This window comes from Ostrinia nubilalis, chromosome 12, assembly GCF_963855985.1.
Source record: "Ostrinia nubilalis chromosome 12, ilOstNubi1.1, whole genome shotgun sequence".
Classification (NCBI taxonomy): domain Eukaryota; kingdom Metazoa; phylum Arthropoda; class Insecta; order Lepidoptera; family Crambidae; genus Ostrinia; species Ostrinia nubilalis.
Genome location: NC_087099.1, coordinates 8,250,937 through 8,395,115, shown reverse-complemented (window position 1 = coordinate 8,395,115; position 144,179 = coordinate 8,250,937). Strand labels below are relative to the sequence as shown.

General features: G+C 35.5%; 3 protein-coding genes and 1 long non-coding RNA gene across 6 annotated transcripts in view; 3 read left to right on the top strand and 1 right to left on the bottom strand.

Annotated features, from left to right (window-relative positions):
- LOC135076527 (odorant receptor Or1-like) overlaps positions 1–2,232 on the top strand; it is an 8,839-nt gene extending 6,607 nt beyond the window's left edge. The window contains exons 7-9 of the mRNA XM_063970977.1: positions 240–344; positions 1,912–2,067; positions 2,147–2,232. Of these exons, the coding sequence (XP_063827047.1) occupies positions 240–344; positions 1,912–2,067; positions 2,147–2,200 (315 nt within the window). The 3' untranslated portion in view covers positions 2,201–2,232. The remainder of the gene's footprint in view (positions 1–239; positions 345–1,911; positions 2,068–2,146) is intronic.
- A 4,969-nt stretch (positions 2,233–7,201) lies between these two features.
- Positions 7,202–12,909, top strand: LOC135076892 (trans-Golgi network integral membrane protein TGN38-like). Of its 2 annotated transcripts, none has more exons than XM_063971405.1 (4): positions 7,202–8,513; positions 9,020–9,178; positions 9,825–9,937; positions 11,689–12,909. In XM_063971405.1, the coding sequence occupies exons 1-4, from the start codon at positions 7,373–7,375 to the stop codon at positions 11,824–11,826; spliced, it is 1,551 nt and encodes a 516-aa protein (XP_063827475.1). In that variant the 5' UTR covers positions 7,202–7,372; the 3' UTR covers positions 11,827–12,909. The 2 variants fall into 2 exon arrangements, with proteins under 2 accessions (XP_063827475.1, XP_063827474.1); XM_063971404.1 differs by having other exon boundaries at positions 9,825–9,949.
- Positions 12,910–52,542: 39,633 nt separating this feature from the next.
- LOC135076891 (tachykinin-like peptides receptor 86C) lies at positions 52,543–140,289 on the top strand. 2 transcript variants are annotated; one of them, XM_063971403.1, is made up of 10 exons: positions 52,543–52,735; positions 60,187–60,329; positions 64,776–64,989; positions 74,217–74,351; positions 78,988–79,065; positions 79,736–79,883; positions 98,567–98,763; positions 106,023–106,123; positions 121,535–121,627; positions 138,928–139,016. In XM_063971403.1, exons 1-9 carry the CDS (start codon positions 52,587–52,589, stop codon positions 121,579–121,581), a joined length of 1,212 nt encoding a protein of 403 aa, XP_063827473.1. In that variant the 5' UTR covers positions 52,543–52,586; the 3' UTR covers positions 121,582–121,627; positions 138,928–139,016. The 2 variants fall into 2 exon arrangements, with proteins under 2 accessions (XP_063827473.1, XP_063827472.1); XM_063971402.1 differs by lacking the exon at positions 121,535–121,627 and having other exon boundaries at positions 138,928–140,289.
- Positions 108,485–116,149, bottom strand: LOC135076890 (uncharacterized). The gene is made up of 2 exons (XR_010258345.1): positions 115,891–116,149; positions 108,485–110,374 (listed from the first exon to the last, which is right to left on the bottom strand). It is a non-coding gene; the product is annotated as an uncharacterized LOC135076890 (long non-coding RNA).
- Positions 140,290–144,179: the final 3,890 nt, after the last annotated feature.

Genomic DNA, 144,179 nt, shown 5'->3' with positions numbered 1-144,179 from the left:
TTTTTTATGTGATAGGAGGCAAACGAGCAGACGGATCACCTGATGGTAAGCAATTGCCGTCGCCCATGTACACCCGCAACATCAGTGAACTCACAAGTGCGCTGCCAACCTTTTAAATCCCATTCCCCCCCAATTGGGCCTCCGGTATCCTCACTCACTCGGCGAAACACAGCGCAAGCGCTGCTTCACGCCGGTTTTTTTTGTACTTACTTAATACTGATTTTAACTTTAAATTTCAGACTAATCCAGCGTCAGTGGAGTTTGTGTCCATGGTTATGTACATTATCTGTATTCTCATGCAGATATTCCTGTATTGCTTTTTTGGAAACGAGTTATTTTATGAGGTAAGAGAACTTAATTGCCTTGGGTATCTATAAGTATAACTATACTTCATAGTTTGAGAAAAAGAAATTGGTAATAGGTAGAGGTGATAATGATGGTAGGGTAATTGCGCCGGTTTTCCGTCCAGCTCCTGTTTTCGTCCATTTGACCGACTTGCCACACACAAATACGGAAAATTAGAATACAAACCTAACTTTCCGTGCAAGTTTGGACTTGTTACGATCTATAATATGTAAGTAACAGTTCTGCCTGCATGAAAATGTAATTTGACAAGTAATAACTCCAAAAAAATCTACGGAAGTTGCTGCTGCACACAGGTGAATGGAAAACGTCGTCAAGTTAGAAAAAAACGTGCCGGTAGGGAACTTTCATGGTATGTTTAATTACTGTTTTAGCTATTTTACGTAATGTTTTTGGCACATATGTCTAATTATTAGCATAATAAACACTATTTTAAGGGTTCATTAAAGTTTTTGTACAGAAATCTTAGATAATTAAGTGGAATAATACTAGCATAACAATTTTGCAAGATTTTGGTTTTCGTCCACGTGGACGGAAACCCTGACACCTAGTTAATATTTTTAATAATCATTTTACTTCAACGGACCTACAAAATACAATGTTTTTTTCTTCCAATATGATCTTTATTGCTATTACATTAAACATTTTACTTTACGTCCACTTTTTAACAGTGATAAACCCATAAAAACCGTTAAAAAGATGTGGACGAAAACAAAAAACAGCTTTAAACGTTGTTGTGTTTTCGTCCATGACGTCATGAGCAAGCACTGGGGTGGACGAAAACCAAAATTAGCTATTCCTGTAGATTAGTTTTCGTCCATTTGTCCTTCGACCTATTGAAATATTTTCCTAAATTTAGGTAAGAAGCTTATTTAAATCTTTTTGATATCATTTTTGAAAACTAACAAAATTACCTTTCAAATGATATACCACAATCCATAGTTACTGTATTGTAGAATTGGTTTTAAGTTAATAATTCAACTGCACCCTTTTTTCTACACAGTGGTCGAAAACTAGCGAACACTAGGACGAAAACTGATTTTTTTGGACGAAAACTAGTGAAATCGCCTCTTTTGCATAAAATATTTTTTATAAAAAAACCCGTGGTATTTACTTATTTTCATATAATATTAACGTAAAGTAGACTATATAAGGACTAAAATAACATATGATACATATGAGTAAGGGTATTTTAAGATATTCATTTCGCATCACAAATTTGGCAACTCCGATAATTGGACGAAAACTAGCGCACTTACCCTACCTACCTCTATGCTCGGTGGCGAAAGTTAACGTGAGGGCGTGTTGGGTCCCGCTTTGTAGGGCGGGACGTCCGCGGAAGGCGCCTTGGTCGTTTCTAGTAGGTACTAGGTACCTACCCAAGGCGCCGACCACAATGCGGCAGAGGAAATACCCCAGGTTTTTAGTAGGTTGGTAGGTATGGATAGGCCTTTTACCTGGGTAAAAAAAAAGGTTAACGGCCATGACTCAAACATTTCATAGTACCTAAACTTAGGTAAAAAAAGTAAAAAATCGCAAACATTTCAGAGCATCAAACTCACGGAATCAGCTTACGATGTAGACTGGCTAGAGATTCCCATGAAGCTTCGACTACACCTGCTTATCTTCATGGAGAGGATCAAGCGGCCTATATGCCCTACCGCAGGTTCTATTATACCTCTCTCCAACAGTACCTTTGTTTCGGTATGATTCGTTAAATTCAAATCTTATTTTATATTATGGTCTGACACATACTTAAATAACCATTTGCCTTTTTTTGCAGATTGTTCGCAGTTCCTACTCTTTCTATGCGTTTTTGAAAAACTCCGATCATTAATTTGTTAGGCTATAAGCTTTTCATGTAGTATTTAAAGTTTCTTAGAATAGGTATCACATAGTACCTAAATAAAAGTTATGCTACAGTAAAGCAATCATAAATGAACTGTATACCTACCAAGTTACTTTATCTATACTTATTATTTTATCCACTGTACTAAATAATGTAGTTAATTGTCTAGTAACTTAGTAAAATACAAGTAAGCTACATAACTAGGTATAGACTAAGAGCTGGTGAACGCTAAAAGCTGCTGCAGTTATACTAAAAAACCTGTCTGGCAAAGAGTCGAAACTATCAAAAAGATGACCCAAACTTCATGATTCACCAACATGCTATCCTACTTATATTGGGAGCATAGGCTGACAAACTTTCAGCTTTTATAAAATGACGTAGGTCTGGCGTTCACTAGCTCTTGGTCTAGTAGTTATGCCTTTAGACTTAGATTAATAAAGAAATTTAAATTATTGAAGCTTTAATTATAAACAGACTGTAAACTTTTTGTTGGCAAATAAAATACTTTTACTTTTTTTTATTTTCATAGAAATTCAATATAAGCACAAAATGTTGGGAATTACTGAATGGTTTAAGTTTACCATTATGATCTTTTGCTGCTCCAAATAAATTATTTGCAACATTATTTAATTTTTTAAATAAAAAAATATACCAATAACGTTATTAACTATAAGTTACATAACGTTATTAATTAATAAATATACGAACGCGTCCACAGCTGACACTGACACATGTCATTTTGTATAGAGATGTGCTAGTTGATTTTTATGGCTATGTAATATTTATTTAGTATTTTAATACTAGGTGCACCTGTTTCTAATATTTTCAAGTACTTTGAATGTTTGGTTCTCATAGCATGGTCATTTTAAGTTAATTAATAAAAGTGTACTTCACATTTTAAGTGTTATAAATAAAATAAAGTTATTGACTGTATTACTAAATTCACTTAATTAATTTGGTATTTTAGAGACGAATTTTAAAGCACAGTTTTTATTTTTAGGGCAAAACCATAAGAATTGGGCAAACTTTTATTAGAAAAAAAGACCAAGAGAGAAATAAAAGGCGAGATAGGTACTCTGATGTTAGATTATGATTATGACGTTAGATTTAGTCGCTGGCTAGTCACACCGCCTGCCATTTTTTCAGTCAGAGACTATGAACCAGGCAGCCGTGACCCGTAGTCTCCATCCATAGCCCAGTAACCAGTCCCTCCATCCTTCATTCATAACCCTAGTCCATTCTCCAATAACTGCAATAGCTCCTGTGAACAGGCTGGTGATGGTCTCTGGCTACATCCCATGATATAGTCAGAGACCAGATCCAGCATGTGCACCACTTTCACTTTTGTCGATTATTTTGCGCTTTGACCTGGTAGTGGCAGAATTAGAGATGAAACGGATAGTGGTTTGGCCGGATACCGGATATCCGGCCAGCTGCTAGGCCGGATAGCCGGATATCCGGCGGCCGGATAGTTGGCCCATTGTCTCGTTTTATGTCGTGAAGAGTTTAGCGCCGGACAGGTGCTTCGAACGCGATCAGTGGGTCTAGAAGACTAAACGAGTCACACTTTTCAAAAATTGAATCCGTCTGAATAAAATGTCAGATTTTTCCACTTGTCTAGGGGGCAGATCAATTCGGGCGATTTCGGTAGCCATCGTGAGTGTGTGGTTGAATAGGGAAAATTAAATTAGCTTACTTGCTGCGTTATGTGACTGAACTGCATTATTTCATCAGACCATCAGTGAAAAAAAGATCGCCTATATTAATTGGCTATATTTACCTGACTGCACCAGAAGGAGGGTTATGTTTTTCGACATTAACAGATATTTATTTATTTAGTATTCGTCATTATAGTGAATAGTCCAGAAAAAGAAATTAGATTTTGAAAGGCCTTAATATGGCTTTTTTTGTAACTTTTTGGACTTTAAATAAAAGCCGTCATTATTTTAAGCCTTTTATTGATATTATTTACATCAAAGATTAATGTATTTCATTTTATTAAAAGAAATTGTCGTAGTTTTTTTAATATCCGGTATCCGGCCGGATAGTAAATTTAGGCCGGATATCCAACCTACCGGATAGTTACCGGATATCCATTTCATCTCTAGGCAGAATTGTTGCCACCATATTTTGAACCTTATTGAGAAAACATAAGGTTTAAAACTAATAAAAAATATTTTTCTCTATACCAGTTAAAGGCGTACCAATGCCGTTTTAACAAACGGCCTCTACGTGTTGGATCTGTATTAGGGATATTCGATATACATCGATGTATTGAAAACATCGATGTTTACAATGCGATACATCGAATGGATCTGATGTTTTGAAAAGCAATTGAAATACTCGATGTATCGATGTTTTTAAGTTTTCAGTGTTAAAACATCGAATCGATGATAACCAATTAAAATTTCATAAAACTCAAGTCTGACCACTAAAATTTTACTTATACGGACAACCCAACTTGAATTTTAAAAATGTTGGCAACACTGCGTACGAGTGCAGTGAGTAGTGTCTCTAGTGACAATAAAAAAAAAAACTTATGTCAATGTCGCGTGATGTCGCGTCACGCGTGTCGGTTGGCGAGTTTGTTTGTGTCAATCAACAAAGAAATAGGCTGAAAGGCAAACGTTTAAATAAACTGTTGTTTTTGCAAAGTCTTCCAAAAGAACACTGGAAATACTTACCCCCTTACTAATAAAAAGTTACACAGTTGTTGATCACTGTTTTAAAATGACATTTCCATACTAAACGTCACTTTAAAACACTGATCACCGAGCGTGTAAGTTTTATTAGTAAGGGGGTTAGGATATAACAAACTTATAAAAATAAAACCGGATGTTTTTTTTTGTTCTTATAGTGAAGATTTTTCTCATGTATGGCTTTTACTGTTTTTAGGTTTCCGTAGCCAAATGGCAAAAAACGGAACCCTTATAGATTCGTCATGTCTGTCTGTCTGTCTGTCTGTCTGTCCGTCCGTCCGTCCGTCCGTCTGTCCGCCTGTATGTCACTTTTTTTTCCGAAACTATAAGAGCTATACTGTTGAAACTTGGTAAGTAGATGTATTATGTGAACCGCATTAAGATTTTGATGCAAAAATAAAAAAATAATAATAAATATTGGGGGCTCCCCATAGTCCCCATACTTAGAACTGAAACTCAAAAATTTTTTTTTCGTCAAACACATACGTGTGGGGTATCTATGGATAGGTATTCAAAAATGATATCGAGGTTTCTAAAATACTTTTTTTCTAAACCGAATAGTTTGCGTGACAGACGCTTCCAAAGTGGAAAAAAGTTGCCCCCCCCCCCCCCTCTAACTTCTAAAATAAGAAAATAAAAAATATATGATGTACATTACTATAAAAACTACCAACGAAAATTGTTTTGAACGAGATCTAGTAAGTAGTTTTTTTTTTAATACCTCGTAAATCCTAAACCGCTTATTACCGCGTAATCTTTCATACTAATAACTTAAATAAAAAATAATAATTTTAATTTCATAAATCAATGGTACGGAACCCTCGGTGCGCGAGTCCGACTCGCACTTGGCCGGTTTTTTTAATAAGACAATGCTTAAATTAGTGGATTATAAAAAATCTTAAAAAAGTACTCGATTTATACAAAACATCGATGTTTTCTTCCAATACATCGAAAGAAATCGATGTACAGTTTCAATAATATCGAATCGAAAAAAACATCGATGTTTTTTCAAAGTGGACACCCCTAATCTGTATCCCCACGCAAGCCTTCTATAGAACCGGGCCGGGCCCAGTGGCGGCGTAGCATGGCTAAAAAAATCTTTCTATTCTGCATTCATATTTAGGGGTGTCCACTTTGAAAAAACATCGATGTTTTTTTCGATTCGATATATTGAAACTGTTTCAGTTTCAGTTCTAAGTATGGGGACTATGGGGAGCCCCCAATATTTATTATTTTTTTTTTATTTTTGCATCAAAATCTTAATGCGGTTCACATAATACATCTACTTACCAAGTTTCAACAGTATAGCTCTTATAGTTTCGGAAAAAAAAGTGACATACGGGCGGACAGACGGACGGACGGACGGACGGACAGACAGACAGACAGACAGACAGACATGACGAATCTATAAGGGTTCCGTTTTTTGCCATTTGGCTACGGAAACCTAAAAACAGTAAAAGCCATACATGAGAAAAATCTTCACTATAAGAACAAAAAAAAACATCCGGTTTTATTTTTATAAGTTTGTTATATCCTAACCCCCTTACTAATAAAACTTACACGCTCGGTGATCAGTGTTTTAAAGTGACGTTTAGTATGGAAATGTCATTTTAAAACAGTGATCAACAACTGTGTAACTTTTTATTAGTAAGGGGGTAAGTATTTCCAGTGTTCTTTTGGAAGACTTTGCAAAAACAACAGTTTATTTAAACGTTTGCCTTTCAGCCTATTTCTTTGTTGATTGACACAAACAAACTCGCCAACCGACACGCGTGACGCGACATCACGCGACATTGACATAAGTTTTTTTTTTATTGTCACTAGAGACACTACTCACTGCACTCGTACGCAGTGTTGCCAACATTTTTAAAATTCAAGTTGGGTTGTCCGTATAAGTAAAATTTTAGTGGTCAGACTTGAGTTTTATGAAATTTTAATTGGTTATCATCGATTCGATGTTTTAACACTGAAAACTTAAAAACATCGATACATCGAGTATTTCAATTGCTTTTCAAAACATCGGATCCATTCGATGTATCGCATTGTAAACATCGATGTTTTCAATACATCGATGTATATCGAATATCCCTATTCATATTTTTACAATGTCTATACTTTGTAACCTTTTCTGACTTTGCTTCCGCTTCATCTTAAAAAATAATAGAGTAACATATTTTTTAAACAAAATCACAGTTTGTCCTCTGCTCAGGTCAAAACTAGTATACGTGCTCTGTAACTAGTATCGTGTCAAGAGCTGCTCTAGTATTTGGGCACCGCCGCGTCACAACAGATTACAGACAGCAAAATTAAATGACATTGACAGATAATTTCCTAAAAAAAGAAGTTCGTCGTTTCTGGTTTTATCGTATTTCATTTCCTCCAAGATTCTATCGTGTTTACTGAATCGTGTTGTGAAAAGTGTAATTATCCTCTTGTGATTTATAAAAACTGAATAGGTACAATGTTTCGCTACTTTGCTGCTCTGATATTAGTGACGTTTTATTCGAAGAGTTCGGGTGCACCTGCAAATGGAACCGATCTTTCTACTTTGCTAAGCAAGCTTGCAAGCACCTGTGAGAACCAATTTATTTCCACACAAATCACCAGTAAACTAAAGGAATGCCATGTAAATGTTCCTCCGTATGACGAGAAAAAAATTCAATGTATGTTGTTCTATGACATAAACAAACAACTATGTACTGCAGTGGGAGCATCAAAACTGGCTCTCACCGAAGATTTTTCCCCTAAAATAAAGAAGGAACAAGACGTCTCCAAACTCTGTATTGGTGCCAAAGATTGGCAATTCACTGATTTGGGGGAGGTGTACAAAAAATATGTCAATCTTGTGTTCACTAATCCAATAATGTGTGCTAGAGTGTGCAGTGTTGACAACAATGACTTCATGAATGTGGAATCTAATTTCTATTGCAAGTACTTTAAATGGGGTGCGGAGACATTAAAGTTACAGGTAATCGCTGCTCCTACTCAGTCTGGTTCTGCTGCTGCAGAACTTCTGCCTACTGGAACAGATGTAATTAAAAAGCCTGAAGTAGTACCTGAGGTTCCTCATGCACAAAGCGGCCCAGATGTTTCTGCTAAAGATTCAGCTGTTCCTAAACCCAAACCGGAAAACTCAGCGGATATTGATGTCAAACCAGAAGGTGTTATTGATGTGAAACCAGAAGCTGTTATTGATGTCAAACCAGATACTGCTGACAGTGCTGTGACTTCAAAAAAAGCAAATCCTGAAGCCACTGCTAATGCGGAAACAAATCCAGAATTGCCTATTGCGGAACATCCCTTGAATAACATAGTCCCAGCTCCTACTGCCAACCCTGAAAAACCAGCAGCTAGCCATATCCATAATACTGCTGGTGATGCTAACAGTGCAGCATCAGTGGATGGCACCCAAAATAACCCAATAGGCCACCTGGGAACCGAACCTGGAAACAAGCCAGAACGCACCAGTGTATCTAAAGTTGATACTGCTGCCGTTCCTAAGAAACAGGAAGGTGAAGTGGCTCCCAACGGCTCGCTTAACAGTCAACTCGGTAAACCAAATGCAAATGAGGCAGACCCTGATGACTACCAAAATGAATTAGGTAAGAACTTAATTATCATATTTATCTCTTTACTTGATTAAATGACTGCTTATTAGTGCTTATCAAGTTTTATGAATACGTAAAATAGTAAGTTTCTGTAGTTCTAGTTAAGAAAGTCAAGTTGTGCAATATTTTGAAATTGCTGTACATTGTGCAACAAAAGTTATGAGTCAAGTAACATTTGTATTTAAGTGTAGTACAAGATTTCTTTAATATACCATTATGATAATTAAAGTTTGTTAGGAATCTATTTTTTTAATGAGATATTAAGTAAAAGTCAAATTACAATAATATGCGCAGTAAGAAAATAACATAACATGAATATATCATGAGCTGGCTGTATGAATGTAACAAAAATATTCAAATATAGTTTCTTCTTCTTTAGTGCCAAGACCTATAATGTTGCACAAACAATTTAGTAAGCAGTGTAAATAAGAATGTGCTCACAGATTCAAGGTAAACCAATATTTGACTTTTAAATCTATTGCATGTTATTTTCTGTTCAGATTCAGAAGAAGTTAGAAATGGAATATCAGATAATCAAGGTGGTGACGATGGTGATGATCAATCTTTAGGAGAGGCGGACCTAAAGCCAGACCCAAAAGCTAACAAGAATATGGATTCATCCATCTCACAGTTTAATGTGAATGATATGTCTCAAAAAGGTTAGTACTGTTTTACTTATTCATTTTTTAATTAACTTAAAAAAAAGGAAGAGGTTCTCAATTGGCAGTGCCTACCACCTATCATTACCCAGGTGGGCATGATTTATGGTGGGGTGATGATTTATGGTGCGTTTATTATGAAAATGAATCTCATCATCATTCACATCATCTTAGGTACAAAATTGTTAGAGGTTAGTAAGTTCCACTATGATCTACTCAGTAGATTCTACTGTATGAGTTCTCATAAATTGATACAATATTCAGTATTAAAATATGAATTGTCATAAAAATGCTCATTAATCTTTATAAGGACCAGTTTCGATATGAATGTTACAACTGTAATGAATAAGCACATAAATTGTTATTGCATTGTTGGCCAACTGTATAAACAGTTCTAAGGTTATCTGATTCTTATTGCGATTATCATGTAGTTTGAAAGTAATACCTAGGATTTTACTAGGATTTTACTTTTATTCTAAATTCGACATGAGAAATAGGCGACCGTCGCGCTAAGTAAATATTTGAAATAATGGTAGGTAGACTGCTCTAATGTATTTACTTTTTTCTCTTGCTCTCATGACCGAAAATAGGTAGTTGGAACTGGGGCCGATAGTACTTTTACCTAATTACATATTTTGATTTCCAGAATATTACCCTAGTGATGCGTTCCCAGAGGATGATGACCATTTCTTCTCATTCTTCTTGACTGCCATCATCATGGTAGTGCTGCTCTACATTCTCTACCACAACAAGAGCAAAGTAAGCAAAGTGGTGAGTATCTTTACCACTTTTTAATATTTTTTTTCTATGTAAACAAGTTTTTAATTGACCGTAATATAAGATTTTCAATAGTTTATTAAGGTAGCAGGAAGGCGCTGGATGCTACCAATCGGGCTATGTGAAAATAATTTTGGGTGACCGTTTTACTTATGTTCTTCTTTTTATTTTATTTATGGCCAGTTCTGGGATATTACGGCCCACAGAGAGACCTCCCCACTATGCCCTGCCTGATCTATGTTCAGCAGTGGACATCCTGTGGCTGAAATGATGATGATGATGATTGAGTTGGCGAAAAGTGGCGTCATAGGTTCCATGCGAAATCTTTGGGACAAAGGAAGTATGTCAGCTTCCTTTATTGTGTTCGATACAACCTATTATGTATTGGAAACAGATTATTGAAGTACATCAGGTACTTGTTAACACAACTGTTCTTTTCATTACGAATTGTAAACACGACAATTAATAGTCTAAGCACAATTACAACAGCATTATCGTTATGGTTCTCATAAAATATTCAAGGTCACATAATATGATTGGTTGCACGTTAAATATTTGTGCGTGAAAATTATGCATACAACGAGTTTGAGGATATAATCATTGCAAAAACTTTTGATATGTATCATGTCGTTTTCTTAGAATTCTTGTTTACTCGCTATTCTAGACTCGGTCTAGGCAGCTATGCTCTCATTCCTGCGAGCTATATTTAAATTTTTCTCTTGAAGCGTCTGAAAAAAAGACAGATCTGTTGCCAGAGTTTAGGCGAGCGAAACATTTTAATGATAACATGTCGAATTAAACAAACTGATTGTAAGCTTGGTTGCTATCATTAATTGATCATTAATGCCTTAATTATTTATTCCTGTAACTGTTATTGTAATTTTGATGGAGTTAGAATCTCCGCAATTTAACGCTTCATCAAATTTGCTGATCTGCTGATTTTGTTGATCTACTTACACATTTTTTTGTATGGAAAAACATACAATACCGCTAGCGCTAAAGTGGGGTGCTCATACGTTTTGCTGTCTTTTTATATTTCGAAATACCGGTACCGCCAAACACGCGTTTCTCTAACTGTAGTACGTAACCAGACAAACTGGATACGTTTGATAATAGGCAGGTTTACACGTTTATGATTTTGAAAAAAACATCCCTAAAGTACCTAACTTTCCTGGAAATGGCTGTTGACCTCTTTGCTCTTAGAAACTGCCTTGAAATAAAAAAGAGCACTGTAGGGATTTACGGCAAGTTAAAGGTCACTTGGGTAGGTTCGCCAGTGTCAGTATGCAAGACTACACAATGCAATCTATATCGACGATACACAATGTTCAGTGCTATGAGACCATCTCTATGCTGTTATTTCTACCCAAATTTTCGATTACGAACTCGCACAGTTAGCGCTTGGATATGGCTTCGCGCATATCGCTCCCAGCCAAACTAAAAGCACTCACCTCTATCTCCACACTGAAATTTGGGGATTATGGTAATCTATATAAATAAAAATGAATTGATGTTCGTTAGTCTGATTAAAACTCGAGAACGGCTGGGCCGATTGAGCTGATTTTGGTTTTAAAATGTTTGTCGTAGTCCAGGGTAGGTCTAAACGGTGAGCAAATACGCGCGCGATATTGTTTTTCTGTGACAGACAAAATTCCACGCGGGCGAAGCCGCGGGCGGAAAGCTAGTATGCAATAAAAAAATTGAATTTAAATTATTCATTATTTTCGTTTCAGATCATGGGTCTAATAGTGGAGGGCAGACAGCCTGGTCGCCGCCGCAACAGCCGTGGTCACGCGTACAAACGCCTGGACACCTTAGAGCAAGCTATGAGCGCTAACAGTGCCACCCCTCCCAGCAAAATCATCTACTGAACTGGTAGTAGGCAAACATCGAACGACGTACCTCTAGTCGGAGATTAAAACTAACGTGTCTCATCAAGTTGTAAAGAACAAATTATTTAATTAATACTGCAAAATAAAATAGCCCGTCCGCATTCCACGCAGAGTTGTAGAGAGGAGAACCGACTTAAAACACCTACACCTCGGGTACTCTTGTCGTATAAACCTCTACAAAATAGTTGTATAATCATCTTTATCAGCCTTCTCAGTATTCACATGTATAATGACTGAGCTGTCACAATTTGGGTGAATATTTTTTTGAGGTTACGATCTTGGACCCAGACAAAAGTTTTTGTATTAAAACACCAGAATCCACCAGAAAATGAGAAATCTGGAATAATTATTGTAAATTCTTAAAAGATGCATAAATTGAAAACATTTTCATAGCATTGTGGATAATAACATAATGTAAACGTCAGATCTGGTGACAGTAAAGCTGTAAAAGTCTGCCTTTCACCCAACTGATACATGGGGTTGGTAGCTATATTTGCATGAAATGCAATTAATAAAATAGAAATAGGATTATTTATAAGATTAACATTTTTACTCTTCAAAATTTTCTGGTCTTTTAGACATTCTTTGATAGCTCAATATTTTTAATTGAATTGGAAATATGGATCGAATTTCTTTTTCCTAAAATTCTTATGATTATTTCTGGTCCTTTAAACCCACGATGACGATTTTTTATCATAAATTATTTGTGGTATATGCCACTACATTTCTAATTGTTCATTATCTTGTCACATTCTATTATTTTTATCTTTATCTTTGGCTTTTTGTTTAAGTTATAAACTCTTACTAGGGGTACTATACCTGCTTGCGATATTGAGTATGCTGTACTTAAAACGAGTTAATTTTACTATTCATTCATGACTTTTCTAACTTATTGCGTATAACGTCTTGGAAAAATCATGAAATCAGGATTTATAGCATACAACAAAAATTATTTCTAATTTATTAGTAAAGCCTAATATTTCAATAGCGCAAGTCAGGCGTGGATTCTATATGAGTTCAGGAAGTGGTGTAGTATAATAATATGTAGAAATTGTATTATATGCCCATTGCCCATGTTCATATGAAAAATGTCTTATGATCTTAGGAAGTCGTAAACGTTATGAAAAAGAGACTTTCTCTGCCTTTTAAATTTATATGACTTCACTATAAATCTCAAAAGGTTCTCATGTTATGTTTCTTATTTCGAAGTGCACTGGATGTCAATTTGTTTCTAAAACAGTGCTCGTAAACCGGTTTTTAATGTGCAATTTTATTAACATTTTTTTTTAATATAAAGCTTGTAATAAATGACGGTGATTGTGAAAAAAAAAAAACATTTATTCCGATAATGTAAATTTTGGTATTTTAGGAAATACAGGGTGACTGGAACTGAACCCGCCATAGCTAATACGCGTATAGAGGAGGTCATTTGCTAATTATTGAACCTTACTTTCTATGACTAAAGTTTTATAGTTTAGGAGATATGACAATTTTTATACTTGTTTCAGATTTTCCCGAAATTTGACCTAAAAACTGCTTAAATTTTTTTTCTCGCATGATTTTAACCGATTTTTTTATTTGATACTAATATCGAATAAACCTTAAGTCAAATAAAATAAATTTCAGATCTAGATAATGATTCAAAAACTAGTTACGAGCCGCCAAAGTTCAACAAAAGTACAAACCACGATAAAAAATTCAAATTCGATTTCGATTTAAGAAAAAACTAATGGTGATAATGGATTGCCAATGATCTTAAAAATATCTCTACCTTCTCTTCTTTCCAATGACATATCACACGTAGTAATTAGATATTGAAATTTATTAAAAATTCAAAGTTTATGGAAGAAAATGGAGTAATTTACGAAAATTATCCATACAAAGTTTCTTCAAACAACTCATATTTTCTGCTATACTCCTTTTCATAACTATTTTCGTGTTTTTTTTTTAAAATGAATTTAAAAATAATAATCACATTATAAAGAAAAAAAAATTCAAAAAATTCAAAATCAACTTTGTATGGATAATTTTTGTATTATTACTCCATTTTCTTCCATAAACTTTGATTTTTTGATAAATTTCAATATCCAATTACAACGTGTGATATATCATTGGAAAGAAGAGAAGCTGGAGATATTTTTAAGATTATTGGCAATCCATTATCACCATTAATTTTTGTTTCAATCGAATTTGAAGTACAATTTTTTATCGTGGTTTGTACTTTTGTTGAACTTTGGCGGCTCGTAACTAGCTATTCAATCATTATCTGGATCAGAAATTTATTTTATTTGAATAAATACATATTCGATATTAATATCAAATAAAAAAAACCGTTGAAATCACGCGAGAAAAAAAATTGAAGCAGTTTTTAGGTCAAATTTCGGAAAAATCTGAAAAAAGTATAAAAATTGACATATCTCCTAAACTATAAAACTTTAGCCATAGAAAGTAAGGTTCAATAATTAGCAAATGACCTCCTCTATACGCCTATTAGCTATGGCGGGTTCAGTTCCAGTCACCCTGTATAATGTAGCTGGTTTCGTGCTCAGTATTAAAGCAATGGCGCATTTCAGTGTAGTCGTACTGATTCTGGTTTCTATTGTAATTATAGGACGCGCGACAAAAGTTGAGGCGAATACATACTCACACCGATGTAATGTTTGAATACAGAACACAGATCAATCAGAATACGCTAGACGTCAGCGCGACAGGCATAAACAGATACAAATCTTTACTTGTGTTGATAGCCTCAACTCTTGTTGAGCGATGTTATACCCTTGTTGAGAGTTGTTTACTCTGTGGTGAGATAACCACCATCTTCTATTTCTCTATGTAATGTCAGATGAACGACATCTTATCTGCCAGTAAGAAAATGGAAACCGGGAAATTATGTAGGTATTAATGGAGTATGTATAAAGGAAATGTTTATGATATAGTAGCTTTATGAATAGCCAGTGCATAGAGCCAGCACATCAGGTAAAATTTTATTGAAAAATCGCACTTATTATAACTGAATTTGAATTTATTCTTGGTCGTCGTTCCATTACTTAAATCCTTATCTGTCAAATTTAATGCTTATGTATGACTTAAAATAAATTTACTTGCAAAACGCACGATGATTATGCTTTAAATGCTTTCATAAATCACCTTCGTGCTACTAAAATGTTACTACACCACTCAGTATGGCATGTAACAAGTACAATACTAGATGATAGGAGCAATTATTATAATAACCTGTTAAAAATAATCTAAAATGTATATCCGATATTCCATGTCCTATTTTATGGTCGAAAACTGTGATTTCGTAAAAAATCTTATTTCATTTTATATTTTCATTAATAAAACTATTGAATCGTATGTACTTTTTAATCTAAATTATTTAAGTTTAGTTCCTGAAATATATATTTTGGTTGGAATATTTAGGCTAATAGTTGTAGATAAGCTTTGGTACATCTCAGTAGTATAACCATTTTTATGGGACGCATTTGTGTTTGTTAGTGCTAAATGACATTTACTCGAAGCACTGGTATTTATTACACTTGTGGCAAGGGCGAAAGAGACAAAACACGGAAGTCTCTTTCACAATTTTTTTTCAAGGCTCATTCAGATAAGCATTCTAAAGGCGCATTTAAGCTTGTTTTTAAACTAATATGCTTGTTTACAAGCTATGAAGCCAATATCTAAAGTGTCTATGATGTTTCAAGAGAATACGGCGGAATGGTCCAGTTTATTCGCTTTTAGTAACTATCTGCTTGTCATTAATCTGAAAGAGCCTTTATGATTGAAAAAAAAAAAAAAAAACTTTGCCATCAAGTGTAATAAAATGTCAGTAACTTGAAGTTTTAAATAGTGTTGATACTTGAACATTCACCTAGCACATGTTTTGAGGCATTTTGTTTACAAGCGTAGACAATGCAATTTTTCTATACATAATAATCTTTTTAGTTCCGGTTGTGAGTGGTAGCAATATGATTAGTTTGTAAGGCAATTTGTTTGTATTCCAAACGACTGAGTATTACGCCAGTTTAGTGTACTGCATGCAGCCCTCAATATTTATTTAATTCAGTGTCTGTAAACGATATACATATTTATGTTTTTTATTTACTTACTTTTTTAGTTGACGCCCTGTAAGGGTTTGTAAGTTTAGTAGTTAGATTATTTCACATGAAATTAAAGTTTATTTCGAAATATTTGATTTTTGTATTAATTCTCAAACAAATAGGTATAAACAAAATATCAGGACAGACTTTCTTCGGGAAGCTATCCATGTTTGTATGGCTTTTGATAATGTCTAGTAAAAATGTAGAGCGCATCAAATAGCATCACAATTTCACAACAATACCTGTTAATATTGAAAATTGATTTAATATTTGTAGGGTGTCATAATTGGGTGCTTTAGTTCTACTTTTAATGGTAGAGTCGAAGTGGCGCTGCTCTATCGAACTTAGTTCTGTTCTTTTCCACCAGGTGGCCAGTAACTACCTTCTACTCGTGGGTTCCAGCTTTCAGTGACTTCATTCTAGTGGGTCTGCTAAGATAAATCTATGAACCTTTCAGAAACAGGTCGACATCTGGTGTGAAAATATTAAATTACAATCCTCCGGAAAACTTGAGGTTCTTCCTGTTTGTGGTTACAAGAAAAGTGAACCACAGTAATATAAATTTGTGGGTAATTTATTATTGAAGAGTCTTTCTTATATAGGAACCAAACAGTTTTCCATCCCTTTGTGGATTTGTTACCTACAGAATGAAGGAAACTTACTACCTGTCTGATTGATACTTATGAGGAATACTCTCAATTTTACCTATTTCATCCTTCAACTTGTCTAATATCGACTTATGAACTAAGTTTTCACACGTCCTATCAGTATCAAAACATACACTTATTTTTATACTTACCAATTTACTCAGATTTATTGTTAGGGTCAAGAACGAATGATTCTCAATAAGTGAGTACCTAAGTACCTTCTGTGAGTATCCAAGTTCCTACTTGATGTCTATAGTTGTCTTGGTTACGGGAATCTTAGGTATTTACCTTGGAACGCAAACTTTATCAAAGTTTGTAATGAAAATGGCTACTGGCGAAATTCTCCTTACTGTGAATATCTATGATTGCCAGTTCTACCTGTTGATTTTGGATTGAATATTATTAGAAGATATGAACCTACCTGCTACTTCATTTATTTGCTTGTTTTGTAACTGGCGTAGGAATTATCTTCCTGAACATTTTCTACAAAATTCCTACAAAAATGGGAAACCACAATTTAGTTTTATATGCTACATTTTACAGTAACTACCTAACATAAACAATAGGCAATAGGGACCATTTTTTTAGGTGTACCTACGTAGCATAATAATCATAACAATCTCAAGTACACCTGCCTATTGAATACTCGAGTACCTACTTAACTATCGAATACTCGACTACCTAAGATAAACAACTTTTTCCCTCTACCTACTTACCAATCTGAGGTTTCGCTTTGCGTTTGTGTCGTGTCTACACAATATACTTACATACGAATAAAGTCATCATTTCAGTGTGAAGACAGCTGCCAGCATTGGCGAGCAGAATAATTATTTGCACAGTTTGCACACTATCGGCGATGTCAACTGACCGCGCCACAAAACGCGTCGGTTTGAGAGAGGCTTTTCCTCCTTTTTGTTTTATCAAGAGATGCCTAATTGTTAATAATAATATAATTATTATGTGTATGAACTGAATGACATTTGAGATCCATTTTTTTTATGTCGTGTATAAGATAAATAAGATTTTAATGTCCTACATTCACGAGTTGGTAGAGCAATTTTTTATATTTTAAAATAGAGATACACTAATTTATTGACTGCATTCGCAATCTGTAAGTAAGCGGGTTGACCCGAACAGATACGGTCTTTTCTATAGATATACTATTCATACATATAGCTAGAGAAGTCCATTACATGTATTGCAGTAGCTCACGTAGGGTTTGCGAATTTGAACCTTGTAAAATGTAACTCTAAGGCTGAGTTGCACCACCTAAATTTAACGGTAACTATAACGATAACCGGTATAACCGGTGCTTTTTGTATGAAGTTTGACAGATTTTTGACGTTTGTTAAAGTTAAAGTAAGATGGTGCAACCCAGCCTTAGCTTTAAGTCATAGCTTTGTAGTGCAGATGTTCTGTAGACTGAATAGCTCGGCTCTAGACAATGCAACTACAGACAAAACGGAGTGACTGAATGCAAGAGGATGGATAAATGATAATAGTCCACTCTACCTAAGTTTTGATACTAGATTGGTAGGTAGGAACCTAGGTATACCTCCTATTCCAAGATGTTGAATAGGTGAGTAAAGTTCAGACAACCGCCCTTTGAATTTAGCCAGTCTAACTTGGTCTAAGTTAGCGGTAGGGTTAAGTATAGGTACCTACCTTAAGTTTATAAATTGAATAGAAGGCCTACACTGGCAGATGTTCATGATCCAAATATTAAGTAATCCTAATAGGTAAATGACTAAGAGAATTCATAAGACTACATTCATCCTTGCATTACGAAGTAAAAAGCTCAATTTATAGGCTGCGCCTGCGTAACGAATCTGGAAATCACTCGACTCAGCGTGATTAGAAGCCATTGCTTTGTTCAGTGGGTAAGAACTGCTTACCCACATAACGTATTATGGGTACATATCCAGTACCCATTATAAGTTTAACACTTTTTTACTTATTAGGTAATTAGGTAAAAAAGTTTCAATCACAAAACAATGAAGAATGTTCACTAATTTTGTTTTTTAGCTTTCTGTATTCTCTGTTAAAAATAAAAAATACACGTGAAAGAATTATTTCGATACGTCAATTAGTTTCCAAGATATTGAATTTTAAAAGTGCGGGCGGCGGCCGGCCCGCCATTTTATGCGCGTGACGTCATATTACAACGACTGGCTCATATTTGTATGGGTGGAATCTTGCAAACTGAATTAAGACCCACTTCCAGGCAACCGATTAAGCTGAAATTTCGCAAACACATGTGATTTGGATGACCATGCAATATTATGATGACATGGTGCTGATCTGATGATGGAGCTGGAAGGTGGCCATAGGAACTCTATAATAAAACGACTTAAATGCATCGAGTTTGGGCTCGTTCGTTTTGTATTGATGAGTATTTTAATTCTATATAGTAATCGGGGTCTAATGATGGAGCTGGAAGGTAATTCGCAATAAAACGACACAATCGCATCAAGTTTGGGTTTGGTTCAATTTTAATTTCTGTGATGGGTCTGGGTGTTAATATGTATAATAAGTTTGTATTTACAAAAAAAAATTATTTAAGTATGTTTATATCCGTTTTCTAGTGAGCGGACGCTGTAAATGTACGTCACACGGGGTCACGTGACCGTCGGCGGGACTCAATATTTAAGCGAACTTTGAATGCCTATAAAATCATAACTACTGGGTATTTTTGAATGAAATAAAAACTAATGTATTTGTAAATGTAAAAGCTTAACTGTAACATAGGTTTCAAGTGATTTTGCATACCTAGTAACATTCTCAATTAAATTAGTTACGTAGTTAGAAAAGTTTTTAAATACTATTTATTGGACAAACTAGAATCGATTGAATTGTTAATTAACTGAGTAACTACTCGTCGTCTGACCTATACTCCTAACATTAAAGAAACTTTTTCTGAACCAGAACAGTTGGTAATTAAAATAAGTGGTTGAATTACGCGACAACTTGGAAGGCGATACGTGACGTCCCAAAAGATCCATAGCCGTATGTTTGTAGAAATTTATAACCGCACTTAGCGGTTAAAGGATGGTTATCATGTGACCCTTAACCGGGTCGGGAGCAAAGCGACATAATCCGCAATGATTTTATGGGCTTCGCAATAATACGCCATGTGACATTATCAAGAATGATATAAGAGGCTATTATAATGATGTTTTTTGTTATTTGGTACATTATTAAAATGTAATCTTCTTAAGCCAGTCTTATTCTGCGATCTTTTTTTTCCTGAAAAATAGAAAAGGTCTAGTTTTTCTCGCAAAAGAAAATGTCCACGCTGAAAAAATACTGAATGTAGGTAACTCTTCACTAAACTCTCGAGAAGTCTTGGAAAAGTTTTCTCTATGTGATTAAGTTTCTTTCATTTTCTAAATAATCTCATAAGTCCCTTTTACTTTTGTTGCCTTGATGTTAGGGCAGCCATCATTACGTGTAGGTACCTACTAATTAATCGCAGAAATTTTTAATTAAACGACACGTCCCCATCGTTTTTAAGCTTTTGCCATTTAAATTAGTACCTACCTAGGTGTAAGTAGGTCTCAAAACGATGGTTGTGTCATGGAAAGATTTAAACACAGTACCTAGTAACATACCTAAGCTACCTAGTAACCCAAGTAATTTTGAATCGTTTGGATCTAGAGATCATATTGAATGTTGCGTTGTTTACAGGCACCTTCTCCTTTATCTAAAACTATCCTTCAAAAACTATTACAAACACTCGAATACTTTTCACGCTTTTCTTTAGTGCATTCCATTCAACGTTCAGTTGAATCTCTATCACCAATAACTATTCACGCGTTTTAAAACATTTGTCAAAATCGTTACTATGTAACTTCTAATGGGATTAAGAAATATAGGTTTTCCTGATCACCTACTAAGCTCCTAAACTCAATAAAATTAGTTCTCAGATCCATTTATCAACAAGCAGTAAACTGATAAATGGCTCTAAGCTAGGTGTTTTAGCTCAAGGGCTAATAAAAGGGCAATAAAGTCCAATTAGTAGAGTTCTCAAACAAACAAGAACTGGAGCGGCTTGGATATTTTTATTGGGTTGTGATTTTTCTTCTTGACGACTCCTTTTTTATTGTGAAAAAAAAAGCTGAGTAAATCATTCAAGGTAAGTAGGTATAGTTACATCGATGTATTACTAATACTCGTATGGTTGATCGTAAAATTATCTATACAGGGTGTTACTTTGCATTCTTGCCATATTTACAGAGGTTACTATATTACTGATACTGAACACAAATCCGTAAAAAAATAATGCCCGAAAAAAATTTTTTTTAATCTTGAGTATTTTATTTTATCGACAATATGTTAAACACACCACTAATTATCGTAACGCATGCACATCACTTGTTGGCGATGGCGATGGAGACTTTATTACTTTTTATTGTATTTTTAAATATCTATTGCAATCTATTGTCTTTAAAATGTCTTTTTGACACTTGTAAAAAACTGAGAAATCCATCAAACACAAATCACGTTATAAATAATACAAAAATGACTGAAGTGTATTCAAACAACGAATAATTTAATCAAAATGGTGCTTGGAGTGTCTGCAAGACGTCTTAGACGAAATGCTTGATGACGTACCCTTAGCGTTACACCAAATGCTCTACTACCAGCAGGATGGTGTTCCCCCATAATAAGGACGTCAAGTGCGCGAATAATACGTTTGGTGAACAGTGGATTGGACGAGGGGTCCAGTAGCTTGGCCACCACGATCCTCGGACCTGACACCAATGCATTTTTGGAGTGACTTGAAACGACTGGTATGCGCAGAAGAGATAAACAGTGTAAACGCGTTACATGAAAGGATTGTTTTAGTGAAACTGTGATACAAAACGTTTATGTGTTGCGAAAACTAAAGTGAAAAACCTACGCTTCGCCGTGCTAGACTGTGCCTTCATCAGAACGGAGGACACTTTGAACACTTGCTTCGCAGTACGTAAACTTTGTAAGTAGGAACTTATGAATAAATAATTAATTGTGAATAAGGTGATTTCATTTCATACTTAATTTATTAATTGGTAAAAATAGGGTACAATGTTGTAAATTAATTGAAACCCTATTAATTATTACGTATTTTTGACGGTCCTAAGCCCGTAAAGTAGAAAGGAAAATCTGAAATCAACTGAAGAGTATTTTAAAATAGTTATTATGACTGGATAAAAAGGCTGGTACCCAAAGCCATAAAATTAAGAACTAGGCCACGCCCACTAGGTTTATTCCACTTGCACCTGTAGAACGTGCGAGACAAAATTGGTTTATTCCAATTTGTACTGAAAATCCAAATTTACTAAAATCTTAGTGTACTTTCTTTATGGGAGTGTCTTGTTTATCTTAAATAATAGGTATTGTTACCTACTTTTATCTCTGTGAATATGGCAAGAATGCAAAGTAACACGGTGTATATCTATAAAAGCGAAAGGTCACTGACTGATTGACTGACTGACTCACTCACGAAATCTCAGAAACTACAAGTGCTAGTCTCAAATTTTGCATGGGGGTTCCTTTTAGAACGTAGGTGCTCACTAAGACGGGATATTGTAAAAATCAACCCCTAAAAGGGGGTAAATCGGGATCCACGTGTACGAAGTCTCGGGCGGCCGCTAGTTTAGAATAAAAATTACATTTCATCCTTTATTTACCACTAAGAAAAATAAGTATTACTTCATAGCACTAATCATAAAATAGAATGCGACGGATAGTGTCATGTTAAGGCCTCATTTACCAAATTAGGGTTGCCTTAGATCCTTCTAGGTTTATGTCTGGAAATAGGGCTACAAAAACTTACGCGTTAAACGGCCAGAAGCTTTTGTAGGCTTTACAGCCTCGATTATTTCTTGATGGCGAGCGACTGCTTTCATTTAGGGTTGTCTACACTTAATACTTCATAAATACTTATATGAAATTATGTGGCTAAGGGCTGATTTTTCAATCGTCGGATAACTTTTAAATGAATAAGTTTGGCACATTGATAGTTTCAGTATGGAAAATAGGTCAAAATGACAAGTTTATTCTTCAGTTAAAAGTTAACTGATGATTGAAAAATCGGCCCTTAATAATTCATATTATTATACAGGGTGACTGGAACTGAACCCGCCATAGCTAATAGGCGTATAGAGGAGGTCATTTGCTAATTATTGAACCTTACTTTCTATGGCTAAAGTTTTATAGTTTAGGAGATATGTCAATTTTTATACTTTTTTCAGATTTTTCCGAAATTTGACCTAAAAACTGCTTCAATTTTTTTTCTCGCGTGATTTCAACAGTTTTTTTTATTTGATATTAATATCGAATATGTCTTTATTCAAATAAAATAAATTTCTGATCCAGATAATGATTGAATAGCTAGTTACGAGCCGCCAAAGTTCAACAAAAGTACAAACCACGATAAAAAATTCTACTTGTGGTTTGTACTTTTGTTGAACTTTGGCGGCTCGTAACTAGTTATTGAATCATTATCTAGATCTGAAATTTATTTTATTTGACTAAAGGTTTATTCGATATTAGTATCAAATAAAAAAATCGGTTAAAATCATGCGAGAAAAAAAATTTAAGCAGTTTTTAGGTCAAATTTCGGGAAAATCTGAAACAAGTATAAAAATTTTCATATCTCCTAAACTATAAAACTTTAGTCATAGAAAGTAAGGTTCAATAATTAGCAAATGACCTCCTCTATACGCGTATTAGCTATGGCGGGTTCAGTTCCAGTCACCCTGTATACCTACATCCTACATACTGTTTCTTGAAACCTTAATACTACTCGTAGTACGTAATTATTTGTTTAGTTATGCTGTACTAGCTTTCCGCCCGCGGCTTCGCCCGCGTGGAATTTTGTCTGTCACAGAAAAACTTTATCGCGCGCGTCCCTGTTTCAAAAACCGGGATAAAAACTATCCTATGTTCTTTCCCGGGACTCAAACTATCTCTATGCCAAATTTCATCAAAATCGGTTGCGAGGTTTAAGCGGGAAAGCGTAACAGACAGACAGACAGACAGAGTTACTTTCGCATTTATAATATTAGTTGGGATTTGTCGCGTAATAGTTTGTTGACCATTAACGGTCCCGTTTACGTAAGGTTAAGCGAGGTACGATGATGGGGTGTTAAGTGGACAGGTGATCTCTTCGACCATATTTAGTGGCTTTTATTACAGAGTTATACGTCGTACGTGCTTCGAAAGGCTCCTGTGGTTTAGGTATTAATAAAACTGCTTAAGTTCAGAAGAATCTTTACCGATGATCAAGATGTTTCGTAAAGGTAAACGATTTCTAAATAAAATGTAAATATTACGAGGTCTGACTCGGTAGCATTACATAATTGTGAAACAGCTAAAATCTAGTTGGTTCCGAGATATTATAACGTGATTAATTTCATAGAAACTAAAACATCTGATGTACCTAAATGAAGGAACTATGTAATAGTAGTTAGGTAAATGTTAAACAATAGATCAGCAAATTGAGTTAGGGACTCTTAGAATTTAACTCAGCCTGAAGGGATGCTGAAATTGTGTCATAATCGTTTCCAATCCAAAGTTCTATTAAACTTGATAAAATGGTTTACGTCACTGGACACCAGCTAGGCTAGGGTCAAGGGCTCTCTTAGTAATTAGATTAAAACTTCTTCTCCTAAGCCTACAGTATTGACAGTTTAAGTCTACGTACCTACTATATCTCACCTACAACAATGACAGTGAATGGGTTAAGATCCACGTTCATAAACTTCAATATTTTCTATATAGCTATTATTTCTATATGGGGAAATTTTAAGTGCAGACAAGGCACAATCTAAACCTATTCGTATAAATCGTAGTAAATAGGTAGGTACTGTGATTATTTTCAGAATTGCGTAATTTTTTGAGGTTGATTAGAATTCATAATCATGAGAATTACCTCGTCATTGTATGCGTTGAAAAGGAAAAATGAGCGTTGCCGAAAATGAAGACAATCATCCATTTTATGGTCCTCAGTATTATAAAATATCATCTGGGGGCACGGCAGTGCCCCCACCAAGTCGAGCAAAAAAGCGGCACGGCCGTACCATCCTTTTCTCGAAGCAATTCAGGCCATTTTCGACCCCCTGTATCATCGTTGTGGATAAAACTAGAAGACTGAATTTTCAGTATCCATGCAGGCATTGTAAAGACACGGTATATTTCAAATTTAATTCAATTTGAACCAGTAGTTTAAGAATTATAACGGGTCAAAGTTTCTTAATTTTGTCACTGACTGACTGACTGACTCACTGATCATCAAAATTCTAAGGCACTTCTAGCAGACCTAGAAGCTTCAAATTTGGAATATAAGTAGTGTTTGGTGTATGAATCAAGGAAAAACTAAAATATTTGGGGGCACGGTAGTGCAACCGCTAAGTCTAGCAAAATTTTTCAATTTCGGTCCAGTTTTATAAATATTTAACTACTTACTTAAATAACTTTGTAATACCATATAAATATAAAGGCGCACGGTAGTGTCCCCGCCAAGTCGAGTAAAATTTTTCAATTTTGGTCCAGTTTTCTAGATACATAACTGCTGTGTACAAAATACAAAAAGAAATGAGATCCCATCAAAAACAATACTTGTCAAAAAAACCAAGTCTCGCAACTCAGTTGTTCTACGGTAAAAAGTTGTGAGATCCATGTAATACCAAGTCCAGGCCAGGAAATGTTTAACGTTATACATAAATATATTGACTTGGCCATCGCATGAAAACACGTGTAAATTAAATTATTTAGTGCGATGGCCAAGTCAATAATTTATGTAAAACGTTAAACATTTCCTGGCCTGGACTTGGTATTACATGGATCTCACAACTTTTTACCGTAGAACAACTGAGTTGCGAGACTTGGTTTTTTTGACAAGTATTGTTTTTGATGGGATTTATTTTTCCCGGACCCCATTTTAAAAATAAACGCTGTTTATGATTCAAATAAAGTTGAATTTCAACTCCATTCATCTATTTATGTTACTAGCTTTGTAACTGTGTCTTCGAACGTATCCACTGAAGCAATAACGAGCGAGTTTGCTAATATAACATTTAAATATTTTACATAACTTTCAACATCATTCTGGGTATTCAAAACACAAACAAAACTTTTGCTTTCTCTTGTTGGCTAACTGGAATGTTTTCAGTTAATCGTTCATGCATTTACTTGAAGGTGATTCAGTGCCAGTACTTTGGTGGTGATCACATCACTCAGTGAGGTTAGTTCTTACGTTTAAAGTTAGTACCAGCACATATAACGGTCATCTATATCTATAAAAGCGAAAGGTCACTGACTGACTCACTGACTCAACACGAAATCTCCTTTCGTTCCTTTTAGAATGCAAGTGCTCACTAAAAACGGATTTTATGAAACTCCACCCCTAAGGGAGTAAAACGGGATCCACGCGTACCTATTAGGTCGCGGGTGGCCGCATACCTAATGATCCTCTAAGGCGGTGATCATAATTATCTCACTTAGAGATATAGCCTTATGAGTAAAAAACATTTCATACAGTAAAGCGATGTACCTTAACACAAACTGTCGCATTTCATTTATGTTTATCAAAAACATTCACAACAACATGTAAAGCGGATTTACTCGTATTTTATAAGTAAGTATTCATTTCACGTAAATTAATTTCATTTTACAAAGAGTATAATATGTGAAAGAACTTTAACTGATATGTTTCGTAATTTTATTCACGAACATTTTTGCATTAAGGTTGGTTTTTTCATGAAGCAAGAATTTAATAAATATAACTAATAACTAGAAAGGTGGGTATTTAAAAAGAAAATAATTTCCACGGATTCTTTCAAAACACTTAAGTAAGTATTTCAATTCACAGAATGCAAAATGAAGAATACTTACTGAATTTCAGAACTAACTCTAAGCATTGGCAAATAAATTGTCGTAAAACGAATAGGATTAGTGAAAGGGAAGTCCCGGAGCTAAGCCGTGTCTACGTTGCGAGATCACGGCTCGTTCATTAGTTCCCGTTGTAATCGATGGATATTGTAATAACAAGGATGGTTTTCAAAACTGATCAATAAACACATAAACTATTCTGAAACAATAAATTCATTCGAGATGTTGTCAAAACAACGTCAATCAATCATAAGACAAAGTAACGTTTGGAATTGATCGTGAGTCGATAAAGTCGGTAGCTATGGAAGGGTAGGAAATCGATACCATAGCGATTACACAAAACAAGACAGGGGCACATGTTTTAGCCGATAGCGTTAGAACATTGCATGGAAAATAAAATCATTATCCATAACTCCATCGCAAGTGCTCTACATTTTTCACTATGAGTGATGTGAATTTTCCTTGTTCAGAATATGAAAAATGTAATCACAAAACAAACTTTCGGCGCGCTTATTGCGCGTGTTCACGTAACGAACGTTAGTCTCATACGGGAATCGAACACTCAACCTTGTAGTCCAAAGCGCAAACCAAAAGTAGAGTCCGTCGACAGACAAAAAGGACTTGTATTTTTTTCTAAACGCTGACCTTTCCCCGAACTAGATTACTAGGTCTTAAAGGTCTGTCGACTGAGACTGTATATGGAGCAACAAGATGGTCGGACGACAAAAAATAACAGGACGGACTTGTGGCCACTGCTGACAAATGTGCTGAAATAAGGAGGATATTATCTGTTATTCCGCCCATCATCACAAGAAAGTCTAGGGCTTTTTATTTATGGGCAGGAAAACCACTTACATACATCTTACAGGGATAGAGAAACATTGATGAAGCGTGATGTAACAGTCTTTAGTCATACTATTTAATTCTGTGCTATACCTACTCCCTACTCGTACCTAAGTACAGTTTCAGTGTACTGAAAAAATACTCAGTAACTTACCTATTTTAAAGACTGAATTTTATACATGTTTTTAGTGAGCATGTACTTTGCCGAGTAAAAATCTGTATTCAAGGCCAGTTCAGGGGTTAAAAGCATACTCCATTAAGTTCAATATTAAATAGGTATAACTAATTTCCGAATATTCGTCTGGAACCATACACCCCATGTCCATTAATCCATTAGCTGTGGGGCTTGTGATAGCAACAAAACAAAGCGCGGTCAACCATATTAAGGTCAAAATATTAGGTAATATAGGTAAACCGTGGCAAGGATTTCGAACATAAATATGTATTTGCAAATTAAAGTTTGAAACAAGCTTTTCATAAAACAAATGATCATATTAGTATCTAAAAATGAAGGCCAAAATTACAAATACGACTAACAGCTACACAAGAAGGCATTCTAAAATGTATAAGTACGTAACTAATTTAGTACGACTTTCTCTCTAGCTTACTTATTTGTGACTTCTGAGTACCTAGTTATCTCCAGTTCTACGTACTGGAAAGATATTTAAATTTATTTAACTTTCAAAACAATAATAATGCGATAATTTAACGAATTTATATGGCAGATGCATTAGCAAATACCAGATAAAAACAATTAGGGAATGTTTTCAGAAGTTGCCTGCAACGCGAACTTAAGTTCCGGGATTCCGTAATCCGTAAAGTATTTGCCAAGTGAGTTTCAAGGAAAACATGTTCACTGATACATAACATAAGCTTACACATAACAAGTTAGATAAAAGCTTGTAATACATTACAAGTCTATTGCCATTGGAATAAACATGTTATTGTTAAATATTTTGTCTATATTTTAATCAGATTAAACTAGGAATTAAATATGTAGCCTAGTTTTTTTTTTTTTTTTTTTATTTGTGTTGAGCGGCTATTCTAGTTCAATAAAGTCCTAGTATCACTGCGACCGTTATCGATCTATTGTGATCGCCGCTGTTTTCCTTACAGTTCGCCTCCGAGTCCTGCATCCATTAGGAAGTGCAGTATCTTTTGGGGGGCGATATGTTTTACATCTTGTGGGCTTAGGATGTGTTTGCCCAGGTGTAAGCTCCGCTTGCGCATCAGAGGTCCGCAGTCCGTGAGCATGTGTAGTGGCGTTTCATCTGCCTCTTGGCACATCCTGCACGTTCTTGTTTCGGACAGTCCCATAGTGGACAAGTGCTTGTTTAAGCTGCAGTGTCCAGTGAGGGCTCGAACTAAGATGCGCATTTTGGTCCTACTCAGTCCTATGATCTGCTTAGAGCTTTTTCGATCATAGGCTTTTATGAGAGCTTTGGAATGAGTTAATCCTGGCGTGTCTGACCATGCCTTATAGGATTTGTTTAAATAGATGTTCTCCAGGGTCATTCGAGCGAGACTTTTGGGAACACCACAAAAGGGTTCTGGACCATATTGTGTTCCCTCCGCTCCCGCTCTGGCTAGTTCGTCGGCATTTTCATTGCCCTCGATTCCCGCATGACCTGGAACCCATCTCAGCGTTACTCTGTTTCGTTCTCCTAGAGTATTTAGTCGACTCATGCAGTTTTCTACCAACTTTGAGGTGATTAAGTTGGAGTTTAAGGCCAGCAGCGCGGCCTGACTGTCTGAGTTAATGTAAATTATGTGGTTGGCATAATTTTTTCGCAGGTTAGCTTCCGCACATTCAATAATGGCGTAGACTTCTGCCTGAAAGATAGAGGCAAATTTGCCCAGGCTTTGAGATAGCCTAAGCTTCGGCTGCTCTCCATACACGCCAAAGCCTACGTTAGGGCCCATTTTTGACCCATCAGTAAACCATATAAGGCTGCCCTTCTCACAGGTGACTTGCTTGTTCAGCCAGTCCTCCCTGTGTGGTATTTCCACTTTGTAGTTCTTTTGGAAGCTACAACTTGGAACCATGATGTCAGAAGTCATGCAAAGAGTAGGTGTGCTCTTTATAGCCTCCAGTAATGTTCTCATTCTCTGGGATATGCAATGGAAGCCCCCCTGAGCGTCTATCCTGTAGGCACTTGCCTCCGCCTCCTTAGCAATGTGCATACTTAGGGGCGTTAGGCACAGTAGTGCGTTCAGGGCCGCCCCAGGTGCGGTTGACATTGCCCCAGTTGCCATGAGACAGGCAAGCCTTTGCAGACTACCTAGTTTAACTGTTACTGTCTTTTGGCTGGTTTTGTGATACCACACTACAGAGGCGTACGATATAGTCGGCCTCACGATAGTGGTATACAGCCATAAGACAGATCGGGGATTCAAGCCCCAATTGTTGCCCATCATGCGGCTACAGGAGCCTAAGGAAATTTTTGCCTTTTGTATGATGTTATTAAGGTGAGTATTCCATGTTAGTTTCTGGTCGATAGTGACGCCCAGATATTTGACTTCCGTGGAAAACTCGATCTCTTTTCCATTTAGAGAGGGTTTGACTAGTTTGTTCAACTGTCTACGCCTGGTAAATGGAATAATGACAGTTTTATCAGCGTTAACTGATAAACTGTTTCTTTTGCACCACCCACCTATGGTGTTTAGCGCTCTTTGCATTATGGAAGATATTGTACTTTGGCAGAAGCCCCTTACTATGACAACAAGGTCGTCAGCGTACCCTTGAGTGTCAATGTTGAGGTCGGCCATTTTATACAGTAGTGTATCAACCGCCAGAGTCCAGAGAAGGGGCGAAAGCACGCCCCCTTGCGGGCATCCTCTGGTGGTTGTAAGTCCATAGTGGTTTGAAGCAGAGATACCTTAGCTCTCCTGTTGGAGAGCATCGACTCCACCCATCTCGTGGTCGTCAGGTCAAGGCTTTTTGCAACCAGACCTTCGACCAGCAGTGTAGTAGGAGTGTTGTCAAAAGCTCCCTCTATGTCTAGAAATGCGCAAAGCGCGATTTCCTTGTCTTCCAGTGCCTTTTCGACCCTGTCAATCAGGCTGATCAGGGCTGTTTCCGTAGATTTACCTCTGCGGTAGGCATGCTGTGTGTGGTGAATAGGTTTCGTTTTTAGTGCTACGTCCCTAATATAGATGTCAATTACCTTTTCCATAACCTTCATAAGGAAGGATGAGAGGCTTATTGGCCTAAAGGACTTTGGCAAGGCGTAGTCCTTTCTGCCAGCCTTTGGAATGAATATGACTTTTACTGTGGTCCATCGTTCCGGTATATGTCCCCAGGCCAAGCTGGCTCTGAAGATTTTGACCAGATGTGGAGTGAGGATTTCCATCCCCTCCTTCAGTTGAGCAGGGAATATGTTGTCCTCGCCACACGCTTTATATGGTTTAAAGGAGCTGATGGCCCATTTTACCTGGTTGGGTCTTATGATTATAGCAGCCCTCCGCCAGTCGTCATTCTTCGGCCTGCGAAGGTTGCTATGTGTAGTCGCCGAGCAATTGCTGCCCACCGATCCAGGGAAGTGGGTTGCTGCCAGCAGCTCCAATGTGTCGTTTTCACATGAAGTGAAAGTTCCATCGGGTCTTTTCAGAAGCCCAATCTGCCTAACAGGAGTTTTGGAGATCATTTTTTGGAGTCTTGCTGCTCTAGGAAGACTTTCGACATCCTCGCACAGTTTCCTCCACGATGCTCTCTTTGCTTTCCTGATCTCAGTGTTATATTTGGTTAGAGCTTTCTTATATGTGTCCCATTCATGGGATTTTTTAGCTCTATTAAAGAGTCTCCTGGTTTCTTCTCGTAGCTTTTGCAGCTTAGAGTTCCACCATGAGACTTTACTTGTGGATGCTTTGGTTTTCACAGGGCAGCTGTCCTCGTAGGCTTTGGTTATTCCTACTGTGACTACCTCCACTGCTAATTCCAAGCACTCCACAGTTCTGATGATTTTTGGGATCACATCAAGGTTGGTTTTTAACTGGTCCCTGAAATGGTCCCAGTCAGTAGCCCTTGGATCCCTGTAGGTTTCGATTCGCCTTGGCAGCGATGCTTCCAGGTTAAATCGAATGTGTCGGTGATCTGACATAGAGTTTTCATTACTTACCTGCCAGTCGATGACGTGCCTGGCTAAGGCATTCGTTGCGAAAGTTATGTCAAGAACTTCTTGTCTGTTACACGTTACAAAGGTCGGTGTGCATCCTAGGTTAAGTGTATGCAGATTGTTAGATAGAAGGAAGTCATAAAGTAACTCACCTCTTTTGTTGATGTCGGTGCTCCCCCACGAGGTGTGGTGGGCATTGGCATCGCATCCCACAAGCAGGTCGGCGTTGTGTCTTTGTGCGTAGGCCACAACGTTCACCAGGTCTTCTGTGGGATTGGGCTTATCACCGGGGAGGTAGGCTGAGCAGATGATTACTCTAGCCCCACTCCACCCTTGGAGATTGATGTATCCTGCGACCAGGTCGTCATTGCAAAGCTCTGGAACAGGTAAAAGGTCAATATTTTTGTTATGAACGATGCACGCCCTGGGTCTATAGCCACCATTATTGAAGAGAATCTTACCGGCGGCCCCTAGCCCCTGGATGTTGCCGTTGGATATCCAAGGTTCTTGGATCAGAGCGAGGTCTATGTTCTGTTTGGCAAAGCAACACTCCACCACCGCAGTCGCAGCTGCTGCATGATGGAGGTTACCCTGCAAGATCCTCGCTCTGCTGTTGTAGGGAGCCATTGGCTTAGCGTAGGGCGGGTGTGTGAGGCTTCTTGGGTAGGGGACGTGGACGTCCTCTATTCCCTCCGCCACCTCTTACCCCCCTACGACTTGTGCCGCCCCTCGTGGCTCCACCCCGGCCTTTGGTCGACCTCAGCGGAGGCCTTTGGCGCGAGGTCCCCGCAGGGCTCCTCGTTGCCTCTTGCACTCCAGCAGAAGTCGACGGCCTAGGTGTTTCCACGTTGGGCTGTTCCGCGGCAGAGCCCCCCCTGACATTAAATATTACATATTTAAAGCCAAGGCCAGCTCTGCCGTTATTTGCACGGAGAGTCTCTGCCGACGGATCGTCCAACGAGAAGGTCACCACAGTCCCTCCCGCCTCGGCCCGCTTATGGAGAACTCGCTATAGCCCCGGGTTGAGACCATCATTCTGCGCCTCCAGCAGCGGCAAAGCCTTTTCGACCGTTGCCGCCTCGCTGATGGGTATGAAAGTGGTCCCCACCTGTGGCCTAGGCAGTTCGCTCTCGGGTATGGTCGAGAGTTCCGCCTCAGGCCACGGTTTGATTTGCCTGATCTCTCCCACAAGCCAGTCATGGCTTTCCTGGTTCTCACAGTTAACCAGGACCCACCCCGTCTTGTAGGAGAAACCAGCAAATCTTGGTCGCGGGACTCCCTTCTTCCCGGCCATCTTGGCGATGGACTCGAGAAGGGCGTCATGCAGCAGTCGCATCTGGTCCTCGCTCATGGGGGCCGAATTTCGGACACCCACTCGCACGGCGCCAGCTACAACGCTGTATTGTACCTTAGGGAGGGGGGTTGCCGTGACGTCCAGCCTAGAGGTTTTCTTCGGCTGTTCCCGCGGGGATTCTTCCTCCGAACGTAGGCGTTTTTTCGCCTTTGGATCGGGAGGAGGATTGTCGACCGGAATTTGATCCCAGGGCTTCCTGCAGAGAGCAAGGGCTTGTTCAGCACCAAGTTCCGCTGCAATCAGCCTCCGGAACCTCTTCCTGGCCGCACCACAAAGCCTGGCACGCTTTGTGTCCTTCGGGGTCTTTGTCGACTCTGTTTGTGGTTCAGCACTAGTGCCCCCCACAGACATAGCCGAGAGACTCTCCGAAATTTTGGAGCAAGGCGATTTGGAGGTCAATGAAGGCTCTCCGTCAGGCCTGTCCAATTGTTCCCCTAAGGGAGGAGTTTTGGGTGTTTTTATGGAAAAGGTATTCATAAAAGTTCCCACGAGTAGCTAGGGAAGTAATCGGTCACCCTCGGCAGAGCCCCGCATGCCCAGGGAAGAGCTGAATACTGCACCGAATCGCTCTGGTCTCGGGCAGGCACCGTTCAAGACTGAGCTCCCTCTCAGCCACGCGTTCATCGGCACGGTTCGCATCACACCTTGAATTAGGGGGAAATCGTCCATGGTACTTTCCCAAGGTAGCCATGACCACACTTTTTGAGGAGGCTAAGGACCTCAAGGTTTGTGGTATCCCTAGGAGAGGAAGGAAATGCAAAAGCAAAGCAGGATTGGGGTAGGAAAAGGGTGTTAAGGAGCATGGGATGCGTCTGACCATTTCCGTTACGTCTGTTTCATAAGGAACCAGACCAAAAACAGGCGGCAACCACGAGAAGGATAACAGTCAGGCTTGCCTTGAGGATCTACACAACCAGCGCTCTCCCTCAAGGCCAACACCAAAGCAAGCGGCCGGGACAGACCGTGCAATGAGCGAATTGGCAGCGTTACAGCGTTAAACGCATATAAGTAACACACCCTTTCGCTCGCTTCGCCCAACAATTAGGGAATGTTTTCAGAAGTTGCCTGCAACGCGAACTTAAGTTCCGGGATTCCGTAATCCGTAAAGTATTTGCCAAGTGAGTTTCAAGGAAAACATGTTCACTGATACATAACATAAGCTTACACATAACAAGTTAGATAAAAGCTTGTAATACATTACAAGTCTATTGCCATTGGAATAAACATGTTATTGTTAAATATTTTGTCTATATTTTAATCAGATTAAACTAGGAATTAAATATGTAGCCTAGTTTGCTGTTACAGGTAAAACTTCTACCTTTAATAAAATGTACATGCATAATTTATTTTAACTTTAATCTCCGCTTTATAAAAACTACTCTATAAAAAAGTTATTTTTTATTGAATTTGTATATGCCTTAGAATAATTTCTACGAAGATATCCTGGCTCGCTATAGGTGCTTGCCACAACACGATACAACTTAATTTTCCACCTCTATTGCTTTTTATTGGAAATCACGGATTATGTCTAAAGAAAAATTCTAATAATCCTTTCACGTTGAATAACATTGACTATGCCACATCAAGCTATGAAAGTGGAGCTTCCAAAGAAATAATAATTTAGGTCACTGCTTCGCAAAAACCGATGACTTTTGAAAAGAGGAAAATCGATTTATCTTTATTTATGACTTGGTCAATGAAAAATGTTTTGTTAATATTTTTCACTAAAAAGAAATCCTCAATAAGTAAGGAGCTTTTGTTGGGGTTTAAGATCGGTTGGTTGCGCTATGAACACGAATGTTTTCCTTGATTCTATCCATTTAAAATTGTGCCTAAATGCAGACGTCAGATAAGTATAGTAAACGGAATAGTCGTAGACGTAGAATTCGTCGAGAGATGTTGACCAATAAATAAGTAGAAGACATGGGTGAATATTTAAGTATAAAGTACCTACGTAGGTATTTCTTCATATTCCTTCAGACTTCAGTTTATTTGCTTTTACAGTCTGTAACAAAACCTTTTTATGTTTTTAGAACTTCAACTCGTTTTTACCCTCATTATGGTAACTATTAGGTAAGTACCTACATCGTTTTTGTTTTTGTGTTAAACGTTTGAAATTAGATAAGGTTCGTTAAAATTGCTTCGGCCATAACAATATTTATCTGCTAAAAGTTATTTTTTAAATTTTATGTAGGTACTATTTACATTTATAATCACGGCTTAATTTTAGTCTCTGCCATAGAGAAAAGTAATACATAGGAAATAGAGAGCCCTCTCTGTCAAATTTTTGAACCTACTAATTGACAGCCTGGTGTTAAATTCCCTGTACTTAACCTACGTACGTAACGCTTACATACATACATAGTCCACGCACACATACATACATAAAGTCCACGCACACATACACACAGTTCACGCACACATAAGCCCTCATAACCTTCAAACAATTATTGTTTTCATGATGTACAATGTAGAATTTTTTCAAATCCATTATTTTGAAAAATTCTACATTGCACATGGAAATGCAAATAAACAAAAACTTTTGAATTTAATAATTTTACTTTATTTATGAACACATATAATATTATACACCAAAAGCGTCTTTTCGCAAAGTTTTCAACAACACTAAAAAAGCATTTGCACATTGAGAAAACTCAGATCACTTGTGAACATAACAGAAAGTTTCTTCGCGATTCACGAAGGAACGAACAAAACTCCGATGAAACAGCAGCAGGTACGAAGGAATGAACTTGAATTTGACTGACTCGACTCTTCAATACTTTAATAGGGCCACAGAACACTTAAACGATGGCTAAGAAAACAAGAATGCATTTAACATAGCAAAAACAACACCGGCCATTTTGGAGGAAAAACAAAGTTGCCATATGTTAAATAGTAATTTCTACTACTCTATTATGTAAATTATAACAAAAAATGTCACCGTTCAGTTTTAAATTAAAACAAATTAAGTTCATTTAAAAAAAAGTTTTCACATTGTTTTTAAAATATTCTCAAATACATTTTAATTAAGAAAAAAATGAAAATATGAAGGAAACAGGAGCAGCGACATCTAGAGCGTTTTAGGGTAGTTAAAAAGTATTTGAATTTATCCACCGATGTCGCTGTTTGCAAGCAAGTTTCACTTGGAAGACCGAAGTATGGAAGTTTCCGCACCCTGGTCTCTGCTTTGGTGAAACTGAATATTTTATTTTGAAAGTTAGTACACACCCCAGCACGTCAGAACATTTTTGTTGCTAAATAATTAGTAGCTGATATTGTTGTTGTTTTTGAAATTATTTTATTAAGGTAAGTGCCCCCTACTTCGGTATATTAAGGCTCTTACGACTTTAACAATTTATTTAAAAATAACCAAGGATGATATCAGTATGAAAGCTTTTGTATGTTAAAGTTTGGTATTTTGACAGTAACTTAATACATGAATTATAGTTATATTGTTTAAACTTTTTTTAATATTAATTGTTCTGCGGACCTCTTGTTTGGATCCTGTTTCGTGATAAAATTTTGCTCTGTTTCTAAGTTCGTGAACTCATGTCCCCTATTTCGGGATAAAGTTTTACGCATCGAGTTAGGATATTTTAATAATGATTAAGGGTTTAATAAATTTAAAAACGATAGTATAAATTTAGAATAAAAGAATTCTGTGAAATTGACGATATTACTTACCTGAAACATTCATGAGAAATAATGTGAGTCTATCTAGCTAGGTAGGTACGTACCTTCGTATACAGTTTTGATTTATTATTCTAACAATATGTGAAAATATTTATATAACCATCAGAAATGTAGGGGGGCCTTACCCCCCCCCCCCTCCCCTTCGTACCCATAAAATTTAGATTTTTTATTTCTAACGATATGTGAAAAAGAAAATATTCATACAAGTCTAAATTTAAAACTAACCCCCCACCTCTGGAGCTGCTTCAAGTGAGGGTAGTCCCCTCCCCCCTGAAAATAACCCCATATACGCCAATGACTCATAATAAAAATTAATTTATTTATTACTTAGGTAGGTAAGTATTAAAAACTAAATATATGTCGATTTCTTTGATTTTATGTGTCATACAAGTATCTAACACTGTACATTTATATATCACGAACTTGGGAAAAAGTAACAATAATTACGGTTCCTTGTTTCGTGATACTGATTATTCCAAATTCCCCAAGTAAAATTCATGGATTATTGTCAAATTGTGTCAATTAACTATTATCTATCCCATATAAAATACAAATAAACCAAGATAAATAAAACGAATCGAATTAAATCCAAAATTACGCTGGTAGTACTTATGCTAATTTATCTTAAAATTAGTCATTTATGTGAACTTCAAACTCGTGTCATATAAATTGTAGTGAACGAAACATATACCGAATTTAGATCATGAGAAACTTAAATAAATGCATTATTTGTTTCATAACTTACATTTAAATTATCATAAATAATTATTTAAAAACCAAGCATCAAAATATTATCCATAATATCCTTGATTCGGTAGTATCACGAAACAGGGGACACCCTAAAAATAATATGTACGCTATTTCGTGAGTCAATTAATCGCAATTTTAAAGGAATTCTACGTTTTCATATAACTTTTTTCTAAGCCAAATCAATTGTCAAGGAACACATGAAACCACTATTACAAGTTTTATGCAAATGGACGTTTCTTCGCCTTTTTATAAGCTTAAGAAGTTGGAGCGCTAACCTTACGGTGAGAGCAACATTTTCACGCCGCACGGCTGTTTTTGGCTATCTGAGAGTTTGAAGCTTCGTATTGCTCTCGTTTTTGGCGCCAAAATGTTGGTACTTGGTTTTTTAGATAGCTTAAATAATAGAGTTTTTGTAATAATAAAGAATTTTTATAAATAATATTCCATTTGCTTATTATTTGAGCTAGAAAAAAAACTTACGAACTTACGTACTATCACGAACTAGTAGCCGTTTACCTTACTTAGATCATGTCGATTTTATCAACATAGTTACTATGTTAAAAATGCTTAATATTTGGCTGGCAGGGGTCTACAATCAATTCATTGAATAAATTAATCTCGGGTTGCTTAGATAAAATGTTTTTAAAGAACAAATCGAAAGCTCTTTGTAAAATTTATTTCACGATCGTTTCGATAAACAGACTACTTGTATTCTCTTACTTAACAATAAGAAAATTATTCATAGATTTTGTAAAATGTATTGAAGTTAGTAAACTTGCTTTAAGGCCATTCTCGATAAATTGCTTCCGATTAGCAGAGTATTGACAGTTTAACAGCGCGGTGAAACATGATAAATCAAAATGAATGGTAATTTGTGTGATTGCCTTTTGTTTTTATATTAATTTTTAACTTTCGTTATTGTTTTTATATTTGCCGTATAAATGATAATATAAGCAAAGGTGTCTTTTATTGCCTACAATAAAGGGGATTAACTATGTCGATTTACCACAAAGCCAATATTCAACATAGAAAAAGCTTGTTCACTAATACAAATAAACTTTACTTTACAATGTGATAGATAATAGTCATTTTTTAAACTTTTTAATTATGTTTCTGGGGTGACATACGACCTCAGATACCTAATTAAAAAAGATGCCCTCAGCCACTAATACGCCTCAGGGAAAAATAATTTCAGAGACGGTTAAATTTAATATCATGAAAGTAAAATGTTACCTACAAGGTTTCTTTTGTTGTGAAAAATTTACCGAGGTGGGAAGTCTTAATAAAGGAAATTTCTTTAACCGTTCCTTACAAACAATTAGGCAGACCCTAAAGCAATTTAGAGAAGGTATTTACTCTCTTGGAAACCACAACCTTCACGGCTTTATTTCGTGGGTTCTGTCTTATTAATTAGATTTGACACCGTCGTCAATTTAAAGTGAATATGAATTTTTTAGCTCCGTGATTTCCCTTGTGGAATGAATTTATTTCCAGGTAAGAATCCGTGAATTTTTTGCTAGTGAAACATGTTTCCCAGAAGTAGGTATGAATGTAGACAGTTCCAATGAGAGGAAGTTTCTTCACCTCTGATTTGAAATGTCATCACCCTCGTGTAAGTATTGTCATTCAGGTGTTATAACACACGATAAAAGAATATACCTAGGTAGGTAAACCAAGATAGACTAAATTAAAGGTTTTCCTATTTTTAACCGACTTCAAAAAAGGAGGAGGTTCTATGCTCGACTGTAATGTATTTCACTTTTTTATTTTGATAATGTATGTAGGTTTACCGGTGTAAATCACACAATAAATTTTTATAAGCATCTAATCTTGTCATCAAGTTAACTAATCACTATTAAGCTACTAACTCTTCCACTGCAATAAATCATGGCGCGTCATACCTATCATACATAGATCACGGAGCAATTTCCTTTCATTTATATGAAAGACCGTGGTTTTAACGGACCTAGACACGCAAAGAAGCTTAGTGTTATTGGTCAATATTTGAAAAAGCGAACAACAGTAAAACGTGTGGCACGCTTCATGATTGTAGGGAATGCTAGGCGTATTCAGAAGCTTAAAGCCAATAAGATTATACGTAGATATGTAAGAGATAAATCTACAGCACGTGTGAATATAGTGAGGCAGTCGGGCGTGAGTGTTTTATAGTCGCAATCACATTCGCGGCATTACTCAGGTCTTTGCGCAGACGCGCATGTTTACTTCCGTGTTGTTTACTCCTATTTCGTGATGCATAAATCAATTTCTTTTATGGAGCACAGTTTAATCAATTACTTGGTAATTTGTTGGTTTAACTAATGGAGCAAAGGATGGTATATTAGTTCACTATCCAGGTAGGAACCTATTTGTTACATGATTGGAGTAAAAGGTCAATAAATGAAATACATTGTAGGACACGCTACATTAAATATTTAGCAAAACAAGCAGATTAGTAAGTTAAAGTGGAAACGGGCAGTGCCAAAAACTGAATTTTGCTGAAGAAAAAAGTCTTAAGTTTACGTACTATTACTACCTGTCTATTGGATTTACAATCTAATGAGTGAATGGGAGTTCACCTTTCCACTGCAAAACAAACTAATCGTCAACGCATGATTGAAGTCACTACTACACAGCTGCCAATGCAAGACGTATTAAAGTAAACAGAAGTAGTAATTGTACTTCTATAAGTAAAACAAAGGTTTTATAGCCATGTGACTTTGTAAAAAGGACATTTTATGAGAAACGAAAAGCGTTATTGGATAAAAAGAACGCGTGCAGACGACAAGTGTCTAATTCATGATTCGGACCGTAGTTTATTCAATTAGGTTGTGTTCGAAATTTGGGACTTCCTCTTTGGACAATGGCAATTGAGACGCTGGTTAAGGACGTAGCACACTTATCAACTGGTGGTCGCTTACTATGGAAGAACTTACTTACTCATAAGAAGGTTCAAGGTCACCCAAAGAGCGATGGAGCGTGCTATGCTCGGAGTTTCCCTGCGTGATCGAATCAGAAATGAGGAGATCCGTAGGAGAACCAGAGTGACTGACATAGCCCGCAGAATCGCTAAAATCAAGTGGCAGTGGGCGGGGCACATAGCTTAAAGAGCTGATGGCCGCTGGGGCAGGAAAGTTCTTGAGTAGCGACCACGAGCCGGAAGACGTAGCGTGGGCAGGCCTCCCACTAGGTGGACCGACGATCTGGTGAAGGTCGCGGGAGGTGCCTGGATGCGAGCGGCGCAGGACCGGTCTTTGTGGAAATCCTTGGGGGAGGCCTTTGTCCAGCAGTGGACGTCTTTCGGCTGAAACGAACGAACGAACACTTATCAACCCGGAAAGGGATTGTAAACATATCAACTCGAAGCGGTCAGTATTCTTTTATGATACTCCATAATTACTGCCACCTACACTTATCCACACCGTAAAGTAAACGCCTCGCCTCGCGGTTGACTGCGCGCGATAGGCGATGACAGCTCGCGAAAGGCGATACGGTGTTGATCCGTTTCCAAGTTGTTAAGTCTGCTATGACCTTAGGCTGCACTCACTTTAGATAACGAATTCGTACATTGCCTTAATGTACAGTCGACAGCAAATAAAAGTTCTAAATGTTCATTTCTATTGCAAAATAGTACTCTATTACAATTACATCAGATGTCACAATCACAATGCTTAGCAAAGCTGTCGTGATAGCAAATAATAATTTCCATTTTCCTTTTGTTAATGCATTTTTAATTGCGTTGTTCAAAAAGTGTGCTAAACATGTGAGCCTTATATTAGTCTCCTCTACTAAATAAATGCAAGTCCGTACATTAATCAGAAAGCGGTGTTAAATGCCAGTACTTACTAAAGAAACTCGCCGAAGCGGAACCCCATTGTGCTAACTCCTAAGCAGGTACTTATAGGGTCTTTCATACATTATCGCATGACCGAAATTTGTGCGAAAACTCATACAAAGTGAGCTCGACTTTACCCGTAGAAGCAGAACTTTCCATAGCAAAATAAAGTGGTTGATGTATGAGTATGATCCAATTTATTCATACACAATTGAAATAGTTTATCCGAATATGCCTTTATATTGTGTTTGCCGGGTTTCTTTGAATTGCTTATTTCATAGAGAACCTAAGGTAACTAAGGATTTATTAAAAAGGCTACCTTATGAAATATTATAACACATAGAAGTAAGGTCACGATGAAACACCGTTTTCAGGCAGCTTCAACAATGATTTTTCAATTTAATTTAAAAAGTGTTAGAAACATATACTTGACTCCTCAATTTATTTACAAGATGGGTCCAAGTAAATAACTAAGTACTCAGTAATACTCATAATAAAATACTTTCAACGTTCGAAAAGTTTCATTACAAAATAACAACCAATACTAAAACCAAAACAATTTGTTGCACATTTTCTGCAAAGAGAAAAACTTTACACAGTTATGAAACTTTAAACGAGATTTCAAGATTTAAATTTAATAAAGCCGTATGAAACAGCTAAGTAACTTAATACTTAGATGAGTATACCATTACAACCTTTTGTCTTGGGTTCAAAATAAAATATCTTTCATCTGAAAAAGAAAACAACAAGAAGGCAACAGTCTTTTCATCTTCCTTTAATAAATGTAAATTGAGACGTAGATCAGTGAAGGCCTTTCGATTGATCCTAGATAAGCAATCATTCTTAGAAGTAAGTTTAATAATGCTGTAACGTTGGAGAAAGTCGTTGGAAATGCAAATTCGTGATGTAGGTTTAAGATTAATAAACTTTGCTGCTCAAAACTTATAGGTACCTAATCTATACTTATAATAAATCTGTAGAGAGGTCAATTCTGTACATGAAATATATTTTCAAAATAACTATCAGGGGGTGATTAGTGATCGATACTGATGCCAAAAATGCAATCAGTAAAATTTTTGTCTGTCTGTCTGTCTGTCTGTCTGTCTGTCTGTATGTTCCTTATAGAAACAAAAACTACTTGACGGATTTTAACGAAACTTGGTACAATTATTCTTCATACTCCTGGGCAGGTTATAGGATACTTAGGAATTCCCACGGGAACGGGAATTCGCGGAAAAATCCTTTTGTATGAAAAATCTAAACCGCTTAAGTTAGACGCTTGAAATTTGGCATGTAGGTACATTTAAACTTAAAGCTTAGTTACAATAAGGAATTCCCGAAATTCCCACGGGAACGGGAATTAGCTGGAAAAAACATTTGTATGAAAAAATCTAAACCGCGTAAGATAGATGAAGGGGGTAAAACGGGATCCACGCGTACGAAGTCGCGGGCGGCCGCTAGTGTAAAATAAAACGTTTGAAAACGCTCATATTTCAACACGAATAATTATAGTTGCGCTTTGTTGTGGTAAGTACAAGTCTGAAAGCTACAACTGAAATTGCATACCACAAGTTTCAGCACGGGAACTTTGTAACTCTTTTCAACCAACTGTAAATACCTATTCATAAATATTGCATTTTAGAATGTTAAATAAACGAATAGGAACTTTTAAATTACTTTCATACTTCATGTAATTTTATGTCATAGGTAACTACTTGCAATACATGTTTTACGAAATACTGAGTTAAGTACAAAAAGTCTTGAATACGTCGTTCAATTGTGAAGAAAACAAATTCTGCCTAAAGATTTAATCTCACACAAACATCAGCTATATACTACGTTCGTTTAAAGTCATCAGCACTCTTCAATGCTATCAAATAGTTATGCACATCACAGCCCTTACTACGAATGCTTTCAACAGCCTAGGAAGAGCACATTAAGGGTGGCACCCTCGCGTCAGTCGTGTTCTAACCGCGACTCGGTGAGGTCGCTCGTTTGGCTCCCCAAATCATTGAAGTTTAGAAATAAAACTTTAAACAATTACTGTAATACCATTGTCATTAATCGGATTGGAAAACTAAAGTTGAGTGTCGTGAATTTTTATTAGTGTTAAAAAAGTTTGGACGTATTTCGAAAAGTTTGTGCGGTGTTGTTAAAAACTACAGTGAATTTTATTAATTCAGATTTTGTTCAAAAGTTTTTTGTTCATTTCGTGTACATTTAAAAAGTGTTTGTTTTATTAATCATCTTTATTTCGTCAATAAGATGTCAGGTAAAAGTTGTGGATAAAAAGTTACAAAAGTTGGTAAGAGTGACATAATCCGGTGGCACCAAAGTTGTTTATGTTTTTTCCTGAGAATTTTCCTTTTCAACTGCCATCAGAAGTATGACAGGTCATTAATTGTTTACGACTTGGAATCATTGGGATATTTTTGACCTCCGAAAATAATTGTTAATTCGAATGAAAGTTTGTTTCATTTTATTTTTAATTGTAATTAACGGAGTGAACTCTTAATTGTTGCATTAATGCCTATTTTGTATGACTTTTTAGCTAATTATATTCAAAACAAAAGTTTTAGCTACAAGAAACCTCAACAATTCAGAGTGTTTGTTATCGCTTAGTAGCAACTAAGCAATTGTAAGAATACGATGATGAGCTTATACGGCTCTTCCTATTGAGAAAGAGTATTTTATTGCTCGACTATTTCCGTCCCACAAATAGACACAATAGGAAAATCTATTGTCATGCATCATATTTGATTCACTGAACGGGTAATATGGTCCACGGTTTCTTATGAAGGGAAAAAATCCTATTTTATACAGCGTGTTCTTGAAGATAAGCTTTAACTTTTCCAAATGCTTCACACGTTTACGATACAAATCTTACAAAATGAAGTAGTGTATTTATTGTAAAGGTTACTTTTAAAGTTAATTTAATTTTTTTTGCAATATTTATTTTTATAATAATTTTTTTTTTTTATATATTTTATAATCGAAATAACTTACCAATGGATTGATTTTATTGCACTCAAAGGCCCATTTTCATCTAATTGCTCAAATTAAAAAACTTCAAAACTAAGCTGTAATATTACACTACAGTGGGTACTTTAAAAACATGTTTAGTAAGCTACTCGTATAAAAGCATTTTGCGCAATTTTTTCAAGAACGCCGTGATGGCGCATTATGATGCACATAATAATTAGTCTCAGTTTTTATTATATCCCGAATTAGTTCACATTAGGATTTAATTAAACAAGAAATGGATTGAGGTCAGCGAGTAGAATTCTAATCAGAGCGCACCGCCAAACCCGACGTGAATAAAAGGGAAAACGGTCCATTTGAACGTTTCTCTTTCCGTGGTTCTCAACGTTTTCTTTCAGTACCTCTAGCACGAACAACTCTCGTCTTCGAATCGTTTGCGTATTCGACAAAATTCGATACCCAACTTTCGAATTCAACGATAACATGACGATTGTCAAAATTAGTTTCGTGCTACCATTTCTTATACTAATGCCCGTTTTCACTATCAATTCCCAATTTTTAAGTGACCCCTTATGAAAACAAAATTCCTGTTATTTATAATAATAATAATAAATTTATTTATTTCGACCACATACAGATCATAGTGTTAGTAAATAAGTACTTAAAAATTAAAAATTAGGGGTTGATGGTGAAAACGGACGTAAATTCACTTTACGTCACGTTCATAGGGGTGTTGTTTAAGTTTTCATACTAAATCTTTGATGGCGATTCGAATACGCAAACGATTTGAAGGTTTTCGTGATAAAGGTACAGATGTCGGCACGTCCATGTAAACACGTAGATCTTATGAGGTTGTAATAGAAGCTAATTTGCAGCAAAAATGGGTTGTAGGATGTGCTGTCTTGTACCTAGAGCCTTTCAGAGCATTCACATAAAGATAAAGTTTTATACTATCGGGTGTTCCACTAGCCTAATTGGTGTAAATATGTTCAGCGGATAAGAAAGTTTACTTATTGAAGAAGCCTTGTGTAGTGTAGTTTAGTGGAACAATAAACTTCTTAGTGTAGAAACTAGACTTCAGAGCCAAGGTTTCGGTCATATGCTTTACAAAGCTTTCCTATGAATATGAGCTAGGTATCTAATTCAATCATATAAAAGCAGTAGTAATTCTCACCTTCTCACATTCCTTGAAAATAATAAGACTAAGGAAAGTAGTGCTTCCTAACTAAACTTTTAGTTATTGCCTACACAATAGGTGACTTAAGAGTTGAAAATAAAATCAGTATTAACTCGGTCAACATTTGTTATGTTTATTGCAGGTACGAGTAGTTTTCTTATTTTTTATTTGGTTAGAATCTAATTTGTGTTATCTTGTGATATTTCAAGACAACGTATTAGTAACTTCAATAGTTTCATTTTTCTTTTCATATTCTATCATATTTTCCTTTTTCCTTTTCATATTCTATCCTAGTTTGACTGACGATTTGACTAGTCATTACTAGTCTAACTTATACACTTAGTAGCTAGAAGGTTCCACCTGCATATCGAGCGCGAACTTATCTCATACCGTCATAGAATTTGAAACTTGATGGCATTCATATTAACGCGCATAGGAAACTTTACATGACATACTGCGATTTAGAACAGGTTAATACGTAATCCCTTCATAAAGTTATACATTTTGCCATAATAATGTCGTAAGCTTATTGTTTTAATGAAAATAAACAAGACTTTTACATTTTTATTTAAGTTATTAATCTTTTTTTTTAACCACAACGAGGAAGCTCTTGGCCTGTATCTCACCTGTATTACGTGAGCTACTTACATGGGAAGCTGATCTACATAAATCAATCAGTGCTGACGTCAACATAAAATTGTACATTATGTCTGTATCTCACACAATTAGAAAAGTAAGAGTGTATCATGCATATGTACAGTCACAGAATGAAAAGGTTCGTCAGTTTTCAAATTGATTCCTTCAACGAATCGCGAGCACATATTACCTTTTGAAACTATGTTACAGAATAATCTCGAGTTAGAGAAAATAATCTTTAACTGTTCGTCAGTAAAGTTCAAAATTATTCAGATCAAAGTTGTTTGACGATTTATCTTGTCAAGAAGATTATTATGATTGATAAACTAAAACCTTCTAGTTGGTCCAACCTGCCATTATTATTTCCATTAAATAAAAAAAACTATTGTCAATTGAAATTTTCAAGTGTAATACGCTGTTACGGCCAGCGTTTGTTTCATCAATGTTAAGTATACCTACCCTACATCTAACAGAAATATTGTTGCAAATATTTAACTGTCAGTTAAGATGAAACAGCTCTTTTACATAGTTATTTAATTTTTAGCGTTAAGAGTCGCATCTCAAACTAATTTGAAAATTATAAATAACTTGAAAAAATCGAACTGCCTAAGGCGGGAATTGAACCCACGATTTTTTCAAGTTATTTATAATTTTCAAATTAGTTTGAGATGCGACTCTTAACGCTAAAAATTAAATAACTATTGTCAATTGGTCAATGTCATCATTGCATTGCACTGATGGGATAGAAAAAATAACAAGCAAAACCTTATTCGTTAGCAAACGTCATATTATTTATTTAAATGTTAGCAGCACTGTTTCTTGCACTGTTATGTTGGCAGGTTTGACTCTTACAGTACCTAGTGCAAGCGAAAACCGACACTAAGGTGACGAACCTTTTCATTCCGCGACTGTACATACTTGTAAGTATTTGGTTTGACCTATTCTAATTTTGATTTGTACGTACCTACCTACTGACGACAGCACGTCTAGTTAAATACTGAAGCATGATCTTATGACGTGAGATCATGACGTGTAAAAGGTTGTATACCACATTGTGGTAAAAGTATGGAAAAAGTAGCTCATATTTTACACCAAAAATGTGTAGTCTGGTTTACTATAGAAATAGCCTAGTCATATGAAATTGGCTCATAATTGTTGCTCTCCACATGAATGGTGGTACCCTAAACGAGCTGTCAGTAACTCTTTGTAAAAGCATTTACTCTGATTGCGATTCGCTATGAAAACGCTTTGAATGTATTTCGGTGGATGGAGTTTTATGACGTCATAACATGAAATAATACGATGCCAAATCCGGCTCTTATATAGATTGGGATATTCGTATCACGTGGCAATTACATACATCGGTTTGGCTCGCTTTGTTGACTAGGTGAATATTGGAGACACATTATACCCAGTTGAATACAAACACTTGAATACAAATGAACCGTAACATGAAAATAATTTTAATAGAAATTTGGTGTTTGTGTCGCACAATGTAACTGTTTGTATAAAAGTTATTATACAGAAGTAATAACTGTAAAAAGTGCTCTAACAAGGAAATTAATAGAAAACAGAAAAACAGAAAAAGAAAAAAAAATAGAATGAAAAAGATTATGAATAGGTAGCTTTTAAGTTACTTTACAAAATCTGTTAGGAAAAAACTAAATATTTTTACTACGAGGGCAGAAAGATTTCAAACAACATTTTCCGTTTAAATAAGAATGTTATCTTATTTAAACGGAAAATGTTTGCTCTACTATTAAATAATAATTAAAATGGGTATCAAAGGTCACTATACAGAGGCTAGTTGAATAAGGAAGTGCCTTTTACACAAAAGAAAGCGTTCGAGCAACACGGCCGCGACCCAATGTTCAATGTAGCGTGTATAGGGTTGACAGATTTCACAAAAAATGGGCCTTTATGAATGAAAAGTAAACAGGAAAGATTAGGATTTAGAGATATGAATAAATGAAATGTCCCTAATATGTATAAAAACGTGCATGATCCCTTTTTCTGAAAACTAACGCCCGTATTCACAAACGATGCTTGCTTAAGTGAAGTGCAAATCGAACAGACAGCGTTGAATCACAGTAGATAAATCAAACAGTACGGAAGCTTCATACAAACGCTCGAAATCAGACTCACGCACACAGACGCACGCTTTACACGAGCTCTAAGCGAACCTCGCAGTCCATCCGTCGCGAGTGTCGCGCGTTGAGTTTTTAATAATAATTTTATTGCATGCACTGTCCGCTGTATTTTTAAAAACATGCCACGAGTGTATTGCGTAGTATACGGCTGCTTGAACTCGGCATCTTCAAAACCAGAACTTTCATTTTTTAAACTTCGTAATAATTCTGAATTGTAAAAATGATTAAATATTACTTTTTAAATAAAGTGCTTACATCTGATTTTGTAATAGTTCTTTTTAAATTACGTAATTACGCTTTTTAACAGTTTATATTGTGTTCTATTTGATAAAGTAATTTGCTCCACACGTTTTTGTAATAAGTGATGAACTGTATTTAAAATAAGGCAATAGGTATGTGAAAGTAAGTATCCGGTATTTTATTTATGAGAATAGATCTTCTACCGAGATTATGTATTCGATCATTATAGAACCTAATTAACGTTTTATTTTTTTGTTAACTACTTAGTCAATTAATTTATTCCATTAGGTATTTGATAATTAAAAAACCTAAATAAACGTTTTAATAAATAAGTAAGTAAGAACCTTATTAATTTTATAAAGATTAAGAGTGCCAACCCTAACACTCAGTTGAAGTGTAGGTATTTAACTCGCCGAAAGGGCTAAGTTTCCGTACTGCTTTAGCTCATATATATACTGTGGTTGAATAGAGCTATGTGATTGGTTCGTGTGTCACCCTGTGCGTCCATACGCACTGTGAGTCCTCATAGTAATGTTTGTGAATAAAGGCGTTAATGTTTTAAAGTCTCAGGACGTAAACCTTTTTCATTTTCAGTTCTGAAATTGCTTGGTCACTGACAAAAATGGAAAGTATCCTACAGTCAATTTATTTCACCAAAATTGTATTTAGGTGTGTGTTATAAAAAGTCTGATTGGTATATAAAAGAAAACCCTGTCTTGTTACAAGCCTTGTTTTTGTATTCTCATCGGCACTTTGGGACACGCGGCATCGAAATGGTTTCATTCTTTCAGAATATTGTACAGTGTGCCTACCATGAGTTTACGTTAGGTGTGCTCGCTAGCGACTGCGTAAAAAAATGACATTTAAATGTATGACATATTGTGCAGCGCCCCTAGCGGCTACTTTCAAGAAATAAAATCTTCATAGAATTTTTTGACGTATTCGCTAGCGAGCTCACCTAACGTAAACTCATGGTAGGCACACAGATGACACGCTGAGCACTGCAAGTTCTTATGTAGTTGTTTTACGTGCTATTTTCTGACAAAAATGTGTAGTATGATGTGCTGTCGACTGTACTCTAAGAGGCGACGCAATCCCTACTCCAGTTTCATACACACTCTGATCCGGGATATTCCCGCCTTTCACTTATAGTAGAACTAGGAACTGTATTGTTTTATTTATGAGACTTACAGCCTATTCTTGTATTCCATCGTTATACAATAACATGGTAAGAGCATTTTATTCAATTTCGTGACAGGGGTGAATTATTTCTCTATTGTTTACGAATCCTTTTTTAGGATGAATGCGCAATAGATGAAAGTAAATAAATATTGCTGGTTGGTTTTGAGTGCACCTACGTTACTTGTTTCAATTGAAAAGTACCTACATTGCTCAATCCACCCAAGTAGCATTCGGGGTTCTATATAGTATGTCTAGTCGTTCACATGTACTCCACAAGCTGTGTATGTCAGCTGTATACGAGCTGTATAGCTTGCTATAATGCTTTTATAGAACCAGTTTGGGCACAAATTAGACAGCCTTAAGTTCACTATGGCTGTACATTAGCAGTATAATAGCATTATAATAGCAGTTTAAGTAGTAACATCGGACTTAAGGCTGACTTACGGCACTATATGGGACGCAGTGTGAACCATACAACGTACGTGAGTGTAATAAAGAGTAACAAGTGGCTAAATGCACAGCTTTCAAAGTTATAAAGTCCGACAAAAGTACTCCAATTCTACCTAAAGTTCACGTGTGTCCTAAATTATTTCCACATTTTAATATTAGTTTGGTATTTGTACGTGAGTGCCAAGGGGAAACAACTTGGGCGGATAATCATTTATGCAAATAATAACACGGGTTTTAAATACTTAATAATGTTAATGCCATTGGGAATGCAACTTTATCGTGAAATGTATGCATATTTACAGCTAAAGTATTTACGCGCCTCTGTAAAAACGCGATATTCATTTTAAAATATTTAAAACTGGCTGAGAGGAAATCTACAATTTTCGGTTTTTGATATTGTATTGGCATTATAATTATATTACGGTAATTAATTATAACATGAAACCAAAACTCAATCGCTCTATCTGCGAATTTTGTGATAAATCTGCATTAATTTTGGAGATTTATTTGGTAAATATTTTAGGTTATGTAGAACAAAATGGTGGAAATGAAATACGGCTATGTGAACTGTTATAACTCCAATTTAATGCGGTGAGCGTATATTAGGTTCACATGTGTTCTGTTAGAATGCTGTTATCTATATGAAGTTCCACATTTGTACCACTACAGCGCTAATGTCTATAAATTTATTCTAATGTGAACTTATGTACAGCTTTAAGATGTACCTAGTTCAGGTCAATTGTGTATCTTTAATTCTTTCAAATACTGAAATTTTAGAGATCCGCAATAAAAATTATTAATGTCCGTTAAATCGCCTAGCCCAGGTACTAATAGTCAAGTATGAATACCTAAAGCATCAGACGGTAGTGTTCCCGGTTTAAATTCGTTTATTATGCCTGACAATTTATTCAAAGCGGAATGAGGAATACGATTTTCAATAGCCATGTTCTTATTTTTTTGCGAAAGGTTAAATATAATTGTCCAAATCAAAATGGTATTCACTATCACTAGAACTGCAATCATCACACTCTGATATCTGTATATTTTGAAGGGAAATTTCAGGTTCAGGCATAATATTTTCCTCTGCATCATGTACAGAACCACCATGAACAACTAAAAACAGGCTTGGGGAAATGTGTAATAGAATATCACATTCACATTCATGTTCAGCTTAAAGCAAATAAGAGTAGTACTTGTGGACAAATAAACTGCTATTGATGTTAATGGACAACACATATAGTCCTTTTAACAGCCTACAGTGCACATGCGAACCATTGAAACACTTTTGTACAGATAGTAAAAAAAGGTTATTTTAACTATCACAAACAAGTCCTACTACAGCTACTAGCTGTATAACAGTCTAAAACAAGTAAACATAACAGCCTTTGGCTTTATAAATGACCACGTGTGTTCTATTAAAATGCTAGCTCTATAACATCGTACAAGTAGGCCGTTAAACAGCGGTTGCCGTATCTCTACCCTCCTATAATGCTCTTAGTCAGACGGCTGACTAAAGGATAGTTGTTAGAGTATTATAACACCAACAATCGTATAAAAGTATAACTCTACACTAGTCTACACTCCTATAAGTCCCTTAGACAGGTATAGGTGTAATTAATTGCAATAATACAGCTTATACATCACGAGTGAACTGTACTAATGCTTTAAGTACACATTGGAACTAAATGTGAACTCTTAAATGGAGTAAAATGCTACTTGGGCAACCGGTTACGTAGTTTGTCTTTGGCAAAATATTCAGAGAAAATACGTTTGCTTTGGAAATAGGTTTCGCTAGTATTGCCAACTTAAAATTTGAATTTATGAGAGTACATTTTGTAGTTCCAATTTTCAAGTCGATATGCAGTAGGTAATAGTTTGTTTTGAAAATATCGCGATATAAATCTCAACAACCAAATACTTTTTCAAGATAAATAAATAAATAAAGAGACCTAGAAGTAAATTGAAAGTGGGTAAGTAGAAAGGTACTGATAAAATCTGCGTTAATAAATTTCCTTTCTGTCTGGGGTGTCACTAGGCACCAACCTACGCCCTCTTCTTTATAATGTAAATTCTTCTTTCTAATCAGGTTTTTTATATTTCAGTTGGTTAGTATTGGCGAATATATGAATACTTACAAAGTTCTAAATAGATAAAAGCGTGAAATATGACTAACGCATACGTTATTAGATTTTGGCGAGGAACTAGGTATGAATACTAGGAATATTTTATTACATCGGGCTTTCAAAGGGAAATTGGCATCAAAATAGATAAGCTAAACAGTTTTTCTGGCGGCCTTTGAAACAATATGACAAAAACATTGCGTTTTATTATTTTTGTAGGTTCTATGACTCGTAAAAACATTAAATGTTGTGAAAGAATATAAAAATGTTATCTGACAAACTTTACCATTAAAATGTTGATGTTGAGCTGAGTTCTATCATAAGTTTCTTTTTGATTTTATAATAAGCTGTTTTACACAAATTATTCAAAAATATTTTCAAAGTTCGTATTTCGATTTGAATTCCTATATTTATTTTTCCATAATTTCCACTATCAGATGGTGTCGACGTTGACGGCGATACCACTGATCATGGTGTAATCAACGTAAATGTGATCTAGTGATGTGAATAGTACTCGTACCTACTTCAGTGCAAAATACCTAATTGAATGATAATCCAAAAACAATGTGACAATGTTACGAATAAAGAGTGAATGAACGTTGCGATGGACTCCGAACTGGACATCCAGAACTTCTTCAACTGCACCCAGCAGATCCTGGGCCAGGAGAAGTGGTCACACCTGAACGTCACGCAGCTGTTAGACCTGCTGCCGAACCAGCTCGTCGAGGATATTGAACTCAAGTAAGTTGAACTGAACTTTATTATTAGTTTAGCTTGCGTAGCGACGCCTTTTGTGAGAATTATTATTAAGCCGTTTGCGTATAATACTCGTATGTATAAAACTTTGTTAGTTTGGATTTTGGGAAGAAAAGTTCATACCGGTAATCCTACTTGTACCTACTCATATTTATTATAATCATAGCTGTAGTAATGTGACTAAATGACAATTATTTTCATAAAATTGAAATTAAGTCAGTACTCTCAACCAGTCAGTCAGGGTAAAAGTCTGACTTTTCTCTACATAGTTTTCTAAAACTTTAACGTCAACTCAGAATCAGGCATGTCTAAACTAAAACCTAGAGAAAAGTCAGACTTTGAACAGTCAGAGTCTGACTTTCATCTAGGTAGGTAGTTTTCTAAAACCTTGAGCTATCGTACTCTAGATTGCCCCTTTTCCGTCCTCAGGTATCCATTGGTTGAAGATTCTGGTCCACTTTTCTTCTTCTCTCAGGCACAAAGGACAATGGGCAAAATGGTACCCGGCTCCAATAGATATGCTTCTAGTGTCGTTTGAAAGGTCTTACCAAGACGAACAACTTTTACTATGGCCACCAGCCTCAGATCTGGTTGTGTTCGAAGATAAACATACTTTTTTGCAAAATGGTACCCGGCTCCAATAGTTATGTTTGTAGTATCATTTGAAAGGTCTTACCAAGACGAACAACATTTACTATGGCCACCAGCCTCAGATCTGGTTGCGTTCGAAGATAAACATACTTTTTGTGTAACCGAAGTATCATACGTGTCCATCTTATGATACTTAGGTTATGCGAGGCATGAAGGGTTTACTGCTCTAGCATCCTTCCTTAACTCTATAATTATTGATAGAGATAATTGTGAAATAAATGTTTTTATTTAAAGAACTACTACCCCCTTATTTAAAAAAGTTATACTTAGGATGAACCTTGGATTAAAATGACATTTCCATAGGTACCAAATGACAATTTAAATCAGAGTTCAACTTTTATTAATAAAAGGGTTGGAGTTTTATTATTTTTTAAGGGTTTTATTATGGGTTTCTTAAGCGAATAAACCCACAAGACCCAATAAGTCCACCCACAAGTTGGACCGATGACCTTATAAAGGTAGCGGGAAGGCGCTGTATGCGGGCCGCCACCGACCGGCCATTTTGGAAATCATTGGGGGAGGCCTATGTTCAACTGGACGTCTTATGGCTAAAATGATCATGATGATGATGATGAAAGCGAATAAAGGGCTAATAGCTTGGGTAGTTCATCGCAGGTATAATCCTTTCCTTTTCAAGGCTTCTTTTAGTTATGTTAATAGATTGTAGTCATAGTACATACTCGTATACATGGATGATTGTGTTATACTTTCATTACAATACTTAGTGGAATTACTGCTTTCAAAACGTGAATTAGAACTGGCCCCATAGCAGACATTTTTCTACATCTAAAGGCCTTTTGAAATATATATTGGTTATGGCTATTGGAGCGGGTACCACTTTCCATACATTTGTGCCCATCATCCTTTAGTCGCATATTCCATTGGTTATTATTATTGAAGTGAGCACATGGATTTATATTTCAATACATTACTTACCAAATAAATTATCTTCCCCAACTGTACTGCAAACTTTTTGCCCTTCTAAGCTTCTTGGCACATAAGTATTTTAAGTACCTCAATCTCAGGTCTCGAAGTTCTTTTAGTCCCTCTCGAAAAGTAGCTATAACTTGTAACCTTTTAAGTCCTTGGACTTACTTTGTCTAATTTATGCTCTTAAGTACTGGTGACTTCATGTCAAGCTAAAAATTTAGCATCTTTGTAGTGGTATAGGTCTTCTTTACTCAGTCAGTGCCTGAGGTATGGAAGCGGCACGGGAGGGTGTTTTTTCAAACGTCAGCGAGACTTCAGACCTTCTTCAGATTTATATGCTCTGTCATGTCATAATGTGTCAATTTCACCTCTCTTGTGCCGCTCTCCCAAACCTCAGGCACTGATTGAGTTAAAACCTACAATAATTGCTGTTTGAATAAAAATGTAGCCTGATGTGTTGTAGATTCTAGTACCTATTTATATGTTAAGTAAGTTACCGCGTAGGTAGTAGTACTACAATATTTATGAAGCTTGCTACACTGGTAAACAGCAAGGGATTCCTTTCTGGGTAATTAACATATCAATAGACAGACACTGGCTGAGACTTAATTGCCTATCTAACGCTAAGCACGAGCAACCTTGGGTAATTCTATACACGTTTGAGGGTTTCACAAATTGACTGTGAATGAACATATTCACAGATACCTTTGTGATGATATTAAGATACATGGGTATTAATACTTTGGGCAATTAATATGGTATACGGAAATGTAGTTAAGACCGAACTCGTTAAATTACAATTTTGAACAAAGTTCATTCACGCAAAATATTTTATTTTTCCTGATATTTTTAAGTCATTAATTTATTGTTTGCTCAGAAATTAATATTCTTGAAGTGACGTTTGATAATACAATTATTTTAACGTAAGTAAAATGTGATATACTAGATGAAGACTTAAAAATGAAATGAATGAATGAAAAACCTACTGCTGAATGGATTACTGAGTTTATTATAGGCAAATCATTGGCATTCCGTCACAATGAAATCCATCCTCTTATCGTCTTCAAGCCAATGGAATAAGTAGGTACCTACCTATTACAGATAATGATAAATTGGGTCGGGTACTGGAATAAATTATGATTCACCTAATGCGGTTTAGATTATTTTTAGCTCGATGAAAATGACGTGGGTTAAGACACTGGTTTGTGGGTTCCAGGCGTGGGAAATGTTTGAATACGAAAATGAATTAAAATTAAGTATATTCTATACCTTTAATGAATGTCAAACAAACCTTGCGGCTGCTCTGGCTGCTTTTGTTTAGGTTCATTTCAATATTTATTTTTACGCATGTTAATTATTTTTTGGGATTCAAAATAAAGCCTATTAGAATTAGCTATCTCTAAAACGAACCATTTTTATTACAAACAAAGTACTTTGTGGGTAAAATAATTAAAGGAGAAAAGATAAATATTATAGAGATAATCTCTGAACTAGAGCGCTTAACTCGAGAAAATGAGCATAATCGTTTAATCCCATGGTAACAGTGTTTTAATTTGCTACTTACTCTGTATAAGTATGGTATGTAATATTACATACAAAATAGCCCATAATACTCGTAATAACCTCTTTATGCAAACCATTAACCACTTCATGGTTAAATGCAGAGGCTTTAGCTTATCTATTAAGGCTGGGTTAAGGTAGTGCACTTAATTAAACTTTGACAAACGTCAAAAATCTGTCCAACTCCATACAAAATACACCGGTTATCGTTATAGTTACGGTCAAAGTTTGGTGGTGCAACGCAAAGTATACTACAACTTATTTTAACATTCTCGGTTAGCTGGCAAAAGGTCACCAGTAATCAGCAATCTTTAATTGTTATATGCAGATAACTGTCCGAACATAAAGACCCGATGAAACGAGTCTAATTGTTTCTAATTACTGTTGTTTGTTTACCCGCCACTTGAAGATTGACGGCGGTAATCAGAGCTGAAAAGGCTACAACCGGACGCCGGTAGCAACCTTAATGAGCCCGCGAAGACTATTAAAACTTTTCCCACTTTGACTTCGATTAAACCATTAGGCCATTGATTTTAACATAGAAACACAGTTTAAGTAAAAATATGCTGTTGTTATATTGTAGCTAAAACAGTGATGGACGGAAATAGAGTACCGTTAAAAAAAATAGTAGAAGAATGAAAAGCACTGACTATGTTTACAGTACAGAAACATTAATGTATTTTGGCTCGTTGCCTTTTAACATAAACGACATCAGTTTAAAGCTAAAAGTAGCAACTAAATCACAAATTCGTGATTGCCGCAACTAGCAACTTATAATCACACATTTTATATTCGGCGTACATATTTTACTGCCCTTTAATCGCCGAACTTGGCAACTTAACATTCTTTGTACATTGCGCAACTAATCTCTAAATTGTGTATCATATTTCGACTTTATCAAAGTCAAAGCCCCTATTAAGTCGTTGAAAAGTTAAATGCTTCGAATTTTATTTACTACGTTTACATGCCTATAGAACTTTGTTCAAATTCCTGAAAATTACGCTCTAAGTAAGGTTTTGTCGACATAATATTACGTTGTTTTTCAGGGGAAATAGTAGTTAGGACATAAGTGTTTTATGCTACCTTATCAGTACCGCTAGACGAAACAATAAATACGTTGGCATAATAATAATACGTCAATGCCATCCCAATTTTATGGTAGCCCTTAAGGAGCAAAGGACGGAACCAAATGATCATCGCCTTCTATGCCCATAGCCTAAGAAACCCCAATAAACTTAATCGACTATAAAGCAGACAACCGCCACGAAAGGAGAAAATCGACCACAAATTAAACGCAAGGTGTGCGGAGAACAGAAATTTCCGTACCTACAATTTAATGATAAATTCATAAAAGGGGTAAAATTAAGCCAAAAACTCATCCAAAGTTCTATTACACAAACTTCATTAAGGAATGCCTACGCTGAATAACTTTGAAATTGTTTAGGACCATCCTAAAACGTGGTTGCATTTCACTTTGCGTATTTCGAGTTGGATTAACATAATTTTGTGTAACTTTTTGCTTATTTGTACTTTGTACTTTTCTTGATCTCCGAAACAAGGAAGAGCTTTTATCATGATCCGTGATGGCTGTATCTATCTCTAAATATTATTTGTAGACTACTTCGTTAAATTCAAATTAAATTCAAACTTTTATTTGCTAGAATACATATTATCACAAGCAAGTTTTAGAAACAATGTAAATACTCGTATGTTTACGAACAGAATACAAATATTTTCGTAGAGAAACAAATGTCTTAAAAATCTTTCAGACAACTTTTACTAAGAACTGGTGTAGTTACAGTTAGATTGTACTCGTACCTTGTTATGCTAAAGGGTGTCAACGAGAAAGCGGAAAGTCTTACCTTCGTAGCTACGAGGATAGAAAGATGTATATTTTGACACACCTGTATTTGTTTCCAGTTTGTTTTACATGCAGGATTTGGGGTTTGCACTTACCGATGGTCTGGAAGAAAAATGATCGTGTGCTCAAGAGAGTCCCCATGCTTAACCTTCAGTCTGATTGCGCCATATCAGACACCTTTATACTCATAAGCTCTGACACCAGGATTACGACCTCAATTTACAACCAGGAAAAGCAGGCAACTGGGCAAAAACACAGGACGCTTACATATACATACATGTTTAAGAATGCTGTTCGTAACTCGTATAAATTCCATAAAATGTTACTGAACATTTCTGAAAATGCCATGACGGCAAACATTTTTTACGAGAAGACAATAACACACGAATCCGTCTTACCGTTTTAGAATGTTTAGTAGCTTTTACCGCAGGCTTTTTTGCTTAGACACGATTTCCATGTAGGTAAAGTTATTTCATTCACGGAGAAAGGTAATTTTGCTTGTGGCCCTTACCTTTGTTGATTTTGATTAAAATATTTGAATTTCAGAACTGTTTGAACGGGTGAGCAAAATTAATGGATCCATTCTTTCGCTGACAATTATTCAATTAACTTTGTTGACCTTCATTAAACGTGCACTAAAGTTAGTTGGTTGAAAATGTGTGTTTGTGTGACAGTAAGGTCACATTGTGACTAAGTAATTTGTATTTTTAAGTTTTAATAATTAAAAATCCTACACCACAAAGATTCTAGTATACTTAAATTTAATTTTATCAATAGTCCATTAGAGAGGTTAAGGTTATCATTTTCATGGCAAAATGTTAGGGAAATAATATGTGACACTTTCTTTTGCTACTACCACATTTCCTTTATACGCATAATACCCGTAAAGGCACTTTCCGCAATCTGGCAAAATATAGAGGATATCCTCATTTATTGAGCTTTAAGGTCTATAATAAACTCTCCTAAAAAGAACCCTCTACCTGCGAAGGTCGAGGACACGTTTTAGTGACCAATTCAGGTTCAATGGGCGAGAGAATTAGAAAACCCACATAATCACTACATAAACTTACCCACCGTTGATTCTAGTCACATCGAAAAATAACATAACCTAAGTAAATATTTTTTGATGTCAGGTAGGCCTCATCTCACTGGACTGAAGATTTGGTGAAGGTCGCGGAAAGTACTTCGAGTAGCATAGGACCGATCGTTGTAGAAATCCGTGATGAGGCCTTTGTTTGTCCAGCAGTGGACGGAATTTGGTTGAAACAAACGAGTTGAAAAGTAGGTATGAAAATAAATACTCAGTTCATAAACAAATATCAGGAATCCCTTAATTTTTAGAAGTTTCTTAATTTCTCGAAACAAGCAGCTGAAACTACGAGTTTGTTTACTGAGCTAGACAATCTCGGTTTTATCAGATCGCCTATAAAGTGCGTCTTCAAGGCAGAAGCGGACAGCAGCAATGGCATTGGCCTTAACCTTTCTGCAATGTATGCGTTATAAATGCCAATGAATGTCCAGAAAAGGAGAAACAACATTTGTTTTGACTCAGGGTAACAAGGTTGTAGTAGCCAGTAGTTTTTATCCCATTAAGAAGAAAAGATAACTATAAATAACATTTTGAAAACAGTCTTTAATCCTTCAAGGCCCGCGAATCTAGACACAATAGATAATCAATTGTTATGGCATTAATGTATGCCGTCTGGGATTTTAAAGGTTAAAGACCTAATTTACTGACAGACTTTTAACATAAACTGTACATTATTGAACTATTATTTACTTATAGATATCCTACGGGCAATTTCCGATAGGTACAACGTGTTGTAAACACGTTAGTAGCGATAACGTATTTTTATCTTTTTCTTCACGAAAACAACCTAATCATTTCGGTTTCGGGCTCGTGGTCTGAATTTACTACACAATATGCCTAAATGGTGTTAACAGTCTCATTCTTCGAAATAAGTGGCCTCTCAACGGAAACATTCACTTGTCATGCCATATTCACAAATTGGTTTTATTACATTCAAGTTTGACTGAAATTGAATAGCCAATTTACTATACGAGTCTGAAAGTATGCGCCACAGATTGGCTCTAATATTTTTCACAATATCACTTCTGGGAGCGTACTCCTTATTAATTTCGATAACATTTGTATTCAATACAACGCGGGTTGGCGTTGAATATTGGACGTTGGACATAAGTGTGCCAAAGTCTGTCCAAGATCGATAACTTCCAAGACATTTGGCTCTGAGACTAAATGTTGGTGCAAGTTTGATTAATTTGTGGACGTTGATCATATTTTATGATGATGAGCTTTATTACATTGACGAAATACGGTCAAAATGTTACTTCGGATTGTAGTACTATAACGCTGCTTCAACTAAATCAGGCGCTTTATAGAAATATACATAAGGTATTGTTTTCTTTGTTACAGAGTAACTCTTGGCAACTGCATGGGGCTGGGGGTGAGACCATACAGCCCCCCCTGGTGGGGGCAACTGGCCTGGTTCATAGTTTTCGCTCTGATGCTGCTACTGGCCATCTTGGGGAACACACTGGTCATATGGATCGTACTGGGTAAGAAGATCTTTAATATTTTTGGTGGTATTATTGAAATCTATTTTATGTGCTGGGGGCACATTCAGCTTAAAATTGTTAATGTCAATAGCCCTTAACACGTTAGCACACCAGTGAAACTCGAACGATAAAAAATATATTGTGTCTAGTATCTCGGCATGAAAAATATTGTTCTCTATACTGGATAAAGGGTTAAAGCTTTATAAATGCTGGATGTACCTTATCTTTGTTAGCTCCTTTGCAAAGGATCCTACATCAAACAAATGGATTGTAAAGAGAGACTACCAGGTATAGCACTTAACTAAGTACAAGTATGTTCTCGCGGTAGTGTAGTACTTCAGACATGTCTGCCGTGACAGCTCTGTTCACAGAACCGCTTCCTTGATACAGGGACCTGTTTATTAAGGGCTATACCTGTAATTCTGTACATTATAACTTTGCTAAGGCTAATTATTTAAGGATAATTAAGGACTAAGTATGTTTATTAGGTTGGATACTGGAGAACATTAACATTACAAGATTTACGGCTAGGAGGACACAGAATTCTAGTATTGTAAATAGTTATATCAAGAGTAGTTTTAAGGGTTCCGCACAAGGAAAACCTAAACCTTTATCAGACCTCTCCTCAAGAGTTTATTCTAAGAAACTACTTGATGGATTAACCTGAAATTTGGTATAGAGATGTAGTTTGTTGACGTTATTAAAGGACGCGTCGTGTAATAGGATTTTCACGTACAAAGTTAATTTGCTGGTCTACTTGAAAATAAAAGGACAATGTTCGTTCTCCATACATTGTTCGCCGTTAGATCAACAGTGCCGAAATAATACTTTCTAGGTTCTAAATGACACAAATCTTTATGTAAGAACAATTATTCCTGGCGGACCAATTCTATAAACTTATTGATAGCAATATTGTTATCATAACCTCTTACTTACTAGTATTGTATTATATTATTTTATACACATCGATTTGGGAGATGTTCTGTATTGTAGTTGTCGCAGCCAAATTGTATTATAATATTGGACGGGTTTTGGAAATAGCTCGGCGTTCCACTTTTATGATTTACTTACTTACATTTTGCACGTAAATAAATAACATGAATCCTATGTTTACTTTTCACTCTTGACATTTAACACGTGACTTACCAAACTAACTATCTCCATGGTTACCGTCTTAGTCTATGCATGACTAGGGATTGAACAACTTTTAATTGAATATTATTAACAATTCTCGATAATTATTATCGATTGAAAAATATTCGGTATTTGAATCGAAAGATATATTCAATTTTATCAATATCAAAATATTCAATTTTAATAATAAAATAAATATTATTTACTACCACCTATGAAATGTTCTAAAAATTGCCTGGAGCGCTCCCCCAATCCTGGGTTTTCCCTTTCCAAGCTGAGAGGATATCATTTTGGTTCTATCGATACATTATAAAGGTACTTAATATTTGAAATGTATTACCAATTTATTGTTATAAGCATTTTGAGCGAATAAAACTTTCAATTCTATTAGAACTTTAGACATTTCTCTCACTTTAAGCGGCATTGGATTTTTCATCGGATTTGAAACTGTAACAGATATATTAAAGATGATCCCATATTGTTGTCATTGTCTATATCAGTGTTATGATCACAATTCTTTTTATTTTATTCATGACCTTCGACCAGTTGGACACATTAGATAGCTTCTTGTAGTATCGTGCAATATATTTTTAACTTTTAATTAAAATCTAGTCATACTGTAGCAATTTGGACGATTTATTTTATTTACAAGATCGGTATCTTATTGTCTATGATGACCGCAGTCAACATCACTATTACATGGATTCCTAACAATGAAGTTCGGCATTGCCTTGTGCCGATTTTACATAGATTTTATCGACACAAATTATGGAACTTCATAGGATATGGAGCAGGCCACGCCCTAAAATGTCCGGATGTCGTCATAGTATTATGGAATACATATAAAATACTTTTATTATTTCATTTTCTAATCCTCAAGTGTCCGTTACAATCTAATTAATATTTAAGTATTCAAAAAGTAAGAGATTAATTTTGATACTTTACTGCTGTGCCCAGGAATCTAAGGCGGTTTCTGACAATGTCCTTTGTTCTCTTCACTGTGGTCGCCAATAACCTTAAAATTACGAACAGTTTTTTTTTTATTTTGCTCTCCTACCCAAGTTTTTAGGTTCTAAAATATGCAATTGAAGATGCCACGAAAGTAAACACGCATTAGACACATCCAAGTGAGAGTTTAATTCTGTTACCTATACAGTTTTTTATTGTTTAACATGAAAATCATAGTAAATAATCATAAATATTTATACATAAATAGTTAGGTCTTATTAGTTAATTAACTGTATAATAAATACAAAAGTGTTAGTAGAGATGCAAAGTAAAACAATTTTACGTGAATTTAAAGCTCTTGAATGCATGAAAAGTTGTTTTTCGTAGCAAATTCGTTCTTTGTTTGGACAACAAACAACTCGAGTGCTACGAATTATTTCTCTACATCATAAAGCAACAGACAAAGGTTTTGAGTAAAGTTTTTACAACAAAAAAACAGAAGTAAACAAATTAAGTGCCAACAACAAGTGCTGCAAAATACTGGTTCTGAATAAATGGTTGGAACAATGGTGTATCTACGTACTTTTAACTCTCTGACATTACGAGTCCTAAGAATTCGAATTGCAGATACTTGTTTAGTTATACTCATATATTTTATAATTTTTTTTTTTTTTTAAAAGATTATTAGTAATTTGTTATTACACAAATTACTAATACTCCCGTTAGCCCCTCGTACTAAGCTAAATATGCTTGTGTCACGAGTGAGCTCACCACAATAGTCGAGCGGCGGCGGGGACCGAACCCGCGTTCCCCGGATCACGAGTCGGCCAGTCCGACCCCTTCACCGTTCGGCTATCGTGGCTTCAAATTGCAAACAAAGTATTCCTAAGAAAAACCTGTTTAAAACAAGTCATTAGCTTTGTACTGCTTTAATTTAAAATTATTCCAGTTTTTCTTAAAAGTTAATGTTTCAAATTCACGCTGCTTTACAATGATAAATTCCAGTATGCTTTTTTAACAATTTATAAAATGGCTTTATGCAAAATAACAAATGTCAACTCCGGCCCACACAAAAGTAAGAGGTTTTTTCTTTATTTATGGCATCGTTTATAGCAGTCTGTTAGAAGCAAGGCACTTAAAATCAGTCCTATTTTCAACTGTATGACGTTCATGTTACTCGTAATTCATTCATTCATTCATATTATGCATTGAAGTAGTGCTCTATAAAACGGCTCTATACGTATACGTATTACAAGATTAATAGTTTGGATTTATGTAATTAGTTAGTAGTTACAATATTTTTATCACGTACCTAACTAGTACCTAATACTATTTGATTGATTGATTATTTGGTACACGTCTCTAATCGAAAACATAACTTGATTAATGGAAATTGTATTTCGAAAGGCTTCATGGTTAATTTTATCTGTGTTGCGGTCTCTTGAAGGTTGTTTTACAAAATTTATGTTTTGGTTTAATCTACTACATTGTTCAAATATCCAGCCTTGATAGAATGTTTTCTCACCTCAAGTCAAAGTTGATAAGGGTCAACGGGAACACCTTTACCGCTTTACTTTTAGTCTTAGTTTGTAGGTACTATACCTACATTCATTATTTATTTTGCAGTCCGAAATCTCGGAAAACACTAAGTTAAATTTTATATCACAACATTTAGATATTTGATTCATTTTTAGCAAAAAATACATCAGGTATTTGAAGTACCTACCTTCCTACAGTACCTACTACAATCGGCTGAATTAAACACCATGGTTTGCTTATATTTCTTTCCATGCAACTATTTTTACTAGTTGACATTGTACAATCGTTAATTGTCTGTGAAAATATAAAATTTTCTTTACTCGTAAAAGCTTCCAATGCAATTATATTTACTTCCCCGTAACTTCCATAATCCACCCATAAAAATTGGGGTCGTCAAAACATCGTTACCTACATAATAAAGTAAGTCAATAAAATAAAGTTCATGGTTCCCTTTAATATAACACATTTTATGTTTAATTGAATTGCAAATTCTTATAATAATATTATTATGACAAAGTCACGGTGATTATTTAGGTTGATGAAACTTTATCTAGTGGTTAAATTTTTGCTTGAATAAACTTTCTAACAAATTGAATACATTTCAAAAACGTAGTTAAATTCTGTGAATAATTCTGTAATAATTTATTTTCATACTGGTCAGCGTCTGGATTAAGAATACTTATAAAATCACTTCAGTTTTTCGAATTTCTTTTATATTTTTCACCAATTCACTTAGTGGCAGATTTATAAGCATCATGTTCTCACCTTTGCACAGATTGAATAAGGTTTAAAACGCATTGACTCAAATTATCTTTTGTTCACCAGCTCACCGAAGGATGAGGACGGTGACCAACTGTTTCCTGGTCAACCTGGCGGTGGCCGACCTCCTCATGGCCACGCTAAATGGAGCCCCCAACTTTGTATTCCTGGTGACTGCTCACTGGCCTTTCGGGGCTGCCACGTGTACCGCCAGCAACTTTACTGCGAACCTAACAGTGTCCGCTGGTGTTTTCACCTTGGTGGCTATAACCGTTGACAGGTAAGAAATTTTGATTTTATAGATTAGCTAAATTGTTAAGGCATAATAGGGCCCGTAAAGTTCGAGTAGGTCCCTACCTAAGTATTATTTTAAGGGCTATTAACGTCTCTATGTCCCCACATAGAGAGAGACGATAATAGCTCCTAAAAGACATAGAGGCGATAATTGCCCTGCGATTTAGACATTGGACCGCTGATCTGAGACAGAAGTTCCATCCCGTAGATCGCTGGATTATTGTGGTAAAGCAACAACCATTTAATAGGATTTCATTCATTAGTTTACTCGTATGAAAGTCCGTAGAGGAGTTAACGGGAATAATTTGTAAAACACAAATAACTAAATCCATAACATATACAACGTACGAGTAGCTTTTAGAATTTCATCTATAGCCCATACCTTCTTACTAAATTATAGCTACAGATTCAAAAACTACTTTGCAGATAAGTTTCTAATATCGAAAGAACCCTAAAATAGGTTGATGATAAAATAAGAATCTGGGAAATAGCTTGACAATACAGATGTATTTCTTGATATTGACCTCTGAGGATAGATTAAGATCTACACCGTAAATAATGAAGCCCTATTCTGATAACGATTTATACGCATACGAAACGGAGTCACGGTCTATAACAATATACGAGTATTTATGTTTATCGTAGCGAAGTAATTTAACTGTCTGGCATTTTTCGTAGCTAATCATTTTTTTTTGGGTTCGTTGACTGTTGTCCTGTGGTTGCGGTTACCTTACCGATTATGACCTGATAAAAACAAAATTAAATTCATTGAAGAAAATGAAGTGAGATATCTAATTACAGAGATACAAGGGGAAAAACATCTATTACTTTGGAGTCAGCTGAAACCTAATCACTAAAATAAATTATGTCTAACTTTTATTTTATTATGAACATTACAGCTATAAAATCTCAACATCAGAATATGACACAGACAAAATATAAAACATAATTATTATAAATGGAGTCGTAAATTAGTTAGAATTACAATTTCAATCACAACTTAAAAGACACATACGAGTACCTATGTCTATTTACTTAACAACTTCACATAATTCCAACATACATACATAGGGGAGACCGGGGCTGAAAGTGCCGGGGGTAAATTGTTCCGATGCAAAATATCTCGACAACAGAAAGAATTAGATATGTGATCGTATTATTTCGTATAATGCCTAACAGTTGGCCACATGCGACAATTTACCCCCGGCACTTTCAGCCCCGGTCTCCCCTACCTGTTGTTGTGTGGAATAAGCTTTTGAACAGGTATAACAGTTTAACTGACAGGCATAATGAAAACGGCAAATCTTCTTAAGTAACCATGATTTCACTGTAGGTAGGTACTTAAATTAATCCAACCTCGGCGTTATTTGATTAAAGTAATAAAACAAAGGGATATTGTTACGGTCGAAATGAGAGATTTTACGGCCTATAAGGCTACCTGTCCCGCTTTTAACATAATATGATAATTAACAATGGCCACTTTTACATTTTTGTCCGCCCACTTAACTCTGTAAAGTGGTAAAACAATTACCTACTATAAAAATTCAATTAAAAAAGAATTTTCATCGATAATTTTATTCCCATGTTTCATGGAGGACTTTTAACAATTTATTCATAGAGTTGATTGCTGTAAGCTTTATGGTATATATTTTATGAAAACAATGTCAATAAGTAAATAACTTGTTTCATATTTATTAAAACGCTATTTCCATTTTAACTGGGAAGATTCTGTCATCGTTTCATCAAATGATGAAAGGATAAATTTTATTAGATTTGATTTAATGAAAATGTAGCAAAATTGAATGTGAAATATTTCAAAGTGAATTCTTTTTGTAATCAGTTTATATCAAATGTTCGTACGCCTGTGTAGACTTGAACAGTATTTATTGAGAGACGATTTGACATGAAAATAAAACATACCGTTTTTTTAACAAAACTTACCCCAAAACTAATAAATAGTTACAAAAACATCCCGCACGTAGGTTGCGTACAACATAAAACGGCAGCAGGTGCAACCCCTAAGGACCAGTCCCTACCCTAATAAACAAGTTTAGCTGGAACACTAACGAAACCAGTCAATGGCTTAATCTAAAATCCGGGGAATTCATAAAAATAAACAGTGGAAAGTTTTTCACGACGTCATTTTGAACATTGTCAGGTAAATATTGATTTATGATTTATTACCCACAATGTGGAGGCTCTTTTCATGCATTACACCCTAGTGATCATCAGGCTGAGGTGGAAGCGAAATCCTCAATTACAGAGGAACACACGGCTATCTTACCTCTAACTGCCGAAACACAACATTGTTGCAAGATGATGGTTTACAAAATTACGGTTAGGTATTTCATCAAGGTTTACGTAATCGTTCATTGGGTTAGCGAGACATTTAATTAAATTAACAATGACTCAATATTTAGAACCGGTATTCATTTAGTTCTAGTTTATAATATAGTCTATTCATGTCAAAAACAAATAAGTAACACAATATGACTGAGGGTTGGCAAATATATTATTTAAAGGTATCGTAGTCCTGAAATTCATATCTTTCTCTTCATAATTAATACGGAAAACATAATTTCATAGGTATATTCTTATAAGATATGGTATACTTGTATTATGGGTTAACAAATAGACGAGTTGTACGTCATCGGATTCCTTTTTTATTTACAATCATGCAATGCAAACATCGAAAGGGTCGGATTTATTTAAACGTGGTTCTATCTGCCCGTTCAAATATTTGACCGAACTCTCAGAATAAATAATGGACTTCACCGAGTCATTGGTTACCGTGTTTACATGGACATGACAGGTTTATGGCTGGAGGTTACGGTGAATTTAATGATTTTTGTGTAGCATTATCACCATTAAAGTTTCATGATCATATCATGTCCGATGACGAGCTTCACTAAAAGCACTTTCTTGGAAAATGACCTTTATACGGCTTACGTCAGTACTATACAAACAAAGTTTTAAAAGGCAGTTATTATGAAACGTTTTATTTGTCGATCTTCACAAGTCACGAGTCTAAGTTTGAATAAACTTTACCTAGCTAAATCGAAGTTTGCTTTTAGTGCAATGCCTTCTTCGAATTATTTGGATTGAAGATTGGACCACCAGACGTAGGTACTTTTCATGAGTTGTCATTATCTAAAGCGAATCCTCCACCGATTTTGAATAGATAAACGAGACTTTGACGTCATACTTGGTAAACCCATCTCTATGGACTATTTACAGATTTGGAAGCAACTTCAAATCCAATTTTACAGTTAATGTAGTTCGTGGTTTTTTTCAAGGTGCTAAATGAAGTGTTATTATTGTGTTTTGATTCATTCAACGGTCTCAACAATACAATTTAAAAATTCTAGGAAATTGACATGCTGAGAAAGGGATATAATGTCGGTTAAAGCCAATTTTATGGCGCTAGTAAAACTTAACGCACGATTATTTGGCACTGATACTAAAGCGTAAATAACGCTTTACGACTCGATTTATTTCACTGTTTGCTGAATGATATGATCAAACAGTAAGAGTACGGCTTGCACAGTAGTCGTCATCAAACTAAACATCTTTAGCATATAATACAACCTACATAATTACTACAGTGTTTAGATTTGAATTGTTTGTATCTCACATCAAGTTTCGGGTTGAAGAACATAAAAGTTTTAAAATATATTTTCAAACTTATTAATGTCAGTCAGGCCATGGGTAAAGTGTCACTTAAGTAGGCACTAATTTTATTTAGATTTCCTTTTGTAATTAAAAGCAGCAAACGACAATTTAAATAACCCCAAAATGTCTTTTCCCATCGCAGTTCTTATGAAGTGTCTGTCGTAAGCAGTCGGGACCCACTTTTCATGAATGTTAAATGAGATGGTCTGGGTAATAAATAGGTAGAATATATCCCTGAAACATACATTTTGAAAAGGTTTTACCGAGTTGGAATTGCAAAATTTTACAATCGTTATTGATTGTTGTTGTAAATTGTAACGACAGTAACATTTTTTTACACACAACGGCGAAGCTTTTTCTCCTAATGGAAAGTGATGATCAGATCGAGGGTATGGGCTATCATTACCCCAACACAACGGCCCTCAATGCTCTTAACTCTTATCATATTGGCGTCACTAATACTTAGTTCTTTAAATAACATCATTCGTATTCAATCATAACAGGAAGGAACAAAAATATTGATGGTTGTAGTCAAAGCAAACAAGTTGCTACGAATGTCAATATTTCTGAAAGTTAGCGGAGTTCCACGTGGAAATAACGTAAACACTTCCAGGTTTATTATCATTTGAATATATCTTTGACTAACAAGTCCGAAATTACTTCAGTACGGTATTACTTCAGATTTATGGTAAAACTTCCCCCTCTTTTTCTATAGGTACCTAGTACAACCGCGAACACGACACGCTTATTATAGAGTCGTGGATCAAGCTTCCCAACAGTTTGTTTGAGGTTCGTACTGTGCAGCTGTGTGCGAGGAATGTAATAAGCTGTCGTATAAACTTTAGTGATGGGAATATGCAGTTCATTCAAATGGACATTCAAATGATTGGATATCGGTGGAAGCCCATTCAAATCACTTTGATGATTAACAAAAACTTTCGGCCTAAAAGCGCACAGTCAAATATTTTATCATACAAAATGTAATCAATGTGAAAGTTTGTGAAGTAATATTAATGTTTCGCATAATCTTCTGACCTGATTCAGATGAAAAGATATTTTGAGACCCAGGGAAAATACCAGTTTTTGGAAATCCAATATGCGAGTTATAAAAGACCTTAAGTTACAAACTGAAATTCAGGCAGGCGAAGCCGCTGCTGAAAAGCTAGATTAATAAATGAAAATATTTTTTTGATAAAATTACTTGACATACTATAAGTCATTTTGTAAACATAATTCCAGTTTAATAATAAAATGCTAATTGTTACATTTAAATAAATAAGATACGAGTAAAGCACTAGATTATGGAAAACAATGAGGTTACAGCATAACTCAATGCGGCTGGATCATTTACGAACAAATCGTTTGAATAATGAGACCGTAATTTGAATAAAGGCTTTTGAGTCAACTTGTTATTCGAATAAATATCCGATATTTTCTAAAGTATGCCCCAACACTAATAAGAGGGCTTTACAGGAAGAACATTAATCGAATATTACTTAAGATGAATTTCCAAGTTATTACGATGATATGAATTCAAATGAGCAAACCCATCGTATAGATTTTTATCACCTGTGATACCTGTACGTACCTGTACTAATACCTACTGTTTCGAACGCTGGTGGAGTTGAAAAGAAAGGAAAAATTAAGTGTTAGGTTTCGGATTGATTAATTTTACAAAGCTCAGGTCAATAAAAACATTGATGCAAATAAACTATAGTTGAATTACTTCAATTCCTATTTTCATTTCGTTTTAACTGACCTTTTGAAGTTAGGAATCGATTTAACAACATCATAGTCTCGATTCGACGTCCGAATTGAAATCAAACTTTCAATTACGGTACGTAAGCATTGTCCGAACTGAAACTGGATGAAATGAATCATCCACGGACATGTCCATACGGGGCTTGGTGTGAAGATTTAAGTCACACAATATGATGGATGGTGGCTACTTTAAACAAAATTTCTATCCATCTAGGACGCTGCGTTATACCTAGTTGTTGCAATTTTATTCACGAAGGCGATTGAGCTTTACACGTGTGGTGGCTCGCTAGGTACTGTTCGTTTACAAAAATTTTGTCAGAAATTACACTATCGTTACGTGCATGTACGCGTACACACACAAGTAAAGCTCACTCACCTTGGTACTTATACCTGAACTACTTAGAATTTACCTACCTACCTACTTAGAACTTATACCTCAACAATTTAATTTTCTTTCATGCTAGACTCGAAGTGTGGAGTGGACTGTGCTTCGAAATTAGTTAAAAGTTACGATATTTGGAAATTATACTAGAAATGGTCAAATTATGACTATCTTTAGTTGACTCTGTACTGCAGAAGAAGCGCGATCACTTTCATGATCGATTCATACAGTACCTACCAGTAATGTTACATGTCCAATTATGGAGCTAGTTGCCTAGCCCATGAACGTTTTACTGTCCCCCAAATACCTATTGTGGAGTATTTTTAATTTTGTAGAGATCGAGTATTTAAATTTAAACATTGCTTCTCCTATTTTTAGAGTATTTGTAGATATCGAGTATTTAAATACTAACATTGAATCTTTTTCCTGGCGGTTTAGCAAATACGGTTTTGTGGCGAATATAATTACAACAATATGAGTTACTGAATTACTTACTTTGTACGTATTATAAACCATTTTCAGCTGTATACAAAGTCGTATCGGTAAACCACAAAGCGTAAACGAGTCGCTACCCACCTACGCTACACCAACAAAATAAATACTACCTACCATTAATACTACCTACCATAAAAACCATTCTGAAAAGAAACATCATGTACTATCACATAGACAAATGTGCCACTATATACTACCTACACCTACTCAAGGCTCCGTTGCCCGTTTTTATCAGAAACTGTTTTTTTGCAGATTCCCCTTTAATCTTTACACGAACATCTCGGTTGTAGTGTCCCGCAAAAACCGAACCGTTCGAATTTAGAATTCGAATTTTAAATTCACACTCCTTTCTGTACTGGATCCCGTAAAACTGGATTGCCATGGGTCATGCCCCATTACGTCCTGCATTAAACTACGCGAGTCTGAACGCGCCCTTGTGTTATGAATTGACGTCACCGAAAGCCATTTACAACTACGTCGGATATAGAGTCCAACTCCATGGCGTACAAATTAACAGCCAGCAAAGGGCGAAAGTAATTAAACTTTTCAAAGGGACCCAAATTACTCCAATATGAAATATTTATTTATAAAAAGGTAATATTCCCATCATGTTGAACGAGTTTTCCGCGTTCCTGTGCTTAGATTCATCATCATCATCATCATCATCATGTCAGCCATAAGACGTCCACTGCTGAACATAGGCCTCCCCTAATGCTTTCCACGTTGATCGATTGGTAGCTGCCTGCGTCCAGCGCTTCCCTGCTACCTTTACGATGTCGTCGGTCCACCTTGTAGGTGGACGTCCCACGCTGCGCCTGTGCTTAGATTGTCAGCCTTAAATTTAAAATAAAGAAATAGAGAATGCTTAGATTAAATAAAAAAAACATGTATTAGGACTCTATAGGTATAGAGTCCCAAGTCACTTCGTCGATTAACCTACAGCGCTTACCTAAGTCAGTGACTGAGGTATAGGAGCGGCACACCAGTGATGACAATGACGTATTATGACGTAACAGAGCATACAAATCTGAAGGAGATCCGTCGCAAAAACACCCTGCCGTGCCGCCATACATTTTTCCTAATAAATAAATAATGTAATTATTTTCTACTTTTTAGTGCACGTTTTTTGGAGTCAGTTTTAATTTTTTTGTTATAATTAATCGTAAATTGGAAGTAATTAACACACTCAACTACTACCAAATTATCACTATCCAAATATAAGTTAGCAGTCACAAAGGGCTGTTGTAAATCAACTAGTGACTCACGATGAATGAAAATAGGGTTAGGCGATTATAGAATGAATAATTAAATAGCCTATTAGTGTATGACATTTCCTATTTCACGGTAGTAAATTGAATTACCCAAATCAATATACGTTTTTTTGTCGGCCGTTTGGTGTAGTGGTTCGAAACGGACTACTATTCCGGAGGTAGCGGGTTCGATTCCCGCACAGTACAAACATTTGTGTGCATGAACATATTATTTGTTTGTATTGGACTGGGTGTTTTCTATGTATAATAAGTATGTATTTACAAAAAAAAGTATATAAGTACGTTAAAATTGTAATATTATAAGTATGTTGTCTAGTACCCATAGTACAAGCTTTGCTTAGTTTGGGACTAGAAGCGCAGTGTAAAATGTCCAAGGATATTTATTTATTTATTATTATTATTATGTACTTTTGAGGAAGAAAATACTTTCTTTTGTTGTGATTTAAGAAGTACCCTTTTTGTTAAAAATATTTGGCCGATCTCCAATATTTTGAACACTGAAAAGGAATGAAGCTTTTGCAATAACAAACAAATAGACAAAACAAAGATTTATATCCCGCTAAAAAGTGGTCGTACATGAAATATGAGACTTTTATTTTTGGCTTTACATTCACGTTTTTATGGTCGAAGTTCAGGTAAATTGTCCATGAAATTCGTTGGACGTACACATTTTTATTTTACAGTAACAATAAAGTCTAAAAATAGATTGACATTTTTATCTGAAAGTGATGAAAGTTGGGCTAGACATTTTGTTTTGCTTCCAACTGCTAGTCTAACTTTTACAACAGCAATGTTGCTGTTTAGAAAATATAATTCTGTAGACAAGAATTTTTCAAATCAAAGATAGAAGTTAAAATCATTTCAAGTACTTAGGTATTTTTTTTTTACTTAGATTTACGTATTGTTACTATAATTGAACTTTGAAATATACCACTAGCTCATAAATTCATGCACAGTCGTGAAATGCAAATCACACAAACTTTTGGCCCTTGTGAGATTCAAAATCACGACCGCTGGCTTTGTGTTCCGAGGACCAATTAATCAAATGCCAAGACCAGAAGTTCGCGATAGCCATCCTTGAATTTCGATATTAAACCTAAAATTCGTATTTGATTTAGATTACCAAACAAAAAGTTTTAGGCTCAATGTGTATTAAAACTACACAGGCCGCACACAGCCGCCTCCTTGGTCGCGCGATACTGGCCAGCAAGAAAACAACATTCTTTTTTCATCGACGAATATCTGTTTTCTTTTGTTTTTTCTCGCTCTCGATTCTTGAATTTTCACGCATATTTGGTTTTGCCCCCTAAATCGAATTCAAATACTTTAATTCTACAACTACTACGAAGGACGTAACAAAAGATTTAGGCCAATCGAGCCACTGCAATGTGATTTAAGTCCTATTTTGTGAATTTAGTAAGTATAAAATAGTGTAAAAACTTGCCAAGTTGTAGTGTACTAAACTGTGTGTAGTTTCTACAAAATAGTGTAGGGTTCCAAATATTGGAAAAACTAAATAGGCAGGTGTTTTCAGTCGTTTCCAGTTCTAGATAAAGAAACTGTACCTACTCGTAGGTAAGCCTACCAAACTATTATTGTTATTAAGACCAAAATAAATTGTTTTTTATCCAGGTACGTGGCGATAGTGAAGCCGCTACAGCACCGGCTGAGCAGACGCGTGGCCCGTGCAGCGCTGTTCACAGTCTGGTGCGCCAGCGCACTACTCGCGTTACCCAGCTTGCTGTACTCAGACACGTACAAAAAACAGTAAGTTATAGAACCAATTACCTCATTTGAAACTTTCTCGTTCCATTTTAACTAAAATAGTAAGACTGACACAAGCTGCTTGTGACCACGGCTGCAGCATAGCAGCCGAAATGTAACTCATTAATAAACGTCGCGTTAAGACCCGTGTCTTACTATTTTAATATACTTCATCATCATCATCATGTCATTAATTGTAGTCTCCACTGCAGGAGGACGTCCCTATTTAATTTATCAAAAGCAAATGAAGGGTTTAGCCTTACTTATCTTCCCACACTGACCAGCAATTGCAAACCACCTTGTGTGCTTTTAACGGCCATGCTGCTGCTCTACGGCCTCTTATGTTAAGGCTGAGTTGCACCACCTAACTTTAACCGTAACTGGGTACTTCTCATTTACACTGAAATTTGATGGTCACACAATAATAGTTCATAAACGGTATAAGTTAGAACAATAACTTTGAAATCAGGTGATAACATATCTATTTAGCTACATACAAAATAAATTTTATCGTAATAGAAGCAAAAATAATACGAAAACATCACATGAAACGATACAAAACGGGGTCATTTTTCGCGTTCTCATCGTGTCACACCTTCGGTTGCAATGAAACATTTGGTTACTGCATTCACAATTTTCATTCAATTTGTGTGTAGCATATACTAAAATCATCGTAATTAAATATACTTTCCACACAATAGTCAAAAAAATATCTTCTTATAATTATTTCGAATTGAGGAAGGAAAATACGTTGGTCACACGATTTTAGGTACCTAAAATTTTGAGTAATCATACAAGATTGCCGTTAAACCGAACACCATCAACCAATCACTGTGTTCTATTCGGTTAACGTCAGTCGCGCTCCTGCCATTGCGGAGGTGAGATAAGTCGATCGTCGCTCCGCGAAAAAAATACGTAACTTTTTGTGATTATCCATAGACATTCCGTCGCTTGCTTGATCAATATTTTCTACCTTTAAAATTTAAACAATTTAATTGAAACTTAGGCCATTGAAAACTTAACATGTTAGACTTATTTGTGTACTATTCGACTTGAACCGTTAAATTCAAATTTAAGGATAATTCATAAAAAACTAAAATTTTCGTCACCTTCGTGGCATCACCTTCGTGGTGTTTTATACACGAAGGTGATTTTAGGCCACGAAAGTGATTTCTTGCTTTGGTTTATTTTAAGATATAATTACTGTTGTTTAAGTTTTTACAATATTTTAATAACGAATAAATTATTATACGTGTTAAGTAGAGTTCAGTACATCAATAAAAAAATAAGGGCCTCGTATTTTTTTTGTCTGTATGACTGTATGTATGTCTGTATATGTGACTGTGTATCTGTTTGTAAGATAAATTTAATCTGAAGTTTGAGTTAAAAGTTGTACAACAAAAATACGAGGCCATCTGGCCTCAATAAATAAACATATTTTTTGTTGAGGGACTGATAAGTTAAGAGTTCTTTTTATTGAGGTACTGATAATCCTTTTTTTTGCTTCTTTAGCATTTCAGAATGCCACCAGTATCACCCTTAAAACCAATTGCGTAGAATCTTGTAACTTAGTAGGTGACGTTATCGGTAAAATTTTATCTTGTATTTAAGTACCTACCTATTTATATTATGTTATTGCCATTTATCTATGAAAATAAGACAAAATATATGTTTTATAAGTACTTAAGAGTCATTTACAGTAGTAAAGTTTGAAAAAATTATTGCTGTGAAGTACAGAATCACTTTCGTGGCATCAAAAAATTCAAAACGTTAAAGCTTCCAAACCAGACTCACTATTTGACTGATTTACTGAGAATACACTCTTCACATCAAGCGCTACAATTTTTGTTTACAAAAAGTTGAAATAATTTAAAAATAAAATTTGCCACGAAGGTGACGATGAGAACCGTGGCGATGAGAAATAGCCAACTATAACGACAACCGATAACGACCGAACGCGATGGAGGACTGTTGTTGACACCTTCTGCCCCATCTAGGCGATATAGGACCTTAAGTCAAGTAAGTCATAACGATAACCGGTGTTTTTGTATGGAGTTTGACAGATTTTTGACGTTTGATAAAGTTAAAAAAGATGGTGCAATCCAGCCTTAGTTTGCAAGAATGTGGTCTCGACTCGAACTCAGGTTCAGACAGATATGACAAGCTTAGTGCCAGTGAATATTCTTTGCCTTTTCGATAACATAATTATTCATAGGAGTAGGTATCTGGTATAACATAAAGTCATGATTACCTTTTTAATAATAAAAATATTACTTTTTCAATAAGTTACAACGCAATCACATAAAATTAGAATAACTCGATAATACTATAGTCCAGTCAATAAAGCATTATAGATGGAAAACTGTAAAATACAATTTCTGACTTCAGGACTTTATTTAGACTAGTTAGGAGGTGAACATAGCAAAAGTCCCCGTCCTTAGCCCTTGAGCCGGCGGGGAGAGGGGGGTTTAAAGGTGCCACTTTTCGGTTTTTCGCTTAATCCTCGGAAACTATGCGTCCTAGTGACATGACTACTATGAACCAAAAAAAGCATATTCAATTTGCTACAGGTGAGATAGTCAACTTTTTTGATAAATTGTATAGTTTTCGCGGCATCTGCTCTAGAAGGTCTGTAATATTGGAAATTTTATTTTTGTCTTACATGTTCCCATCAGGAGAAAATCGACTAAATCAACATTGAGCAATCATTCTAGACATGCGGGAGCATGTTAAGCCTAGTTCCAGGGAGGGGACTGCACCGTACGTATATTTAGACGAACCACTTTGAGCCACTATTGACTCCTCATCACTCAAAAACTACTGTGCATTAACACTTCCAATTTGGCTCATGTGTTGAGACTTGCAAGATATACATCAGCTTTAAATTTCATAAATATGCCTCAAACGGTTCTTTAGGTATTGACGTCCAAAAATATACATGTCTGACCTATAGACCAAATTCTAACCACTTCCAGATGACCTCGAAGGTTCAAATTTGGCATCCAGAAGGATAGTTATGTAAATACAAAGGAACAAATAAAAAACCAGTAAATTTTAACATTTCACAGGTGATAGATTTTAGTGTTCCAAATGTCGATTTTTGAACGTCAATACCTAAATAACCGTTTGAGGTATATTTATGAAATTTAAAGCTGATGTATATCTTGCAAATCTCAATATATGAGCCAAATTTGAAGAGTTAATGCACAGTAGTTTTTGAATGATGAGGAGTCAATAGTGGCTCAAAGTAGTTCGTCTAAATATACGCACGGTGCAGTCCCTTCCCTGGAACTAGGCTTAACATGCTCCCGCATGTCTATAGTGTTTGCTCAATGTTGATTTAGTTGATTTTCTCCTGATAGGAACATGTAAGACAAAAATTAAATTTCCAATTTTACAGACCTTCTAGAGCTAATGCCGCAAAAACTATACAAGATATAGAAAAACTAGACGGTCTCGCCTATAGCAAATTGAATAAGCTTTTTTTGGTTCATAGTAGTCATGTCACTAGGACGCATAGTTTCCGAGGATTAAGCGAAAAACCGAAAAGTGGTACTTTTAAACCCCCCTCTCCCTGCCGGCTCAGGGGCTAAGGGCGGGGACTTTTGCTATGTTCACCACCTAACTAGGCTAAATAAAGTCCCGAGGTCAGAAATTGTGTTCCACGGATATCTCTCTACACCGTCGTTAAGGCATTCATTGACTGGACTACTATTGAACTTTTGAAACAATAAAACGATTGCTTTCAGTTAATTAATCGATTTTCAATTTAACTTCCGAGCCCTTTAAAATTGTTCCGGCCACACCGGCATTGAGAACCACATCTACTCGTTTTATGAGTTATATTTAATCGATAATTGAAATTTACTATCTAGTGGATAATTGAAAAACGATTTCATATGAATTTTCATTATACTAAGTGAATAAGTTTTAGTCGGTATTTTTGTGTGATTTTAATTTCGGTATTTGCAAAATTTCTTTAAAGCGATTGATAGAAATATTAATGACTAGGAATATGATAAGTTATCCAATAATTTGATAACACAACTTTTCTATTACCGAAAGTAACATATTAACACTTTAGTATAAGGCGTTATTAATGAAACAAATTAAAACTGCCTTGCGAAATAACACGACCAAGAGTTAACCAATTACAAAAACAGCATAACTCAAGTTTTGTTTTAATAAGACAGATCAAAAGCTAATCTCATTAGTCTTGACATTTATAGAAAGTCCAAAGAAAGTAGGTAATCAAGCTGGTCATTATATCGGGTGACGGACAATTTGTATAAAAGTATTTATTTTTTCTTGGAAGGTTGTTAGAAGTTTTAATTTAATTGCTTCGGCGCCTCACAACCGAAAGTTGAGTGACATCACGGCGAAATTACGATAGCGTCAGTGCAAGCAATGTTAAGGCGCTTGACAGCGAGATTGTTATCAAACATCAGATTACGTTCCTGCCAGTTTGCGTAGCTTATGTCATTTATTTATGTCACTCCAACTTAATAAAAAAAATATAAAAAGACAAAAGAGAACGCTGGCCAGTACCTACTTACTCATCGAAAACCAGAGAAAAAAGATTTGCTAACAAACGGCTAGTTCGAATTTTTTTTTTTTAAGTTGCTATATTTGTTCAAAGGTACATCAACGGGGAACGAGAAATATGCTTCATCAAGTGGCCTGACGGAAGCTATCCTACATCAAGAGCTGACTACATGTAAGTATGACTACCATGTAGAGTTTAAACCCAATTTTTGAACCCACAATAGATTATAACTACGCTCTAAAATATATTAGATTCAAACACAAACATATATTCAACCCTCTGTGGTGTAATTTTCAGTGAGCCCACATCTAGTTCAACAAAAATATTTTGAACGTGTAATAAATATTAAGGAAGTAACTTTTTCCGCGATCATGAATACCATAAATATGGACATAATGAATAGTTTGTTTGATGTTTTCAGAACTACAATAAAATGTACTCGTACAGGATATTGGGTTACTCGAAGCAGTAGTTTTTCTTGTAACGTTCCAACCACATAATTTTATCGACATTGAGTTAATTATTATAGTATTTACTTGCTTAATCTTGGTTTAATGTTTGAAGCATAAATTGTTCTTCTTCATAAAGGTGTTCATTGTTCTTTCAACTAAAACCTTATGTTTTAATATTATAACTTCCAAAAACAGCTGTGGACTGCAGCTCAAAGCTGTTTTACGGGCACAAATGTAATATAAAGTTATTTTCATTCGAAAAAATAATCTTATCCTGGCTGTGGTTTTCAACCGCAATGCCTACCTTAGCTCTTAAATAATCCCAAACGAAATTAAACCGCACGGCACTCACACAGCAACATGCCCGTAATATGTTAACCCGTTCGCAGCTACAATCTCGTGTTCCTGGCGGTGACGTACGTGGCCCCGATGGCGGTGATGGTGTGGGCTTACGCGCGGATGAGCGCGGCGCTGCGCGGAAGGGCCATTGGGGAGTGCACACACCATCAAATGCAGGTCGTCCGGGCTAAAAGAAAGGTCAGTGTTATGCTTGCTTTATAAACAACCTTCGTAGTTTGCAATTTTTGTTACAAACTAGAGAAGAAGCTGCACTTATTTAGGACACTAGGATGGTGGCCAGTTTAAAACTGTTAATTTTTTGGAATGGGACTGTTTACATGAGAAGAAAGTTTTGTTAGAAAAATATTTTAAAAAGTAATCTGGAAATGGATGAAAATTCAACCCTGAAATGAAGATATCTTCAAGCCGAAAAATATTACGTAGTAAGATAAGGGCTATTGGGGAGAGCACACACCATCAAATGCAGGTCGTCCGGGCTACACGAAAGGTCAGTGGACTAGTTTATAAACAACCTTCGCAGTTTTGCATTTGTAAGGCGTGTAAACTTTGAAACTATGGAAGAAGCTGCACTTAACTAGGACACAAGGATGGTAACCAGTTTTGAAACGGATATTTCTTATATCTTGGACTACTACTTACGTAAGAAGATAAACAAGTGTTGTTTAAAATTGATAGATTTAAAAAAAAAACTAAGGCTGGGTTGCACCATCTTACTTTATCTTTGACAAACGTCAAAATTCTGTCAAACTCCATACAAAAAATATCGGATAACGTTACAGTTACGAACTAAAACTTTCAAAATTACTGTATTCTCTCGTAGCAAATTTTAAACCGCACTAATTACTTACAGACCGACGTAACTAATTAATTAACATTTAATTACTAATAAGGTCACGTTTTACTAGTGTTCGATATTAACTAAAATTAGTAACAGTGACAAATTAATGTATTCCAAACATCACATACGTTTACATAACGTGTTTACTTATTGTTTGTTATTTGAAGTTGTACGAAATACCTTATTTTTATTACGAACATTGGACCCCTGATGGCGTAAATTACCTACATATTAGACTGATAAAATACTATGTAAATATATCTCCATTCCTGGGACCTTATAGCGCCACAAAGGATCATTCTAACGAAAAAATACACATGTCAATAAACTTACTTTTTTGTGCCTTTGTTCCAATTTGTTTCTATCCGAGAAACTCTTATTGTCTAGGGATGTTTATTTGTCTCTAATAATGCTCATAAAGAGACTAAATAGGTCCTTAGATCTGTTATCTTCATAAGCTACAGAAATATTGAAATTGAAATATTTTAGGAACATTTCAAACACCACGTGTAAGTTTTTGTAATGTTTTTTCCGTCACTTCTTCTCTGCAGCACCATTTGATATGTTGTACCTAAGTGTTAGTAGAGCAATCTATATTGAGAAGTACCTATCTTCATATGTACCTATGAAAGGGCCTACATACAATAAAAGAATATGAATGTTTCAAATACAGATAAAGTGACAGTGTTCGGTATGAGGCATACTCGTAGACTTATAGGCAAATTGCTCAGCGATCTATGGAACTAGTTTTGCTCGGAGTCTATTGTGATCTGTTACCCGGAAAACTACATCGTAACCGATAAAGTGGGTATGTTGAAGCTGAAGTGTGAAAGTCGATAAACTATGAGTAAAGAGAGAGGGAGAGCTCTTGAGGAGGACAACCTTATTTGCTACCCGAATCCTCACCAGTTGAATGACAGCTGCTTTTTTGATGCATGTGTACCTACCTATCATCTACAGCTCATTTGATGTAGGTACATCTACAGCACATAAAATATCTATCTTGTGGAAGAAGTCGCAGAAGTAGCAAAAATAATAAATAATATGTAGGTAAGATGCGAAAAGTTATGACTACTCGTACTGCTATTATTGAATGACTAGTTCTCTGATGTCACAAAGATAAAATTAATTAACAGCCAAAAATATTTGAATATTTTAAAACTTACTCACCTTTTAACCTGTATCTAATTGCTTTACCTAATTTTCGCAGAACCTCGGAATGGATACTAATTTTATATTGCACATTATGTAGGTTTCCATTGTCGATGTATTTCATTCAATTACAGATGATACAAAAGTTAAGTAGAGCGAGAAATTGACATGTTAACAACTTGGATTCCCCAAACATGCCAAAATGGCTTCTACTGTGCTACTATACGGCAAGTTGCACCATCTTACTTTAACTTTGACAAACGTCAAAAATCTGTCAAACTCCATTCAAAATCACCGGTTATTGTTACGGTTAAAATAAGGTGGTGCAACTCAGCCTAAGTATATTATAATGCTATGTGGGTGAAGGCTGGCAATTAGTCTGCTTAAGTCGTGTTAATTAGTAAGAGGCCCTTCTCTAAATGGCTCTTGATATAATAATAGATAAGCGAGTTGGTGTAATGTGAGCCAGAGCCACAGGCGATCGCACCAATATCAAGAAGTGGCACTTAAACCTCTGATATACAGCCGGTGTGAAGGATGCAGTATGAGTACGGTGTGAGAAGTAAGTAATAGCATATGTATTATGAAACTCAAATTTAAGTTCATTGTCAATCTTAATTAAATTCTGTCGTTCGGTAGAATAATGTCTTTTTAACTTACTGTGTGCACTGGGCATTTAAAGAGAAAAGGACAAACTCCTCAAAGAATTAGAATCTTCTTCTTTGTCGAGATTTTTTTGCATTTTAATTAATGAAAAAGATAGCCATATCTTTTTCAGCTATCAGCAATTGAACTCCTACGCAATTTTCTGGGACGTGCTCGACTGAGGAGCGTGTAAAGTTTCAGAAAATTTAAACAGATATCTATTCCATTTTACAGAATTACAAATACAGATTGCTTTACAGAAATAAGTTTACTTGACTGATAATATCACACGTACTTTGGTGAAATGAAAATCCCTTCTCTGTGATAAATCAAACCGTTATATCGTTATTTACAACCACAACTGCGAGTACCATTGTGAGAGGTATACGTTTGGATAACCCCTTAAATATTTAGGGCGAAGTCCAAAAGTTAGCTCTGTCATCCTATGTTATTATTAAGGTCTAAACGGTTAAATGATTAATGGTATCAGTGACAGCGGAATGTAACCCAACTAAAGGGACGACCACTGAAATAGGTACATCGTTATTTCCTCATTCTTTTTGGCGTTACCATGAGACTTTAATGAATAAAATAAGGAAGAAGGGCCTGAAATGCTCTTCAGTTATTCTAATTTGTATGCTTTGAAAAAGGATCTCAACCATAATTAAACTGTCGGTTTACTTTTACCCATTTAGGTATATCACGCATATTGACGTAAAGAAATAGATTTTAAACAATTATCATTATTTTAAGTGAAGTTTAAGCCGTTAGAGAACCAATATTAATTGGTCAATGTTTTATAAGCCCGTGAAGAAAACTAATAAAGTTGAAATAGTGCAGCTTACCTAATAGCATAAAATTACACATTTTCAGCTTCTTTAGAACAAAATAAAGATGGAAATATAAAAAAGCAATACAAAACCTGAAAGGAAAAAGCAGCCATTTCAAGCTTTTTGTAATGGTCATTGCCAGGGAAATATTAAACATACCAAAGGCGAAAAATGTTAAAGCATCGAATGATTTTCCACTCCACGTGACAATCTCAAAAAGCTTTTTCTTGTCAAAGATTTCATCTGCGAAATACAATCCGGTGACTAGAGATTTCTGCAATTTCGGCTACTGAATGGTGTTATAATGCCTTTATGTGACTGGAATATCTCATTGAAATTGAAAGCCTTTTGATTAGACAACATTTGATTACACAGCTAAGCAGTATCATTACTGACATATGACTCTCGAATCATGTCGAGACAATAATGCCTGATTGAAGGCAATTCTATATCAACGGATTAGAGTTGAAGTTGTAGACTAAAGTGAAGAAGCTACTTCACTTTATCACTTGCTCACTGTGCACGTGTTCTAAAATAAAATACTTAGATTTTCATCAATGCTTTGTTCTGTGCTGTTCTGTGGTAGAATAACATTAATGACGCCATTTTGTGAAAAGACAGTGTGTGTGCTTGAATAGTCGTAGCGTTATTTTAAGAAACGCTTTTTTATTTTAACGTCAATGTACCTACCTTTATTAGGATCTTTATTAAATATTGTTTGAACACATTATACTTACTCATTAAGTAATTGTAAATGAAACACATTAACATAATTTTCCCAAAATTTTTCAGTTTTTACCGCATGGCTAAACCTTTGAACTTACCACACAAATAGGTACCTACTTAAGACGAGAAAGAAAGGAAATAATAGGTACTATATTTACTTTAGTTTTGATAATGTAGATGTCCAAAAAAATATCAGTGGGTTTAATTCATAGTTTCAACTCTATTAAGCAAAATTATTTTCCTCAAAAATCCTCAAAAAGTTGCCGACTGTATTATCTTGCTTCTTAGTTGACAAACACAACAAATGCACAGCCCGTAACAAACTTGGCATTGGAAGTTTTCTCTCGCTCCGTCATGTTTGAAGTCCATTGGACCCGGAACCGTCTCATTTCCACTTCACACAACTATCTGTCGGCGAAGTTCCTCTTTATGCCAACTTTAATGACCTATTTCATATCTTTGTTTACGAAAATCTGTTGATGTTAGAATGGTGTCGCCATCAAACAATAGTTCTTGAAGTCTTGCGGGTCGAATAGTCGAAAATTTGGGGAGAAATTATATAAAAGGCGGTGAGTTCACAGTTTCTTTTGTTCTTCATGCCTCAAAGATGACAATGATGTCTAGAAATAAGATAGGTAATCAGTCTGTGTATTTATCAGTTTTATTCAAAAGGTTTAAAAAATAACTCGAAGTCTTTGGTGTTTGTTTACGGTCAATCTTTGCCAGTTTACATAAAACAAATCAATTTATTGTAAGCCTAGGCGCAGACCATCGATTTTTCGTCGGCCGATAGTTTAGTCGGCATGTATGGAAGTGCGCACATTACACCGATTTGATTTGGCCGATTCTTCATACAAATTAAAATCGGGCCCAACTATCGGCCAACTAAAAATCGGTGGTCTGCGCCTAGGATAAAATAAAAAACTACTCACGCTTCTTTTCAATCGAAACTGAAGGACTTTCTTTAAATTTGGAGGTAGTTACCAAGTTCAGTCAAAATTACACCAGGCATTTTCAAGGAAACAATAAGTAAAAGATCTTTTCCAAGTAGGGACTCAAGTAAGCTGTTTCAGGAAGCAGTCATTAAGATCTCCTCTGCTGATTGTTTCGGATCCACTAAGCCAGTTATTGATGGGCATTTTGAGTTGAAATCTTTTTACGCTGTTAACTTGAATTGCCCCTTTCTTGTTTAATTTGAAGTTTTGAATAAGGGTGGGTTCCACGAAAAACGGTTGAGTTAATATCAGTTACAGAATACGTTAAATAGGTACGCTATGATTATGTACTAAATCGCCAGTTTCTATGGTTTTTTCCTTAGCTTGGCTTGATAAAATCTTATCAGGTCTTGAGGATTATATTCTTCAGATAGCTACGGTTGGTACTCCGGCGTTTTTAGCTCTTCCTCGTCTCCTTATCACATAATATGACTACACCTATCTATTATTAAAAGTTATCATCAATAACTTGGCTTCCTCGAAGAGACCTTTTAACTCAGTTTATTACATTTTTGGTGGAAAGGCAACCAAAGTTGGTAGGATTCGGCAGGAGACTAGATTCAGTAAAAGTTCTGTAGTAGCGCCTGCTAGAATACTAATGACCGTTTCCAAGGTGAAATGGTCGTTCTGTAGCAATAATTACTTCAGTAATATTTCTGTTACCTTCTTTACAAAAGTTCTTGATTTATTAAGTTTTCTTTCATTACGGTAACGAAAGAAGTAGTTATATTTAAAACTTTTAAAACACTATGCTTTTAATAATTCCCGAAAACCCGTATAACTAACTATATTCAAAAAGATATCAAGTAGGTATTTCAATCTAAAGAAGTTTATCAAATTCTAAATATTAAAAAACTTTACAGATAGATAATATCTGGCTTTTTAATCACTGCGTCAGTAACTTACACAATAAAATATTTTAATAAACATTAGTATAATTAAAGAGCGTGCAAGAGTGTCTGAGGTTGATTAATGATACGAGAGCAAGAGAGGGAGTGAGAGACAGAACACAGCAATATGTTGCATCAAGCAGGTTTAAGTACCACATTGCCATAATTTGTCACTGTGCAAACTGAAGACGAAATTTCATTAGACATTATGCTGTCTCCTTTGTAATTTCTACTTAGTAGCTTCAGACACATGTCTTTAGAATAATTAAATTCTGTGTTCTGTGTGAACCTGAAAACTTGCGCTCATTACCATTGATGTAATGACAACAGCACAGAACTATTTTTGTTGTATTATAAAAACGGTTGTATTGGACCATTAGGTCCAATATGTGGTAGGGAAGTCTATAGGCATACATTTTGTTAAATGGCCATTAATTTACAGTGAATTTGCGTTCAGCGGTTAGTAAATAATTTCTTAAAGTACTTTTCGGGCAATATTTACGTTTATTGTCTCTACATTTAAAACTTTTGGATTGACACTTCCATACATTTTTACTGTTACAAAAATTGTACTTTGTATGAATCTAATGTTTACGTTAGTTTATGCAGTCTAATCCCAACAATTAAAAATGTTAGTAACAACTAAAGTAAAAATGTTCTTAAGGCGGCCTAAGTAACCGCCTGACCTTGTTGTTTTGCGTACAAGTCTATGCTAGTCGTGGTTGCGGTTTGATTCCCGCCGGGGGAAGAATTTAGTTTGTAAAGTACTGATTGTTTACATAAGTTAGTCCCCATGAAACAAGCCATAACCCATGGAACAAACTCTGCACCAAAATGTACAACCATTTATTAAAATGTTTCGTGTAATCAGCTAAGTAATTACTTCGTTTGAGCCAAAGTGAAATTAAAATCCAATCACTCCGTATCCCCTTGAGAAACTCGAAGTGCAACCGCTCCCCAGCGGTTGGTATTCCGCATGAAGTCAAGATAAAATAAGATAACATTTCCTGATTTATCTGTAGCTAAGCTCAGTGGTCGTATAAATTTCCTTTGAATATAAAGCATGTCTTTACAATTTGCAGAACAGGAAATATTATGCAACATAAAACGTAAAGGATCTCGTTCATCACTCACACAAGTCAGTATGTCTCAACAACATACTTGTCACGATGGGGTGACACAAATAGAAATAAATAGGAATAAGCCATAAACAAACGAGTCCTTTCATAGATCACAAGATGCCCTAGATCTTCAGATTTATTTGCTCATCTGATGCTAATCAACCATACGTGACTGTCTACTCAATGAACGAGAAAAGCGAAAAAAGAAAGTCTATAGTTTTTATTGCAGCGCCCATAAAGCTGCCAATAAATCATAATACGGCACCCTCCTTTTGGGTGCTTTATTATCTTGGCACTTTTATGGGTGTTTGTTTTGCAATTCTTCCCCATCGTGTTAGATGATGAATATAATTTGTTAAGGACTCCTCTTTGTTGGTACTAAATTGGCAACCACTTTTAATTATAAGGTATGTTTTTAATCAATCAGATATTAGACTTTATCCAAAAGATTATTTACGTTAATAATTTGAAGTCCACTTAAAACCAAGTATTTATCCCGATTTATTTAACCGAGCCCGCACTCAAATTAACATACAAATTATCATAACCGTTACAGTCAACAATTTGTGAAAAAATACTGCTTACGCACCGACAAAACTCTTTAAAAATACATCGCTCAGATTTTACTTTTTTAACGGGTTTAGGGTAGCATCGCACAAAAATGAAAAAATTCGTCACACATTACTTACTCTCGGTTCGGTTTGCGACTGTCAAACCCTTTTAAGGTAAAGCGAATCATACATGTTTTGGGTGACCAACAATATGCGAACCTTTTCTGTCCTCGACGAAAATTCTGGAAACTTCTAGTGGGTACAGTCGACAGCAGATGAGTCTCATTTTTGTTGCAAAATGATCCCAAATTACAACTGAATAAGAAGCCACATGTTTAACTTGATGTGATGTCGTCCATACATTCTCGTTTTTGTAAGCAGCAAAAAGATCTTTATCCTTAATGCGATAAGAGCACAGACAATAGATTCAGCTTAGCAAAAACTGGAAGAAAGTCCCGGTAAGAGGTATCCTAAATCACCAAGCGCTTCCTCGTTCTGTATCCCTACGACTGTAAAAAAAGAAGATTCCTAATGTGTCTATTCCTAGGGAACAAATGGCGAGAGCAGTAACATGCAACCTTGCATTCAATATGCGCAGTTTTTTTTTATTACATTGGTTGTACAAAAACCGTACTTATAAGTATTTTCGTAAAAAAAAATCGTCAGTTCCATAAAATTATCTCGTTTAAAATAGAGTCCACTTACAAATTGATGGATTTCATAGGCAACCTAAAAATCTATAGTGTTTTTTCAGAATATTGAATTTTATATTGAAGTTAGGTACTAAAGCTAGATATAAAATGTCGTTTAAGTGATGATGTACTTAATGATACAACACATTTAAAGCCTAACTACTCAAATTCTGGTCATAAATAAATAAACAATCAAAGAGCATAATATCCTATTTGAATACGGTTTTACAAAACTGTAAAGGCGAGCAAATCTCTAAAACGGCACTGGTACTACGGAACACACTCGTAAATAATCTCAAAGCCGGTTAACCCTTGACATCCAATCTCCGGGTTCAATTAACGATGGATAAAAGGAGACTAAGGTATGGGACCCATTCGTGGTGCGGTCGCATGATTGCTTTCCAATACCGTAACAATGTCATTGAGCAGGCAAGGGAACTCGTATGGTAATAGTGACTATAATATCAATGACGTACCTACATAATGGCTATCAGTGTAATGCTAGTTAGTATTGAATAATAGACAAGTTAAAAGTGCGTGTAATGTATTACAAAATACACTTTAAAATTTTATAAAGAGTAGAAGATTTCGAAAAATACTTAACAGGTTTTCAAAATTCTGAAGTCATTATTAAAAAATATTGTTCAAAATAAAACCCACATCAAAAATTTGACGGGTTCTTTTCGCTCAGAAGTCTTGAAGTCGGTATTAGGTAATCTTATATCCCCTTCTAAGCAAGACGACCAACAAATTAGATTTATTCTCAAAAAGAACCAGAACAAATGCTCACGCAGCTGCTGCTGATAACAATAAACAAAAACAGCAGTTACGGACTCTACAAAAAATATGTATTACGTTTTTTGTTTAATACTACGACACACGTAATGCGTAGGTGTCGTAATTTCGTCATAATTTTTCTTTTACGTCGTTTTCCTTCTTGCAAAGCCTACTTTTTATTTCAACAGCTGTTTTGCACCAGATTTCTTCATTTAATTCCTAATAATATTCTAAGTTATTCAAGTCTTTGTAGCTTCCAGACGAGATGGTTCATACTGAGAATTTAACTTTCATAAATTGTTTGGCTCCGGGTTTTTTTTTTTTTTTTAATCTTTATTTATTTGGAGGCTTTTGTCTATTAAGACACGACAGCCCCATCGAACCTTAAACTAAATTTACAATTTAATGGATGTCACGCCAGCGGGACAGGGGAATCAATTATAGAAAAATATATCTGCCAAATGTTTAGCGGCTTCAGATGTTGGTTCAGCTAAAATTGTTATGAATACACCTATGTCATAATTATTCAGACTATATTTTTGCATAAATAATTCCCTTCCCTTTGAAATTTGACACATTCTAAGAGAATATGGTGGACATCCTCCAAGGAGCCACACACATCACAATTAGGTGAGGATACCTTCTTCATAAGGTATGCAAATTTATTAGACGGATAATGTCCGGATCGTAATCTATGGAGCAATACAATATATTTCCTATTTATTTTAAAATTTAAAAACCATGGAATTCGAGGAGGCTGACATTGAATTGTCCTAAACCATATACCTTTTTCAGTACTTCTTTTGTCAAAATATTCTTTGAATTTTAGAAAGCAAATGCTTTTATATTTTGGAAGTAATTCAGAGTAAAATGGAAGAATCGAATGATATGAACCGGAAGATGATGCCAATTTTGCTAACTTATCGGCCTCCTCGTTACCATTAAGGCCAATATGAGATGGAACCCATTGCAATCTCAGCACTATATTATCCAATTTCTGTATAGTATTTAGCACGTCATAGGCTATCGGAACACCTCTGCTGTAACCAGAAGCGCACCGAGCCAAGTGTTGTAGGGCGCTTTTGCTGTCTGAAAGTATTACACATTTAGTAATTCCCTGTCTTTCTATATAGTTAAGTGCTTCTGAGATAGCAATGAGTTCCACCGTCATTATGCAAACTCTTTCCGCAATTTTGTACATGCCAGATATTTTCCTATTAGAATCAAAATATGCCGCTCCTATACCACTATCACTCTTTGATCCATCAGTAAACAATTTATGCCAATCAGCATATTTAACATGCAATTCTTTGATTACTTCGTATTTTATGGTGTGTTCCTGGTTACGCTTTGATCCTTTAATGCAATCTAAATTGAGCTGTATTATATCGCTAATTGGAATACTGGTTACCCAAGTATCAAGTTTGAACATTTCAATAGGATCTGAACTGTGTATATTACATTCCTTACAGTCATTATACACAGACCAAAGCAACGGTTTCTTAACTCTCTGCCAATAGCTATCATTATTCGAGTCACATAATTCCATCAATAGTTTAACTGTCAAGTTATCCAGGATAGACATACTTTTAATACAATACTTATAGGCTAGATATAGTCTCCTAATGAACAAAGGCGTTATACATATCTCAGTTTCCATTACATGGATTGGCGTACTTCTTACAAATCCACCTATAATTCTCAAGGCTTGATTTTGGATACGATCTAATTTATCTAGATTTGTTTTTGCTGCATTTCCATATAGAAAACATCCAAAGTCAAGCCGACTTCTAATTAATGAAATATATAATCGGCGAACATGTTTAGGATGCATGCCCAAGCCTGATCCCGAGAGTAATTTCAATATATTTAAAAATTTTGAGGTCTTTTGAGCCACTTCGTTCACATGTTTGCCCCAACGAAGCGAATTGTCCAACCAAATTCCCAAATATTTAATCGTGTTTTCAGTTGCCAATGACTTATCACCAATATTAATCTTTACTTTTTTCCTTCTAAAACCTCTACTAAATAGGCATAATTTTGATTTGTTTGCAGATAACTGAAGACCAATACTGTCTAATAAGTTTATCATAATGTCAATCGCTGATTGTAGTTCCACCTCGCATTTATTTATATCTTTGTGACTAATGTAAAGAACGTAATCATCAGCATACTGAGATATATTAACGTTACCAATCTGATGACATATATTAAAAGTGGCTATGTTAAACAATAAAGGAGAGATTGGATCGCCTTGTGCCAGTCCTTTATTAGTATGTCTTATTTCAGAAGGAACTCCTTCTTTATCCCCCTTAATCATTAAATGTCTATCACTCAAAAATGACCATAGATAACAACAAATAGTTTTTCCAACTTTTAAGTCGTCCAAAATTCCTACAACTTTCTCCACTAACACGTTATTGTATGCATTTTCTATGTCCAGAAAACAGGCTGCTGTTGGACAGTTCTTAGAAAATCCTATTTGAATATATGTTACTACTCTAGTTAAACAATCTAAACATGATTGTGCTCTTCTAAAACCACATGTATAATTTGATAGAATTTTGCTTTTTTCTATATACCACTCAAGTCTTTTAGCTATCATAATGTGAAATAATTTGCATAAACAGGAAATAAGGGATATAGGTCTCAGTTTAATGTCGGAATTAGTCTCGTTCCCTGTTTTTGGTATAGGTACTATTAATATCGATCGCCATTGATGCGGAATAACACTAAGCCTAAAAATTGCATTATATAAGTTTAACAAAAATTGTTTACCTGAGAGAGGCAAGTTGAAGACCATGGAATATGTAATGCCATCAATACCTGGGGACGTATCAACTTTTTTCAGTAAGCACACCATTTCATTCATTGTAAAGGGAGCTTCAAGTTTGAAATTAGTCGATTTAAGGTCAGGACAACAACCTGCCACTGTGTCTGGTGCAAGAGAATGAAGTAAATCTTTTATTTTATTTTCTGGGGCTGAAAATTTTGTTTGACGATATCCTTTATACCATCGCATTTTTCTCCACATATCGTTAACAGATGAACATTCATTTATTTCAGAACAAAACTTTCTCCAGCTAACTTTTTTGGCTTGCTCTATTTCTTTTCTAGCAGTTGCAACACTTTCTTCAAATATCTGTAAGTTATCTGGGGTGGGATTTCTCCTAAATCTTTTTAACGCTAATCTACGTTCAGCTACGACTCTAGAAATACAAGAACTCCAATATTCTTTTGGTTTAAATTTTTTGGCTGGATTCCTACTTATTTTTATATTTGGGATATTTTTGTTGGCAGATCGATTCATTTGATCCAATAAAAGATCATAATATTCTTGAATGTTATCACTACTACAGTCTAAGCTATCAAAATTAAAAAAGGAGTTTAATAGATCCTGTTTATAAGCCGCCCAATCAGCTTTCTTAAAATTACGTCTATTACTAAAATCGTTAGAGTTGTCGTCTACAGAAATTTTGATAAACAGGTGGTCACTACCTAAATTTTCATTCATTATTTGCCACCTAAAATGTATAGCAACATCGGAGGATACAAATGACACATCAGGGGATGACTTTTGTAAGTTACCGTTAACTAGTTTCACTCTTGTAGCTTGCCCATTATTAAGCGATGTAAAACTGTGTTCTAATGATGAGTCAAACAACTGAAAACCTCTTTGATTATTTTTGTACGACCAGTTTGAATGGTGACCGTTAAAGTCACCTGCAATTAATGCTTTTGTGCTAGCTAAACTAAAAATCTTATCCCAATCTGTCTGACTTGTATGCACAGAGGATGGGCAATAAACAGAAATAATGTTTTCAATATACTCACAATTACAGATCCTAACGTGTATTGCTTCAATACCTGGGTTGATACCACTTATGGAACAAACCTGTGAACTCAGTGACTTATGAATAATGATAGCTACGCCTCCATAAGAATCATTTCTGTCTTTACGGTATACATTGTAGCCACGAATACGAAGTAACTCATCCTCATCCAACCATGTCTCACTAATTAATGCTATATGAATTTTTTCTTGACATAGCAGTGTATCAAAGTCCACCAACTTAGGCCGCAAACTTTGTGAGTTCCATTGCACAATATTAATATTATGTACTTTTTTCATTAAAACACTTAAAAAAACGTTCAACTAAATCTCCACCAGCTAAAAATTTTAAGGCAAATAGTTTCAGTTCTTCAAATATCACTTTAAAGGACAAAAAAATCTTCTCTTCCAAGGTTTCTCTGGATATAATGATATTCCTCAATTTCAAAATTAAACCCAAAAAGTCAAACTTCTCTTTCTTTTCTCTGGACGAATCTACTGTATTTCTCTCTTCATTATTTTCCCGGTCCTCACTTTCTGTTTCCATATCTTCACATTCAGTTATGATATCTTGCTGCCTATTTTGTCTATTTTTAGATTTTTTATTTCTCTTTTTCTTCGATGTACTTTTTTTTTCTGTACTAACACATTCTTCTCTTTCTTCTTCGCATTCCTTAGTATGTATCTCTGCTGAAGTCTTAACTACGCTACTGTATGTTCTTTGTATTGGCAAACTATAGTCATTGTCTGATGTCGATAGGAATGATGATGGTAATCCATTTTTTCCTTGTGTTGATATTTCTTGTTCTCTTTCTTTCTTCTTCTTATCTTTCAAGAAAAGTTCCAACGCTTTTTTGTAAGTAATATTGTTATTACTCATTATGTAACGAATTTCTTTCTCCTTGAGAAAGAAAGGACATATTTTACTCAATGCCATATGCGCTCCTTTACAATTTGGACATTTATATGTCATTGTTTCGCAGTTGTTATGACTTTCACCGCACTTTGGACATATAATTCTATTTAGAGAGCAAAATTTCTTCACATGTCCAAATTTCCAGCAATTTGAGCATTGCGTCACAGGGAATACAAACTTTTCGACATCAAATTTGCACCCAAAAGCGTCTACACTTGGTGGGATCGTTTTGCTTTTGAAACCCAACCGGACAGTCTCGCAGTCTTCCCATTTGTCATTATAATTCACACGTTTCATTCTCTTCACCGATATGATATCACAGGGTGCACTTAAAACTTCCATAAGTTCTTTTTCGCTCATATCTAGATCTACTCCTCTTATAATGCCATAAGATAAGTTGCTCTCATCTGTTAGTTGTGATCTTATATCCATTTCTGCAATTTTTTTGTTTATCAGAAGGTTTTCAGCTTGTTTTCTATCATTGAAGGTTATAAATGTCTTGAATGAACTTTTGTATTTGATTTTTCATATGTTGGTAATACCTTCACCTTTCAATAGTCTTGCTAAACCCATTTGTTTAGGTAAAACTTGAGTTGAAAATAAACAAACTTCATATTTATTTTCTTCTATTCCACTCAAATCATCCTGTATTTCCAAAATCGTGTTAGTTGAATTTCCAGACATGTGTTTTGGCCTTTTCGGTTTTTTACACACAGTTATAAAACCCTCTTCACTGCTTCCGTCACTTTCTCGAGGTCTTTTATCATATTTCTCATTTTGAATTGCATGTAATTCTCGTTCACATTCCTTCAAAGCTTCGTCAGTATCACTTTTATCTTCGTCACATAAAACGTTCTCCTCCTCCATTATAAAATAAAAGGAGGGTAGTTGATAAAAAGTACACTACTATTTGGTGAGAATTACTGCTACGTGCGTCGCGTCACCGCGTCCCGCGCGCAACTGGTGGCTCCGGGTTGATTTTCCTTTTAAATGGCCATTTTGTTCCAGAAATTGTACATGCCAGGTTCTTAAATTTATTTTAAGGAAGGCAAGCAGTGAGCATTTCCGTATTAGTTTCACAGATTCTACCTAAAATAAAATTAAACAAGCCCAGCTTTCCATTAGCAAATTAACACTGCAGGAACATTTGCTTTCCAATTTGTTGTCTCGCTAATAATAGCACAACGGTGACAGTGGGTATATCTTCCTTTAAAGTGGGTTACCATACATACATTTGTGAATACATATCAATGGCCACTACCGATGACTACTAAAAAGGGTCTGTCCACAACAATACCCTTGTCATAAATAGAATCAGCACGAAGGGCGAATTCCATGAAATCCTTTGTTGATATTAATTTGGAAGCGACACCTTATTCACAATCAATAATAACTAATGACTTTTACCCAACTATTGACCAACAAACAAAACAAATTTAACTTAAAGTCAATATTAAAATTTGTTCGGTTTAATTTTCTGTTACGTTCCCATGTTTTTCATTACGAAGCTTCCATACGAATGAATCTTTTGTTTGATACTAAGTAATTTAGGCCAGAGACTATTTTAAGGAGATTTTTAATAAAAACCTTACTGGTTTCGTTCTTAGTGGTTAAGTACTTTAATTAATAGTAAAAAAGGCGTAATATGAACATTATAATTAAGAATTTCACGCGAAGGTTAATAGATATTAATTAGGTTAACTATTAGTAACATATTTTTGAACTGAAACATTTTCTGCATGAAAAACAAAGTCATTGTGTGACGAAGTCTACCTCTCTGTCTTGAACACATCTACGGAAGCCTTCCATACAGGAAGTTCTTACTCTAATTAATATTCCGTTAATGACGGTAGCGAAAATTCGCCATGATAGGTACATACCTATCCGAAGTTTGCAAAGAATGGAAATACGTGTAAATGTGGGCTTTGCTAATTATTTTCAACCTTAAGCTGGGTACTGACTGGTAGACTTTTTGTCTAAATAATCTTGTTAGTTTTTGCAACACATTTAAGAGAGCGTACTCGTATGTTATTGGTCACACTGGACTCTTCAATGTTTTTCTGAGGTACAATTATTATAAAGCAATATTACTTAGATCCAATTTGTATACAATATATAATGCGTGTCCCATTGGTGTGATCTCTCATGCAAAATTAAACCCTAATGCTCTAATTAAAAATACCTACGTGGCCAATATCCAGGTCTGTCGCAGTCACAGTTTGCTCTGAGTGCCTTAGAGCGCTCGGTGGATGTCAAGAGACATTTTCGGGCACATAATATTATGCTCGTATCAGGACTTTACCGTGTCTAGTGGTCTCGCAACGCAAGTGAGTACCCGGCTTAATATAGAGGAAGCCTTAATGAACCTTGCCTTTACTCGACATTGTAATTTGGTCATTATTCCCAAATGTTTGCGTTTCTTAACTCTGTATTTGCTTTTTAATTTAATTTAACTTTGGCATTACTTACTTAATGTGAGTTTCACGCTAAAATGGTTCTTTTTTATTTGGTCGTAAAGTTTTATTCGTTATACGCAGTTGATAATGATAGTTTCAGTTGTAAAAGACCTATTTTCTATCATTAACACAAAATTACACACAATCAAGATTCAAAACGGTAACCGACAGAATATTGCTGTTGAACCCATAATTGTCGAAAACGTTTAATAATAATAGAGGTTGTTTAAAAATATGTATACCTACTTACCTACAGAGTATACTATTAACGAAAAACTTTTAGTCTTTCTGACAAAATAACCATCTCCATTACCAAGTTTCTGAAAATGTTTATAAATTGCGAAGTAAGTATTGTTTGTAGGAAAATTATCGCGCTTAGTTTATAACTGCGGGATAAGCGGTAAATGTGACGATAAGAAGTTTGTCAACTTAGTCAATAACTCTCGCAATTTCTATCTCCTTATTATGAGAGTTACTACTTAGAGTGCCTGACTTAGTACGAGTATTTTGCTTTTAGGTATTATTAAATTTGTTTCATTAGATACGCCTTTTTGGTCTAGTAATTTGAGACTGAGCTGAGATACTTTAGACTTTGAAGTACTGGGTATAAGATTTTACATTGTTAATAATTTCGGATTTAAACCATTAAGTTATTTTGAGTACTTAAAAAATGTGACTTCGGAAGGCACGTTACGTTTTTGGAGCTATTAACCAATAGTTCCAAAGACTTAGTATCAAGTCTAACACTAGCATCATCACATCATCATCTCTCCCTGGTTTGTTAGGAAGGATTACTTTCTAACTATGAGTATTATGTAACACCGCCTAAATTGTGCCGTTTAAATTTTATAGTTTTTTCATTCCTACTCAATTTTGTGTGGTCTATCTACTTAACAATCGTTCGTGAGTCTATAGCATGCATTAAACTTTAGTATAGGTACGGCATACTAATGATGGGTACCCAGAAGGAGCTGTTTCCATTGTGCGCGTTGAGAAGGATATGACCTGGTTTGCAGCGTTGATATAAACGTAAACCGTTTTATGTGGTACGGTTGAATACTGACACAAATGACTTGACATTTATGTAGATAAGTAATTAATAAACAAGAGTTTTATTTATCTGAATTTTATTTACACAATATAGTACCTAACTCATGAACGAGTTTCTTCATAAACTCGATAGCCAATTTTTACTTAAAATTGGCTATCGAGTTAGCTAGAGCTAGCTAGAGCTAAATTTTAACTTAACTTTTGGATTCCACATTCCAGTTCTATCATCATCTGTCAATAATAGTTTAATATCAATTTGCAAGACTTGTAGACCTACATAAACTGATAGATTCCAGTGAAAAACGTTTCATGATAAGTAAAACTACGGACTCAGCGGTTCTAAAACGTAAGGACGAATTTCTCAAAACTGGTCTCCCCAACAATAAGGATTCATAGCACGTATTTATCGTCATAAACCTATATCAACCGAAAAAGGTTAATCCGATTAGGTTTGTTACACCGAAAATTTTATCCCATATATGTTCTTTCTTTGTGTTTATGATGAGTAGGTATATTGACGGTCATGGTACCTACTTAAGTAAGCTCTAGTCTAGTAGGTAATGCCCATGTAAATAAGTAAGCTACAAAATCAAATAGTATCTGAGATCATCATTTTGTTGTACTAAAATAGCCCTTCCTTTACTTACGTTATGTTTTTCTTATTTGTGATCTTTGAAACTAGGAATTATATTTAATCAGTTAGGTATTTAAATCTGATGCAACGTCTTATAACTATTTGAATCTTAACCAAACTGCGTTTCACATAACATACAATTGTAAATGAATGAATGACTAATGGGTAAAATATTACTACCTTTTTCGTAATATTCATGTTATTTATATTTAAAGGAGTAAGTGCTACAAATATTATTTGCTGCCAAGTACCATCTCCTTTCACTTAATGTAAAGTAGAAAACAAAAAAGGCACCCAAAACGTCTCCCTTAAGATTTATGAGGGTCTGTACATAGTCCTATGTCAGGTATAAGTCAGTTTGTATTTTCCTCATAGAAGCTGTATCCCAAACACGTAGCAGTTGTACTTTTCAAGGGCCTTCGTATGTACTTACTTTTGTCATAAACTTATGGATTCTGGTCTGTGTCCTACAATATACTTAATTCGAGCAACACATAGGTTTATTAAAATTTATTCGTAATTTGGCGCAAACGATTTCGATGTAGGTAAAATATTGGAGGTAAAAATCAATGTATTAGAGCCTCGTTTGTCGGAAAATCCTCTTTCACGCGTAATAAAAAGATGTTGAAGGTTATTTATTATTATCTTTCAGAAGAGGCTTGAGATTACATTTTCATCGCTTCTATTACCTACACCACACCCTACAGTTTGGAGCTTGTCATGCAAGTATCAATAATATTCGCTCTTGTTTGCAGGTAGTGCGAATGTTCGTGCTCGTCGTTATGGTGTTCGCGCTGTGCTGGCTACCTTACCACGCTTACTTCGTGCTGGTCTACCACCACCAGAGTCTAGCATCAGCGCCGTTCGCCCAGCACATATACCTGGGCTTCTATTGGCTAGCCATGGCCAATTCTATGTTCAACCCACTCATTTACTATTGGATGAGTAATAAGTAAGTACTTTTCCATTTTTTATTTCATTTCATTTTAAATAAATATCCTTGGACATTTTACACTGCGCTTCGAGTCCCAAACTAAGCAAAGCTTGTACTATGGGTACTAGACAACGGATATAAACATACTTAAATACTTTTTTTTGTAAATACATACATATTATACATAGAAAACACCCAGTCCAATACAAACAAATATGTTCATGCACACAAATGTTTGTACTGTGCGGGAATCGAACCCGCAACCTCCGGAATAGTAGTCCGTTTCGAACCACTACACCAAACAGCCGACTAAATTTTGATTTACATAATATATTACCATAATAGCACCCGCCACTTAAGTATGCCTAAATCTTCATTAATATCAGTCAGCATGCTTCTATTTCAAGAAAGAATAAATAAAGGACAATTTTGCAAGAGAATAATTACTCAAACACCTCTTTATCCCTGACATTAAGACACCCAAACCCCTTTTACGGGCTGTAAAAACCAATGGTTTCATTTAATTTGAATTTTAAGAATGCGAAAATCCTGTAAATCACTCGGACAGGCATCTTTATAAGCCGAGACCAGAGAAAGTCTCAAGCCATAAAATTTTATAGCTCAAAGGAGGTTGTTGATAAGATAACTTTTTCAAGATTATACTTTTAAGACCACCATTTTGCTTTATATGCCGTGCTTTCAGACTTCTTGATTTCAATCAGTTGTTCCAAAAGAGGCCACGCCAAAAGCAAGACAGCCAGTGCTTTAAGCCAGTACCTACTTTTAAAGAGGAGGTTTTTCCATAATATTCGGAAGTTTAGGTCTTTAAAAAACTTGCGTACATGAACATAGAGCATCATCATTGTACTTTGTATAATTAGAATGAAAATGCAAGCAATTCTTCTGTAGTCAGGATCTATACAGCTACCGTAAATTAAACGCAACGAATGAAGGCTTAATCAGTCCTAGGGGAAAGGTTAGCTTTCACTGGGTTCACTTTGTAATTAATCAGAAGAAAATAGGCGAAAGTTAAGTATAAACTTCCATCTAGTGCAAAGTGTATGACGGTGATGACATACAAAATTATTTGTTACCTTTGTTATATATTCACGACGGCTTTAAGAGACCTTTCACGAAAAATATCACGTTGGGATATTCAACGATCTCATTTATGATTGAATACTAAAAAGTATTGTTGTTATTTATTCATAATTCGTAAGAGTATCATGTTCTGTGACATTGAAAGCTTCTTAGGAAAACACCACTGAGATTTGTTGGCAAATTTTGTCGTCTCCAGATTTCCTGGCTGCTTGAATGGAACCCAAGAACAATGAGTGTAAATCTGAGGATGGTAATGATGAATCACCGCAATGCTTTGTTTTACTGTATGGAATCGTTTAGGGATATTACAGCCTCCCTTAATCAATCTTAACGTATTGTTCGGAAGTTTTCTTGCGGAATGCTTGTAAGAAATTACGTTTTCGGCTATCTTCATCTTGTGAGACGATTATAGTTTGATCTATATAAGTTATATTATCTACTTCACCAAGTTATGAGTTTAGTATCCTTGTTCCACATTTAACGTTGTCACATAATAGGTATCTCATTATCATGTTTTTGGAATAGCCGTTAAAATCATATGAAAATAAGTCCACTCCTGGCGGTTGGTGGAACGAGCCAATTGCATTTCAGCGAGCTGCAATTGCAAAGAAATAATACACCTATTTGTATGTAAAACAGCGTTGAACGACTGTTTTCACTTTAAAGTGGCATATTATGATGATCGTACTATCTATAGCAATGAGAATCACCTCCCGAACATACTGAGATCCAGAGATTTTAAATAAGTTTTATTATATATTAACAAGTTATTAAATTCGAAAGCGTGATTTTTTGGCTGGATTCTCCTTAGAGATTGACACGGTGTTTGTTATAGCTACATTTTTAACCCTCGGATGAATTATTCCAGAGCATTGTTGATTTCTAGGATTTACAAACAAACGAACATCAAGGCCCTTAGTCTCAGTACACGTGCATTCAAAAACTTACTGCCACTATTGCTAACTTGGAGTTTCAATCAAGTGGGATACAACGGACTCCGACATGCTTCAACTATGAAACTATGCAGCACACGTCAAATGAAACTCAATAACGTTACGTGCAAAACAGATCGATAGTTATTCAATTTTTCACAAAACATAAAACCAGTTTTATGGCGATTACGTGGGAAAGTTTAAAAGTATGAATTTTATATTGCTTCGACTGAGTAGAGCGTAAAATATTATGTGATTTTTGTCCAAATATTCTTTCTCTATTCTATTTTGGGACACGCTAAAATAACTAAAAATATGAATAAGTACCTAACCAGAAACCTCGCAGGACTAGATAACTGACATAATATGCAACAACATTTATTTTAATCTACGACTTTTTCCCCGATGTTTACAATTTAGGATTCATATTATAAATACCCCAATCACGTCATTACTACGGAATTCGACATGCTTCAACTACGAAATTATTTAACAGACGTCAGAGAAATTAAATTACAGTATGGATGCAAAACAGATCGATTACAATTTCCATGAACAGGTCGCTCGTGCAATGATTAAGTAGCTTTTGTGTACAAATATATTATTCAGCTGCAGATGAATGCTCAGTCGAGCACAAATGAGCACCATTGTATGAAGCAGTGCCCACCATTAAGGTATATCTGCCAATTGCGCTCACGTTTATCACAGAAAATCAAAGTATTTTGTCTGAGAATATTAAGGTGGGTGTCTGCGTGACGTGAATGGACAAGATCAGTATTTGAGGAAGTATAAATATTATCAAAGTGGTACAGATAGAAAGATGAATGGAAAGGAAAAAGTTTGACAGCATGGGCATGGCATCTGTGATGAGTCGAAATGGAAGCAAGGTCGCCGAAAGTGATGAATTATGTTTGTATGTATGAAAGACGGTGAGTGTGGGGGAAAGGGACAATCGATAGGAAATGGAAGTTTTGTGTGAGGAGGATATGACTGAAAGGGGATTTTATGAATCGATGACGGCTGACGTATTTATGGAGAAAGGGAAATCATGCTTTGCCTGTGCCATGCTATGAAAATAAGGAAATTGCAGGCAGATTATGATGGTAGTATTATGTAGTAGAGTATATTATGCCATAGACTTTGACATAATATCCAATCCTTCCTCTTGAATATTCTATTTATTGATAAAAACAACATGACAATCCGTTCTATAGTTTCTGAGTTTATCATGAACAGAAAGACAAATAGACGAGGCGAGGACTTTGTTATAAAATAAGTAGGAGTGTAGTGATAAATATAAAACATTTATTGCAAGCCACATCACTTTCTTAGTAGCTAGTGCGATATCTAATGAACATAAGTCATATCTCCCACATTATTTATGTTTATTGGTCTGTTTGTTTTACCGGATCATTAATTCTTAGACACACAGGAAGTGCTATGCTATCATAACAATTATAGTCGTGATACTATTTTGTTACTAATAAATAGCTGTCTTGCTCGTGTGCGTACATTGCAAATAAGTAATATTTATTTTTGAACATTTTCCTGTGTAATTAGCAATTAATAAATAAAACATTGCAATTTTAACTGTAATTTGTAGAAGCTAATAAAATAAAATAATATAAATTTCATTCATCGTCATTTATTATTATTGTACCTGTTAATTATTGTATTTTTCTTAAGTAGAAAAGTAAATTAGGTACCTACTTACTCGGTATGCCCATACCGAGGATATGACTGGCAGCAGTCTTCTAAAATTCGAACAGCAAGAGACTGGAATTCGCTGCATGCTGCTGTCTTTTCTGAACACTATAATCCAGGATTTTTCAAGGCGATAGTGAATAGGCACTTACAAGGCAGATATGTAGGTACCATCCTAGAATGCATCTCACTAAACACCAGGTGCGATTGTGGTCAAATACCTGCTTTGTCATGCATAAAAAAAACTTGGATTAGTTTTAAAATAACTATAAATATTTCTTGCTTCAGTACAACAAAATATTGGTATGGTCCATTTCGGAACTCTAGCAATAACATGCGAGTAGTAATATGTAGCTACACGATCGGTAAGTGCTTTCTGAAAGCCTTTGATAATTAGTGCTCAGTATCAAATACTGTTACTTTTCCTAGTATTTATTTGTTTTGCGCGACGATTAAGATTCAATGTAGATATCTACGTAGGTAAAAGATTATAGTGCGGTAATTGTTCAAATAATTTCATTGTTTACAGTATATTTTTTTTACTTAAAATAAGCGGATTACAATTTCAATATAGGCACTGTAGGTGTGTTTGAATGTGAATAAAATTTCAATGAAGTCATCAAAATAAAAGCTTGTAAAATAAGTAAGAATAAGTAATGTAAAAACTTATTTATTTTGTTAGTCTTTCTGTAGCATGTCTGTATAAATGACATAGGTGTGTGCTTGCTCAATACCCTATAGGAGACGCGCCAAAGGATTACACCCAAGATACTGATCTATGTTCTGGTAGCAGAGATTAGTCTATGCTATAAGTCAGGGTATTCTCTAATTAAGATCGTCCAGGCTGAGGTTACGTAATCCACGAGGTAAACAAGACTATCGTGTTCAAAGTGATGAAGGAAACGGGCTTTAGACTATTTTAAACTACCCTGACTAGCAGATTCATATAAAAATAAAGAAGAAATACACAGCGCAGTTTATTGTCTAAATGAACAAAGCTATTGTGTGAGCTTGAACTTACGACCTCTGGCATAGTAGCCGAGTTCAACCTCATAATAACATCTCCAAATCTGTATTTATCGGTACGAAATTTCCAAAATAAAGTAACTTTTACTCTACCCACCTTTGCATTAAGTAATTCTTACTGTTTAATGCCTTTATTTACAAGCAATAATAACGCATTAAACAATTATTTGTTCACTGGGGTATTATTGATTTACTGAACACCGCTTCCACATAAACATCATAATTTTTTTTATTAATGGTATCAAAGAGCGTGAGTTTTAATCGTTATTGAACTAAGTACTCGTAGCAGGTTTAAATACTGAATTCACTGAGCAATTAATGTTTATTCAACGTTGAACAGCTTATAACTAATAACATAAACTGAAACTGCTCATAAATTAAAATTTACGATATAAATTATATTTCAGAGTATATTCTGGGGCTGTAAGAACCAGCAATATTGCTTTTTGTAGCCTTTAGTATCTGGAGACAAGTTTCTAATCAAAATGTCCCTGTGGAAACGACGTTCAACGTTTTGCTGCAACTTTTTACGCTGAAAGTGTTATAAAAAGGGGTCTGTAAAAGATAAAGTTGGTCCCTACTGGCAGTTCAGAAGGATCAAAGGACTGATAAATCTTTTCTTTTCTGTAAATTGACATTGAATCTCGTAGCAACCGACAGTACTGATGATTTTCACATATTGAGTTTGATAAAATAAATCTAAAATCCAATACCGACTATTAGATTTGTTATATAAGCGAACCATAATTTTAATGTTTAGGCATTTCAGTAAAGTAAGGTTTCCCAACAAAGAAAGCATTCAAATATTGTAGAAGGTGAACTAATTCTTTGGGCGCGCGCCTGGCACAGAAAACTTTCTGTTTTTTTCGCCTGATTTCAATTTTGAAAGCAATTGAAATTCTTTTCTCATAAGCTTGTTTATGTTAAAGGTTAACAATACGTTTAGATACCTGTTGTTGAGGAAATAGGTACTAAATCATAATGCAATCGGAAGCAGGGAGAAGTATTAATTTAATATCCTAAATGCCAACAATAAAGCTGTCAACGAAAATTAAGAATTGATGTTTTCTACATTTAAAATATCGTTTGTCTTTTTCACGGCCGTTTCCATTTCCGCTGTCCCGATTGATCGTTAACAGAAACTTTTACAATTTTCCCCAGTGATTGCTTTAATTACAGTTCCGAATTTGAATGTGCGCAATCCGGCTAAAACTGTGATCTGATCTTCTAAGGAAGGTGTAATGTGATATAAAACAGAAATGAGATAAAAAAATGCCCGTTTTCACCATCGATCCCTAATTTTTAAGTGACCCCTATGAAAACAAAATGCCTGTTATTTGTTACCATAGGGGTCACTTAAAAATTAGGGATTAATGGTGAAAACGGGCGACTCGCAATGGAGAGATATAGGTAACAAATATCCAATTTTGTTACTGTAGCAGTGGACATGTAGAGTTACGATACAAAATAGTAAATAATTAATTATACAGTGTGAGTCACGTTAAAGTGTACATATGAAAATAGATGAAACTAGACCTATTTTTATCGACAAAAAAGAGGTCAAAAAATTTTTGAGATTTTTTTTTAATTTTTTATAGAATTTTTTTTCTTCTAATTACTTATTGTAAAGAAAACGTAATAACTTTTAAACTAAGCGGTATATCCTGATAAAATAAAAACAGTAATAATGCTAAATAACAGGCAATACTAAAAAAATACATAAAATACATAAAAAAGGCCAACAAATAATAAAAAATTAAACTTTTTGAAAAAAATCTGCTTTTAAATTCGTGTTTTTTAGGTTATTTGATAAATTTCTCCAAAAAATGCCCCTATAACCGGTGGTTTTTATTACTTTGTATTATTCTCTATCGTATTATCTTCGTAAAACCAAAAATCGCATGTCTCTATCCCTATTACAACATTTGCTATTTCTTTACAATAAGTAATTGGAAGAAAAAAATTCTATAAAAAATTTAAAAAAAATCTCAAAAATTTTTTGACCTCTTTTTTGTCGATAAAAATAGGTCTAGTTTCATCTATTTTCATATGTACACTTTAACGTGACTCACACTGTAGAAGAAACGACTGAAATCGAAATAAATTCCTAAAAGAACATTTAATAAACAAAACTGTTCACGTGTAAAATAAATAACTAAATAATGAACAATTCAAAGATAACTGTTATGTTCATGAATTCAATGAGTTGAGCTATGTTAATGAAGTGAAAATAATGGAGAAGGTTGCGTATTGTTTTGAAATAAGTAAATAAACATGCTGTCATGAAGTCTGGTGTGCGATGCGGTTTATCTGTATACGGTTTTTGCACAAAGAGAAAATGCACGTTTTAATCAAATTTAAAGAAAAACAATCTTTATTATTAAATTGCTTGTTTTGATATTAACAAGGCTGAGATTATGAATCTGAATACAAAAATCTATGTTCATAACAAAGGGTTTTATTTCAAAAAGCGAAAAGAATTCCAAGAAATTTCAATCAATATTTTCTTTTCAGATTTCGTATCTACTTCCGGGTGGTATTATGTTTCTGTTGGGCAACAAAGTCGGCGACACCGAACGACTTGAAGAAATTAGAAATGAACAAATCATTTTCAGGTAAGCACCTTTTGTCCTAAAATAACTGTATTCGACAATCGAAAAAGGTTTAAACACACTTACATCCACAAAGAAGCTTTTTAAGATACAATTAAAGCAATTTGCAAGGAATTTTGTCATTGAGCCTAAAATTACAATTTTATTGTAAGAAGTCTTTGCCTATTTCGTAACGTAAATTATTTTGGTCGAGAGGCGATTAACTTTTGTATGGAAGAATTTTTCCAACGGTTTTCAGGGAAATAATTAAAAGTCCTGCCTTAAAAACAAAATATGTAATGGTGTTCTGACACGATTACGCTTAGGGGCTAATTTAAAGGGTAAGGGGTAAAAAACGGCACCATACTCATGTATTAATCATCAAAGGAAATTATTTTAGATAGCAACGTGAAATTTTTACAATTTCAATTCCACTGTTTGTACGGTATTTGTTTTCGTATTCATTAAAACATTCTCCTCCGCAAATATTACATAAATGGAGCGGATGGGTATTATAACCAAAGCTCTATTTTTTTACTTTAAACCTAAAAGAATTGTGGAAAGTGACATGATTTTATTTTTGATTTAATATAATATTGAAGGTAAATTGCATATAATATACTTAAATAAATTTTTATTAATACAATAACAAAATAATTAAATTAATTTTCAATTAAAATTAATCCCCCACTCGATTCTGCTATAACTTATATTTAATTGACTCCTAGTGAAATGTAAGGCACTAAACTTGTTCTACATTAAAAAGTTTCGAAGACATTATCACGTCATGAATGCTGTAGTTATAGTTGCTAGTAACTTTATACATTTGTAAGCTTCATTCAACGTAGTACAGTTTATGCAATATCTGCCAATATTACTTAAACCTAAGCTTAACTACATATTATCGCTTTGAGAATTTGGTTAAATTGTTTTCGATGACCTATATAAGTTCTGTAGTACACATACTAAAGGAATTTAAGGGATTTATGAGGGGAATATAGCCCATAATATGAAGAAGACAAAAAACGTTTTGTAAATATTGGGAAACATTAAAAATTGAAGCAGAAACCTTTCGCTTCCCTGTCAATATTTTTTTGCGAAAAGAAGGTCGTTAGTTTTAATGAGCATCCATAAATTTTCCAGGTATACTGTCTTCTTAGAAAAGTACCCTACTCGGCGTAGGTTTATTAGAACGTGGGATGTTTATTTGCATATTTTATAAACCTGCATTTATCCACCAAGTCAAGACTATACAGGGTGTGAAAAAAGTACGTGCCATATTCAAGGGATGGTTCAAAATCGAGTCGAAATAGCTTTTTTTAAATACAACGTACATACCATAGAGAAGAGTCCACTATATTTACTCCCTTGAATTTGGCTAATCCTTTTTCTACATCATTATAGAAAGACTTCAATTTATACTTACCGATAACTCCACGTCAATTTTCCTCACATAAAATGCGGCAGATCTCCCCAAATGTCATCCGAATTTGCGTCACTCGTATTATTTAGATTTCCAAATGCGTATTCATCTCACTCCGAAAGACACGGGCTTGACGTGAAAATGCGTCGCTGCGTCGCGTTCTATATCGAACGTGTCTATTTCGCGGAGTAGTGGGACTTTAAGGATAATAAATAGACACCGGAGGGGTGCAAAGGGAGGGATTAAAAGCTCTCTGCGTACTAATGTATCCCGAACATTGTTTAGCTATGTACACAAATGATTAACTTTTATTTTAATTTTCTTGCCTAAACATCGTTCTACTTTGATTCGGTTAGCACCCAAAACAAAATCTTATTCGAATTTTTGTTCTTAACAATAAATTGTTTGGTTACTAACTTGTATTTTACCCTGTTCAAAATTTCTCAAACCTGTTTTATGTTAAAGAGGGGCAACAGCAGGCAACTTAGCAATTTGGCCTGAAGAAGCAGCAATAAATAAGTTTTGCTCTGGGCAACTCATATTTTATTATTTTGTGTTGGAACAGTATTTTCGCAAAGTTTGTGTTAATACTAAATCTGTGCTCGGCAAGTAAATCACTATGGATATTTATAATTTCATACCTTTCCAGCCTCAAGTAAAATTCAATAAATTACAATAATACGTATCACTTGATATTTGATGTTAGTCATTTAACACTATATTGTATTTCGCAAGTGTAATATTGTTCCTGTAAAAAATTAAAATCGAAACGAGTGAAGCCAAGGGAAAAAACTATTTAGAATATACATAAATCAGAAACAAGAGATACAACTTTTTACACGCACGCCCTTGACGAAGTTATACAAAAGACCGAACTTTTCCGGCTCTAGGTAAAGATAGTCAGATTTCGGGAGCGGGGTGGAAGCTTTTTAAAAAGGATTATATTTAATTAAACTAAGTGATCACGTCCTCGCCGAGTTGGAGGCGATTTAATAATGATTTAATATTGTGGCCGATCGCAGTCGTCCAGTACGGTGTTTACAATTTAGTTCTGCTGACACATCTCTTATGTGAATAACAATTCTACGAATGCTTACACTGTAGAGTGGAAAGTGATGACTTATCTTGTTTAGTCTAGAGCAGAGGGAGCTGACGGATGCATAACTCCTCCCTCCCTAAGTGAGAAATTATCGGAAGTTTCATTTTTATGAGTATTCCGATAATTTCGTTTACATAAAATTTCTACATGTTTGCGGAAGGCAATTAACACAATTAACATAAAAAGAATCAAAACTAATACAAATGTAAAGTATGTAAAATAAGAAGTGTCTGTTTCATTTTCACTAGCACTGATTGCTGCACTGTGTTTCAGGGCGTATGACATGTATTTGATTTCATCCAAATTGATTCCATGCATATTGAGTGCGCGTGCACCGGATAGCGTTGCGTTTACAGGTAGCTCGGGTAGGTGAATCACCGGTATGTGTTCTACGATGTCTGATGAAATGTAGAGTCGATGGTGGATCTGCAGGCCATGGATTTCCAGGTCACAAGGCTCATCGATGGTGATGATGTACGTGCCGAAGACTGACTGCTTACTGACTTCGCTGTCGCAGTGTTTGGTCAGCGTGGCTTTCAGTCTGCTGTACAGAATCCAGTTGTTCGCGTTGAGCTGCTGGAGTTTTACTTCTTCCAGCTGGATCTGGTGCTGCTTGCAGGAGGTAAGGTCCTTACTGAACCTCATCAGCTGTTCCACGCAGGTAGGCTCGTTATGTAGAGCCTGGTTGTCCGTAGAGCACAGGAAGCGATCGCCGGCGGCAAGCGGGCGACACGGTGTTACGATCGGTAAGTATTTCAAACCCTTCGCCAAAAGGTAAGGAAATTTGGGGAAAATGGAAAGCGTAACGTTTTGGGATTCTTGGAATATAGGAAGTGAGTATATCTTATAATAATTGTAAGTATAATTATCTATCAATGGTATTTCTAAAATAAATGTTATCTGATCCTGTTTCATATAAGATTTTACACAAATAGTTTCTTCTAAATTTAACAAATTACTTTCCGTAGGCTGGTAAACTAAATTGGCAGAGTTTGAAATTAACTTTAAATGATACAATAATTCTGTAGAGTTTACAATTGCTTGGTGTAAAATGGATACTCTACTTAATGCTAATGCTGTTTCTATTTCACTTAATCTTATAAATATTGTACGGAAACTACTTATGAATATGTTATACACTCCTAGTATGTATGTAGAAAAAGTCCAATCGTTTTGTGTGGACGTTATGTTTTGCAATAGGCTTTCAACTCGTTTCAAGCGTTCATCAATAATAATAGAGTTGTTATTTATTTGCTCTGAAATATTTATGAAACTGTCGAACATTTTTGAGACCAGGGTAATTTTCTTAGATATTATAACTTGATTATTACTCAATTGAGAAGTCAACTTATCATATTTAAGTGCATCATCGTGGTCAAGGTTTCCTGTAATTAACTTTATAAGAGATCCTAATGGATTAATAAGGCCTCGCTTATAGCGTTGCTGTGGTACTAATTGCCTGTTTTTTTCTAATGTTATGTCGCGGATGAAATCAGTGTGATATTTATTATTGATAAATTCATGATAATATGGATTGTTATAATCGATTAAAGTGTCTAATTGCCTGTAACTATTGGTTAAACTAACAAGATCGGAGTAAATTCCTTTTAAGTTGATTACTTTAATAATTGTCCAAAAATCTGTTTGCAAAAATGCTTGTCCTTGTTTTACCGGTAGAATGCCTGGATTATCTTTAATTGGTTGCAGTTGAAGGGCCAGCGCCTGCGTCCCTATCATCAGCAGAAGGCACCACCTGCGGAGGGCGTTTTATGTTTTTAATAGGCACTTTGGTAGTCCTATCACCTACTTTAATTGGTAAGATGTTTCGCTTGGCTTTGCCTACAACCTTTGCTTTTACATAACGTGGTTTGTCTTTGCTTTTACGCTTATTTACGTCTTTTGCAAATATTATGTTTCCTTCGGAAAACTCTATATCTGTTTCACCACCTTTCTTTTCCCTAATGGTTTCCTTTTTGGCTGTCGTTTTCTGAGCTATGTATTTATATAAGTGCTTTGTACGTTTCGCATGATCTTGAACTAATTGCTGATAATATTGCTTTTCGAAATTGATTCTAAATGGACTATCTGAATCTGTATGACCAAAAACTACCTCAAATGGTGTTAACTCAGTTACAGAGTGGATGGTGTGGTTATATGCCATTACTGAATATGTCATAACTGATGCGGCATCTGTACATCGTCTTTCGTATTTAGCCAATCTATAGATCTCTATAATTGTCGAGTGAAAGCGTTCGATAAGTCCCATAGAATTAGGGTTATTTGGGGTTCCGATGTGAAGTTCAACTTTATGTAAATTTAGAAATTCTTTCATGAGTTCGTTATTAAATTCGGTTCCTGGATCTGAGCTTATACGTTTTGGAATTCCGTAGAATGAGAAATATTTCATAAGTGCTCTAGTAACGTCTGATGTTGATTTACTTGGTATCTCTATTGCTTGTCCTAATTTGCTGAAGGCGTCAATTAGGGTTAAATATGTGATTCCTTCAATACTGAAGAGATCAATGAAAATTTCCTGAAATGGGGAATCTTGAGTTTTAGTTAATTGCAAAAATGGTTTTATGGGTTTCCTATCGTATTTCATTTTACGGCAGGCTTCGCAAGCGTTAATGATTGCGGAAACTGTTTGTTGCATGTTAGGCCAAAAATGATTTCTACGAATTCTAATCAATGTTTCCTTAATACCACGGTGGCATGTTTTTCCTTCATGGTATTGGATAACTATTGCTTTTTGTTCACCCTCGTCTTCTATGTAATTTACCCGTTCTGTACACTCGTAAAACTGAACTGCATCTTTCTTAAAAAGTTTAATAATTACGTCTGTGAAAATTCGTCTAAGTTGATCTCATTCAAAATAAATGAAATACTTTGTTTTAGGTTTGATATATTCTTTTAAAAACTGTTTTACTAATTCTGCATTATTATCAGGTAAATGTACTTCAAGAACCTTTTGTTTATCGCGCGAAAGGTTTTTGACTGAAAGTTCATTATCGAATCGTTCAAAGACTAATATTTGATTAGGTTTGTTATCGATTGCTTCGTTTAAGATTGGGATGCCTTGTGATTCGGTATCCTTTGCGGAATGAATAGTTTGTGAGTTATTTGATTGTTCATCGACACAGTCTGAATTATTTGAAGACGGAATCGGATATTCTGAACCTAATTGTCTACTTCCTTCTGAGGATGTAGAGTCGGAAATTACTATTGTACTTCCTGATGATAATTTTTCTATTTTCTTTACAACTTTATCAACATGTTTTTGAATACGTTTTTCCTTTTTGCTAACATTTACTTTCATGGACTGATTATCTGAATCGAGAGCATTTACTTTTATGCGGGATAACGCGTCTGCGTTTGTGTTTTGTTTCCCGTTTTTGTACACGATATCGAAATCGTAATCCTGTAAGCGTAAACGCCATCGAGTTAATTTGCTGTTTGGATCCTTTAGCGAGTTAAGCCATGCCAAAGGTCTGTGATCTGTGTAAATGACAAATTTACGACCATAGAGATAAGGTCTGAAGTGTTTTACAGCCCATACAATAGCAAGTAATTCGCGTTCGATTGTACTGTATCGAGCTTCAGTATCACTAAGTGTGCGGCTAGCATACGCTATGGGTTTATCTTTGCCTACTTGTCCTTGTGAGAGTACTGCGCCCAATGCTACATTCGATGCGTCTGTTGTTAATATGAATTGCTTGTCATAGTCTGGGTATTGTAATAATGGGGCATGTGTAAGTAATTCCTTACATTTGTTAAATGCGTCTGTATATTCCTGATTTATTACGATTTTATTTCGTTTCTTTAAACATGACGTTAATGGTTTTGTAACTTTAGCAAAGTCTTTAATAAAGCGCCTGTAATATCCTACAAGTCCTAAAAAGCTCTTTATTTCTGTGGTCGTTTTCGGAATTGGGTAATTTAATACAGCGTCAATTTTATCATCATTAGGTTTAAGACCGTTTTTCGTGATGGTGTGTCCTAGGTAAAGCACTTCCTTACGAAGGAACTCGGATTTATCAAGTTGAATTTTAAGGTTTGTGGCTCTAAGTCTGTCGAAAATTGATTTTAGATGTTCCAGGTGTTGATCTAAGCTGCTGGAATACACAATTATGTCATCAAGGTAAACCATGCAATGGAGTCCTTGTAGACCTCTAAGTATATTATCCATAGTTCTTTGGAATGTTGCCGGAGCTGTTTTAAGGCCAAAGGGCATTCTGAGAAACTCATAATGACCGTTTTGTGTGCTGAAGGCAGTTTTTTGTCTGTCGGATTTTTCTACCTCAATCTGATGATATCCGCTAGCTAAATCAATCGTGCTGAAGTAAACGCTTTTCCCTAATTTATCAAATAAGTCATTAATGTTTGGTAATGGGTATTTGTCGTCGATCGTTATGTCGTTCAAACGTCTGTAGTCGATAACCATTCTGTATTTTGTTTCACCAGATGCGTCCATTTTTTTTGGCACTAGGTGAACTGGTGCACTCCAAGGAGAGTGGGATTCCTGGATTACATTATCTTTTAACATTTTTTCTACTTGTTTAGTAATTTCAGCTTGCTGAGCTGGGGCCTGTCTGTATGGCTTTACGTGGATTGGATCCTCATTTTTTGTCCTTATCTGATGTTTAATTTTGTTTGTGAATGTTAATGGAAGTTGATCGCAATAAAATATGTCTTTATATTTATGACAAAGGCTGTAAATTTTTTCACGCTCTTCGTCGTTTGTGTGGTCTAATCGTAACTTTACCAAATTCTCTTCAAGCAAATTGTCAATTTCGATGTCATTCATGTTTTGTGTCGTGTTAACTTGAATGTCAGTCAATTCGAATTTATTAACTTTAAATGGGCAAGTGATTTTATAACTGATTGGTCTGTCTAAAGTGTTTTGAATAATCGTGGATGCGTATCCGTTGCGACAGTTAACGATTGCACTAGGCATTCTAACGCCGTCTGTAAATTCTCTGTAATTTAGAATAGCGTCACCTGAATATTGGTCAACAGGTAACTTTACGCGTTTTTCTGAACGTGGAGGTAAATTAATAACGTAATTAAGGTTGTTATTAATTATCGGAATACATGCTGTTTTAGTCCTAAGGACCCTGTTTTTCAAATCAATTAATGCTTCTAATTGTTCTAACAAATCATTTCCAATAAGACCATCGTATCTTTTGTCTACATCATACAAATAAAATTTGTGGTGTTTGTCACTGTTAAATGTTGGTAAAAGGGGGATTTCCATAGTTTCATCGTGAATACTCGACGAATGTGTACTCACAACTTGGAACGGTTCATTTCTTATGAATTCACTGAAATACTGATAGCCAATACGCGGACTGAAGAACGAACGCATGCTGCCAGTGTCGATCATCATGCGAGCATCCAGTTCCGGTAGGTAAATATATGGTAATGTTAATTCCGGATCGCAATTAATGTTTATCTGTTCTGTTCTTTGATGGAGGCTGTTTCGTGAAAATCCTGTTGGAATTCAGTTTCCTGGGTTTCCTCGGGAATTTCCTCGAAATCAGGGTAATACTGTTCGCTGTACATGTTATTATATTCGTCTATAGGGTATTCACAATAATATTGATCGTAATACGACTGTTCTGCTTCGTCGTAGTTCAGATCATTTAAGTTTGTTTCATTTACGTTGTTTGGTTTTGTAGCCGTACGCATAGACACGTCGGTCAGCTGCATACGTGGCGGCTGGACTTGTTGGGCTTGCTGAGCACCGAACTGTGGCTTATGGCCGAATTGAGGCGGCTTGTAACCGAATTGCTGAGGAGGATGTCTATAGCCAAACTGCTGGGGCGGTCTATATCCGAACTGCTGTGGAGGCCTGTAGCCGAACTGCTGCGGCGGCCTGAAACCTGGTTGATGCGGAGGCTTGAAGTAGCCGAATTGTTGTAAAGGTTTATTTCCATATTGCTGGAAGGGTTTGTAGCCTTGATTAGGCGGAAGGCCAAATTTAAATTGTGGAGGAATTATCGGTTTGAAAGCATTAGAGCTGACAAAATGAGGCTGATTGCCTGAAAATTTCTGTTGAGTTGGCGTAAACGAATTGTTAGGTTTGGGTTGCGAATGCATTTTGCTTCGCATGTTATATTGGTCCATAAAGTTTACTTCCTCGAGCACAATCGAGAGGGCGGCTTCCAAAGTGGACGGTGCCTTTAGTCTCACAATGCGCACAAGGTTTTCTGGTAAATTATAGAGAAACACGTTTAACGCGGTGTTGTTGTATATGGTGATTTTGGCGTGACGGATTGACTCGTCTGCTATGGTGTTTACTTTGGATATAAGCATTGACCTGGTTGATTGCACGCGGTTGCAAAAGTCTGTGTACGATTCATTCGATCTGATTTTTAGTGATTCTAATTCGATATTAATACATGCCTCACTACGCGGGTCTCCAAAATGTTGTGTCAGAATTTCTTTAAGTTCCGACCAGTTTGTTAAATTTTCTTGTTCTGATAACAGTGCTGCTGCATTTTCTGTAAGGCGGCTAGTGATAGCGTGGTACACGTATAAATCTTGCTCAACCCCACCTCTATATCTCGATATAACATACTCACATTTTTTAAGGAACAAATTTAGATGTTTTTTGTCACCATTAAAAAATGGAATTAATCTGAGCATCTCGTTGGGTATTGGCGTGATTTGTACGGATTCGATTTGTGGTGAAGCCATTTTACTGAATTTAAATTTATTAATTAATATGCGCCAGTCAGAATTTGTAACAGTACTTTACACAATATTCACAATTAAAATACACGTAGTGATTACCGTGTAAAACACACAATAAAATACACAATAAAATACACAGTAAAAATAAGAGTAGTTCTTAATTTAATTGTTCAATTTCGAGAGACAATTAACTTAACAACTTTAATAATTTTTACTTTACACAATAAACTTATTTAATTTAATTCAATATTCAATTTATTTACTTTATTTCACTTTATTTACTTTATTTCAATTTATTTACTTTATTTCAATTTATTTACTTTATTTCAATTAATTTACTTTATTTCAATTTATTTACTTTATTTCAATTAATTTTCTTTACTTTGTTTCAATATTTAATTCACTTAAATCTAAACGAAAAGTGTTAACGATAAAGTTTTATGACGAAAACACAAAATGCGATACCCTGGGAGAAGTTCTATCCCGGAGTAGCAATATTTCCCTACGATTTAAAAAGCATGAAAATTACACAGAGGATAAGGAGTGGAAGGATTGGCGAAAAGTTCTACTCACCAACCGACCGTTCTCTGCATACTCGTTCCACCCGTACTTCGATGACAAATTTATTTGGTTCGGCGGATTTATTAGTTTCCCGTAGTATCACGAATTTAAACGGCGGATTTTGACACCAATCGCGTAAACTTTAGGAAAACTTGCAGCAATAAATCCGAACGGCTGCGCCAGTCAGATTTCGGGAGCGGGGTGGAAGCTTTTTAAAAAGGATTATATTTAATTAAACTAAGTGATCACGTCCTCGCCGAGTTGGAGGCGATTTAATAATGATTTAATATTGTGGCCGATCGCAGTCGTCTAGTACGGTGTTTACAATTTAGTTCTGCTGACACATCTCTTATGTGAATAACAATTCTACGAATGCTTACACTGTAGAGTGGAAAGTGATGACTTATCTTGTTTAGTCTAGAGCAGAGGGAGCTGACGGATGCATAACTAGATTGTGTGCTTCATCTTAGAAAAGTTGCTGAATAGCTCTTGTACCTATGTTTTATGTAAGGCGAGCTGGCCCAGATATACTTCTCAAGTATCGCTATCTGTTATTGCCACTAATTTTTTTTTATCATTATTTACTATTTTATTATTCGAATGTCTTTTTATTTTCCTTACAAAGAAGATGGCTGTAAATTCATAAAAAATACGTGACTCCGCGGTCGTTCTAAACGTTTAAACTTCTTGTTTACCAGGCGCTTTTAAGGCCCCATAAAACGCAGAATGTATTAGATATCTCTTTCATGAGAAGAGATTAAGGACATAAAACTGTGCTCATCAAAAGGCAGGGTGCCTGGAGGTCATATTAAGTTAACCATTAAATAATAACATATTATGAAGACATCGTAAAACTAACTCTATTAAAAAGATACATGGATAAAAAATGATACCTACAGCTATAAATATCAAATAAGTATTCTACTAATGCCAATACTCATGCTGAAAGAGCTTATCCCTACTATATCAGATCTTCGTTATACGTGAGACTCACTTTTCCGTTGGGAAATCCAGTAAGGATTTTCCCGATTACAGTAGTACGCAGCCCTGTAATATCGAACTTCAACATTTGTAGGCTGTAATTGTCTCACTTCCATAAATAGATATTACTTTCAAAAGTAATAGCGTCTTCGTAGAATTACTTATCTGACTTAGCTTAGATTAAAAGTGAGCTCCAACTTAATTTTTCTTTTCATTTCATGACAGCTGTCGTCTCAAGCTTTTGTGTGGTGTACAAAAAACTATGTACAATACTGTCTTATTACAGCATTTTATTATATTTCCACCGCCCTGGTGGTTCTCGTACTAGACTATACAATGTTTGTACATACCTACTTGTTTACTGGTAACAGTTTGCAATGTTTTTTATGAATGAATACTTAAGTACTTTAAAATCATCACACACATTATTAATTAAAGTTACTCGCGCTAACGTCTTGGTCTTCTATTCAAATTATATAAGTAAATAGATTTTACAATTACATTAGATTACGCAGGGCCGGATCGTGAATTTGTGGGGCCCTGGGCTGAAACTACTTGGGGGCCTATCATAGTACTCAACTAATAGCCATGCCAAAAAACTGTTTCTATAATGATATACACTGGTCATCACAAAAATCGACCCTCCCGCGACAAGCACTTTCAAACGTATGCATTCCCACTTCCCACCAATATTGGCACCATTTAAAAGCCTAGTTCTAAACTTCATTTCATTAAAGGAAAGGTTTTTACCCCAAAAATGTGTCTGTAGAAGAATCCAGAGTCACTTCTTCAAAAAATAGGTAGTTACGATTGAGCCAACTTTTATGGCTATAAAACTGTTAAGTTGGGATTAATAATATCCATCTGTTAAAGAGGACACGTGAGATCATTATTTCCGATCTCTCTAGCTACAATCACGGCAAAGGTCCTTGACAGTGTGCTTGACTCTCTACTAGATAAATATTTAAAATCACATGATGCTCAATTCGGGTGTAAGCCTGGACTGTCGACCGAGAGCGCCATCCTTAGTCTTAAGCACACTGTCAGGTACTACACGGATCGGGGGACTCCCATTTACGCATGCTTCCTCGACCTCTCCGTTCCGAAGGCGTTCGATCTTGTGTCTTATGACATCCTTGGGGATAAGATGAGGAGGCAGGGCGTACCGTCTGAAGTATCACAAATATTCCATTATTGGTATGCTAACCAAATTAACCGCGTAAGATGGGCTAACGCTTTTTCTGAGGAGTATGGGTTGCAGTGCGGGGTGAGACAGGGTGAGCTGACGTCTCCCAGGCTTTTCAACCTATACGTAAATGACCTCATTGTTGTCCTTAGCAGTATGCGTATCGGATGCTGGGTAGATGGTGTTTGTATCAACAACATAAGCTCTCAGAAAGATGGTGGGTGTGTGTGAAGCGTATGCTAAATGCCATGGCTTATTGTATAATGTGAAGAAGAGCGAATACATGGTATTTAAAGCCGCCAGTAAATGTTCAAACGTGGTACCCGACCTCTTGCTGAATGGGGTAAAGTTAAACAGAGTCACTAAATTTAAATATCTCGGACACTACGTTACTGATGACCTTAAAGATCATGTTGATATCGAGAGGGAACGAAGGGCGCTGGCAGTAAGGTGTAATAAATGTTGGCCCGCAGGTTTGCCCGATGTAATGACCATGTCAAGATCATTCTGTTTAAAGCATACTGTCACACAGTGTTTTATTTTGGCTTAGAAGCGGACATCCCTGTTTTATTAATGCAATCGTTAGATATTACTATTATGTATAAAATTGATGAAGGAACTAGTAGTTGTATTTGTTTAGTTTCGAAGAAATATTCGATTTTGTGATTTTATAAAAAAAACAGTTTTAGAAGCATATTTTCTAAAAAAATTACATTAAGTCAGAATTTTGTAAATAAATTTACCTATCACTATAACGTCTACCTTTATGCAGAAGTAAATGATTATTGCTGCAGTAATTAAGGAATTATTTAATAATTTATGATTTTCAGAAAACATTTTTTTCTCCGTTACACTAGAAAATTGGCAGCTATATTTACTTTATATTGATGCATGATATAATTATCTATAATACCTGAAAATATTACTTGCCTATCCCGTGGAAGTTGGATGATATGTTAATTTCTATGAGTTTAGAAAATTTATATGTAAATAGGGTTGTCATCTGAATATTTTTTAGTTTTTTAAATGCCGTCCGTAACAATACGGTTATAATGCCTTTGTTAGATAACTATTGAAATTTATTGCTTTTACCATTATTAATTTGTCTGGTCGAGTTTGATAATTATAGAGTTGGCCCTCTGGCGGCTAATTGGAAATCCTATCGTTTTCGAAACATCGATATATATGTTGCAGTCAAAACTCATTATCGATCAAAACCACTTTTGACTGCAAATTTCAGTTAATAGTGGTTTTGACCGATGGCCTTAGTCAATATTACTTTTGACTAATTTTTCTAGTCGTATCATCCAACTTCCACGGGATAGGCAAGTAATATTTTAAGGTATTATAGATAATTATATCATGCATCAATATAAAGTAAATATAGCTGCCAATTTTCTAGTGTAACGGAGAAAAAAATGTTTTCTGAAAATCATAAATTATTAAAGAATTCCTAAATTACTGCAGCAATAACCATTTATTTCTGCATAAAGGTAGACGTTATAGTGATAGGTAAATTTATTTACAAAATTCTGCCTTAATGTAATTTTTTTAGAAAATATGCTTCTAAAACTGTTTTTTTTATAAAATCACAATATCGAATATTTCTTCGAAACTAAGCAAATACAACTACTAGTTCCTTCATCAATTTTATACATAATAGTAATATCTAACGATTGCATTAATAAAACAGGGATGTCCGCTTCTAAGGGAAAATAAAAGACTGTGTGTCAGAGTCTATACACGGGGAACCTGTGGACCACGTACTCGCAGAAATCGCTTAGCGTCCTTCGGGTCCAATATAACAACGGTTTCAGGGTGCTGTTGGGCTTGCCTCGCTTCTGCAGTGCTTCGGAAATGTTTGCTCAGTCGCATACTGACGGCTTCTTTGCTGTCCTATGCAAGAAGACTGCCTCGTTGCTCAGTAGGATACGGGCGAGCCCCAACAGTATCCTGAAGACCGTGGCGGAGAGGTACGACTCTCCTATTATCCGACATTTCCTTCGGCTACTTCTTACCGAACGGGTTGGATAATTAGTGGTAAGTATGTCACCTTCTCAAAGTTTGTCCGAGATATGCCCGACAAAGGGAGACACATGTAGCCCTATGTCATCACTTAGACGTGTCTCCATTCGACATACCAGCACTAACAAATAGTGAAATAGCAATTAAGTCTTTCGCGGAATTCTGTAAATATATTGTAAATACCCTTAAGGAATATAATGATACATAGTCCATAAAAATTCATAAATAAAAATTTAAAAAATATATATAAAAAAAAATAACAAAATAATATATATATAAAAAAAAAAGATCTTGTAAATATAACCATCATCATCAGTTGCAAATATAACCATCATCATCATTTGTAAATATTGTCTCGCATCAATGTCTTTTTCAGTTTGCTCGTAGAAAATTGCGAGAAACTATCCTACTCTCTCAAAACTTAATAAAAGTAACCTAATAATAACAACATCCAATTAAAAAAAAAACATTGATTCTGGTAGCAAAATACCAGTTAAAAAAAAAATTAGTAGTATGTTATAATAAATAAATTACTAACATAGTTGTATTAGGCACCCATTTACTAACCATGTGGATCATTGTTATCTTTAAATTAATAAATTGAATTGAATTGAATTATTTGGTTTTATAACCATAAAAATTGGTCTAATTGATCCCAGAGGTGAGCCCAAAGTGAAGTCTTTTTTCAAGTCACATTTATTGTATATCGCGTTTATGTTAATCGTTTATTAAGAAATTAAATGTGTTTTTCTTTAAAGATATTTATTGGGCTTTCAAAAAACAGCAATATTGTTGGGGCACCATGATTGTGTCAGTAGAAACGAGTTTTCCTGTAAAACGTAGGTGGGCCGATTTTTGTGATGACCAGTATATTATTCTTATACATATATTTTTTATTGCACAAAAAACATAAATATTACCTAAATCTACGCAAGTATTAGTTGTACAAAAGGTGACCTTATTGCTGTGTAGCAATCTCTTCCAGGTAACCTTTAGGTGAGAGAGAAATCGAAATACATCGATGTACATCTCGTACATTGTTTAAAAGAAAAATTTTAATCGATATTTTCTTATGACGTTGTCACGTAAAAATATCGTCCGGAAACCGACTTTACAGACAATTATTTATTTATTTTTTCAAATTATGGCCTACTTTTTAGCGGGATCTGGGGGCCCCTTGTAACCCCGGGGCCCTGGGCTGCAGCCCAATCAGCCCATAGGTAGATCCGGCCCTGAGATTACGGAGATAGATTAAAATGTTAAATTAACCCTTACCCTAGGCTGTTCCCGGACTAGAAATAGTAATTGGCGTGTGATTGGATACACCTAAACGTATTGATACCCTTATTAGTATCAATCATTTATGGGTTTATCTACTTGTCACAGATCTTTAGCTTTTCACCACTGTCCTTTCTCAAACTTTACTGTGCATGTGCTTATTTCTAATAAAACTTGTTTTCGCAGTGAGCCAGAGGCACTACCGGGACGTATCCTCCTTCAGCAGAGCATGACATTCGAGGAGACGGAGCAACCTGTCTCGGTCACTTCCACCGCATGGTATGGACCTTTTTCTTCTATTTCTACGCGTCATTTCTTTTCACTTTTTTATTTTTATTTATCTCGAAAACAAAAGCATGTAATTAAATTCTATTTCGGGTCATACTGATACTACAGGAGTAGGCAATCTTTTGTAATAGAAAAGCCAAAATTGGAAAGTTCCAAATTTTTTACTCTTTATTAGCCACTTTTTTGTATTTGACTGAAAACCTCCGTCTTCGAGTGGCGTTTTCTTGGTATCGCCTACTTTGATATTTTTTTTTTTAATTTTATGAGTTTTGATAATACAAAATGTAATTACATTTACTGTCGCGCTGGTTGTGGAAATGTCGACCCGTATAGGCCTAATTTTAAAGTTATTATTTGAGTCGACGACCTGGTCCTCACATTGGATTTGATGACGTCAATAGTAGCTAAAACATACATTAATAAATATTAATGAAATGCAGACTTCGTATTATTTTATTACGTTCATAACTTGATAATTAACTCGGTACTTCAGAGCAGCGCGCATCGAATAAACATGCTAATTTACATACCCTCAAAAGTCAAACTTATCTGAACGAGAGAAATGGGATCTCCAAAACATTTAATTACATGTTCACTCTTCAGATTTGTTACAAAAAATTATTACACTAAGGTTGAAAATTATATTGGCTATCTGAGTTTAAAAGCAAGTCAATCATGAAGGCCAGAGAATGCTCCGCTGGACTTCCATAAAATATTCTTTCAAAATGGCTTCCCGTATTTATTGCTTTCGCTTTACAAATGTTTTGAATGAAAAAAGCGATCGAGCGAACCGTTATCATTTTTAACTTTAGATCTTTTTGTGACCTGGTGCTTTTTCTTCCAAGTAAAAAAATCTAGATTATCTAATTAGAAGCATGTTGTTAGTATTTCACTGTACTTAAGTCTCTCTAATTTTGGAGTACCTACTTACACACAGACATTCGAATGTTATTTAAAGCTCTTGATGGATTTATTCTGCAAAACGCGTTGCGAAATGTGTACTCACAATGTAACCAATGTAACATTATACTCGTACTTCTGCTAATAGAATTGAAGTGGATTTTCTTGAGTCGTAGCGTTATCCATGAGACCATGAAGTTCACTGAAGTACTTAAACCTTATTGTTAAGTGTCTTTTTGTTTTACTTGTGACTTTGTGTGGAAATACATTTACACATACATACTCGTTCTGTCTCAAATTCTCCCTTATGTCTTTTATTATAAAGTACATTTCAATAAGTTTCTTCGTTGAATGATGTATCTAGGTGTGTTGTTTTATTATTAATCCTAGCTGTATGAGGGTGTTATTAAAACTCGTTTTATGGTCGTTGAGTTCATATAGAGTTTCCGCAATTAGAAGTTTATTTAAGGTATCGAGTATTGAACCATAAAATATGCTGACCTCGATCTTAAATAGGAGTGAGTGTTATAGCGTTAAAAAAAATATATAATCACCACACTTGCGAGGAAAAATACTTTAATTATTCATTTGGAGTGAAGATAAATAACTAAGAGTTCAATGATATTAAAGGCTCTTCCAGAGACCATAATATTAATAAGGAAAAGCTCATTATTAATGTTTTACATAGGTTAAAAACTAAGTAATGCCTTGCTAAAATATTTCTTTTATATTTTGACGACAAAAAATAATGCGACGTTAACTTTAGAAGTGAGACAAAAATATTAAAATTTAAAATAAGCACTTTTACTTAATCTCACTAAGCTCAAATTTCTTTTATCTAGAATTTAATGTGAATAGGTATAATAGTGTCTGTTTATTTTTCCCGTATTCACTAAAGCCACATTATTAATGAGGCAAAACAAAAGAACGTTGAATGTTCGTAAGTACATTAAAAAGACGAACATTTGTTCAGCAAAAAGACCTGAATGTTCCAGTACAGTAACATAATATACCTATATTGTTATTTTGTGTCTGCAGGGGTGGTATTAACCCCATTTTATGACAAGACGTTTATTTGTTCCCGAGTTAAGGGCTTTTACGACGTGGAATGTGAAACTGTTAGTGTTTTACCGATATTAGTAGCTGAAAATTACATGACACATGCTGGGTGGTTTCCATTTTAATTAAAAATAAATTATTTTACCAAATTGATGCAGTCTGATGAACTGAATAAACTAATTTTCTTTCTTTCTGTCTTACAATAATGTACGAGTAGGTATACTTTACATTTTATAGGATTGATCTACAGTGGTAAATCAATAATAATATTATTCACTAAGATTAACAAAAGTTTTGGCTAAAACGTCTAGACAAGCTAGATAATTCGAAAACTACCTAGTGGATATTCAATTAAACTTTAGAAACAAAGCAGTGTTTGAATAAAACTTATTGTTTTCTAAGAATTTACAAAAAAAATAAAATACGTTTCAGTGCAAATTTTTTAAATTAAGTGAATTTAAAATATCTTTTACAATCCCAATTCACGTGAACTCATTTAAATTCAACCAATTAAGTCTTAGCTTAATCCCAACTAATATTATAAATGCGAAAGTAACTCTGTCTGTCTGTCTGTCTGTCTGTCTGTTACGCTTTCCCGCTTAAACCTCGCAACCGATTTTGATGAAATTTGGCATAGAGATAGTTTGAGTCCCGGGAAAGAACATAGGATAGTTTTTATCCCGGTTTTTGAAACAGGGACGCGCGCGATAAAGTTTTTCTGTGACAGACAAAATTCCACGCGGGCGAAGCCGCGGGCGGAAATCTAGTTCTACATAAAAGATGCAGCTGTTATTTCTTAGAATAATATTATTATACTAGCGGCCGCCCGCGACTTCGTACGCGTAGATCCCGTTTTACCCCCTTAGGGGTGGAGTTTCGTAAAATCCTATCTTAGCGTCATAACATCGACCTGCATGCCAAAAGACAATGCTGGAAATTGGCGTCTTTTTGTTTTCGCGCGGCCATCGACCAAATCATGTTTTTTGGATACAAAATAGTGTAATAAACCAAACATACTATGACATGTATACCTCTAAACTCAGTCTGAACTGAGTTACGAGCATAAGAAGTTTGATGATTTACATACTAGATTTGCTTTTTGCGCGCAAGTTTTGTGAGAAATTGCAACAAAATAGTGACATTGTATGTGTAAACAAGCAATACCATCCATTAAAGGCTCCAGACATCAGTGTGGAGCAGAATCAGCGCAATAAAAAAATAGCGCAATATTTTGTTGCAATTTCTTACAAAACTTGCGCGCAAAATGCAAATCTAGTATGTAAATCATCAAACTTCTAACGCTCGTAACTCAGTTCAGACTGAGTTTAGAGGTATATATGTCATAGTAAGTTTGGTTTATTACACTATTTTGTAATCAAAAAACAAAGTTTGGTCGATGGCCGCGCGAAAAAAAAAAAGACGCCACCTTCCATACAAAATCTGGCATTGCCATTTCAGCCCGATCCGTCCAGTGGTTTGGGCTGTGCGTTAATAGATCAAATTGTCAGTCAGTCAGTCACCTTTGAGTTATATATATTTAGAAATACCTATCTAAAAATGGATACAAGATAAGGTTAAATAACTACCGTAGTTCATGATCGACATTTTTTTTAAATACAACTGACTTGTCAGTGGTTAGCTACAGTTGACTGCAAATCAGACTTGATATTTTTTACAAAATGACGCTTATTACAAATACTTAAGATACTAAAGTTATGTGCCGAGACGATACCATAAAGCCTCAGAGGTCGGACGCTAGTTAAGGCCGGGTAGCAGAGAAAATGGCGAAAATGAGGTTTTCATTTTTCATTTTTGGGGTACTAAACAGTAAAATTAAAGGCTAAGATTTTTATTGGGCATAGTTGAGGATATTTTCTAGGGCTATTAACGGATGGAAACACGATTTGATGAAGTTGACTCGATAGAATATATTCCCAAAGTTACCTCTATTCGTTTTCTATTTATGGTTTTATTTTTAAAATAAGCGATTTGAGATTCTAAATCTTTTACTAAACTAAAGTTCAGAAATAACTTGAGGGCTTTTAACGGATGAAATTTTTATATTGCGTCTTATTTAGTTACTATGTTAAAAAATGTGGAAAAAATCGTCCATGACGGCTTGGACAATCTCAATCAGTCGCGCGGTGGCGCTTACGGAGGACGGACGCGTGTCAGTTTTTTGGCCGTGACAGTTCGCGATTTGTCAATATTTTTGACAATGATGACTTTGATGAGTCACAGTATAATAATATCAGTGTTACTGGAGAAAGCTAAAATTTTTGATAATTAAGAATTATCAATTTTGTCTACCTATTGAAATTTAAATCGTTTGCATCCTTTTAAACGAAGACTCTACTCATGATACATAGTACATTCCTCAAATATGAGACAAAACCAATGAGTTAAAATTACATTTTAATAGTAGGTACCTACATACAATCGTCTTACACTCTTTAGAAGAGCACACTGATACAAATAAACAATAAAAAATTAGGTCAGTGGGTCAAATATAGGGGCAGCTGCACGTCACTGAAAGATGATTCTGTTTACTCGGCATCTGGGCTGGAGAACATGAACCCTTGTTTACAGATGCAGATGTAAATGGAGTTATAACTGGACAAATTTTACATGAAATGTTTAACAGAAATCAGTTAAAAGACACATACATGGAATACCAATAAGGTTGCGGAGGGAAAGCTACCTATTATAAACTAGCGGCCGTCCGCGACTTCGACTGCGACCTCGTTTTACCTCCGTTAGATATCATGTTGATAGGCGTTTCACGGCTTCCCCCGAATGAATATTTACGCACTTCATACAGTAGTTTGTCCAGTGCTGTAGATTTTAACCAATGACGATAGGTAGATGGCGCTTTTTTTTTTTTTTTTTTATGTGATATGAGGCAAACGAGCAGACGGATCACCTGATGGTAAGTGATTACCGTCGCCCATAGACACCCGCAGACCCAGGGGCGTTACAGGTCTTATTTATTTTTAGACACGTCTTATTTATTTATTGAAATTTATTTGTCACATATCGTCATAAGTTAGCCTATATGTTAATTTGGTTTATAAACAATAATACTGTAAAGTTTCAACAAAATCCGTTCAGTAGTTTTTGCGTGAAAGAGTAACAAACATCCAGACATCATGACATCCAAACTTTCGCCTTTATAATATTAGTAGGATAGGATATTTCACAATCCAAACTAATATTTACTATTTAACATTTACATACAGTAAATATTAGTTTGGATTGTGAAATAATTAAAATAAAATAAGATACTGTACTGATACTCTTTATAAGGAAACAGGACTGATGAGAGTGCGACAACTGTATATCATTGCCGTCACGCTTAAATACCACAAAACCTCACTATGCACAATTCAAAAAAGCCAAAGGTCACAGAGGAAAACGAAGTGGAAAAAGGAAACCTGCAAGCTAATGTTTGGGAAAAGATCATTTACCTTCAAGGGGCCACTTATCTACAATAGAATCAATACCTTACTGGATGTGGTACAACTAACAAGGCGTAAATGTAAAAATGTACTCACCAAATGGTTATATAACCTAGATTACACGCATACAGAACTCTTAATTACATAGCTTTGCCCGCGGCTTCACCCGAGTAAAATTTCGTTTGTCACAAATCGATCGTCATAAATTAAAGCCTATATGTTATCCTGGGCTATCAGCAATAATACTGTAAAGTTTCATCAAAATCCGTTAAGTAGTTTTTGCGTGAAAGAGTAACAAATATCCAGACATCCAAACTTTCGCATTTATAATATTAATATTAATTTTAGTTGGAAGTAGGATTCACACAACCAGCAACACAAACACACATACACTACAATTATTTCAAATTACACTCGGCTATCACATTCCATTGCTTCTTCTCTTTAACTTTGTTCTATAACCTTTAATGTATTAACATAATCAGATGAAAGAGACTGGATCCCACAACACAGGGAATCCTAGTGTGGGAACCAGTGCCTTACTTTATGTGCATGTAAAGTTTTGAAATAAATAAATTTTATTATTATTATTAAAAAAAAGAACAAAACAAAATAGGGTTTCAAATTACCTACCTTTATCTAATTTATAAAGAGGTAAAGTTTGTGTGTTTGTGTATTTGTTAAATTGTAAGGAGTAATCTCGGGATCTGCTGAACCGATTTTAAAAAATCTTTCACCAATAGAAAGTCACATTATATCTGAGTGTAATAGGTTATATTAAAACCGAAAAATTCCACGCGGGCGAAGCGGCGGGCGGAAAGCTAGTCTATTTATAATTATGTAAGAGCATAATTATTAAAGTCGAAGTCTTACAGGCGAGATTACAAGGCGTCAAATATTTCAAGAAAAAAATTAAAAACTATTATAAAGCTAAATTTTGCTCTCATGGAGCCTTTACCTACTCTGACAAATTAAGACTTAGAGAAGAATTTCATAATAAAACTATTTAACTGCATTGAAAAGCTTGATCGGGTACAACACCTCAAGTTATTTCAGAACTTGATTTCATTAAAAGACTCCGAATATCAAATCGCTTAGGTATCTAAAGTCAAACGATTCTGAAATGTCAAGTGGCATAAAGTTGGGACTAATGAATAAACCATTAAGATAGTAGCGCCCTCCTGTCAATGACATACCTGGAACGATAGAGTATGGGACAACTAATAAAAATGCTTTGTCCTAAATGACTGACGGATATCGTAGAGACCTGAAAGTTGGAAGGTGTGTTCTTTGTATGACGTAGGCATCCGATTTTCCGAAATGGGGTCATGAAATGAAGGGGGTGAAAAAGGGGGGCAAAGTTTGTATGGGACAAAGTGATTCTTTGGTTCAATCTACTTGAAATTTTGCTTAACAATTCCTTAATATTATAATTCATGACAAACGTGTAAAAGGGGTAGAAAGTTATTTTGGGAGTCATTTGCTTCGAAGTTGATATCAATACTACTTAGTGCCTTTGATTTAATTACTTTTTATTTTTACAAGTGTTTGAAAACTCCATGTCAGATTGTGTTCAATGTCAAGTGAAATCTCAAATTGAAATGTCTCAATCTCAATGAGGAGACTTTATTTCGACGGTCCCTACGTACAATTCAGTATCTACCAGTTCCGTGATTTGCCGTTTTTGTTTGCAAAACCTTCAGAGCACCCAACAGTTACGGCTCAGTTCAAAAAACATACAGTTTTTATTCAAATTGAACCTTAAAACGTCAAAAAACAAATCCCGCAACTACAAAATTAGAACGATTTCCGCAGTAAAATTGCATTAGTGGGAGTTACGAAATTTTACGTTGGACCGCACGCTTAACCCCGCGCGCCCAACCCCGCAACTGCCACTTTCATTCGCGCAGGTCGAGTGAATTGATACGTATTTTATGAAGGAAATAGGTATTATTGTGGTTTCTGACCTAATTTGTTTCACTCAACATTATACCAACGGCAAATTAATCATTTAACTGTAGGAATCTGGTAGTTGCGTTGTTTCACTAGGGAAAATTAAAGTTACTATTGTAAGTAGGTGGCACTTACCTATTTTTACGTCGGAAAATTAAAGTATCTTCTAGCCGTAACTGCCACTATAAATGTTTTACTTTGGAAAAGTTTGTTTTATGTCTATAAGTTAGTGCCAGTAACGGTGTTTTACGCTGAGAAATTGTATTTTAGCAATATCTGGTGGAGATAAAAGTGAAGACAAAACAATATAAAATATGATATACAACACGACTGAAGTATCTAGGGTCATTTATTAGACTTAACGCAACCAAGTTCTTCTCCTATGCTACTTTTTATAAGATACAAGTTTGTAAAAATATCGTAAAAAATTATTTTATTTATTTATCAAGCATATTATGGAATTCAGAAATAAATATAAGCAGGCAACACTTACAAACAAAAGTTTCAATTAACTCAGAAGCTAGTACTATTACATGCTTACATGATATTGCATACATACCCGTCAGAAGGATGAGGTATACCCACTAAAAATACCCTGATGCACCCGTCACTCGCTATAAGTGCTAACTGTGAGATTCCGAACAAAGACCTCCCGCCTACACGGCGACAGTTGGGACGAGAGCAGCTGGAAGTACACAGCTTTCCCGCACACACACTCACCGTCAGCAGACGGTGATGGTGGCTTATGCAATGCCTCCCGTACTGCACGACCCCGTTATGCTGGCCATTACTGAGAAAGGAAGATAGGAGGCAATCATACTGTCACCTTCCCTGGAGTGAATTCAAATGCACCCGCACTTGGTTCGTAGTCGCGCTATCGTACCGCAGCTTCTTTCGGCACCTTGTCTTCTCAGATAGAGGTGATTCATTACCACCCAGGTTTTGTTACCGTCCACATAGCTTTGACTATGCTATCCCGCAAGAATATGGTGTGCCGTATGCTCCTAGCCACCGCAATATAGGTAGGGCTCGAAGGATCCGTGCCCAGTCATGGTGAAATCGCTCGAGCAACCTTAAACTTCTGCACGATTGCGAATAAGGTTCGGTGACCCAACTTAGCTACGGCTAGGTAGTTTATCAACTACTAGACTACAGCACAGGCTAGCGAGTCTCACGTCAAACGGCCTCTCTGTCCTCCTAAGGCGGAGCTTTCACCTCGTTCTTCACGCTGCGTTAAAGCCTACGATGTAGCCCTGTAGACTTTCTGGGCCTGTTAAGGTCTTAGAAGATGGGTAGCGTTACCCTTCCCTACGAGGGTGATGCCTTAGATGGGAGTCCTGTACAGAATTATGCTTTTGAGGGTGCCAGTATAGAGCTCCTGGCCTTTCTCCATAGCCTTCAGACATAGAGTTCTCGGACTTCCAAATTAGGGAAGCAGCCACGACGAAGCAAGCTGTCTTCCATACTGTTAGCGGGTTAAATCGAATCTACGCATTCCATCACTATTCAATCGATGACTCGTGCACTTCACTACGATCTGTCACTTGACTTTCGGTATTTTCGCGCGTATATTAATGCTAAATGTTTTAATGTTCAAGTTTGCTAATAAATGTGGTTAATAAGTAAATTCAGTCTTTATAGAGTTCAGAAGTGCGATCAGTACCCTTAAACTATATTAATTTGTACGATCTGTTGCGAGTTTCAGTGTGTAATGTGCATGGGACGCTACCTACTTCTAAGTTGATGAAAAGTACTTTATTTCTTGTACATTCTACTTAAATGGATGTTGTTCAGTGAAAACGGCATACTTAGTGTTCTAGTACGTGTGTATTTATAGTTTTCTGTGACTTTGAATGCAAAACTGATGTGTGAAAAAGTACTACTACAAGCATGTTGCGACAAGTTTCTGTGGTGACTTTGGTTTTGTTGGTGAAATATTTTAGGGTCAGGAATAGCTGCTGTCCTGTTCGAAGTCAATAGATCTTGTTAAAAAGGTCTTGAGGTGAAGGGTTGCATGTGCATAAATAACACATCTTGAAGGTGCAATCATTGTTCCTGCTTATCGGTGAGCTGTATCATTTTGGACTATTGAATTTTATTTTAAATAATAACATTAAAGTGCAGTGGAACTAGTCAGTACAGAACATTTTGTGTGCAATATAAACTTATTTCAGAGTTTTATTGTGTGTTGGACACTTAAAAGATTTGAACAATTTATATTGACAAAACTTAATTTTCATTTTTCTAATGAATGATGGTCATTGTAGTGACTAACTTTTGATTGCATTTTATTGAACTATATGTGCTGTTAGTATAACAATTGTGTGCATGTGATTTTTTGTGTTTTGGTTTTGGTTACTTGTGTAATAATGGGTCGGTCAAAACATAGTAAATGGTCACATAGTTCAAGTTCATCCTCTTCATCTGGTAGAATAAAGAAGAAGTATAAAAGAGATCTAAAGGATAAAGACAAGCGTATTGATGCCCTGGAGGGATTGATTAGAGAGTTACGGAAAACAAGTAATTATCATAATGAATCAACACCATCCCCGCCGGTTTCTGTTTCATCAGTGGCATGGGTGCCAAAGACTAATTTTAGTGAAGCAATATCAAAGCCAGTTGTGCGTTATGTGGGGCGTAATGACTTCATACCTGAGTTCAATCCACAAACTACATCGGTCTCTGTAGAACATTGGATTCGAAATTTAGAAAGCACCGCTAAGATGCATGGTTGGGATGAGCGTACCTTAATTTGTAATTGTACTGCAAAGTTGAGTGGTTATGCTAAGGGATGGTATGAGCAACAAGCATCATATGAGATTAGTTGGATTGAGTGGAAGGAAAAATTAATAAAGGCTTTTCCCTTTCACTAAAAATAAATTATCACAAATCAGGGACTTAGTGAATCGAGTCCGGTTGCCTAATGAAGAGCCTATAGAATTTTATTACAATAAATTGGGAATAGGTATGTCATGTCAATTAAGTGATGAAGTGATCACGGAAGCCATCATTGGTACTCTTGGCAACAAATTATTAGAAGTTGGTGCGAAGTCAGCTGGGTGCCGAGACACTGCCTCTCTTCTCCAATATTTGGCCAGTATCAATAATTTAGATGCTAGTGTAGAACAAGACCAACCTGTGACAGCATTGAGAAGTGTCAGTTCTAACAAAAATATAAAATGTTTTGTTTGTGGCAAATTAGGTCACAAGGCAAGTAGATGTCGTAAGAGCAAGGAACACAGATATAAAAGTTCCTCATCTGGTGAAGATTAATTACACAATTAATTTTAGATTATCTGTTTTTCTACGCTTGCCTACGGGGCCTCTACAGCGTATACACTGTGCTTGCTTTCGAAGCCCTATATCACTATTCTGTGAATTATTAACTCCTTGCCTTCGGGGCCTACACAGCGAGTGATACCTGCTTTCGGAGCCTTAATTCACCTTGGTTGTAGTGGCTGACACTTGCTTCCGGGGCCTACACAGTGTTTTGCCTTAATTTGCTCTCGGAGCCTCACACAATACTATCTTCATGTGAATGATGACGCTTGCCTTTGGGGCCTCCATAGCGTGTGTTCTCTTACATTGCCTTGTCTATCGGGACCTTATGGTGCTAGTCAATAATGCTTGCTTTCGGAGCCTAACAGCATTGGTTCAGTGTTTGCCTTAGGGGCCTAACAGCATTGGTTCAGTGTTTGCCTTAGGGGCCTAACAGCATTGGTTCAGTGTTTGCCTTAGGGGCCTAACAGCATTGGTTCAGTGCTTGCTTTCGGAGCCTAATAGCATCTGTTCAATGATTGCCTTTGGGGCCTAACAGTCTTGGTCTAGTGCTTGCCTTAGGGGCCTAACAGCATTAGTTCCGTGCTTGCCTTAGGGGCCTGCCAGCACTAACTCAGTGGTTGCCTTCGGGGCCTTGCCACTATCAGGTCACTCTCTTCCTTGAGAGGGGATGACATCTTCCTTGGACATCGTAGTGACAAGGCGTGATGTACGAGGACCGCTGCGATGTGGTGGTGGTGGAGCCTGCAGACGCTGCTGCTCCAAAGGTCATCTTCGGAGGACCGAAGATGTTGCAGGATGGCCGAGTTGTTAGCGGGTTAAATCGAATCTACGCATTCCATCACTATTCAATCGATGACTCGTGCACTTCACTACGATCTGTCACTTGACTTTCGGTATTTTCGCGCGTATATTAATGCTAAATGTTTTAATGTTCAAGTTTGCTAATAAATGTGGTTAATAAGTAAATTCAGTCTTTATAATACGCACGGCGACGAATTGGAAAAAGTGCAAGCTGCCACTGATTATATACAATTAAGGTCACCGTAGTCCCTAAGTCGCCTCTTACGACACCCGCGGGAAGACTAGGGGTTGGTGACAAATGTATTCTACTCGTCGTAAGAGGCGACTTAGGGACTACATATCAAAAAGAGAACGGGCAGCAGCGCTCTCTGATAAACATCAATCTTTTAAACTGCGATCTTCAACCCGCCTGCCAAGCGTGGAGATTATGGCAAAACCCTCCACTATAGTGGAGGAGGCTCATAGTCTAGCAGTGGACTGTAAAGGACTGTTGATGGAGGTCACCGTATTTGCGCTCACTACTTGGCGCCACTGATTTGATCTGTGCCTTAGCTTTGACAGTGATGTGGGCGTCAGGTGAAGGTATCAGGGATGCTTTTAAATATATGTGGTCCCTGGCCTGGGGCGAGCATAATGCCATCTGTGGTGCCCAGGCAAGCCGATTCGCTGTTGGAGGGGAGGCTCTGAAAGTTATCAGGATATTCTTGTAATGATGAAACTATCTGCATGGCAGATGATACCTTGAAATGTCCATGCCCTTGAAAAGGGTTCCATTTAGTACCCAGTCGTATCCAATGTTCCACAAGATCGAACTCAAAAAAGACCCATGTGGATCTTCGGGCTCGATGCCATGGTGTCAAACCTGGCCGGCACTATTAAAAAGGAAAATTTACCGGTTCTACAGGAATTCTTCAGTCAAAAGACCCCTTAGATAAGGAAGAATCTTAAGGTATTGAAGTGCCTCCAATATGCAACTATCTGGGAAACGAGGCGGGACGCTGTTAAGCCTCGTCGAGGAGGACTATGGGCCTAGAATGAGAGTTACGGTCAGTAGTAGCTGAACTTTGTTCCCATGTACAATTACTTATGTGGCAGTTAATGATTTAAACAAATCTATTAATCCAACGTAAAAGTCAGTAAGTACCACTTACGTCATTTGTAATTAGAAACTTTCCGTTGTATAAGTGAGTAAATGACAAATAATACACTAATTGTGATTATTTTTTGATAATTCTTCATGATTTATAAAATATACCTCATATAAAACTATTATACCAAATTTCATCAATGTATGATAAATAGAACGCGAGCTACACATGTTTAAACCTTCAAACCGCTCTCCTGTAAAATTGGCCGTTTTCAGATACGTTATTATACGTAGGGACCGTCGATTTATTCCTAGAATTCCCGTAACACCGTCAAATTTCCCTTTCGAATTCAAGACAGTGCAGTTTCCCATCAGTCTGCTTCGTAATGACTATAAACAAAGCTCAAAGTCAAACTCTAGGGACCTCTGCTTGAACTCCCATGAGTGCACAGAGGTATGCAGGTAACCGCGTGTGATGCTCATAGTAATTTTCGATACAGAACCCCGTACATACGTCATACATACAATAGATAGAAAACACCCAGACCAATACAAACAAATATGTTTCTGCAATTTTAGTATGATATTTTTATTTATTAATAAACAAAAAGACTGAACAAAATTGATGCGTTTACTGATTAATGTTATTAACCATATGCAAAGCTTCGTGAATTGCAACAACTATAATTTATTATCCAAGCTCTAAATAATCGCTACTAAGAATAACTTATCATAAAATGTTTTTCCTAGCTCCCAAGGGCCTACCGATAGGTCGGGTGACGTAATCTTGAAATTCTTTAAGCCGGCGCAGAACTTCTAGAAGATCGGGCGACGCCACGGCCACTTTGAACCGTGTTTAGTTCTGCAGTTATATTTTATATTTATTCGATTTTAAAATATATTCCCAAAAAGTCTGAAAGGTGTTTTAATTTGTATCACTTGGATATGATTTGTATTAGAAAGTGTTGTGAGTGTGACGCTTGAAGGGAAGGAAGTCAACCTAACCTAACCAACTGCGTATTTTTCTATACTGTGTAGCTGGAAATTGTGGCGGGAGCTCTTTGGCGCGCTGTCTTCGGCGAAGAATTGCGCACGCAGATTTTGACAGCGCGAAATACCTACTTTAGCAGAAATACCAAGCCTTAACCTAATTTTCATTAAGTTTGACTTAACTGGCGTGTCCATTAGGTGTCACGTAAAGTTTTGGGTCAATTAACTTGGAAACTTTAATAGGATCAGGTACCAGGCATCAGTTTCATTATAAGGGATTTAAACTGACATCATCTATTAAAGATAAAAATTGTCATAACGATTTTGCTGGGAATATTCGAGCTTTGACTTTTAAATGGCGTAAAATGTTTCTAAATATAGTGTTACAATATCGTTAAAATTTTAAAATGATGTCTACGCCAAAACAAAATCATTCACGTTATTTGAATACCAGCTTAAAAAAATCAAGCATCGTCTAGTCAATGGCCCCCTCAAAATGCTTTTCCTCCCCATTTTCTCGTAAGAGCCGATCCATCTTAAAAATAACCATCATTAGTCGATGGTGAGACGGCTATTCGTTGGAGTTTCATATTTCTTTTAACAAGCGACCGATCAAATTGCATGCTCACTGAAGTTGCAGGAGTAGTCTTAATTACACTATCATTAAAGAAATTAAAGGACAGTGCCAATCCATGTATGGAAGTTGGACCAAGTGCTGCCCAGAATGAAACTATAGTGCATTTTGTTCCTCATGCCAATACTAATTTGTAAACCGGAGCCCACTGAAATCTATCCCTGGAGTTAAGAGAAAAAAAGAGTTTTGTTTTGAATTATTTACGTACAAAATATCATCGATGTATACCTACTACGCATAAGATTTCGCGATTTTGGCATTAAATAACACTCGCTATGTTGAACTTAACCATACTGCATCCGTACACCTTACTTTAGTACGACTTCGACATTATTTATAAGCGATCAAGCGCTGTTTCAGTAGTTTAGTTAGTTGACCGAAATTAATTATTTCCAAAATGGAGCAAGAAGTTTTAGCTTACAATAACTTCAATAATCGATTGTAATACACCAATAAATTGATTTTTCGCAAGGATAGAGAACTAAAACTTCTTGCTTCATTTTGGAAATAATGATTTTTGTCAACTAACCAAACTATTGCAACAGCGTTAGATCGCTTCTAAAGAATGTCTAAGTCGCACTAAGGTAAGGTGTACGGATGCAGTATGGTTAAGTTTAACATAGCGAGTGTTATTTAATGCCAAAATCACGAAATCTTATGCGTAGTACGTATATATCGATGATATTTTATATGTAAATAATTCAAAACAAAACTCTTTTTTTCTCTTAACTCCAGGGATAGATTTCAGTGCGCTTCGGTTTACACATTAGTATTGGCCTGAGGAACAAAATGCACTATGGGTTGATTCTGGGCAGCACTTGGTCCAGACCCTGGCACTATCCTTTAATATGAGCAATAGCTAATTAATAAACACACCATCATTTGGCCTACCCTTTTTTTGCGACTGATCTACAAACTTCCGTGATTTCTACTCTCACGGAATACTAATCTACTGTAGGTACTCGCAGAGTGTTAGATCGTTTTACAAAGGTTGCTTGCTTACCACCAAACCCCTTTAATAATCGAGAATGTTGTTTCAATCAGTCAACAGCAGAATATGCATGTTGCTCCTGTACGTCGCGATAGGACGCTTTTTGCTTAAAACAATTTAAAGCTGCCTATTATTAACATACTCCCTAAGGCTTTTATTCAAATTGAGCGAGGAATCAGCGGAGAAATCTGCTTGAATTCCGCTGAGAAACACGATTATATCCCGAGAGAAAACAGATCGGTTGGCGTATTTCGGAAAGTCAGCGATTCTGTGACGGCTTAGGTACATTTTTAATGATCTAGGTTCTGCCCAATTATTGAATACTGAGACCTATTAACCCCCAGTGTATAATTAATTATATTCTATACCCAAATAGATTTCGAATCTATTGTTTGCGTACTCATCACAATGTGATTTCATTTAATCTAGAGATAAAAAAAAACTTAAGTAGCGACGTGGACATTTTTTTGACGACCAAAACAGTTATGATTAATTTTCTTAGTAAGAAAAGGATGATACTGTCATTCTTCAGTCTGGATAATGGAATTTTGCTACAGAGTTTTGTCTAATCCTCAGAATACGGAACAAACCAGAAACCGTCAACAGGCGTAAATGTGTATTCATATAAATTACTCCAAAACGCACTAATTTGACTTTAGAGCAATTAGTCAATGGCCGGCGCGCGCATTGTTTACATATCCGTCAGATTGACACTTTATAATTAAATTATGCCGTCTTGTGCCGTTCCAACATGTAAGAATGCTACTGGAATTACGAAGAAAGTGCATGGGATCATGTTTTATCCGTAAGTAGCACATTTCCAATTCATTTTAATTAAATAATAATTTTCAAAAAAAAATCACGGTTGTATTTTGTAAGTGCCACAGGTCAACGGAATATTTTACCCTACTTTTTTATATTGAATTACATTTGTCTATAAAAAATTTACGCGTTAATTTTGTTAGCGTTACCACAGAATAATGGAATATTTTCCCCATCCTTATTGTTTTAATTAGTTTTTAGTGTATTTTCATCCATGACAATATGACAACCTGATTAATTAAATTATAAGTGCCACTTGTGGTCTAATCTGAATAAATATTTTTGATTTTGATTTGATTTTAATATTTGAATTAATTTATAATATTACCTACTCCCTAAATAATGAGGAGATAATAAATTACTATCGTGAATTTCATACTTTCCCATTTATTCAAAAGTAAGGCATTGGTATCAACAGATCAGCAGCAGCAATATTTGTATATTTAATAATAATTTTAAGTAATTAATTATTGCTTACATACTTATACTTACTCTGATTTTCTTTCAGGATACACAGCCAGAGTTGCCTCGCAATCAAATTCAAGTATTGGTGATGTTTTTGATTTGGATTCTGTTTTTGACTCCAAGAAAAGTTAAACTAAAAGCACTACTGCGCCGTAAACAAATGTTTTGTTATCGATATGTTTACATAATAAAGAACCTTAAGTTTATTTTTTGTTTTACTTGGCATTCTAAAATTTATATTCGACTTTTGTAATTGACTTTTAAATAACATATTATACCTACATGTAGTATATTACACTATTTAATAGAAATAAATAATCATCTACACTTAGTTACTTCGGAGTAAAAATTAAATTCATAGGTAGGTAGGTACTATCTATGCCTATGGCCAGTCATGTCGTCTCGTTCTATCGCAAAGAATCACCATTTGATGAGAGCGAGAGCAAAAACGGAAATGGATAGTTAATATACTGTGGCCGTGTGTACTTATTTCACTTACTTATTTTTTACTTGTTTAACATCTCATTAAAAAAATACATAATTTTACCCCGAAAATGGGGGTGTCACACGGCGCTAGTAACACTAAAGGGGGTAGAGGGGCGCGGGAGGGGAAGTATTTTGGACACAAGTTGCCGCGTAGAAATGTTATCGAACACGCCTTCTGGTTTGTTCTGTATTCTGAGGTCTAATCATTAAATACCTGTTGAACTGCTCGTATGTAAGCTTACTCGTATTTGTAGTATTTTCACCGGAGTTCGTCGTAGCACGCTACGGCTCTACTACGTCGTAGCTGAAAACTAATATCGGCTAAATTAGCCCATTATTATAATCGATTTCTTTTGTTGACAGATCATTCGAATGCCACGGAGCTGTTCACGAATGGTAATGCAGTGAGGATGAACCCCAAAGGGGACAGGGACGACAGACACTACCACGTGTGTGATGACCAGCTATAATGGTACATTCAGTGATAAGTGTTGAAGTGAATAAGATATGAAGTGCTGTGAATAAGTTATGGAGTTTGAAGTCTCTAAAATAGTTCAGTCGTAAGTGTAAAGTTTCATTTTTAAAACTCAATAGTTTTTAGGGCTCCGTACTAGTTTTGTATAATGTCAAATAATTCGAACTGGAAAACTATAGCAACATTATTAAAGATATTTTCAGACTTTTACTTTTACTGAACCTATTTACTTTTATATTCAACAGTAGTGACGATAATGACAATGTACGGAAGCCCTGCATGCTAGATAAAACTCGTATTTGGCCGTTTTTTATACGATATGCTCAATAAAATAGGGCTAATCTATTATAAGTTATAAAATAACGAGTTAGGTACTACATTAATATTACGCGTATTTGTATGATGTGATAATAACATAAATTTTATTCCATCTTCTATTTGTAAGAGTATTGTAAAGGAATCCGTATCAACTTTTCAATTTGTTTTCTAGTCATCATGCTTTTGTATGATTGCTTCTACTTAATAAGTTGTAGTTTTCACTTTAATAAAATTCATAAGATATTAAATTTGATATTCTTATCTTTATAATTCTAATCATTATTATTAAAATGAATCCCAACTAACGACTTGAAATTGTATAAATATTTAGACATTTATACTAAATGTTGGTTTATTTTTTTATAAACGCAGGACGTCCCAGGCATTTAACTTATAATTTTCTTCGTTATTTTGTGTATTTTGATTGATATTACCCATAGCTTATCCGTTAAGCTAGCACCCATAACACAAGCATTAAGTTGCTTACTTTGGGGCTAGCTGGCGCTGTGTGAAATTGTCCAAAGATTTATTTATTTATTATTTATTTATTATATTAAGGAGATTTTTTATTTTCACGACACTAAAGTCAAAAAACAACTATCGATGTTCTCATATTTTTTACAAATTAAATTCTTATGTAAGCATATGATCATGGTGTTCATGGCAAATAAAAAACAAGATATTACTTACTGTTTCCATAAAAACAATAGTACAGATATTATAGAACAATCACTAGTACGAGCATAATGTTCAAGACGGTAACAAAGATATTTTGGACTGGTTGTTAAAATAGGTATTTAGAAACATGGATATTTGTAAATAATTTAAGTTTTAACTCATCAAAATAATTATGAATGTAATAGAAATGAAATGTTATTTTCGTACGAATGAATTAAAATGAGAAACAATAATATTTTAATGTTATTTAAAATAAAATGTCTAAGAATGCAGTTGTATAAATTATTTTTCAACATAAATTTGTTGTTGTTTGCATTGGTTGTTTAATTTTATACATAGTAGGAAAATCCTCAGGACAACTTATCACATGGTGTTAAGAAGTAGGTAATTGACCTTTAGCATTCTTATCTTAGGATACTTAGGTAGGTACTACTTTTATCCTCCTTGTGTAAAAAAGATTTTTTATTGCATTATCAAATAAATTTGATCTAGGTCATACCTATCATATCTACCATATTCCTAGCCTGAAGTTCGAAACTCAACATTACATACACCTAAAGATTAGATGTAAAGCCTGAAAATTTATTGTATACTCGTAAATAAAACCTTTTTGTAGAACACACATACCTACTGCTTTAATTTCATCAAGAATTTCCTTACAACAGAAACTTATCAACTGATTTAATTGTACAGAAAGTAGGTATCTGTAGTAATTTCAATGGAACTTGATTTACTTAGAACGTGAAGTTTATGGAGTAGATGCGCGACTATATCCTAATTGTAATTCAAAACGTGCCTGTTCCTACTACGAGTAATTTTAATCTGATAAGGAAGCTAAAGTTTCACGAGTTTGTATTGTGAAGCCAACACGGGTGGGGTCGATGATTTGATTTAGGCGTCATAACATTTGCCTTTATCGCTTAAAGTATGTAACTTTAAGGTAAGTTTTAACCAGGAAAGCTTGCGCAGGCTTGGTCCTTAGAAGATGGAAAGGATGAGATCGTAGAAGGACAGCTTTTGCTACAGAAACTACCATGATCTTTTTACTTTATTTTTTTTGTATCTATAATGCAGTCTACAAACCAAACCCGTTGTCTGTGTACCCAACAGGACCACCGACCTGCCGATGTGAGTCGTCGACTTTTGACAAAAGGCTGGATTGCACCATCTTACTTTAACTTTGACAAACGTACAAAAAATTGGCCAAGTGCGTGTCGTATAAATCCACCGACACCAAGCCGCCGTGCACGTGCTGTGTGTAGAGACCTTAAGTCTATCGCCATAAGCATTGTTATATTTTGGCTGTTGGAGTTAGATAGACATAGGCATTTTCTAAACCCAATTTTATTTACGGCAAGCAACGCCAATATACGGAAAAAGACACGTCGTCTACAACCCAAGTTTTCCGTAGAATAGCAATACATTCAGCTCGTTAATGTAGTTTATGGTCCTCAATTGTCCCTCGTAATTGCTTCAAATGCTTCTTATGTCATTCTAAGCAGGAAAAATCTGTCCTTTCCTGACCTTCCAGGCTTTTCCTTGCCCATATCATGTCTATCTACCGTTTACGTTAATAGCAAGTAAGAAAGGCCACAAAAATATTTAAAAAATGGATTATTTTTAAAATCGTCTTTTTCGCGTCTTTTCTAGCAACTGAAATATTGAAACTCGATTAATTTTAAAATCGTTTTTTATTGTCTTTCTACTTGGAACATTTCATTTCATAAAATACCTCGGCTTACAAATAGTTTAGTCTGACTATTGACATGACATTTCTAATAAATCAAGGTGGTGGGCAATGAACTGATTTCATAATAATATTTTCGTTGTCTTGAAGACAATTTTATGCTATGCTCGGAGTTTACTTGCGTGATCGAATCAGAAATGAAAAGAGGAGAAACAAAGTGACCAATATAGCTCGTAAAATTGCATAAATCAAGTGGCAGTCGACGAGGCACATAGCTCGTAGAGACGATGGCCGTTGGGGCAGAAAAGTTCTCGAGTGGCGACCACGACGAGCCGGAACATGGGTAGACTCCCACTAGGTGGACCGAGGATCTAGTGAAGGTCGCGGGGAGAACCTGGATGCGGGCAGCGCAGGACCAGTCGTTATGGAAGGGGGGGAGGCCTTTGTCCAGCAGAGGACGTCATTTGGCTGAAACGAACGAATGAAGACAATTTGAAGGAGAATTGTTTACCTATTTCTAGATATTTGACTTTCACTTGCTTGCAAAGCTTCTGAGAACAAACCGCGTATTTATTGATTTCCCATTTCAATTTAAATTACTCTGGAAGTTTGAACAGATCCTATTGTTTGTATATCTATTTGTTTTCGTTATTCAAAGGAAAACCGCCTAAAAGCGAAGAAACAACAGCTACTTTGACAGACGATTGCCAAGGATATAACTTTTCAGTAATTTGTAAAAGTTATCTTTTCATGAGACCCGTCTTCTTGTGACAATTTTATTGTTAATCATTCAAGGAAATAGATAATAACCAACTGAAGTGAAATATGTTTTATCGTTTTACTTCTGTTTTTTTTACACTAATTTATTGATTCCTTTGTAAGTTACTACTTTATAATTTTACTGTAATTTTAGGTATAAAAAATTCTAGAAGATGATATATTATAATTATCCCCTGATTTCTGAGAGTTTGCTGAATCTTATTAATTTAACTTATAATAATATTAATTTCTAAGTCATAAAGTGAAGATTTTAGATGTCTCCTCTAGACCTTATTGTAATGTCTAGAAATCCAAAGTTTCATCAATAGTGGACTTGTGATCAAAAAGGTTACCTAAAGGCCCTATTCAGTACCTAAGCACTCGCACCTACATTCCATTTACAGCCACTTAGGCTGAAAAGTTTATCGCTCGCAGAATAACAACATCCCAAATGGATATAAGACCGAAACCCATCGGCGGAACCCCAACGTTTTATCAAATTTGGCCAATCGCCGTCGCATTTACACGATATTACAAAAACGGAACGACTTCAAGCGAAATTATTTTTGCCTTCATCGACCTTTCCTTGTGTTTCATTTGAGATTTAAAAAATGATACCAGAGAATGAATGTTTGGAATGGCTGTAATAAGACGAAAGTAGAATATTTTTTATTTTTAGTTATACTTACCACCGATATTTTATATTACGATAAGTACTAAAGTAATAAAAGTAAGACTCGAAGCGGCGATAGGCAAAAGGTTTCGGCATCGAATTGGCGATTCAAGATTTTGAGCCCGGTCTACCGCAATTGTTAGCTGGAGGGGTTAATGGTATTATAAGATTTATATACCTGGAACCTGGGGACTGTAAGTTTGATTTACATAGAATGTAGATGCTTTTATGATGTACTGGTTCCCTTACATTAGACATCACATTTTAAGAAGTCACCGCTATTACTTACAAGTATTATAAAGCATACGATACCACAGTATTTTGTTTGACATAGTGGTAAAGAATGATGGCAGCTAGAAAAAAGAACTGTTAATTGAGATCATAATATGGCCAGCAATGGATTTAATATGGTCTAATTAACATCGATAATTACCTTGTATTGACTCATTACTTACCTCAACCAGGCTCGGTAAATACACTCGGGAAGGTATATCTATGTAGGTACGGAGGCAATTTAAATTAGATAAATAATTGAGACGTGAAATAGAACACACCCAAGGGACATTCCACTGAAAAATGTTTTCGTGGAAGCCACCAAAATACATTGCAACTTTCGTAAACAAACAAGTTAATAATTATCAAGGACACAAACATATGTGATCTGATTTAGAACTCATCTGAGTACCGAATTTAGACACGAGTAGCATAAATATTCTATTTGAGGCTCGTGAAACGACTGTTGAAACCTGATTCAATCATAAGCATACATTTTAGCGTTTGATTGGTTGAATACCAATGTTAGGGTATTACATAAAGCTACTTAGTCTTACTTAAGGGACGTCTCCTATACAGACGTTTTCCCTTTTTAAAATGGGTTTAATTTTGACATCCGCTTGCCAAAATCGTTTCTTGCTCTTTTAAAAGGGGATGGGAGTTAACGATGTGGAATAACCGATGTAGCATTACTTCAGGCGAGATGAAAAATGTTGCATTAAACACGACTTCTCCTACTACCTTATGTATTG

Bases quoted from the DNA above. Each gene is read 5' to 3' on its own strand.
- LOC135076892 (XM_063971404.1), top strand. From the start codon at position 7,373: ATGTTTCGCTACTTTGCTGCTCTGATATTAGTGACGTTTTATTCGAAG. The intron at 8,514-9,019 runs GTAAGAACTTAA...TTTTCTGTTCAG, and splicing joins TGACTACCAAAATGAATTAG to ATTCAGAAGAAGTTAGAAAT. The intron at 9,179-9,824 runs GTTAGTACTGTT...TTTGATTTCCAG, and splicing joins GAATGATATGTCTCAAAAAG to AATATTACCCTAGTGATGCG.
- LOC135076891 (XM_063971402.1), top strand. From the start codon at position 52,587: ATGAACGTTGCGATGGACTCCGAACTGGACATCCAGAACTTCTTCAAC. The intron at 52,736-60,186 runs GTAAGTTGAACT...TCTTTGTTACAG, and splicing joins GTCGAGGATATTGAACTCAA to AGTAACTCTTGGCAACTGCA. The intron at 79,066-79,735 runs GTAAGTATGACT...ACCCGTTCGCAG, and splicing joins ACATCAAGAGCTGACTACAT to CTACAATCTCGTGTTCCTGG.